A 144,179-nucleotide genomic window follows, 5' to 3' on the forward strand; every position below is an offset into this window, starting at 1 on the left:
TGGCCACTGAATGTACTGCCTTGACCCCATGCTGCCCTCCTGGGTCCATTGGGACTGCGTTCCATTGGACGTCGGAGCAGTTTGGCAAATGGAATTTGTTCATATTTTCTTCTTTCCTTTTGATTGGCAGTTGAAGGGGGAGGAAGGCAACCCAATTTTCTTAAAGGGCTACTTTCTTCACAGAAAACTGTCTGGCAAAGACTTTTATTCGTTGCCAAAGGGCGGAGGTCAGAGGGCATTTTCATGGTAAGCGGGTCAGAACCGTGGGCCTTGGCGATGAAATTCCACCTGATCATACAGCAGGGCTTCACCTCTGCCCACTGAGGGAGAGGTTAAAAAGGTCGGTGGGAAAATATAAAGACAGCGCGTCCCTTTTAGATAAAACTGGAGGTGGGATTTACTCCTCGTAATTCAGACTGTGATAATAGGTAGGGATTCGTAGCTTTGGCCCGCAGTTCAAAGATGACCCTGACTCTAATCCAGCGTGCAAATACCATCTTGTCCCAGGGAGTGAATGGGACTAATTGGATAGCTCATCCAAAAGGTCCAGCACAGGCTCAAAGAGCCGAGTGACCTCCTCTCCTCCTGTGTTCTGTGATTCTGGCACAAGGGTCAAAGGTTTGAGCAGATTTTAAATGAATTACTTTCAGAAGAAATACCGTAATTTCCAATGCCAATTTCATTGGAAACTGACAACACATTACCTTGCTACAAGGGCAAATTATGAGGTTTTCAAGTCAGTTTCATATTTTTTTTAAAAAGAAATATATATATAAATGCCAACTTTGAAATTTACACAGGAATTTTGATTCATGGAAAAATGAAAATCTATTTATAACTGTTGGGAGTAAATTTTTTGTTGTCTGTCAAAATGATTTAATTGCAAGCAAAAAAAATATTCTGATTTATAATAAATATAGAGAACGATGCTATGGATTTATTTTTTTGCCTGCTGATGTTTCAGATACAAGGCTGCCTCCTCATGAATGATCTTTGCCAATTTTCGATGTAACATTAAACATGATGTAAATAAAATGCTTGTTGAAAAAACTTGTCTCTTGGTCATGGGTAGAGCAGAATTATATTTAATAAAAGACTCATGATGTTTTAGCTCCTTATAAGATCTTAACCAATAAGGGAATTTTTAACCAATAAGGGAATTAAGGGTTATGGGGAGCGGGCGGGTAAGTGGAGCTGAGTCCACGGCCAGATCAGCCATGATCTTTTCAAATGGCGGAGCAGGCTCGAGGGGCTAGATGGCCTACTCCTGTTCCTAATTCTTATGTTCTTATGTTCTGAAGAAATAGGAGCAGGAGTCGGCCCCTCGAGCCTGCTCCACCATTTAATAAGATCATGGCTGATCGCTGACCTCAACTCCACTTTCCTGCTCGATCCCCATATCCCTTGAATCCTCTCAAGTCCAAAATCTATTGATTTCAGCCTTGAATATACTCAACAACTCAGCCTCCACAGCCCTCTGGGGTAGAGAATTCCAAAGATTCACAACCCTCTGAAGAAATTCCTCCTCATCTCTGTCTTAAATGAAAGACTATGCCCCCTAGTTTTAGACTCTCCAGGGGAAACTACCTCTCAGCATCTACCCCTCAGTATCTTATCTATTTCAATTCGATCATTACACAGGATATACAGCACAGAAACAGACCACACGGCCCAACCAGTCCATGCCAGTGTTTATGCTCCTTCGAGCCTCCTCCCATCTTTCCTCATCTAACTATAAGCATCACCTCCTATTCTTCTGAACTCCAGAGAGAATAGGCCCAATCTACTCAATCTCTCTTCATAGGACATCCCTCTCATCCCAGGAATCAATTGATCACAGTGAAACATCCCAGAATTTTACTTTAGAAGCACACTGACCATTGCTGCATAGACACACATGGTGGCCATTTTGTATCGTTCATGTCCCACAAACAAAATGGTGACCAGTTCCTCACTCATTTTTGTTAAGTATGGAAGAACTCCACAAGACTGAGTACTGTGAGCTAAAACTGATGTGACCTTAGGCACTCTGGAGTTGTATTAAAGAGACTAAGAGCATGGCAGACAACCCATTTATACTCCCTTGCACGAGGTGTGCAGGTGACCCTTGGGCCTCCAACAGTTGTGCCCTCTGGTGGCAAGTCTTACAGAGTTACAATGTTTACATACATAACATCACTCCCCCACCCCCCACCACAAAGTCTTTGATACAAATTTACAAGTTGAGACGATCCGGGGCCCTACACTCCCTGGTTGATCTGAGTTCAAACTCAGGCATGGGTGAGTTGGTCAGACCATTGCTGCACTGAGGAGCAGCTGGTCTGACAGGACTGCAGGGAATGGTGGGTTCATCCTCTTGATTGACAGCGGGGTCAATTGCTGGTTGGGCGTGTGTTGGTGGATCGATGATGGTGATGTCCTCTTCAGGTTGTTCCTGGTTGTCGGTGAACTGCAGTTTGATCTGATCCAAATGCTTTCTACACGTTTGTCCATTCAATAGTTTGACTATAAACACTCTATTCCCTTCCTTGGCCAAGACGGCCAGCAACCCATTTAGAACCATGACCTTAATTCAAGACAAACACAGGGTCGTTAACATCAATGTCACGCGATACAGCTGGCGATCAAGGTTACATGTTTTGTCGGTGACGTTGAGTTTCCACATCATCATTTAGATCCGGGTGGACTCGGGAGAGGCTGGTTTTGAGTGCTCTCTTCATTAACAATTCTGCAGGGGGAACCCCAGTGAGCGAGTGGGGTCGCGTCCGATAGCTAAGCAGAACCCGAGATAAGCAGGTCTGCAAGGAGCCTTCCGTCAGACATTTCAAGCTCTGCTTGATAGTTTGGACTGCCCATTCCGTTTGACCGTTGGATGCGGGCTTAAACGGGGCAGACCTGACCTGCTTGATGCCATTGCGGGTCATAAACTCGTTGAATTCTGAGCTGGTGAAACACGGTCCATTGTCACTGACAAGGATGTCAGGCAAGCCATGGGTGCCGAACATAGGCTTTCAATGGTGGCAGTGGATGTGCTGGATGACGATTAAGCATTCAATCCATTTCGAGTAAGCGTCCACTACAACTAAAAACATCTTTCCGAGAAATGGGCTCGCAAAATCTACGTGGATCCTGGACCACGGTTTGGAGGGCCATGACCACAGACTCAAGGGAGCCTCCCTTGGTGCATTGCTCAATTGTGAGCACGTGTTGCACTGGTGTGCGCATGACTCTAAGTCCGAGTCAATGCCGGGCCACCAAACATGCAACCTGGCTATAGTCTTCATCATGACTATGCCTGGGTGGGTACTGTGTAGGGCGCGTATAAACAACTTTCTGTGGTAGAGAATTCCACAGGTTCATCACTCTCTTGGTGAAGAAGTTTCTCCTCATCTCGGTCCTAAATGGCTTACCCCTTATCCTTAGACTGTGACCCCTGGTTCTGGACTTCCCCAACATTGGGAACATTCTTCCTGCATTTAACCTGTCTAAACCCGTCAGAATTTTAAAAGTTTCTATGAGATCCCCTCTCACTCTTCTGAACTTCAGTGAATACAAGCCCAGTTGATCCAGTCTTTCTTGATATGTCAGTCCCGCCATCCCGGGAATCAGTCTGGTGAACCTTCGCTGCACTCCCTCAATAGCAAAAATGTCCTTCCTCAAGTTAGGAGACCAAAACTGTACACAATACTCCAGGTGTGGCCTCACCAAAGCCCTGTACAACTGTAGTAACACCTCCCTGCCCCTGTACTCAAATCCCATCGCTATGAAGGCCAACATGCCATTTGCTTTCTTAACCGCCTGCTGTACCTGCATGCCAACCTTCAATGACTGATGTACCATGACACCCAGGTCTCGTTGCACCTCCCCTTTTCCTGATCTGTCACCATTCAGATAATAGTCTGTCTCTCTGATTTTACCACCAAAGTGGATAACCTCACATTTATCCACATTATACTTCATCTGCCATACATTTGTCCACTCACCTAACCTATCCAAGTCACTCTGCAGCCTCATAGCATCCTCCTCGCAGCTCACACTGCCACCCAACTTAATGTCATCCGCAAATTTAGAGATACTACATTTAATCCTCTCGTCTAAATCATGAATGTACAATGCCCCAGCACAGAACCTTGCGGTACCCCACTAGTCACTGCCTGCCATTCTGAAACGTACCCATTTACTCCTACTCTTTGCTTCCTGTCTGCCAACCAGTTCTCAATCCACGTCAGCACACTACCCCCAATCCCATGTGCTTTAACCTTGCACATTAATCTCTAGTGTGGGATCCTTGTCGAAAGCCTTCTGAAAGTCCAAAAACACCACATCAACTGGTTCTCCCTTGTCCACTCTACTGGAAACATCCTCAAAAAATTCCAGAAGATTTGTTAAGCATGATTTCCCTTTCACAAATCCATGCTGACTTGGACCTATCATGTCACCTCTTTCCAAATGCACTGCTATGACATCCTTAATAATTGATTCCATCATTTTACCCACTACCGATGTCAGGCTGACCGGTCTATAATTCCCTGTTTTCTCTCTCCCTCCTTTTTTAAAAAGTGGGGTTACATTGGCTACCCTCCACTCCATAGGAACTGATCCAGAGTCTATGAAATATTGGAAAATGACTGTCAATGCATCCACTATTTCCAAGGCCACCTCCTTAAGTACTCTGGGATGCAGACAATCAGGCCCTGGGGATTTATCAGCCTTCAATCCCATCAATTTCCCCAACACAATTTCCTGACTAATAAGGATTTCCCTCAGTTCCTCCTTCTTACTAGACCCTCTGACCCCTTTTATGTCCTCCTTAGTGAATACCGAACCAAAGTACTCGTTCAATTGATCTGCCATTTCTTTGTTCCCAGTCTTGACTTCCCCTGATTCTGACTGCAGGGAACTTACGTTTCTCTTTACTAACCTTCTTCTCTTTACATATATATATAGAAGCTTTTGCAGTCCGTCTTAATGTTCCCTGCAAGCTTTCTCTCGTACGCTATTTTCCCTGCCCTAATCAAACCCTTTGTCCTCCTCTGCTGAGTTCTAAATTTCTCCCAGTCCCCGGGTTCGCTGCTATTTCTGGCCAATTTGTATGCCACTTCCTTGGCTTTAATACTATCCCTGATTTCCCTTAATAGCCACGGTTGAGCCACCTTCCTTTTTTTATTTTTACGCCAGACAGAGATGTACAATTGTTGTAGTTCATCCATGTGGTCTCTAAATGTCTGCCATTGCCCATCCACTGTCAATCCCTTAAGTATCATTTGCCAATCTATCCTAGCCAATTCACACCTCATACCTTCAAAGTTACCCTTCTTTAAGTTCTGGACCATGGTCTCTGAATTAACTGTTTCATTCTCCATCCTAATGTAGAATTCCACCATATTATGGTCACTCTTCCCCAAGGGGCCTCGCACAACGAGATTGCTAATTAATCCTCTCTCATTACACATCACCCAGTCTAAGATGGCCTCCCCCCTAGTTGGTTCCTCGACATATTGGTCTAGAAAACCATCCCTCATGCACTCCAGGAAATCCTCCTCCGCCGTATTGTTTCCAGTTTGGTTAGCACAATCGATATGCATATTAAAGTCACCCATGATAACTGCTGCACCTTTATTGCATGCACCCCTAATTTCCTGTTTGATGCCCTCCCCAACATCACTACTACTGTTTGGAGGTCTGTACACAACTCCCACTAGCGTTTTCTGCCCTTTGGTATTCCGTAGCTCCACCCATACCGATTCCACATCATCTAAGCTAATGTCTTTCCTTACAATTGCATTAATTTCCTCTTTAACCAGCAACGCCACCCCGCCTCCTTTTCCTTTCTGTCTATCCTTCCTAAATGTTGAATACCCTTGAATATCTGGCTTACTTCCCCCAGCCCCGATCTTTCCCCTGCCCTTGACCACCCAAAATCAGACAATAGTGAGGCAGAAAGTCCAGCCCGCCGTGAATCAAACCAGGCATTTTTGTTAATATTTGACACGTTATCAATTTAGAAATTACATTTTAAAACTAAATAAACTGTGTCTATGGAGTACTGCAAATATTATTGTTGTATAAACACTGCAGTAAATGCGTTGGGTTGATGTAAATCTAGTGGGATCCCCTTGTGCCCACTCTATGATATTCGTGTCAGTGTGATTGCCTATTAGAAACTAACTACAGGCAGTGTTTGTATTTTTTAGTTTCCAGAAAGACCAGAAACAAGTCTGCGGGCTGCGCTATTTCAACCCCGGTGGTGGGCAATGGTAACCGACTAAGGGCATCAGCACAGTGGATAATATAGTCATAGGCGGACAATGTTAGTGCCCATCTTTGGATGCGGGACGAAGCATTGATGTTTATACCTTTGCTTTCTGAAAACAGCGAAATTAGCGATTTGTGGTCGGTTTCGAGCTCAAACCGAGGTCCAAATAGGTATTGGTGCATTTTCTTAACCCCATATACACATGCTAACGCCTCTATCTCAACCATACTGTAGGCTCTTTCAGCCTTAGACTTCTAGATGCGTATGCAACCGGTTGAAGTTTGCCCGATACATTGGTTTGCTGTAACACACAGCAGACCCCGTATGAAGATGCATCACAAGCTTGCACTAATCGTTTACACGGGTCATACAGTACAAGTAACTTATTAGAACAAAGTAGGTTTCTGGCCTTCTCAAAGGCTGTCTCTTGGGATTTACCCCAAACCCAGTCGTCACCCTTACGTAGCAACATGTGCAATGGTTCCAGCAAGGTGCTTAACTTGGGTAGAAAGTTACCATAATAGTTGAGGAGTCCCAGGAACGAACGCAGCTCCATCACATTCTGTAGTCTGGGTGAATTCTTGATGGCCTCCGTCTTGGAGTCCATGGGTCTGATGCCGTCTGCCGCAATCTTTCTCCCCAGAAATTCGACCTCTGGCACCAGGAAAACACACTTGGAGCGTTTCAGCCTGAGTCCCACTCTATCTAGTCGACTTAGAACCTCTTCCAGGTTGTGCCGGTGTTTGATGGTGTCACGACCGGTGATCAGGATGTCGTCTTGAAACAAAATGGTGCGCGGAACCGATTTCAACAGATTCTCCATATTCCTCTGGAAAATGGCAGCAGCCGAGCGAATCCCAAAAGAGCACCTGTGATATATAAATAGTCTTCGTGCGTGTTGATGCACGTAATCTTTTCGAAGATTCAGCCAGCTCCTATGTCACGTAGGCGGAGGTTAGGTCCAACTTGGTGAACAACTTCCCCCCCCACTAATATTGCGAACAGGTCATCCACCTTGGGTAATGGATACTGGTCCTGTAACGAGACTCTGTTGATTCTGATCGTGCCATCGCTTTTCAACACCAGAACAATCAGACTGGCCCACTCGTTGAACTCGACTGGCGATATGATTCCCTCTCGTTGAAGTCTGTCCAGTTCGATCTCGACTTTCTCCCTCATCATATATGGAACCGCTGATGAACGGGCCTTGCATCGAGGACTAGATGGATCTGCATCTTGGCGCCTGTGAAGTTGCCGATGCCTGGTTCAAATAACAACGGAAACTTGCTCAACACTTGGGCGCACGAGGCATCATCCACTGAAGATAGTGCTTTGATGTCGTCCCAGTTCCATCGAATCTTTCCCAGCCAGCTTCTGCTGAATGGCGTTGGGCCATCACCTGGTACAATCCATGCACAGCTCCATCATACAATACCTTAACTGCTGCACTGCCAATGACTGGTATGAGCTTTTTGGTGTAGGTGCGCAGCTTTGTCTGAATCGGGCTCAGTTTGGGCCTTTGTGCTTGTTGCCCCACAGTTTCTCAAAAGCCTTGTGGCTCATAATTGACTGACTCGCCCCCGTGTCCAACTCCACTGATACCAGAATACCATTCAATTTGACTTTCAGCATATTAGGAGGGCTCTTGGTGGTGAAGGTGTGTACCCCATACACCTCTTCCTCGGGTTGAGTTGCCTCTCGTTTGTTCTGCGTGATCCACGCCGGATCGATCATCCTCTGCCGACTCTGCCACATGGTGAGTTGCAGCACTGTTGTACATTCGCTGGAGGTGCCTCATTGTTTCGCAGCCTTTGCACATGTCGTGCTTGAATCGACATTGATGGGCTCGATGATTACCCCCGCAGTGCCAACATGGTGCCAATGGATTTACATTCATGTCCGATGGCGGACTCTAGTTGAGTCTTGCAGCTACAGGCGTGTAGACCCTGCCATATGCAGTTCTGCCTACTGGCGACGTTATTTTATGCACAGTACTTGCAGGTGAGCTTCAATACTGGGAAGATATCTGTCTGGTACTATCACTCGTGGAAATGAATACCTGGGCTATCGTGATGGCCTTGCTCAGGTCTAAAGATTCGGCGGACAGCAGCTTGCGAAGAATGATCTAGTGGCCGATGCCAAGCACAAAAAAGTCCTGCAGCATTTCCCCCAAAAATCCAGCAAATTTGCAAGTTCCCGCAAGGCATCTCAGGTCGGCGACATAACTCGCCACGTCCTGGCCCACAGAGCGATGGTGCGTGTAGAAGCGATACCTGGCCATTAAGACGCTCTCCTTCGGGTTGAGGTGGTTCCGAACCAGCGTACACAACTCTGTATATGTCTTCTCTGGTTTCTCTGGTGCTGGCAGATTCTTGATGAGGCCGTATATTGTGGACCCATACACGGTGAGGAGAATCGCCCTGCACTTGATCGCTTTATCGTCCCCATCCAGCTCGTTGGCCACGAAACATAGACACATAGATAATAGATGCAGGAGTAGGCCATTCGGCCCTTCGAGCCTACACCACCATTCAATAAGATCACGGCTGATCATTCACCTCAGTACCCCTTTCCTGCTTTCTCTCCATACCCCTTGATCCCTTTAGCTATAAGGGCCATATCTAACTCCCTCTTCAATATATCTAACGAACTGGCATCAACGACTCTCTGCGGTAGGGAATTCCACAGGTTAACAACTCTCTGAGTGAAGAAGTTTCTCCTCATCTCAGTCCTAAATGGCTTACCCTTTATCCTTAAAATGTGTCCTCCGGTTCTGGACTTCCCCATTCTTCCTTCATCTAACCTGTCCAGTCCCGTCAGAATTTTATATATTTCTATGAGATTTCCTCTCATCCTTCTAAACTCCAGGGAATACAGGCCCAGTCGATCCAGTCTCTCCTGATAGGTCAGTCCCGCCATCCCGGGAATCAGTCTGGTGAACCTTCGCTGCACTCCCTCAATAGCAAGAACGTCCTTCCTCAGATTAGGAGAGCAAAACTGAACACAATATTCCAGGTGAGGCCTCACCAAGGCCCTGTACAACTGCAGTAAGACCTCCCTGCTCTGATACACAAACCCCCTAGCTATGAAGGCCAACATACCATTTGCCTTCTTTACCGCCTGCTGTACCTGCATGCCAACTTTCAATGACTGATGAACCATGACACCCAGGTCTTGTTGCACCTCCCCTTTTCCTAATCTGCCGCCATTCAGATAATATTCTGCCTTCGAGTTTTTGCCCCAAAAGTGGATAACCTCACATTTATCCACATTATACTGCATCTGCCATGCATTTGCCCACTCACCTAACCTGTCCAAGTCACCCTGCAGCCTCTTAGCGTCCCCCTCACAGCTCACACCGCCACCCAGCTTAGTGTCATCTGCAAACTTGGAAATATTACACTCAATTCCTTCATCTAAATCATTCATGTATATTGTAAATAGCTGGGGTCCCAGCACTGAGCCCTGCGGCACCCCACTTGTCACTGCCTGCCATTCTGACTCTCTGCTTCCTGTCTGCCAACCAGTTCTCTATCCACGTCAGTACATTACCCCCAATACCATGTGCTTTAATTTTGCACACCAATTTCTTGTGTGGGACCTTGTCAAAAGCCTTGTGAAAGTCCAAATACACCACATCCACTGGTTTTCTCTTGTCCACTTTGCTAGTTACATCATCAAAAAATTCCAGAAGATTTGTCAAGCATGATTTCCCTTTCATAAATCCATGCTGACTTAGACCGATCCTGTCACTGCTATTTTATAATTGATTCCAACATTTTCCCCACGACTGATGTCAGGCTAACTGGTCTATAATTACCTGTTTTCTCTCTCCCTCCTTTTTTAAAAAGTGGTGTTACATTAGCTACCCTTCATAGGAACTGATCCAGAGTTGATTGACTGTTGGAAAATGATCACCAATGCATCCACTATTTCTAGGGCCACTTCCTTAAGTACTCTGGGATGCAGACTATCGGGCCCCGGGGATTTATTGGACTTCAACCCCATCAAGGTTAGGCTGACTGGTCTGTAATTACTCGGTCTATCCCTTTCTCACTTTTTAAACAACAGTACAACGTTAGCAGTCCTCCGGCACCACACCTGTAGCCAGAGAGGACTGGAAAATGATTGTCAGAGCCTCTGCTATTCCCTCCCTTGCTTCGCTTCAAAGCCTGGGATACATTTCAACCGGGCCTGGCAATTCATTTTTTTTTTCCAGGGAAGGCAGACAGTGATGACAACCACAGTAGGGCATCGCATCATCATGGGAACTGAGGAAAAGCAAAAATCCAGGCCGGAGGTAGGGAAAATGCATTTTTAGCAATGCCCATAGACTACCACATACACAATGCAGAAGGGAGCTCTGTGGAAGGTCTGTCTGGCTGCATTCCACAGAGGCCCCTAATACCAACGGCAGCCATGACTGCGTGAAAGTTCGTAATCTGTTACTCGTCGTCAATTGTTAAGTATGGAAGAACTCCAAAAGACTGCATACTGTGAGCTAAAACTGATGTGACCTTAGTCTCTTTATTACAACTCCAGAGTGCCTAAGCAGCATGGCAGACAACCTTTTATACTCCCTTGCACGAGGTGTGCAGGTGACCCTTGGGCCTCCAACAGTTGCGCCCTCTGGTGGCAAGTCTTACACAGTTACAATGATTACATGCATAATTTGTTTTGGATTGATGGCTTCAGTGGAGAGGGGAATGTTGACTGGAACAACTCCCTGATCTTCTATAAATAGCATGTTGAACAGGTAACTTGGTTCAACACCTCAGCTGAAGGACAGCACCTTTAGCAGTGCAGCGCTCTCTCAGCACTGCGCTGAGATGCCAACCCAGATTACGTGCTCAAGTACGACTTGAACCCATCGTCCTCACCCAGGAGTGAGAGCGCGACCCACTGAGCCACAGCTGCCACACGCTTCAGATAGGCCAATGGCATCATAGGACCAGGAGTAGGCCATCCGGCCCCGAGAGCCTGTTCAGCCATTCCGTGAAATAATAGCTGACCTACACCTTAACTCTATTTACCCGTCTTTGCTCGATATTCCTTGAATCCGTCACCAACAAAAATCTATCGATCACAGTCTTGAAAGCCCCGACTGACCCTCAGCATCCATGGTGATTTAAGGGGAGAGTGTTCCAGACTTCCACCATCCATTGTCTGAAGAACTGCTTTCTGATTTCACCCCTGAGCGGCCTAGCTCTAATTTTAAGATTATGCCCCCTCGTTCTGGATTTCCCCCATCACCACTTCAGCTGAGGTTTCCTACGTCAGCAGAGACTGTGGATCACACCTTGGGGCCTTCATTGTCGGCACGGCACAGAGACACTGGGCTGAATTCCCCTCCACACACCAGCGTTCCAGTGAGGTAGGAAGTCCAGCCAGCCATCCAGCATTGTACCACTGCAGCCCCAACCCATTTCCTCAGTCAGGAGGTCACTGCAGAAAGCAAGCGCAGGCAGCGGAAGGAGCGTGCGGCAAACCAGACTCCCCACCCACCCTTTCCTTCAACCACTGTCTGTCCCACCTGCGACAGACTAATTCCCGAATTGGACTGTACAGTCACCTAAGACTCACTTTTACAGTGGAAGCAAGTCTTCCTCGATTCTGAGGGACTGCCTGTGATGATGATGAAGACAGGGGGCTTACCGCTGGATTCCCACTGCTAAGGCCCCTACCAGGGCAACGGAGGAGGGACCTTAAAGGGTGGGAACCATCCTGAAAACGGAACAGAACATTTTTTTTTAGGCCTTGTCTGAGTTTGAGGTCTAAGGTGTTTGGGACAGAACTGAAGAGCGAGGAGGTCTCTGCAAGGCCCTCTCCCTCCGTCTAAAGAATTTTGGGGCCTTCCCACCCAATGTTCCCCGTAACTTTTGTTTGGGTGGGTGGCCCCATTCACAGGTTCGAGCGTGCGCGAGTATCATAGGAAAAGCCGGTTCTGGGCTGGGCGGGAGCGGCAGAGAAGGGAACGTGCTCCCCACCATTCTCATAGGAACGGGAGGAGGTCATTGAGCCCCTCGAGCCTGCTCTGCCATTCAGTTAGATCATGGCTGATGTGTATCTCTACTCCATCTACCCGCCTTGGTTCCGTAACCCTTAATACTCTTGCCGAAGAAAAATCAATCAATCTCAGTCTTGAAAATTTCAATTGATCCCCAGCATTCACAGCCCTTTGACGGGAAGAGTTCCAGATTTCCACCACCCTTTGTGTGAAGAAGTGCTTCCTGACATCACCGCCTGAACGGCCTGGCTCTAACTATAAGGTTATACCCCCCGCCCTTGTTGTGGACTCCCCCACCAGAGGAAATAGTTTCTTCTACCGACTCTACTGAATCTCTTAATCATTTCAAACACCTCAATATATCACTCTCAACTATCTAAACCCAAGGGACTATCAATCAGGTTTGTACAACCTGTCCTAACAATTTAACCCTTTTAGCCCTGGTTTCAATCTGGTGAATCTGCAGTGCTCTCCCTCAGAGGTCATGGTTCCGTAACCCTTAATACTCTTACCGAACAACTCCTTTCCGAGGTGCGCTGCCCAGACTGAATGCAGTAATCCACATGGGGTCCAACTAAGGTTTCAGACCGTTTTTGTTAAAAAGCTGAACCTTTCAGCTACAGGAACATGGCGCCACATAGTGGTGAGTTGCAGATTTGCACCTGTTCATTCATACGTTCCTCAGCTTTATTTGTCAGAGGTGGCTCAGTGGGCAGCACTCTCGCCTCGGAGTCAGAAGGTTGTGGGTTCCAGTCCCACTCCAGGGACTTCAGCACTTAAACCCAGGCTGAGACTCCAGTGCAGTGCTGAGGGAGTGCTGCACTGTCGGAGGTGCCGTCTTTCAGATGAGACGTCAATGCTGGGGGTCAATTGAAATTTTCAACACTGTGATTGATAGATTTTTGTTCGGTAAGAGTATTAAGGGTTACGGAACCAAGGCGGGTAAGATGGAGTAGAGATACATAGAAACATAGAAAATAGGTGCAGGAGTAGGCCATTCGGCTCTTCGAGCCTGCACCACCATTCAATAAGATCATGGCTGATCGTTCACTTCAGTACCACTTTCCTGCTTTCTCTCCATGCCCCTTGATCCCTTTAGCCATAAGGGCCACATCTTGAATATATCCAATGAACTGGCATCAACAACTCTCTGCGGTAGGGAATTCCACAGGTTAACAACTCTCTGAGTGAAGAAGTTTCTCCTCATCTCAGTCCTAAATGGCTTACCCCTTATTCTAAGACTGTGTCCCCTGGTTCTGGACTTCCCCAACATCGGGAACATTCTTCTTGCATCTAACCTGTCCAGTCCCATCAGAATTTTATATATTTCTATGAGATTCCCTCTCATCCTTCTAAACTCCAGTGAATACAGGCCCAGTCGATCCAGTCTCTCCTCATATGTCAGACCTGCCATCTTGGAAATCAGTCTGGTGAACCTTCGCTGCACTCCCTCAATAGCAAGAACATCCTTCCTCAGATTAGGAGACCAAAACTGAACACAATATTCCAGGTGTGGCCTCAACAAGGCCCTGTACAACTGCAGTAAGACCTCCCTGCTCCTATACTCAAATCCCCTAGCTATGAAGGCCAACATACCATTTGACTTCTTCACCGCCTGCTGTACCTGCATGCTAACTTTCAATGACTGATGTACCATGACACCCAGGTCTCGTTACACCTCCCCTTTTCCTCATCTGCCGCCATTCAGATAATATTCTGCCTTCGTGTTTTTGCCACCAAAATTGATAACCTCACATTTATCCACATTATACTGCATCTGCCATGCATTTGCCCACTCACCTAACCTGTCCAAGTCAACCTTCAGCCTCTTAGCATCCTCCTCACAGCTCACACCACCACCCAGCTTAGTGTTATCTGCAAACTTGGAGATATTACACTCAATTCCTTCATCTAAATCAGCCGTGATCTAATTGAATGGCAGTGCAGAATCAAGGGGCTGAATGGCCTCCTCCTGTTCCTATGAGAATGGTGGGGAACAATGTTCCCTTCTCTGCCGCTCCCGCCTAGCCCAGAACCGGCTTTTCCTATGTTACTCGCGCATGCGCGAACCTGTAATTGGGGCCACCCACCTAACCAAAAGTTACGGGGAACATTTGGTGGGAAGGCCCCAAAATTCTTCAGACGGAGGGAGATGGCCTTGCAGAGGCCTACTCGCTCTTCAGTTCTGTCCCCAAAATTTTACCTCTTTAGACCTCAAACTCGGCCAAGACGTCTGCTCTCTCAGGTGGATGTAAAAGATCCCGTGGCACTATTTTGAAGAGGAGCAGGGGAGTTATCCCCGGTGTCCTGGGCCAATATTTATCCCTCAATCAACATCACTAAAACAGATTATCTGGTCATTATCACATTGCTGTTTGTGGGAGCTTGCTGTGCGCAAATTGGCTGCCACGTGTCCCATATTACAACAGTAACTGCACTCCAAAAGTACTTCATTGGCTGTAAAACGCTTCGAGACGTCCGGTGGTCGTGAAAGTCGCTATATAAATGTAAGACTTTCTTTTATTTATTATAGAAACACTTCAGGTAAAATAATACAAATGAAATCCAGCTATTGTAAGAATAAAAGTGTTTAGTAATGATAAAATTGATTCTGTGTATATATAAAAATGTTAAAAGTGTAGATTACACAAAAAGACAAGTTTGAATGAAACAAAATGGATGACTGCCCCAAGTTCATGTCTCCTGGCTGGGCAGAGCTCAAGGAACAAAGGAAGTATGGCTTTGAAACTCACCAAATTAGAAAAGGTGTTAATTGGAAAGCCATTAACCTAATCAAGGAATGGCACCGGCCCTCCAGACAGACACATGAATGAGGAGAAGCCAATCAGGAGCGGCCCTGGAAATAATACCCAATCCTGAGGCTTTGTGAGAAACAATGGCCTTAAGGGATATAAAAAGTCAAGCCAAAGATTGCTGGTTCTCTCTCTCCTCCTCAGCACATGGCAAAGCAGGGACCTCCCAACACAACATAAGCAAGGACGAACGCCATGTGTTTGTGCTTTGCCAGAGGGAAGTATTCCGTTTTATAAATCATTATTGTAACATCATTGTATCTGTTGTAACTAAGTCGATCCGCAGGATAGCTGACCGCTGATAGATGTGCATGTGTGTGTGTGTTTAATAAACTATTCCAAATTGTTTTAAAAGAATCAGTCTTGCTGTCAATTTAATGCCAGAGATTTAGAAATCTTACACTATGCCAGCACAACCCAATATGCATGTAGCTTTTTAAAAAAATATATTCGTTCACAGGATGTGGGCATCGCTGGCAAGGCCAACATTTATTGCCCATCCCTAATTGCCCTCGAGAAGGCAGTGGTGAGCCGTCTAGACCATTTCAGGAGGCAGTTCAGAGTCAACCATGTTGATGTGGGTTTGGAGTCACATATAGATCAGAGGGCAGCAGATTTCCTTCCCTAAAGAGCATTAAGTGAATCAGATGGGGTTTTACAACAATCCAATATTTTCACAGTCACTATTACTGATACTAACTCTTTATTCCAGATTTATTTAATTGACTGAATTGAAATTCCCCAGCAGCCGTGGTGGTATTTGAACTCACGTCTCCGGATCATTAGTCCAGGTCTCTGTTTCATAATCACTACACTGTGACGCACCACAAGCCCAAGGTGGGCAGAGGAAATATTTCAAGGACATCCTCAAAGCCTCCTTGATAAAATGCAACATCCCCACCGACACCTGGGAGTCCCTGACCAAAGACCGCCCTAAGTGGAGGAAGAGCATCCAGGAGAACGCTGAGCACCTCGAGTCTCAACGCCGAGAGCATGCAGAAAGCAAGCGCAGGCAGCGGAAGGAGCGTGCGGCAAACCAGACTCCTCCAATCACTGTCTGTCCCACCTGTGACAGAGACTGTAATTCCGGTATTGGACTGTTCAGTCACCTGAGAACTCACTTTTAAAGTGGAAGCAAGTCTTCCTCGATTTCGAGGGGTTGCCTATGATGATGACACTGTGACTTTATTTCTGGACCGAGTCGATTGGAGTGCTCGCAATTCCTGGTTGTCACTCGACTAATTGAGACGCCCAACACCGCATTGTGCAAGGCACATCCTTGCCTGTAACAATCGCCTCTCAAGGCTCCACATTATCTCCACCCAGAGAGGAAAGGACCTGCTGGCGAGCACCAGGGATAACTGCTCCTGTCCCACTACACTGTGACGCACCACAAGCCCAAGGTGGGCAGAGGAAACGTTTCAAGGACATCCTCAAAGCCTCCTTGATAAAATGATAAGGGGAAAGCCATTTAGGACTGAGATGAGAAGAAACTTCTTCACCCAGAGTGGTGAACCTGTGGAATTCTCTATCACAGAAAGTTGTTGAGGCCAATTTCACTAAATATATTCAAAAAGGAGTTAGATTTTCCCCAATTATCTGCGGCATTTTTTTTGGCCTGCACTGTTTTTTTTTGGAGTAAATTCAAATCTCAAAGTTTCCCCGAAGTTTCCATGCTAGCGTAATTCACTTTTTTCAGGCTACGATTTATTTTTACCTCATTGGGGGCGTAACCTGTCACCAATTCTGGCTATTAAAGCAAGTTTGGCCAACTACGATTTACTCCAATTTTTCTTTGGACGGCGTATGTGACCACTCTGGAAAAACCTTCTGGGCAGTTAATAGAATCGGTGCAGCAGATGCAGTTCCACAGCCCGGACAGCAGCAGCAGAGAGGGAGAAGTGAGAGGAGGGCGGGAGGCCCTTCGGCCAGGGTTAGCAGCAGCAACCGGCACTGGCAGGGGAGGCCATTAGCATAAGGGGTAGGACATTTAGGACTGAGAGGAGGAGAAACTTCTTCATTCAGAGATTTGTTAACCTGTGGAATTCTCTGCCGCAGAGAGTTGTTGAGGCCAGTTCACTGGATATATTCAAGAGGGAGTTAGATGTGGCCCTTACAGCTAAATGGATCAAGGGATATGGAGAGAAAGCAGGAAAGGGGTACTGAGGGAATGATCAGCCATGATCTTATTGAATGGTGGTGCAGGCTCAAAAGGCTGAATGGCCTACTCCTGCACCTATTTTCTATGTTTCTATGTTTCAGGCATATATTAAGAGTAGCACCCGACACCGGGAGGGCACGGGGGAGGCGGGGGGTGGAAATGGGGGATAAACACTTTAATAATTTAATGCTGGGATGCTGCTGCAACGTGCAGGTTGCTGTGAGCTGGCCAGAATGTGTTTCATTTTGCAACCTCAGCCCACAGTGTGTTCCTCGTTACCCTGGTAACCCGATCTTGTTACGCTGGTTTTTTTTATTACGTTGATTGAGGAATAAATATTGACCAAGACATCAGGGATAACTCCCCTGCTCTTCTTCAAAATAGTGCCATAGGGAATCTTTTACGTCCACGAGGCCTCGCTTTGATGTCTCAACCGCAAGATGGAGGTCCTCTTCCTGTAGCAACGTGTCCAACAAAAGATACTTCCTGCCTACAAAGTTTCATGTAGTTCATGTTGCGCACCACTCCACGATCCTTGCATCGATGTAGAAAAGCTTCCAGGTGTTTATCATGGTCTCGAATTGCTACTTCAAGTATTTCACCCATCCCAACCACTACAAAATCATCTGCAATGATCTCTATCCCTTGCAGTCGTTCCACCAGCTCACGCACCTTGCGATGGAGTACTTCTGGCGTTGAGTTGATCCCAAATGGCAGACGCCATTATGGTCAATCAATCAATCATAGGCAGTCCCTCGCAATCGAGGACGACTTGCTTCCACTCTTAACATGAGTTCTTTGGTGGCTGAACAGTCCAATACGAGAACCACAGTCTCAGTCACAGGTGGGACAGATAGTCGTTGAGGGAAAGGGAGGGTGGAACTGGTTTGCCGCACACTCTTTCCGCTGCCAGCGATTGATTTCTGCATGCTCTCAGCGATGAGCAATGGCAAACATTAAAAAAAATGAATTCATAGTTGGCAACAAATATACATTCCCTTAAGGAATAAAAACCCAACGGGAAAAGTGGTCCAACCGTGGCTAACAAGACATGTTAAAGATAGTATTAGATTAAATGAAGAGGCTTATAATGATGGCAAAAAGAGTAGTAAGTCTGAGTATTGGAAGGATTTTAGAATTCAGCAAAGGATGACCAAGAAATTGATAGAGAAAGAGAATGACAGTAAACTAAGAGACAAAAAAAACAGGTTGAAAAAGCTTCTATAGGAATGCAAAAAAGAAAAGATTAGCGAGAGTAAATGTGGACCCCTTACAGGCAGAGATAAGAGAAATTATATGGTGGAATAAGGAAATGGCAGAGACATTAAATGAATAATTTGTATCTGTCTTCACAGTAGAAGAAATAAAAAAACATTCCGGGAATAGTGGCGAATCAAGGGTTCAGTGAGTAAAGAAATTAGCATTAGTGAAGATTTAGTACTGGAGAAATTAATGGGACTAACAGCCAACAAATCCCCTGGACCTGATGGCCTACATCCTTGGATTTTAAAAGAGGTGGCTACAGAGATAGTGGATGCATTGGTTTTGATCTTCGGGAATTCCCAAGATTTCAGAACGGTCCCTGCAGACTGGAAGGTAGCAAATGTAACCCCTGCTATTCAAGACAGGATGGACAAAGAAAACACAGAACTACAGACCAGTTAGCCTGACATCAGTAGTAGGGAAAATGCTCGAATCTATTAGGGATGTGGTAACATGGCACTTACAAAATCATAATAGGATTGGGCAGAGTCAATACAGATTTATGAAAGGGAAATCAAGTTTGATAAATCTGTTAAGAGTTTTCTGAGGATGTAACTAGCAGAGTAGATAAGGGGAAACTAGTGGGTGTAGTGTACTTGGATTTTCAAAAAGCATTCGATTAGGTGCCACACAAGAGGTTGTTATGCAAATTAAGGGCTTATGGGATTGGGGGTATTATAACAGCATGGATTGAGGATTGATTAATGGACAGAAAACGCGTAGGGATAAACGGGTCATTTTCGGGTTGGCAGGCTGTAACTAGTGGGGTATCGCAAGGATCGGTGCTTGGGCCCCAGCTATTCACAATCTGTATCAATGACTTGGACAAGGGGACCAAGTAATATGCACCCAGGTATGCTGAAGATAAAGTTGTGTGGGAAAATAAGTTGTGAGGAGAATGCAAAGAGGCTGCAAAGGAGTATAGACAGATCAGTGATGGGCAAGAATGTGGCAAATGGAAGAAATGTGAAGTTATCCACTTTGGCAGCAAAAAAAGAAAAGCAGAATATTTTTGAATGGTGAAAGATTGGGAAGTGTTTGCATTCAGAGGATCCTGGGTGTCCCTGTACATAAAAATGCAGGTACATCAAGCAATTAGGAAAGCAAGTGGTATGTTAGCCTTTATTACAAAGGGATAAGAGTAAAGAAGTCTTACTACAATTATACAGGGCATTGGTGAGACCACACCTGGAGTACTGTGTACAGTTCAGGTCTTCTTACGCAAGGAAGGATATACTTGCCTTCGAGTGAGAACAAAGGTTCACTAGACTGATTCCTGGGATGGGGGGATTGTCCTATGAGGAGAGATTGAGGACTCGGCCTATAATCCCTAGAGTTTAGAAGAATGAGGGGTGATTCCATTAAAACATATAAAATTCTTAAGGGGCTTACAGGGTATATGCAGGGATTTGTTTCCCCTGGATGGAGAGTCGAGAACTAGGGAACATATACTCAAGATGAACGATCAGCCATTTAGGACTGAGATAAGGAGACATTTTTTCACTCAGAGGGTTGTGAATCTTTAGAATTCTCTGCCCCAAACTGCTGTGGAGGATCTCAGTCGTTGAGTATATTCAAGACAGAGACTGATAGATTTTTGGATACTAAGGGAATCGAGGAGTATGTAGATAGGGTGGGAAGTTGGAGTTGAGGTGAAGATCAACCATGATCTCATTGAATGGCAGATCAGGGTTAAAGGGCCAAATGGCCTACAGCTGCTCCTAATCCTTACATTGTTATGTTAATTTTACTGTGAAGTAGTTATTTTTGCTGCATACTTTCCCAAAGGCAAAGGCTCTCTTTAGAATTTTTGTTTCTTTCCACAGTCCCAGAACTCACAAGTCTTTGGGGAGCTTCTGTCGCGCCTTGGAATTTACTTGGCTTTCAGATGCGTGACAAATCTCGTCCATCTTCAACAGAGTTAGATGAGTCTCTCGAATTGTCGCGCTCTCGCACCTTCGTCTCCGCAATCCCGCACACGGGTTGGTCTCGGAGCATTTCTTCTGATGTTATGGAGAGGAAATTGCAGCCTTCGGCGAGTTTCCACAATACCGTACAATGCTAGATGTATGTTTCACCAGTTTGTTGCAGTCCAGTGTTGAACTTGTATCTCAAAAGGAACATTCTTACACGGTTGGCAGTACTGAGAGAGCTTTGTCTTCATCCTCAGCGCAGTTCGATCATGTGTAGTAGACTGGAGAAGTGTCGCAACCTGCATTATTTTTGGCTTCCAGTTGAGCTGCATTGTAATTGCGTAGTATTTCCAAGCTTGTTCGAATCTCTTCCACTTTAGAACAGTATCGTCTTCGTGGATATCGAGAGCCCGAGGTACTGGTGGAGCATACCCAGACGCCATCATGCACACGCTTTAGTTTTTGAGTAAATTTTAAAGTCGTTTAGCTTCACTCAAAAGTGACATTTCCTTTATACAATCACTGGCACCATATATCGATATCTCTTTAAAGAGTAGGCATCGCCATCCATTGTTAATAAAACGTTCATACTCTTTCTAAGTATATGGAACAAGTTAACTTGCAGGAGCTGCACTGAGCTCCACCAATCAGCACGGAGAGCAAACGTGCGTCTTACGTCACAGGGTCATGGGCCAATCAATGGAGGCAGGATTGCTCACCATTGGCCAGACGGCTGAATTCTGCAGCTTTCATTCTCTTCCTGTGCATTATCAGCATTGCCGTTTTTAGTTCCAATTCCGAATAATCCTGCTCTTTTTTCCCCCCTTTATCCTGTAACAGAGATAGAAACTCCCTCAAGGGTTCTGTAAAACATCATCATCATCGTATCGAGGATGACCTACTTCCACGCCAAAAAGGGATGAGTTCACAGGTGTTTCATTGAAGGACCTAATATTCTGTAAAACAACAAGGTGATGATAGCCCAAAGACTGTGTAAAGCTACACTTCTTAAATAATATACATATAAAATTTTCTGGTATGATAGATTAGATAACAAGAGGTAAAACATCACATTTCTAAGTATGGTATACAAAAATCATTTAAAGAAACACTGGGTGGCGCCTGCTGGGACCCGGAAATGACAACGGGAATGGCGATCGGAGAACCCACAATGCGCCGCGCCAAAGAAAACGCTCTATGCGCGGAGTGGATTGTGGGTAGAGGGTGTGGCCTGGAGGCAGTGAGCGGCACGCGGCCTGTAGTCTGCAGAGCCTGTGCTTGAGATAGGTAGGTGCTCAGTACTGCCCCTCCGACAGTGCAGCACTCCCTCGGTACTGTCCCCCCGACAGTGCGGCGCTCCCTCAGTACTGCCCCTCCGACAGTGCAGCGTCCCTCAGTACTGTCCCCCCCGACAGTGCAGCACTCCCTCAGTACTGTCCCTCCGACAGTGCGGCGCTCCCTCGGTACTGTCCCTCCGACAGTGCAGCACTCCCTCAGTACTGCCCCTCCGACAGTGCGGCGCTCCCTCAGTACTGCCCCCCCGACAGTGCGGCGCTCCCTCAGTACTGCCCCCCCGACAGTGCAGTGCTCCCTCAGTACTGCCCCTCCGACAGTGCAGCATTCCCTCGGTACTGTCCCTCTGACAGTGCGGCATTCCCTCAGTACTGTCTCTCCGACAGTGCAGCGCTCCCTCAGTACTGCCCCTCCGACAGTGCGGCGCTCCCTCAGTACTGCCCCTCCGACAGTGCGGCGCTCCCTCGGTACTGCCCCTCCGACAGTGCGTCACTCCCTCAGTACTGTCCCTCCGACAGTGCGGCGCTCCCTCAGTACTGCCCCCCCGACAGTGCAGTGCTCCCTCAGTACTGCCCCTCCGACAGTGCGGCATTCCCTCAGTACTGCCCCTCCGACAGTGCAGCATTCCCTCGGTACTGTCCCTCCGACAGTGCGGCACTCCCTCAGTACTCCAATCACGGTGCCAGAGCCTGGATTATGTGCTCAAATCTGAACCCACAACCTTCTGACTTATTAAATTAAAAGTAATAATGCTGCAAAGGATGAGATAGGAGATCTATAACTGCAAATCTTTTCACTTGCATCGAGGAAGGGTGTGCAAGTGGCCAAGGGCCATGTGTGGGAAAGATTAGGACACTCCAACGTAGTGATCATCTTCAAAATAGTGCCATATGGATCTTTTCCGTCCACCTGAGAGGGCAGACGGAACCTCGGTTTAACGTCTCATCTTTAAGTCCATGTTGTTTAATATTATTGCAGTGTATTTTTGTTAAGTGGGTCTGTATACACCACTGAAATGTATGTGTGCTCACTTTCTATGTCCTGTAGGTTGAAAACCTCCGAGATCGATGTTGGATCTGAATGCTCCCGGGGCATTGTGAAACAAGACTCTGTTCCGCTTGCCAGACGCGGCAGTGAGGGACCTGGACTCTGGGTGCAGGGGAAAATGCTGCCCCTCGGTTGGACTCTCCTGACCGCAGCGAGCAGCCGCTTTCACGCGCGGAGCTGCCTTGCAAAGTTGCCGCTGCATTGCTTCGGGAGATGTTTTTTTCGGCAGCTGGCCGGGCACTGGGTGCGCTGCCCGCCCCACGCCCACCGCAGCCCTGCTCCGGGGCCGGCTCGTGCCTTCAGCGCCGGGGTGCTGGAGGGGCTGTTCGTACGCAGCTCTCTGCAGGGTTACCTGAGCGGGCTGGAGCGAGAGTACGCGGAGTCTGTGGAGAGGCTTGACTCCTGCCAGGGTTCCCCGGAGGAAGAGGAGGAGGAACGGGCGAGGGCGTTGCGGAGGAGAGTGACTGAGCTGGCACCGGTGGTGACAGAACTTCAGCAACTGCGGCTCAAGGTGCAGGAGCTGCAGGACATTGAGAGCTTGCTGAAAGGTGAGGGACACGCTTGGTTCAGGGGTGACGCACTACAGTATTCGGATCAGACCGAGTGATGCGCACTCACAATTCTACCTGTGCTCACGGCTTGTGAAGGAAAGAAAGACTTGCATTCATATAGCACTTTTCACGACCACCGCTTTGCAGCCAATGAAGTACTTTTAGACTGCAGTCACTGTTGTAACATGGGAAACGCAGCAGCCTATTTGTGCACAGCAAGCTCCCACAGACAGCGATGTGATAATGACCCAGATAATTTGCTTTAGTGACGTTGGTTGAAATATTGGCCAGGTCACCGGGGAAAACTCCCCTGCTCCTCTTCGAAATAGTGACCGTGGGATCTTTTAGGTCCGCCCGAGAGGGCAGACGGGGCCTCGGTTTAATGTCTCATTCGAAAGACGGCACCTCCGACAGCGCAGCGCTCCCTCAGAGCTGTGCTGGCAGTGTCAGCCTGGATTACCCACAGCCTTCTGACTCAGAGGCGAGAGTGCTACCCACTGAGCCACAGCTTAATGAACGGGTGGAATAGGAATGGGAAAGGTTGATTAAGTCACCGTAATGCGGGGGGAAAGCTGTAGGTTTGTTCTGCATGAACAACCTTCCTGATCCTTCTCCACCTTGTGATTCAGTTTTCCCGAGGCCCCTGTGAATTATCCACTTGGTGCTGTTCAGTTTATGTTGTTCTGTGCTTAACTCACGGTGTGCTGCGAGATCCGAATGACAGAAGTACCGAGCTGTTTCCGTGTTACATTGGCTCTCGGTTAAACAACGCCTCAATTTCAAAATTCTCATCCATGATTTCAAATCACTCCATGGCTTCGCCCCTCCCTATCTCTGTAATCTCCTCCAGCCCCACAACCCCCCGAGATGTCTACGCTCCTATAATTCTGTCCTCTTGCGCATCCCTGATTATAATCACTCCCCCATTGGTGGCCGTGCCTTCTGTTGCCTAGGCCCCAAGCTCTGGAACTCCCAGCCTAAACCTCTCTGCCTCTCTACACCTCTTTCCTCCTTCAAGACGCTCCTTCAAACATACCTCTTTGACCAAGCTTTTGGTCACCTGCCCTAATTTCTATTTGTGTGGCTCGGTGCCAAATTGTTTTATCTCAAATTACTCCTGTGAAGCGCCTTGGGACGTTTCAATACGTTAAAGGCGCTATATAAATACAAGTTGTTGTTGTTGCAGATGAGGATGCCGACTTGAAGGGACTTGCTGAAAGTGAAGAAAGTTCTTGCCAGGAGGCCATCCGAGCTCTAAAGTCCAAGGTAATAACCAATCCCTGAACGTGTGAGACTGCCAGAGAAGTGGGCACTAGGGAATGGGAGAAGGATATTTGGTTTGTCAACCCTGTCACTGCCGACACTCCATTGCACCAAAATTTCTCATTGCAAGACGGGATAGGCAATAAGGAACATTAGGAGCAGGAGGAGGCCATTCCGCACAGGGTGGATGATGGTTTCAGCGGCAGATGAGCTAAGGCTGGGGCGGGGACAGGCCATGTTATGGAGATTGAAGTAGGTGGTCTCGGTAATGGAGAGGCTATGGGGTCGGAAGCTCAGCTCGGGGTCAAAGGGCAGGAATTGTCCTCCATCAGTAAGATGTATTGGGTCACACGCAATGTCAATAGGGTCCGTGACACACTCAACAAGCCCATTGACGGAGGTTGTGGGAATCCATTGGTGTCAGGAATCTGGACCTGATCACCGACCCCGTGCCACGGACAAATATGGGTCACTGCACAACCGCATCACAACTTCGTACTGTGCAGGAGTTTATTTATTTATAGATACTTGGGAGTATAGCCATTACAGAGACATGGCTGAAAGAGGGGCAGGTTTGGCAGCTCAATATTCCTGGTTACAGGATTTTTAGACAAGACAGAGAGGGGGGTAAAAAGGGGGGTGGGGAGGGTCACGGTATTGATTAAAGAACCTATTACAGCTGTGAAGAGGTGTCGAGGAAATATTTAGCTTAAATTAACTCAGGCGGAGACTTTCAGAATTGCACTTCGAGAGAAAGAATTTACTTTAAAAAGCGAGATATCTCGGAGAGCCTGCTTGGACCGTACCAAGGCAAAACTCTCCTGTACAAGCAAATTGTCCCTATCTTTATACAGAAATTGAATACAGAAATATAAAAGGAATCTTATTCATTAGTCCCGCGAGTACAAAGGTCGTCTCGGGAGGTACACACACTATCTGTCCTTGCATAGTTTCTCCCTGTTCACAGTCTGATAACAGGAGACTCCCTTTTAATACCAGATGGTCATTTAATTGCATCTCTAAGTTTCAAGGCTAAAAAGCGTGGCTATTTTTCTAGTCCTATTATTTCTTTAAGCATAGCAAAAACAGAATTTAACCCTTCCCTTTTCCATAAGCCATAGATTCATAGATTCTTTCTTCCACAAGAGGGATGATATGTTGGAGGGATCGTCACATGAGGCCATATGGGTCGAATTGAAAAATAAAAAAGAGGCGATCACACTGCTGGGCGTGTATATAGATCCCCAAACAGTGGGCGGGAGATAGAAGAGCAAATATGTCGGCACATTTCTGTGAAGTCCAATAACTATAGGGCAGTAATAGAAGGGGATTTCAACTATCCTAATATTGATTGGGACAAATATAGTGTGAAGGGTATAGAGGGTGCGGAATTCTTAAAATGCATTCAAGAGAACCTTTTTAGTCAGTATGTGACAAGCCCAATATGGGAGGGGTTGGTTTTGGATTTAGTTTTGGGGAATGAAGCTGGGCAAGTTGAAGGGGTATCAGTGGGAGAGCACTTGGGTGCTAGTGACCATAGTCAGATTCAAGGTAGTTATGGATAAGGACAAGGATAAACCAGGAATAAAAGTTCAAAATTGGGAAAAAGCTTACTTTGCTGAGTTGAGAAGTGATTTGGTCACAGTGGACTGGAAACAGCTACTTGTAGGTAAATCAGTGTCGGAACAGTGGGAGGCATTCAACGAGGGGACCTGGAGGGATGAGGCCAAACTTGTGCCCTTAAAGTAAAAGGCTGGGAATAATAATTCTCGCGACCCCTTGATGTCTATGGACTTACAAGGGAGGATAAAGGTAAAAAAGGGAAGCGTATGTCATATACTGACGGCTAAATACTGTAGAATCTCTGAAGGAATATAGAAAGTTCAGAGGTAAAATTAAAAAGGATATTAGGAATGCGAAGAGAATATGAGAAATTCTTGGCAAGTAAACTTAAGGAAAGCTCAAAGATGTTCGATAAATCTATTAAGAGGATAACTAAAGAAAGGGTAGGGCCTATTAGAGACCATGAGGTTAATCTCTGTGTGGAAGAAGTTGGTAAGGTTCTAAATGAATACTTTTCATCTGTTTTCACAAAGGAAAGAGGCAATGCAGATAGAAACATAGAAAATAGGTGCAGGAGTAGGCCATTCGGCCCTTCGAGCCAGCACCGCCTTTCAATGAGTTCATGGCTGAACATGCAACTTCAGTACCTCATTCCTGCTTTCTCGCCATACCCCTTGATCCCCCTAGTAGTAAGGACTATATCTAACTCCTTTTTGAATATATTTAGTGAATTGGCCTCAACAACTTCCTGTGGTAGAGAATTCCACAGGTTCACCACTCTCTGGGTGAAGAAGTTTCTCCTCATCTCGGTCCTAAATGGCTTTCCTCTTATCCTTAGACTGTGACCCCTGTTTCTGGACTTCCCCAAAATTGGGAACATTCTTCCTGCATCTAACCTGTCTAAATCCGTCAGAATTTTAAACGTTTCTATGAGATCCCCTCTCATTCTTCTGAACTCCAGTGAATACAAGCCCAGTTGATCCAGTCTGTCTTGATATGTCAGTCCCGCCATCCCGGGAATCAGTCTGGTGAACCTTCGCTGCACTCCCTCAATAGCAAGAATGTCCTTCCTCAAGTTAGGAGACCAAAACTGTACACAATACACCAGGTGTGGCCTCACTAAGGCCCTGTACAACTGCTAGAGAGGAGGAGTATGATATTCTGGATGAAATAAATATAGAGAGAGAGGAAGTATCAAGGAGTTTAGCAGCTTTGAAAGTAGATAAGTCCCCAGGCCCAGATGAAATGCATCCCAGGCTGTTGAGCGAAGCAAAAGAGGAAATAGTAGAGGCCTTGACCATCATTTTCCAGTCCTCTTTGGATTTCGGCATGGTGCCGGAGGACTGCTAATGTGGTACCCTTGTTTAGGAAGGGACAAAGGGATAGGCCAAGTGATTACAGGCCTGTCAGCCTAACCTCAGTGGTGGGAAAATTATTGGAAAATATCCTGAAGGACAGGATAAATCTACATTTAGAAAGGCAAGGATTAATCAGGGACAGGCAGCATGGATTTGTTAAGGTAAGATCGTGTTTGACTAACCTGATTGACCCTCCTGGTTACCTCCTCGAAATATTCAATGAGGGTAGTGCGTACGATGTAATGTATATGGACTTTAGCAAAGCTTTTGATAAGGTTCCATGTGGCGAGACTGGTCACGAAGGTAAAAGCTCATGGGATCAAGGGCAAAGTGGCAAGTTGGATCCAAAATTGGCTTGGAGGTAGGAAACAAAGGGTAATGTTGATGGATGTTTTTGTGACTGGGGTTCCGCAGGGCTCAGTACTGGGTCCCTTGCTTTTTGTGGTATACATCAATGATCGATCTAGATTTGAATATAGGGAGTATGATTAAGAAGTTTGCAGATTACACTAAAATTGGCCTGTATGGTTGATAATGAAGAGAAAAGTCATAGACTGCAGGAGGATATCAATCTACTGGTCAGGTGGGCAGAACAGTGGCAAATGGAATTTAATTCAGAGAAGTGTGAGGTAATGCACTTGGGGAGAGCTAATAAGGAAGGCCACTTAAGAAGTGTAGATGAACAAAGGCACCTTGCAGTGCTTGTCCACAGGTCCCTGAAAGTAGCAAGCCAGGTGGATAAGGTGGTTAAGAAGGCATACGAAATGCTTGCCTTTATTGGCCTAGGCATAGAATACAAGAGTAGGGAGGTTATGCTTAAATTGTATAATACTCTGGTTAGGCCACAGCTGGAGTACTGCCTACAGTTCTGGTTGCCGTTCTATAGTAAGGACATAATTGCACGAGAGAGGGTGCAGAGGAGATTTACGAGGATGCTGCGTGGAATGGAGAATCTTAGCGAGGAGGACAGATTGGATAGGCTGGGTTTGTTCTCCTTGGAACAGAGGAGGCTGAGAGGAGACCTCATTGAGGTGTATAAAATTTTGAGAGGCTTGAATATAGTGGATAGCAGGGGCCTATTTCCCTTGGTGGAAGGGTCAATTATGAGGGGGCATAGCTTTTAAGTGGTTGGTGGAAGGTTCAGAGATGATTTGAGGGGAGGTTTCTTCACGCAGAGGGTTGTGGGGGTCTGGAACTCACTGCCTGGAAGGGTGGTGGATGCAGAAACCCTCACCACATTTTAAAAGATGCTTGGATGGGCACTTGAAGTGCTGTAACCTGCAGGGTTACGGACCTAGAGCTGGTAATTGGGATTAGACTGGATATCCCTTTGTTGGCTGGTGCAGATACGATGGTAATTACCTCAGGGAATCGAATACGGCCAGGGTGATCGCCTGGACTAGTTTTGATCACCTGGATGGGTCGGAGAGGAATTTTCCCAGATTTCTTTTCTCCCAATTGGTCTGGGTTTTTATCTTTTTTTGCCTCCCAGGAGATCCCATGGCTCCAGTTGGGGTGGAGTGTAGAATGTTTTGATGTAAGGTGTATCGCAGGTGTGTGGGGGGGCAGACTGGTTGGGCCTGATGCTCTTTACCTGTCCGCCGTTGTTCATTGTTCATCGGTTTATATGTAACCTTCAGGGCTGCTGACCGAGGGCCGTGCGGCTCTTTGTCGGCCGGCTCGGACACGATGGGCCGAAATGGCCTCCTTCTGCGCTGTAACTTTCTATGTTTCTATTAGTTCACGGGATGTTGACGTTGCTGGTAAGGCCAGCATTTATTGCCCAGACCTAATTGCAATTGTGAAGGTGGTGGTGAGCCACCTAGGCTATTTCAGAGGGTCCGTTAAGAGTCATTACTGTGGGTCTGGAGTCACCTATAGGCCCCGTAAGGGCAGCAGATTTCCTTCCCTAAAAGACATTAGTGAACTAGATGGGTTTTTACAACAATCCGGTCGTCTCATGGACACCATTACTGATACTGGGATGTCTCAATGTGAGACTGTGGACTGTTTCAAGCATTTTGTCAATCAGTGCTCCCCAACATCATTCCCTGGAGGAATAGCTAAGAGTGATACCGCACGGAGGAGGCCATTCAGCCCATCGTGCCTGTTCCGCTCTCTGAAAGAGCTGTCCAATTAGTCCCACTCTCCCTGCTCTTTCCCCACAGCCCTGCAAATTTTTCCTTAAGTATTTATCCAGTTCCCTTTTGAAAGTTACTATTGAATCTGCTTCCACCGCCCTTTCAGGCAGTGCATCATAACAACTCATGGCATTAAACACAACTTCTCCTCCTCTCCCTCTGGTTATTGAGCCTCCTGCCACTGGAAATGCTTTCTCCTCATCAAAACCCTTCATCATTTTGCGCACCCTGATTAAATCTTCCCCCTTAATCTACTCTGCTCTAAGGAGCACAATGCCAGCTTCTCCAGTCCCCCATCCCTGGCACCATTCGCGCCAACGGATCTCGAAATGGCTGTTGCGCACAGCAAGGTCCCAGCAGCCGCAAACGGAAATGAATGCGTTTTGGGTGGTGTTGGTCGAGGGATCAATGCTCGACCGGAGACCGGCAGAACTCTCTGCTCTTGCGCGGAACAGATCCGCGGGACCTGCCTGCCTGCGGGTTTAACAAATTTCTGGACTGAAGAACGGCACTTCCGATTGTGCAAGACTCTTCGATGCTGCACGGAGCTCTCTGTCTGCTCGGGGCCCGAACCCATGCCTTCTGAGCCCGCGGCAAGAGTGCTGCCGACTGGGCCGAGGTAAAGCTATGGGGGAACATAAGAACATAAGAAATAGGAGTAGGCCATAAGGCCCCTCGAGCCTGCTCCACCATTCAATATGATCATGGCTGATCTGATCATGGACTCAGTTCCACTTCCCCGCCCGCTCCCCATAACCCCTTATCCCCTTATCGTTTATGAAACTGTCTATTTCTGTCTTAAATTTATTTAATGTCCCAGCTTCCACAGCTCTCTGAGGCAGCGAAATCCACAGATTCACAACCCTCGGAAATTTCTCCTCATCTCAGTTCTAAATGGGCGGCCCCTTATCCTAAGATCATGCCCTCTAGTTCTAGTCTCCCCCACCAGCCCCCCCCCCCCCCCCCCCCTCATAATCTTATATATTTCTATAAGATCACCTCTCTTCTGAATTCCAAGGGACAAGCGAGGGCGTTACCTCGGCAGAAGGACTTAGCGTGGGAGAGTGTGCGACGAGTCTTCATCTCAGCACAGTGAGGCTGGGAAAAGGAGAAAGAAGGGCGGCGTATTTGGACATAGGACCGAGAAGAAAGTTCAGACGGGGGGGGAGAGAGAGAGAGAGAGTATGGAAGCCCAAGAGGTCTGGTCCACCAGCGGACGACCCAGATCTCCAGCTTCCAGTGATGTGGTTTTGAAATTTGTTACTCTTTGCACCCATTTCAGATTATTTCACTCCTGATCCCTTCGGAAGAAGCGGACAATAATGACCTGATCCTGGAGTTGACAGCGGGAGTAGGGGGGCAGGAGTCCATGCTATTCACGGCGGAGATGTTCACGATGTACCAGAACTATGCAGCCTATAAGCACTGGCACTTCGAAGTACTGGAGTACCGTCACAGTGAATTGGGTAGGCACGCTTGGTTCATAATGCACGTCGAGCTTCGTACCCCTCCATGACCATCACCCCCTCCTGATCTCCGCAACCACCTCCGACCCCATGACCCTTTGAGATCTCTGTGTTCCTTCAATTCTGGCCTCTTGAACATCGCCTTTTGGTGACCGTGCCTTCATCTGCCTCAGCCCTAAGCTCTGGAATTCCCTTCCTCAATCTCTCCGCCTCTCTCTCCTCCTTTAAGTCATTCCTTAAAACCTACCTCTTTGACCGAGCTTTTAGTCACCTGTCCTAATATCTCCTTATGTTGCTCGGTGACAAATTTTGTTGGATAAGGTTCCTGGAAAGCAGCCTTGATATGTTTTACCGTGTTAACACGCTATATAAATGCAGTTTGTTGTTGTAAGCTTTTCTTCAGTCGATTAATAAGCGATAGACATCAGGGATGATCTAGAGGCCAGAATTAGAGGAGCGCAGAGATCGCGGAGGGTTGTCGGGATGGAGGAGGTTTCAGAGACAGTGAGGGGGCGAGGCCATGGAGGGATTTGAAAACAAAGATAGAATTTTGCAGTTGGCGGAACGGGAGCCAGTGTTTTTACAGTTCCTTTAATTCCTGGTATTAAAGGTGGGCTTCCTCTCCACAGGAGGTCTGCGCCATGCTGCAGCCAGTGTGAGTGGCCGGGAGGCCTACAAGCACATGAAGTACGAGGGGGGAGTGCACCGAGTGCAACGGGTTCCAAAAACCGAAAAACAAGGCAGGACTCACACCAGCACCATGACTGTGGCCATATTACCGCAGCCCACTGAGGTACCGCAATCCTTCTCACCCTCTTCCATCCCGGCCGCTTGCTGTGCATATGCTAAATCCTTGACTTGCGTTAATGTAAGGGATGTCTGTACCAGGGAATAGCAAACACCCATCAAACACTCCTAGGGCAGGTACAGCATGGGTTAGATACAGAGTAAAGCTCCCTCTACACTGTTCCATCAAACACCCTCAGGGAAGGTACAGCACAGGTTAGATATAGAGTAAAGCTCTCTCTACACTGTCCCATCAAACACCCCCAGGGCAGGTACAACATGGGTTAGATACAGAGTAAAGCTCCCTCTACACTGTCCCATCAAACACTCCCAGGGAAGGTACAGCACAGGTTAGATACAGAGTAAAGCTCCCTCTACACTGTCCCATCAAACACTCCCAGGGAAGGTACAGCAAGGGTTAGATACAGAGTAAAGCTCCCTCTACACTGTCCCATCAAACACTCCCAGGGAAGGTACAGCAAGGGTTAGATACAGAGTACAGCTCCCTCTACACTGTCCCATCAAACGCTCCTAGGGCAGGTACAGATGGGTTAGATACAGAGTGAAGCTCCATCTACACTGTCCCATCAAACACTCCCAGGGAAGGTACAGCAAGGGTTAGATACAGAGTACAGCTCCCTCTACACTGTCCCATCAAACACTCCCAGGGAAGGTACAGCAAGGGTTAGATACAGAGTAAAGCTCCCTCTACATTGTCCCATCAAACACAGTGGAAATATGGAACATCCTCCCCAAGAAGATCCAGTCGTGTAGTGGTTATGTTACTGGTCTAGTGATCCAGAGAATGTGAGTTCCAATCCCAGTTTGAAAATTGGAATTCAGTTTTAAAAATCTAGATATATCAGTAAAAGTGTGCTAAATCCCAAACTCGTTCACTAAAGTCCTTTTGGAAACTTGCCATCCTTCCACTGCCTGCGCTTGGCCTCTTCATGCTCTTTGTGTTGAGACTCGGAAGAGCTCAACGCCCTCCCGGATGTACTTTCTCCACCTCCGGGCGGTCTGCGGCCAGGGTCTCCCAGGTATCAGTGGTGATGTCGCACTTTACCAGGGAGGCTTTGAGGGTGTCCTTATAATGTTTCTGCTGTCTTCCTTTGGTTTGTTTGCCATGAAGGAGCTCCGCATAAAGCATTTGCTTAGGGAGTCTCGTGTCAGGCATACGTACTATGTGGCCTGCCCAGCGAAGCTGATCGAGTGTGATCAGTGCTTCAATACTGGGGATGTTGGCCTGAGTGAGAACACTGATGTTGGTGCGCCTGTCCTCCCAGGAGATTTGCAGGATCTTGCGGAGACATCGTTGGTGATATATCTCCAGCGACTTGAGGTGCCTTCTATACATCGTCCATGCCTCTGATCCTCAGCCACTCATTTGTATCACCACCACCTCGGGGTAAATGTTGCCTTGCCTAGAGGTAGGTTTTAAGGAGCGTCGTAAAGGAAGAGAGAGAGAGAGAGAGAGTCGTAGAGGTTAGAGGAATTAATTGCTGAACTTGGGGCCCATTGGCGGCCAATGGAGGAATATAGGAAGTCGGGCATGCGTAAGAGGCCAGAATTGAATATTCTGTGACCGATGGACGCTGACCCATGGGTTCCGTAGTTTGATTAAACACCGTTGCCTTCATATTTCCTCCGATTAGATTGACATCACGATCAACCCCAAAGATCTGCGGATAGAAACTAAACGCGCGAGTGGGGCTGGGGGTCAGCACGTGAACACAACAGACAGTGCTGTCCGCATCCTCCACATCCCAACAGGTAACGGCGCTCCCTCGCTCTCAAGCCTCGTGCGGTCCGTCAACTTCACTCGCAGTCACTGCAAGATCGTTGCTGACACGGAGGGCAAGAAATATTAAAGCTGGTGTTTCTATTACGCCCTTTTCTCGGGGTTTGTGGGGGAGGTGGTGGTGGTGGCGTGGGGTGCATGGATTTTATGCCCACGTGGATGGGAGGTCGCCGGGTGGGGGTGAGGGTGAGGGGTCATTGGGGATGGAGGGGTGAGGGGTCGCCGGGGGTGGGGGAGGGTGAGGGGTCGCCGAGGGTGGGGGGGTTGAGGGCTCGCCGAGGATGGTGGGGGAGTGAGGTCATCGGAGGTAAGGGGTCACCTGGAGGGGGTTGAGGGGTCACCTGGGGGGGGGGGTTGAGGAGTCGCCTGCGGGAAGGGCGTGGGGGTCGCTTGCGGGGGGGGTGGTGGGGTGGGAGATGAAGGGGTCGCTGGGGGAGGGGGGGAAGGTCGCTGGAAGAGGGAATATCAATGGGAAGGTAATGGAACTCATTCCAGGGGTGAATTCTCTGCCGCATTTCCTACATTAAAATAGTGACTACACGTTAAATGTATTTAATTGGGTGCAAAGCACGTTGGGACGTCCCCGAGGCTGGGAAAGCCGCTATATAAATGCAGATTCTTTCGTTTAATAAGTGGTGAATTGTGACGTTCGGCAGGTGTGGTGGCCGAGTGCCAGCAGGAAAGGTCACAGCTGAAGAACCGAGAGAAGACGATGCAGATGTTGCGAGCCAAGCTGTACAGCAGGAAGCTCGAGGAACAGACCAGCAAACGTCACAGTGCCCGGAAGATTCAGGTACCCTGTCCCTTACTTTACGATCTCTACGGGTTCTCCTCCTGTCTCTCCTGGCTCAGGTTCCGCAGCGACCTGCTACCTCGCCCAATAGGCCCACCCGCTTTGTGTGTGAGCCCGGCTGATTGACCATGGGAGGAATCGCGGGCGAGCCCCCAATCCTGCACCCGTGGTGTATGTTGTGTGTCACTTGAGAGGCAAGACACATTTTAAATGCTCGGATCCCAGGAAATATAATTGCAATCTCTTTGCCTTCCTGAAGGTGGAGCTGCTGAGGGCAGAGAGCTCCAGTTGGCCAACAGCACCCCGCCAGGAACACAGTGGGACTGCAGCCGGGCCTGTATTATTGTTAGCCACATGATCGGCACGGATCAATCTTCACCCTTCCCTTATTCACTGTAAGGCCCTTGCTTAGAATGTAGAGCACAGAAACGGGCCATTCAGCCCAACAGATCCATGCCTGCGTATAGGCTCCACATGAGAACAGTATGGTAGCATAGTGGTTATGTTACTAGACTAGTATTGGACTGTTCAGCCACCTAAGAACTCATTTTAAGGGTGGAAGCAAGTCTGCCTCGATTCCGAGGGACTGCCTATGATGATGAGTAATCCAGAGGCCTGGACTAATGATCCAGAGACACGAGTTCAAATCCCACCACGGCAGCCGGGCAGTTTAAATTCAGTTAATTAAATACATCCAGAATATAAGAGTTAATATCAGGAATGGTGAGCAGATTATCGTTAAAAACCTACCTGGTTCACTAATGCTCTTTAGGGAAGGAAATCTGCCGCCCTTACCCGGTCTGGCCTATATGTGACTCCAGACCCACAGCAAAGTGGTTAACTCTTAATTGTCCTCTGAAATGGCCATTCATTGTACCAAACCACTATGACAAAGTCACTGTGGGAATACCATCACCACACGGACTGCAGCGGTTCAAGAAGGCAGCTCACCACCACCTTCTCGAGGGCAATTAGGAATGGGCAATAACTGCCGGCCTTGCCAGCAATGCCCACATCCTGTGAATGAATAAAAAAATAGCCTCCTCCCATGCCTGCTTCATCTCGTGCTATCAGCTGAGGGAGTGCTGCACTGTCGGAGGTGCCGTCTTTCAGCTGAGACATTAAACCGAGGCCCCGTCTGCCCCCTCAGGTGGACCTAAAAGATCCCATGGCACTATTTTGAAGAAAAGCAGGGGAGTTATCCCCGGTGTCCTGGCCAATATTTATTCCTCAATCAACATAATGACCAGATAATCTGTATTTGTTATCACGTTGCTGTTTGTGGGAGCTTGCTGTGTGCAAGTTGGCTGCCGCGTTTCCTACAACAGTGACCACAATCCAAAAGTACTTAGTTGGCTGTAAAACGCTTTGAGATTTCCAGTGGCCGTGAAAGACGCTATATAAATGCAAGTCTTTTTTTTTTTTGGAATTCCCTATTGGATTTATTAGTGACTACCTTATATTGGTCAGGTGGGCACAAAAGTGTCAAATGCAAATGCAACTCAATCCAAAGAAGTGTGAGGTAATGGTTTTATGCCTCTCCCAGGAGATCGCATGGATGGGGTGGAGAGTATATGTTGTGATACACAAAGTATTGCAATTGTGTGGGACAGACTCAATGGAGCAGAGGGTCCATCATTGTTTGTATGCATTTGGGGAGGGCTAACAAGGCAAGGGAATACAGAATAAATGGTAGGATACTGAGATGTGCAGAGGAACAGAGGGACCTTGGCAGGTATGTCCACAGATCCCTGAAGGTAGTAGAACAGGTAGATGAGGTGCACGTTCCCCCTGGTGCAGCTCTGATCTTCGTTCCCTGAAGTACATAGAAAATAGGTGCAGGAGTAGGCCATTCGACCCTTCGAGCCTGCACCACCATTCAATATGATCCTGGCTGATCATTCACCTCAGTACCCTTTTCCCGCATTCTCTCCATACCCCTTGATCCCTTTAGCCGTAAGGTCCATATCTAACTCCCTCTTGAATATATCCAATGAACTGGCATCAACAACTCTCTGCAGCAGGGAAATCCACAGGTTAACAACTCTCTGAGTGAAGAAGTTTCTCCTCATCTCAGTCCTAAATGGCTTACCCCTTATCCTAAGACTGTGTCCCCTGGTTCTGGACTTCCCCAACATCGGGAACATTCTTCCCACATCTAACCTGTCCCGTCCCGTCAGAATCTTATACGTTTCTATGAGATCCCCTCTCATCCTTTTAAACTCCAATGTATAAAGGCCCAGTTGATCCAGTCTCTCCTCATATGTCAGTCCAGCCATCCCTGGAAACAGTCTGGTGAACCTTCGCTGCACTCCCTCAATAGCAAGAATGCCCTTCCTCAGATTAGGAGACCAAAACTGAACACAATATTCCAGGTGAGGCCTCACCAAGGCCCTGTACAACTGCAGTAAGACCTCCCTGCTCCTATACTCAAATCCCCTAGCTATGAAGGCCAACATGCCATTAGCCTTCTTCACCGCCTGCTGTACCTGCATGTCAACTTTCAATGACTGATGAACCATGACACCCAGGTCTCGTTGTACCTCCCCTTTTCCGAATCTGCCACCATTCAGATAATATTCTGCCTTCGTGTTTTTTGCCACCAAAGTGGATAACCTCACATTTATCCACATTATACTGCATCTGCCATGCATTTGCCCAATCACCTAACCTGTCCAAATCACCCTACATCCTCTTAGCTTCCTCCTCACAGCCACCCAGTTTAGTGTCATCTGCAAACTTGGAGATATTGCACTCAATTCCTGCATCCAAATCATTAATGTATATTGCAAAGAGCTGGGGTCCCAGCACTGAGCCCTGCGGCACTCCACTAGTCACTGCCTCTCATTCCGCAAAGGACCCGTTTATCCCGACTCTCTGCTTCCTGTCTGCCAACCAATTCTCTATCCACATCAGTACATTACCCCCAATACCATGTGCTTTGATTTTGCACACCAATCTCTTATGTGGGACCTTGTCAAAGGCCTTTTGAAAGTCCAAATATACCACATCCACTGATTCTCCCTTGTCCACTCTACTAGTTACATTCTCAAAAAATTCTAGAAGATTTGTCAAGCATGATTTCCCTTTCACAAATCCATGCTGACTTGGACCGATCCTGTCACTGCTTTCCAAATGCGCTGCTATTTCATCCTTAATAATTGATTCCAACATTTTCCCCACTACTGATGTCAGGCTAACTGGTCTATAATTTCCTGTTTTCTCTCTCCCTCCTTTTTTAAAAAGTGGTGTTACATTAGCTACCCTCCAGTCCATAGGAACTGATCCAGAGTCGATAGACTGTTGGAAAATGATCACCAATGCATCCACTATTTCTAGGGCCACCTCCTTAAGTACTCTGGGATGCAGACAATCAGGCCCCGGGGATTTGTTGGCCTTCAATCCCATCCATTTCCCCAACACAATTGCCCGCCTAATAAGGATATTCTTCAGTTCCTCCTTCTCACTCGACCCTTGGCTCCCGAGTACATCCGGAAGGTCATTTGTGTCTTCCTTTGTGAAGACAGAACCAAAGTATTTGTTCAGTTGGTCTGCCATTTCTTTGTTCCCCATTATAAATTCACCTGAGTCCGACTGCAAGGGACCTACGTTTGTCTTCACTAATCTTTTTCTCTTCACCTATCTATAGAAGTTTTTGCAGTCAGTTTCTATGTTCCCGGCAAGCTTCCTCTCTATTTCCCCCCTCCTAAATAAACCCTTTGTCCTCCTCTGCTGAATTCTAAATTTCTCCCTGTCCTCAGGTTTGCTGCTTTTTCTGGCCAATTTATATGCCTCTTCCTTGGATCTAACACTATCCTTAATTTCCCTTGTTTTCCACGGTTGAGCCACCTTTCCTGTCTTATTTTTACTCCAGACAGGGATGTACAACTGTTGAAGTTCATCCATGTGATCTATAAATGTTTGCCATTGCCGATCCACCGTCAGCCCTTTAAGTATCATTTGCCAGTCTGTTCTAGCCAATTCACGCCTCATGCCGTTGAAGTTAGCTTTCCTTACGTTTAGGACCCTAGTTTCTGAATTAACTGTGTCACTCTCCATCTTAATAAAGAATTCTACCATATTATGGTGACTCTTCCCCAAGGAGCCTCGCACAACAAGATAGCTAATTAGTCCCTTCTCATTACACATCACCCAGTCTAGGATGGCCAGCTCTCTAGTTGGTTCCTCGACACATTGGTCAAGAAAACCATCCCTAATACATTCCAGGAAATCCTCCTCTACCCCATTGCTACCAGTTTGGTTAGCCCAATCTATATGTAAATTAAAGTCGCCCATGATAACTGCTGTACCTTTGTTGCACACATCCCTTATTTCTTGTTTGATGCTGTCGCCAACCTCACTACTACTGTTTGGTGGTCTGTACACAACTCCCACCAGCGTTTTCTGCCCTTTGGTATTCCGCAGCTCCACCCATACCGATTCCACATCATCCAAGCCAATGTCCTTCCTTACTATTGCATTAATTTCATCTTTAACCAGCAATGCCACCCCGCCTCCTTTTCCTTTCTGTCTATCCTTCCTAAATGTTGAATACACCTGGATGTTGAGTTCCCAGCCTTGGTCACCCTGGAGCCATGTCTCTGTGATGCCAATTACATCATATCCATTAACTGCTATCTGCGCAGTTAATTCGTCCACCTTATTCCGAATACTCCTCGCATTGAGGCACAGAGCCTTCAGGCTTGTCTTTTTAACACACCTTGCCCCTTTAGAATTTTGCTGCAATGTGGCCCTTTTTTTTTTGCCTTGGGATTCCCTGCCCTCCACTTTTACTATTCTCCTTTCTATCTTTTGCCTCTGTCTCCCTTTTATATCCCTCTGCCTCCCTGCATAGGTTCCCATCCCCCTGCCATATTAGTTTAACTCCTCCCCAACAGCACTAGCAAACACTTCCCCTAGGACATTGGTTCCGGTGCTGCCCAGGTGCAGACTGTACAGTTTGTACTGGTCCCACCTCCCCCAGAACCGGTTCCAATGCCCCAGGAATTTGAATCCCTCCCTTCTGCACCACTGCTCAAGCCACATATTCATCTGAGCTATCCTGCGATTCCTACTCTGACTAGCACGGGGCACTGGTAGCAATCCTGAGATTACTACTTTTGAGGTCCTACTTTTTAATTTAGCTCCTCGCTCCCTAAATTCATCTTGTAGGACCTCATCCCGTTTTTTACCTATATCATTGATACCTATGTGCACCACGACAACTGGCTGTTCACCCTCCCTTTTCAGAATGTCCTGCACCCGCTCCGAGACATCCTTGACCCTTGCACCAGGGAGGCAACATACCATCCTGGAGTCTCGGTTGCGGCCGCAGAAACGCCTATCTATTCCCCTTACAGTTGAATCCCCTATCACTTTCGCTCCCCCACTCTTTTTCCTGCCCTCCTGTGCAGCAGAGCCAGCCACGGTGCCATGAACTTGCCTGCTGCTGCCCTCCCATGATGAGTCATCCTCCTCAACAGTACCCAAGGCGGTGTATCTGTTTTGCAGGGGGATGACCGCAGGGGACCCCTGCACTACCTTCCTTGCACTGCGCTTCCTGTTGGTCACCCGTTTACTATCTGGCTGTGTATCCTTTACCTGCGGTGAGACCACCTCGCTAAACGCGCTATTCACGTCATTCTCAGCATCGTGGATGCTCCAGAGTGAATTCACCCGCAGCTCCAATTCCGCAACGCGGTCTGTCAGGATCTGCAGGCGGATACACTTCCCGCACACGTAGTCGTCAGGGACACCGGAAGCATCTCTGAGTTCCCACATAGTACAGGAGGAGCATAACACGTGTCCGAGCTCTCCTGCCATGACTTAACCCTTAGATAAACTTAACTTGGCAACAACAATGATAAATGTTACTTACTGATAAAGAAAAGAGAACGAAAAACTACTTACCAATCACTTACCCCCTTGGCTGTGACGTCACCTTTCGTTTTCTTTCTACTTTTTTGCCTCCCTGCTGCAGCTGCATCGGCTGGGCCTTTATAGGCCTCCGACGTTCCCCGGACTCACACCTCAGCGACCACGAACTCCCGCTGCATCGGCTGGGCCTTTATAGGCCTCCGACATTCCCCGGACACTCACCTCAGCGACCACGAACTCCCGCTGCATCGGCTGGGCCTTTATAGGCCTCCGACGTTCCCTGGACACTCACCTCAGCGACCACGAACTCCCGCTGCATTGGCTGGGCCTTTATAGGCCTCCGACGTTCCCCGGACTCGTGCCTCAGCGACCAAGGGGCGCAGACTTAAACGAATATGGCTGACAACTGGTTTCACCATTCACCGTCAGATCTGGTTGGACCACATAAAGGACTATCGGGTCCTGCTCTCGTCTGCCAAAACTGCTCACTATTCCAGAATGTAAAGATAAACCCCAGCTACTAATCGCCACTGCTAAACATCCTTTTAAACCCCTCTCCCTCGTCTCCACCGTCCCCTCTGACAATATGTGTGAGGAGCTCAAGGACTTTGTGTCTCAGATTGAGACCATCCGTTCGCCCGCCTCTGCCTCTTCCCTTCCCACCCCTAGCCCACCGGGCCAAACGTCCTCTAAGGGTCCCCCTTGACCTAGCCCTGACCTCACCTCTTTCTCCAGTTTCTCTCTGATCTTCTGTCATGACCTTTCTAAGTCATCCTGTCCATGAGACGCACTTCCTGCTCCCTTGACCCTATTCCCACCAAACTGCTGACCACCCAACTTCCTTTTCTGTCTCCCATGTTAGCCGACATTGCAAACAGTTCTCCTTGGGTACTGTCACCCCTCAAATCTGCCGTCTCCTCAAAAAACCAACTTCCCTTTCCTCTCAAGTCCTTCAACGTGTTTTCGCCTCCCAAATCCGTGTCTATCTTTCCCGCAATTCCATGTTTGAATCCCTCCAATCCGGTTTCCGCCCCTGCCACTGTACAGAAATTGCTCTCATCAGCGTCACAAATGGCATCCTTTCTGACTGTGATAAAGGCAATCTATCCCTCCTCGTATTTCTTGACCTATCTGCACCCTTTGACACGGTTGACCACTCCATCCTTCTCCAACGCCTCTCCTCCGTTGTCCAGCTGGGTGAGTCTGCACTCTTATCTGAGTGGTTCCATTCTTATCTGACTAATCATAGCCAGAAAATCACTTGGACTGGGGTCAGGCACTTCGGCTGGGGGAGGGATGTACTTGGACTGGGGTAAAGTACTTTGGCTGACCCTTGCTGTCTTCTGGGGAGCTCTGTCCTCTGTCGCTTCAGGAAGTCAAAGTGGATCGAGTTACAATTTGCAAAGTCAGTGAGACCTTGGGATGGGCGGTTCCAGTGACAATTCCTGTGAAACTTCAGGGTGTGGCTTATCCTCCAAGGGGACCAATCATGGATTGAGAACTGGTTGTCAGACAGGAAGCAAAGAGTAGGAGTAAATGGGGACTTTTCAGAATGGCAGGCAGTGACTAGTGGGGTACCGCAAGGTTCTGTGCTGGGGCCCCAGCTGTTTACATTGTACATTAATGATTTAGACGAGGGGATTAAATGTAGTATCTCCAAATTTGCGGATGACACTAAGTTGGGTGGCAGTGTGAGCTGCAAGGAGGATTCTATTAGGCTGCAGAGCGACTTGGATAGGTTAGGTGAGTGGGCAAATGCATGGCAGATGAAGTATAATGTGGATAAATGTGAGGTTATCCACTTTGGTGGTAAAAACAGAGAGACAGACTATTATCTGAATGGTGACAGATTAGGAAAAGGGCAGGTGCAAAGAGACCTGGGTGTCATGGTACATCAGTCATTGAAGGTTGGCATGCAGGTACAGCAGGCGGTTAAGAAAGCAAATGGCATGTTGGCCTTCATAGCGAGGGGATTTGAGTACAAGGGCAGGGAGGTGTTGCTACAATTGTACAGGTCCTTGGTGAGGCTACACCTGGAGTATTGTGTACAGTTTTGGTCTCCTAACCTGAGGAAGGACATTCTTGCTATTGAGGGAGTGCAGCGAAGGTTCACCAGACTGATTCCCGGGATGGCGGGACTGACCTATCAAGAAAGACTGGATCAACTGGGCTTGTATTCACTGGAGTTCAGAAGAATGAGAGGGGACCTCATAGAAACGTTTAAAATTCTGATGGGTTTAGACAGGTTAGATGCAGGAAGAATGTTCCCAATGTTGGGGAAGTCCAGAACCAGGGGACACAGTCTAAGGATAAGGGGGAAGCCATTTAGGACCGAGATGAGGAGGAATTTCTTCACCCAGAGAGTGGTGAACCTGTGGAATTCTCTACCACAGAAAGTTGTTGAGGCCAATTCACTAAATATATTCAAAAAGGAGTTCGATGAAGTCCTTACTACTAGGGGGATCAAGGGGTATGGTGAGAAAGCAGGAATGGGGTACTGAAGTTGCATGTTCAGCCATGAACTCATTGAATGGCGGTGCAGGCTAGAAGGGCCGAATGGCCTACTCCTGCACCTATTTTCTATGTTTCTACAAAGGGTGGAGCATGGCGGCCATTTTTGCAGTACAAATAAGCACGTTCTTTCTATAGCGCCTTTCTCAGGACGTCCCAAAGTGCGTTACAACCAATGAAATACGTTTGAAGTGTAGTCACTGTTGTAAGATAGTGGACTATGTCACACCCAAGAATACAGAGAATGGTAACTAGTTATTTGAGTTACCCTGCTGAGTGTTTCCAGTATTTTCTGTGTTTATTTCAGATTTCCACATGGAGTTCGGTGGCAGATCAGCCATGATCTCATTGAATGGCAGAGCAGGAGCGAGAGGCTGAATGACATCCTCCTGTTCCTATGTTCCAGCACCTGCTGTATTTTGCCTTTGTTTATATGACCAGATCATCTGTTTCAGAGTTCAGCATAGAAGGCCATCATTTGGACCATCCTGCCTGTGTCTGTGCCGGCTCTTTGTGCACTTGGATAGCCCTTTCAGTGTTCAGTTCCAATCGCAACCCCTCAGATAATGGAGCAGTCCATGCCCATATGCAGCAAGACCTGGACAACATTCAGGCTTGGGCTGATAAGTGGCAAATAATATTCGCGCCACACAAGTGCCAGGCAATGACTATTTCCAACAAGCGAGAGTGTAACCATATTCAATGGCATTACCATCGCAGAATCTCCCGCCATCAACATCCTGGGGGTCACCAGTGACCAGAAAATTAACTGGACCAGCTACATAAATACTGTGGTCACACGAGCAGGTCAGAAGCTGGGTATTCTGCAGTGAGTGACTCGCCTCCTGACTCCCCAAAGCCTTACCACCATCTACAAGGCACAAGTCAGGAGTGTAATGGAACACTCTCCACTTGCCTGGATGAGTGCATCTCCAACAACACTCAAAAAATCGACACCATCCAGGACAAAGCAGCCCACTTGATCGGCACCCCATCCACCGCCTTCGACATTCACTCCCTCCACCACCGGCGCACCGTGGCTCCAGTGTGTACCATACACAAGATGCACTGCAACAACTCACCAAGGCTTCAGCAGCACCTCCCAAACCCACGACCTCTACCGCCTGGAAGGACAAGGGCAGCAGGTGCATGGGAACACCATCACCTCTTAAGTTCCCCTCCAAATTACACACCATCCTGACTTAGAAATATATCGCCGTTCCTTCATCGCTGGGTCAAAACCCTGGAACTTCCCCCCCCCCCCCTCGCCTCTTAACAGCACTGTGGGAGTACCTTCACCACACGGACTGCAGCGGTTCAAGAAGGCGGCTCACCACCACCTTCTCAAGGCCAATTAGGGATGGGCAATAAATGCCGGCCTTTCCAGGGATGCCCCCATCCCAGGAATGATTTTTTTTTTAATTAGTCCCATTCCCTTACTCTTTTCCCAAATATTTCCATAGATATATATACAACTCCATATGCAATTCCCTTTTGAAAGTTACTATTGAATCTGCTTCCACCGCCCTTTCAGGCAGTGCAGTCCAGATCATAACAGCTTGCTGCATTAAAAAAATTCTTCTCATCTCCCCTCTTGTTCTGATAAAACCAAAACACTGCGAAAGCTGGAAATCTGAAAAAACAGAAATCCTCAGCAGGTCAGGCAGCATCTGTGGAGGGAGGAACGGAGTTAACAGCGCCAGGGCAAAGGTTGTATATGAGTGTGGGGTGGACAGGCACAGGCACGATAGGTCAAATGGCCTCCTACGCTGTACAATCCTGTGATGCCATAGGTACTAGTATCCTTCTCATTGTCACCACCTTTTGCCTTGCAGTATTGTTACTTTTGTCATTCCCCCTTCTATCTGTGACATTTCCCTTTTGTTCTTCCCCTGCACCCTTTTCCCTTGCTTATCACGAACAGCTTCCAGCTTGGATGCAAAGTCTTCGACCTGCAATGTTAACTCTGTCTCTTTGTCCATAGAAGCTGCCTGACCAGCTATGTTGGTTGAGGGATAAATATTGGCCCCAGGACACCTGGCATAACTCCCCTGCTCTTCTTCAAATCGTGGCTGTGGGATCGTTTACGTCCACCTGAGAGGGCAGACGGGGCCTCGGTTGAATGCCTCATCCGGAAGAAGGCACCTCTGACAGTGCAGTGCTCCCTCAGTACTGCACTGGGGGCGTGCGCGAGTCTCTAGAGTGGGACTTGAACCCACAACCTTCTGACCCAGGGACGATAGTGCTACCCACTGAGCCACGGCTGACACCTTGTTAGAGTCCAGATTTGTAACACTGGGGTGAAGACCTGGTGCTTACTGAGCTGTCGCAGGTGGTTGGAGCAGTTTGAGGTGAAAATTAGTTTGCATTAGAGGTCCTGTGACACAATATTACAATGTAAACATAGGGACAAGAGGAGGCCATTCGGCCCCTCAAGCCTGTTCCGCCATTCAATTAGATCATGGCTGATCTGTATCGTAATTCCATCTACCCGCCTTGCTTCTGTAATGCTTAATATCCATACCTAACAACAATCTCTCAATCTCATTTGTGAAATTTTCAATTCACCCCCAGTCTCGATAGCTTTGTGGGGGAGAGAGTTCCAGATTTTCACGACCCTTTGTGTGAAGAAGTGCTTCCTGACATCACTCCTGAACGGCCTGGCTCTAATTTTAAGGTTATGGCTGCCCCATCATAGAATCATAGAACAGTACAGTACAGAAGGAGGCCATTCGGCCCATCGAGTTTGCACCGCCTCTTTCGAAGAACAATCTAGTCAGTCCCACTCCCCCCGCTCTTTCCCCATATCCTAGCAATGTTTTCTCCTTCGAGTATTTATCCAATTCCCTTTTGAAGGCTAGTATTGAATCTGTATCCAGCACCCTATCGGGCAGTGAATTCCAAATCTAACCACTCGTTGGGTAAAAATATTTTCCCTCATGTCGCCTCTGGTTCTTTTGCCGGTCACCTTAAATCTGTGCCCTCTGCTTATCGACCCGTCAGCCATTGGAAACAATTTCTCTTTATTTACTCTGTCTTAACCCTTCATGATTTAGAACACTTCTAACAAATCTCCTCTCGGCCTTCTCTGCTCTAAGGAGAGTAACCCCAGCTTTTCCAGTCTATACACGTAACTGTATGCCTTCATCCCTGGAACCATTCTAGTAAATCTCTCTGCACCCTCTCCAAAGCCCTCCGCCCTTGCTAAAGTACGGTGTCATTGGACACAATACACCAGTTGGGGCCGGACCAGTGTTTTACACAGGGTTAGCAGGACTTACCGGCTTTTGTATTCTGTCTCTATCTATAAAGCACCGGAGGAAATAGTTTCTCTCTAACTACTCTATAAAATCCTTTAATCATCTTAAACACCTCAATTCGATCACTCCTTGAGCAACATTCCCCCCGAGGCAGCGCGGACACTGACCAGCTATTCCGGGGGATAAGACACGCGCAGGCGCAGGCGCAGGCGCGTGGCAAATTTAAAGGGACCACGCACCAAACATAAACATTAGCGGGAACATTGCCTTTAAGTCCAGGTTGTTTGCCATTAATAAATCCCGCTGACTTCATTAGGGAGAAATGTTTGCACCCAGAGGGTGGTGGGGATCTGGAACTCACTGCCTGAAAGGGTGGTAGAGGCAGGAATCCTCACCACATTTTTTAAAAATACTTGGATGTGCACTTAAAATGCTGTAGCCTACGGACCCAGAGCTGGAAAGTGGGGTTAGGCTGGATAGCTCTTTGTCGGCCGGCGAGGACACGATGGGCCGAAATGGCCTCCTTCTGCGCTGTATAAACATCTCTGTTTAGGACAAAACGGAACATTTCAGGAGTTGCAAGTTATCCACCAACTTTTCTTTTACCAGATTGGGACCAAGGGAAGGTCGGAGAAAATCCGGACGTACAATTTTCCGCAGGACAGGATTACGGATCATCGGATCGGCAAATCGCTTTACGAGCTGAGGAGCTTCATGCTGGGGGAGGAGCTGCTGGACGAGATGGTTGAGGAGCTGAAGGGCCTGGCGGACGCTGAATCCCTCCTGGAGTTACTGGAGCAAAGCACAAACGGACAGCAGGATGAGCGACGGCATCAGTGACCACTGCACAAGGGACCGTTCCCAACCTCAATAAAAACATATTCCTTGCACTTCCATCCTGGGCCATTTTGAATTCCACTCCGCCCCCTTGCCTCAGCTCATGTACTGCTGAAACCCTCATCCCGTGGGTTTGTCACCTCCAGACCCCACTATTCCAACGCTCTCCTGGCCTGGCCTTCCTGCCTCCGTAAACTTCAGCTCATCCAAAACTTGGCAGCCCGTGACCTAACTCGCACCAAGTCCTATTCACCCATCGCCCCTGTGCTCGCTGACTGACATTGAACATAGAAACATAGAAAATAGGTGCAGGAGTAGGCCATTCGGCCCTTCGAGCCTGCACCGCCATTCAATAAGATCATGGCTGATCATTCATCTCAGTACCCCTTTCCTTTTTTCTCTCCATACCCCTTGATCCCTTTAGCCGTAAGGGCCATATCTCACTCCGTCTTGAATATATCCCACGAACTGGCATCAACAACTCTCTGTGGCAGGGAATTCCACAGGTTAACAACTCTCTGAGTGAAGAAGTTTCTCCTCATCTCAGTCCGAAATGGCTTCCCCCTCATCCTTAGACTATGTCCCCTGGTTCTGGACTTCCCCAACATCGGGAACATTCTTCCTGCATCTAACCTGTCCAGTCCCGTCAGAATTTTGTGTGTTTCTATGAGATTCCCTCTCATCCTTAACTCCAGTGAATAAAGGCCCAGTCTATCCAGTCTCTCCTCATATGACAGTCCAGCCATTCCGGGAATCAGTCTGGTGAACCTTTGCTGCACTCCCTTAATAGTAAGAATGTCTTTCCTCAGATTAGGAGACCAAAACTGAACACAATATTCCAGGTGAGGCCTCACCAAGGCCCTGTACAACTGCAGCAAGACCTCCCTGCTCCTATACTCAAACCCCTAGCTATGAAGGCCAACATACCATTTGCCTTCTTCACCGCCTGCTGTACCTGCAAGCCAACTTTCAATGACTGATGTATCATGACACCCAGGTCTCGTTGCACCTCCCCTTTTCTTAATCTGCCGCCATTCAGCTAATATTCTGCCATCGTGTTTTTGCCCCCCAAAGTGGATAACCTCACATTTATCCACATTATACTGCATCTGCCATGTGTTTGCCCACTCACCTAACCTGTCCAAGTCACCCTGAAGCCTCTTGGCATCATCCTCACAGCTCACACCACCACCCAGTTTCGTGTCATCTGCAAACTTGGAGATATTGCACTCAATTGCTTCATCTAAATCATTAATGTATATTGTAAATAGCTGGGGTCCCAGCACTGAGCCCTGCGGCACCTCACTAGTCACTGCCTGCCATTCTGAAAAGAACCTGTTTATCCCGACTCGCTGCTTCCTGTCTGCCAACCAATTCTCTATCCACGTCCATACATTACCCCCAATACCATGTGCCTTAATTTTGCACACCAATCTCTTGTGTGGGACCTTGTCAAAAGCATTTTGAAAGTCCAAATACACCACATCCACTGGTTCTCCCTTGTCCACTCTACTAGTTACATTCTCAAAAAATTCCAGAAGATTTGTCAAGCATGATTTCCCTTTCATAAATCCATGCTGACTTGGACCGATCCTGTCACTGCTTTCCAAATGCACTATTATTTCATCTTTAATAATTGATTCCAACATTTTCCCCACTACTGATGTCAGTCTAACCAGTCTATAATTACCCGTTTTCTCTCTCCCTCCTTTTTTTAAAAAGTGGTGTTACATTAGCTACCCTCCAATCCATAGAAACTGATCCAGAGTCAATAGGCTGTTGGAAAATAATCACCAATGCATCCACTATTTCTAAGGCCACTTCCTTAAGTACTCTGGGATGCAGACTATCAGACTCCTGGGATTTATCAGCCTTCAATCTCATCAATTTCCCTAATTGGCTCCTGGTTAAGCGACACCTTGATTTTTAAATTCTCATCCTTGTTTTCAAATCCCTTCAGGGCCTCGCCGGTGCAGGCTCGAAGGGCCGAATGGCCGACTCCTGACCTATTTTTTTTTTCTATGTTTCTCCCTATCCTGCCTTGCAATCCAACGAGATAAGAACATAAGAAATAGGAGCAGGAGTAGGCCACCTGACCCCTTGTGCCTGCTCTGTCATTTAATATAATCATGGCTGATCTAATCATGGACTCGGCTCCACTTCCCTGCCCACTCCCCATATCCCTTTATTCCCTTATCACTCAAAAATCTGTCTATCTCCGCCTTAAATATATTCAATGACCCAGCCTCCACAGCTCTCTGAGGCAGAGAATTACATAGATTTACAACCCTCTGAGAGAAGAAATTCCTCCTCATCTCAGTTTTAAATGGATGGCCCCTTATTCTGAAACGATGTTTCCTAGTTTTATTTTCCCCTATAAGTGGAAATATCTTCTCTGCATCCACCTTGTCAAGCCCCCTCATTATCTTATATGTTTCGATAAGATCACCTCTCATTCTTCTGAACTCCAATGTGTATAGGTCCAACCTACTCAACCTATCTTCATAAGTCAACCCCCTCATCTCCAGAATCAACCTAGTGAACCTTCTCTGAACAGCCTCCAATGCAAGTATATCCTTCCTTAAATACGGAGACCAAAACTGTACACAGTACTCCAGGTGTGGCCTCACCAATACCCTGTACAATTGTAGCAAGACTTCTCTGCTTTTATATTCTCTCCCCCATGAAATAAAGGCCAACATTCCATTTGCCTTCCTGATCACTTGCTGTACCTGCATGCTAATCTTTTGTGTTTCATGCACAAGGACCCCTAGGTCCCTCTGTACTCCTGCACTTGCAATTTTTCTCCATTTAAATTATAATTTGCTTTTCTATTTTTTCTGCCAAAATAATCTCACATTTTCCCACATTATACTCTATCTGCCAAATTTTTGCCCACTCACTTAGCCTGTCTAGATGCCTTTGCAGATTTTTTGTGTCCTCACAATTTGCTTTCCCATCCATCTTTATATCATCAGCAGATTTGTCTACATTATACTTGGTCTCTTCATCCAAGTGGCCTTTATTGCAAAGGGGATGGAGTATAAAAGCAGGGAAGTCTTGCTACAGCTATACAGGGTATTGGTGAGGCCACAGCGGGAATACTGCGTGCAGTTTTGGTTTCCATATTTACGAAAGGATATACTTGCTTTGGAGGCAGTTCAGAGAAGGTTCACTAGGTTAATTCCAGAGATGAGGGGGTTGACTAATGAGGAAAGGTTGAGTAGGTTGGGCCTCTGCTCATTGGAATTCAGAAGAATGAGAAGTGATCTTATTGAAACATATAAAATTATGAGGGGCCTTGACAGGGTGGATGCAGAGAGGATGTTTCCATTGATGGGGGAGACGAGAAACATATAAAATAGGTGCAGGAGTAGGCCATTTGGCCCTTCGAGCCTGCACCACCATTCAATAAGATTATGGCTGATCATTCCCTCAGTACCCCTTTCCTGCTTTCTCTCCATACCCCTTGATCTCTTTAGCCATAAGGGCCATATCTAACTCCCCCTTGAATATATCCAATGAACTGGCATCAACAACTCTCTGTGGCAGGGAATTCCACAGGTTAACAACTCTCTGAGTGAAAAAGTTTCTCCTCACATCAGTCCTAAATGGCCTACCCCTTATCCTAAGACTATGTCTCCTGGTTCTGGACTTCCCCAACATCGGGAACATTCTTCCCGCATCTAACCTGTCCAGTCCCGTCAGAATATTATACGTTTCTATGAGATCCCCTCATCCTTCTAAACTCCAGTGAATAAAGGCCCAGTTGATCCAGTCTCTCCTCATATGTCAGTCCAGCCATCCCTGGAATCAGTTTGGTGAACCTTAGCTGCACTCCCTCAATAGCAAGAACGTCCTTCCTCAGATTAGGAGACCAAAACTGAACACAATATTCCAGGTGAGGCCTCACCAAGGCCCTGTACAACTGCAGTAAGACCTCCCTGCTCCTATACTCAAATCCCCTAGCTATGAAGGCCAACATATCATTTGCCGCCTTCACCGCCTGCTGTACCTGCATGCCACCTTTCAATGACTGATGAACCATGACACCCAGGTCTCGTTGCACCTTCCCTTTTCCTAATCTGCCGCCATTCAGATAATATTCTGCCTTCGTGTTTTGCCCCAAAGTGGATCACCTCACATTTATCCACATTATACTGCATCTGCCATGCATTTGCCCACTCACCTAACCTGCAGCCTCTTAACGTCCTCCTCACAACTTACACCACCACCCAGTTTAGTGTCATCTGCAAACTTGGAGATATTACACTCAATTCCTTCATCTAAATCGTTAATGTATATTGTGAAGAGCTGGGGTCCCAGCACTGAGCCTGGCGGCACTCCACTAGTCACTGCCTGCCATTCTGAAAAGAACCCGTTTATGCCGACTCTCTGCTTCGTGTCTGCCAACCAGTTCTCTATCCACGTCAGTACATTACCCCCAATACCATGCGCTTTGATTTTGCACAGCAATCTCTTGTGCGGGACCTTGTCAAAGGCCTTTTGAAAGTCCAAATACACCACATCCACTGGTTCTCCCTTGTCCACTTTGCTAGTTACATTCTCAAAAAATTCCAGAAGATTCGTCAAGCATGATTTCCCTTTCATAAATCCATGCTGACTTGGACCGATCCTGTCACTGCTTTCCAAATGTGCTGCTGTTTCATCCTTAATGATTGATTCCAACATTTTCCCCACTACTGATGTCAGGCTAACCGGTCTATAATTAGCCATTTTCTTTCTCCCTCCTTTTTTTAAAAAGTGGTGTTATATTAGCTACTCTCCAGTCCATAGCAACTGATCCAGAGGTGATAGACTGTTGGAAAATGATCACCAATGCATCCAATATTTCTAGGGCCACATCCTTAAGTAATCTGGGATGCAGACTATCAGGCCCAGGGGATTTATCGGCCTTCAATCTCATCAATTTCCAGAACACAATTTCCCGCTTAATAAGGATATCCTTCAGTTCCTCCTTCTCACTCGACCCTCGGTCCCCTAGTACATCCGGAAGGTTATTTGTGTCTTCCTTCGTGAAGACAGAACCGAAGTGTTTGTTCAATTGGTCTGCCATTTCTTTGTTCCCCATTATAAATTCACCTGAATCCGACTGCAAGGGACCTACGTTTGTCTTCACTAATCTTTTTCTCTTCACATATTTATAGAAGCTTTTGCAGTCAGTTTTTATGTTCCCTGCAAACTTCCTCTGGTACTCTATTTTCCTCCTCTTAATTAAACTCTTTGTCCTCCTTTGTTGAATTCTAAATTTCTCCTAGTCCTCAGGTTTGTTGCTTTTTCTCGCCAATTTATATGCCTCTTCCTTGGTTTTAACACTATCCTTAATTTACCTTGTTAGCCACGGTTGAGCCACCTTCCCTGTTTAATTTTTACTCCAGAACTTGAGGACATAGTCTTAGAATAAGGGGCCACCCATTTAAAACAAAGATGAGGAGAAATTTCTTCTCTCAGAGTTGTAAATCTGTGGAATTCGCTGCCACAGAGAGCTGTAAAAGCTGGGACATTTAATAAATTTAAGACAGAAATAGACAGTTTCTTAAACGATAAGGGGTTATGGGGAACGGGCAGGGAAGTGGAGCTGAGTCCATGATCTTATTGAATGGCGTAGCAGGCTCGAGGGGCCATATGGCCTACTCCTGTTCCTAGTTCTTATGTTCTTATTAATATAGATTGTAAATAGTTAAGGCCCCAGCACCGATCCCTGCGGCACCCCACTAGTCACTGTTTGCCAACTGGAAAATGACCCATTTATCCCGACTCTCTGTTTTCTGTTAGTTAACCAATCCTCTATTCATGCCAATGTATAACCCCAACCCGTGATCTCTGTGCTCCTCCAATTATGGCCCGTTGAGCATCCCTGATTTTCATCACGCCACCGTCGGCGGCCGTGCCTTCAGCTGCAGAGGCTCTAAGCTCTGGAATTCCCTCCCTGAACCTTTCCATCTCACTACCTCTCCTCCTTTAAGACGCTCTTTAAAACCTACCTCTTTGCCAAGCTGTGGGCCACCTGCTCTAATATCTCTATGTGGCTCAGTGTCGAACTTTATGTGATTACACTCTTGTGGGTTAAAGATGCTTTATAAATGCAAGATGTTGAACCTAAATAAACTGGAGGGAGTGACAGTGCTCCTATGGCGCCATTGCGATAGTGAACAGCAAGCACCAGGTGTGTGTTGCGGTGGCTTAGGTGTGGCAGCAGGGATGCAAGTGTGGGCTGGATGCCCCAAGGAAGAGGGGAGATCGGTGGACATTTCCTCCGAAGCCTTATTATCCGTGACCCCTGCAGATAATTCAGATGTGTGCAAGTCAGGTGAGGAAAGGCTGGAGCTGGGCTGTGATGGTCATCACTATACTTGGGTGGAGAGAAAGAAAAGAAAGAAAGACTTGCATTTATATAGCACCTTCCACGACCACCGGGCGTCGCAAAGCATTTTACAGCAAATGAAGTACTTTTGGAGTGTAGTCACTGTTGTAATGTTGGAAACGTGACAATTTGTGCACAGCAAGCTCCCACAAACAACAATGTGATAATGACCAGATAATTTGTTACTGATGTTGATTAGGGGATAAATATTGACTAGGATCCCAGGGATAACTCCCCTGCTCTTCTTTAAAATAGTGCCATTGGATCTTTTACATCCACCTGAGAGAGTAGACGGGGCCTCGGTTTAATGATTCATCCGAAAGACGGCATCTCTGACAGTGCAGTGCTCCCTCACCACTGTACTGGAGCGTCAGATTTGATATTTTTGTGCTCAAGTCCCTGGAGTGGGACTTGAACACACAACCTTCTGACACAGACGAGAGTGCTATCCACTGAGCCACAGCTGACCCTGTCACAGAGCATTAACAAACTCTGATTATTGATAAGTGACAATGAACGATACAAGCTGATTGTCTGAAAATGGGTCAGGTCCACAATCCCCCTCCCAATCCTACATTGCAACAGTGACCATACTTCAAAATACTTCATTGGCTGTAAAGCACTTTAGGACATTCTATATTCAAAAAGTCCTTACTACTAGGGGAATCAAGGGGTATGGTGAGAAAGCAGGAATGGGATACTGAAGTTGCATGTTCAGCCATGAACTCATTGAATGGCGGTGCAGGCTAGAAGGGCCGAATGGCCTACTCCTGCACCTATTTTCTATGTTTCTAAGGTCGTGAAAGGCGCTATATAAATGTCGAACTTTGATCAACGCTCTGATCACAGCTGTACTGATATAGGGCAATGCACAGTGCGTCCCCACAAGGTGGAAGAGTCACTCCCATGTTGCTCTCTGCCCTTCCTATGTGGTTGCTTCAGAGTATCATTGGTGGAGTCCCAGAGTAATTCACAGCCAATGAGATACTTTCGAAGTGTGTTCGCTGTTGTAATATAGGCAACGCAGCAGCCAAATTACACACAGCAAGCTCTCAAAACATCAGTGAGATAAGTGACCAGATAATCTGTTTTTTGGTTTGGGGTTAAATATTGGCCAGGACACCAGGGAGAACTCCCGTGCTCTTTTTCGAATATTGCAGTGGGATCTTTTACATCCACCTGAGAGGGCAGATGGCAACTTGGTTTAATGTCTCATCCAACAGTGTAGCACTCCCTCAGCACTGCATTGGAGCCTAGATTTTGGACTCAAGTCTCTGGAGTGGGACTTGAACCCACAACCTTGTGATTCAGAAGCAAGAGTGCTACCCACTGAGCCATGGAACGATACTGTGTGGGGCTTGAAGCTCAGCTGAAGGTCAACTAGGATGCTGAGATGGCAGTCAGTTTGGTTGAACTGGAGACAGTGGCCAGGGATACATTCGATAATGTGCCACACAAAAGGTTACTGCAGAAGATAAAGGTACGCAGAGTCAGAGGAAATGTATTAGCATGGATCGAGAATTGGCTGGCTAACAGAAAGCAGAGAATCAGGATAAATGGTTCCTTTTCGTGTTGGAAATCGGTGGTTAGTGGTGTGCCACAGGGATCGGTGCTGGGACCACAACTGTTTACAATATACATAAATGACCTGGAAGAGGGGACAGAGTGTAGTGTAACAAAATTTGCAGATGACACAAAGATTAGTGGGAAAGCAGGTTGTATAGAGGACACAGAGAGGCTGCAAAGAGATTTAGATAGGTTAAGCGAATGGGCTAAGGATTGGCAGATGGAATACAACGTCGTAAAATGTGAGGTCATCCACCTTGGGGAAAAAAAACGGTAAAAGGGAATATTATTTGAATGGGGAGAAATTACAACATGCTGCGGTGCAGAGAGACCTGGGAGTCCTTGTGCATGAATCCCAAAAAGTTAGTTTGCAGGTGCAGCAGGTAATCAGGAAGGCGAATGGAATGTTGGCCTTCATTGCGAGAGGGATGGAGTACAAAAGCAGGGAGGTCCTGCTGCAACTGTATAGGGTATTGGTGAGGCCGCACCTGGAGTACTGCGTGCAGTTTTGGTCACCTTACTTAAGGAAGGATATACTAGCTTTGGAGGGGGTGCAGAGACGATTCACTAGGCTGATTCTGGAGATGATGATAGATTGAGTAGACTGGGTCTTTACTCGTTGGAGTTCAGAAGGATGAGGGGTGATCTTATAGAAATATTTAAAATAATGAAAGGGATAGACAAGATAGAGGCAGAGAGGTTGTTTCCACTGGTCGGGGAGACTAGAACTAGGGGGCACAGCCTCAAAATACGGGGGAGCCAATTTAAAACCGAGTTGAGAAGGAATTTCTTCTCCCAGAGGGTTGTGAATCTGTGGAATTCTCTGCCCAAGGAAGCATTTGAGGCTAGCTCATTGAATTTTTCAAATCACAGATAGATAGATTTTTAACTAATGAGGGAATTAAGGGTTATGGGGAGCGGGCGGGTAAGTGGAGCTGAGTCCACGGCCAGATCAGCCATGATCTTGTTGAATGGCGGAGCAGGCTCGAGGGGCTAGATGGCCTACTCCTGTTCCTAATTCTCATGTTCTTATGTGATGGAATCAGTGGTCAGGGTATGGAGTTTATGGTGCAGGCCAATGATGATAGCTTTGATTATACTTATCAGGAAAGATTGAACAGGCTGGAATTCTTTTCTCCAGAAAAGAGAAGGCTGAGGGGTGACCTGATGGAGGCCTTTACGATTATTGAAGGGTTTTGGCAGGGTGGATACACAGAGAATGTTTTCACTTGTGGGGGAGACCAAAACTAGGGGCCATAAATATCTGATAGTCACTAATAAATCCAATAGGGACTTCAGGAGAAACTTCTTTACCCAAAGAGTGGTGAGAATGTGGGACTCGCTACCACAGAGAGTGGTTGAGGCGAATAGTATTGATGCATTTAAGGAGAAGTTAGATCAACACGAGTGAGAAGGGAACAGAAGGATAGGGTGAGATGAAGAGGGGTGGGAGGAGGCTTGTGTGGAGGATAAACACTGGCATAGACCTGTTGGGCCGAATGGCCTGTTTCTGCACTGCAACATTCTATGTATTTCTATGTAACTGTATTAACGGGAACACACACTGTAACTGCTGCCTTGGTGCCAAGCTTGTGTGCCTCCACCTTCTGAATTAAGAATTTGCGCTGAGCCAGTCGGCAATACGATCGCTCAACTGGGCCGCAGTGCCCTGGGTCAGAGGGGGATTTCTGGCTGAGGTTCCTTCCCTGTTTGATGTCCAGCAATCACTGCTGGCTGTGAGGTAAGGATTACAACCCAAGTTTGGCTGTAAGGTGCTCACCCCTTGCTCCAAAAGCAGACTGATAATCACATTACAGGCTCACAGTTTAAACAATGAGCATGTGGATAAAGGTATCAAGAGGAGGACCAGCTGTCATTAAATATTACCCCAGGCCTATGGCAAGTTAACTCATGGAACATTATCCTGGGCCTCACTACTCCAGAACCCATGGGACATTACCCCAGGCCTCACTACTCCAGAACCCATGGAACATTACCCTGGGACTCACTACTCCAGAACCCATGGGACATTACACCAGGCCTCACTACTCCAGAACCCATGGAACATTACCCCAGACCTTATTACTCCAGAACCCATGGAACATTACCCTGGGCCTCACTACTCCAGAACGCATGGAACATTACCCCAGACCTCACTACTCCAGAACCCATGGAACATTAACACAGGCCTCACTACTCCAGAACCCATGGAACATTACCCTGGGCCTCACTACTCCAGAACCCATGGAACATTACCCCAGACCTTACTACTCCAGAACCCATGAAACATTAACCCAGGCCTCACTACTGCAGAACCCATGGAACATTACCCCAGACCTTATTACTCCAGAACCCATGGAACATTAACCCAGGCCTCACTACTCCAGAACCCATGGAACATTACCCCAGGCCTCACTACTCCAGAACCCATGGAACATTACCCCAGGCCTCACTACTCCAGAACCCATGGAACATTACCCAAGACCTCACTACTCCAGAACCCATGGAACATTAACCCAGGCCTCACTACTCCAGAACCCATGGAACATTAACCCAGGCCTCACTACTCCAGAACCCATGGAACATTACCCCAGACCTCACTACTCCAGAACCCATGGAACATTAACCCAGGCCTCACTACTCCAGAACCCATGGAACATTAACCCAGGCCTCACTACTCCAGAACCCATGGAACATTACCGCAAGCCTCACTACTCCAGAGCCCATGGAACATTACCCTGGGCCTCACTACTCCAGAACCCATGGAACATTACCCCAGGCCTCACTACTCTAGAACCCATAGAACATTACCCTAGACCTCACTACTCTGAACCATGGGACATTACCCCAGGCCTCACTACTCCAGAGCCCATGGCACATTACCGCAAGCCTCACTACTCCACAGCCCATGGAACATTACCCTGGGCCTCACTACTCCAGAGCCCATGGAACATTACCCTGGGCCTCACTACTCTAGAACCTATAGAACATTACCCTGGGCCTCACTACTCTAGAACCCATGGAACATTACCCCAGACCTCACTACTCTAGAACCCATAGAACATTACCCTAGACCTCACTACTCCGAACCCATGGGACATTACCCCAGGCCTCACTACTCCAAAACCCATGGAACATTACCCTGGGCCTCACTACTCCAGAACCCATGGGACATTACCCCAGACCTCACTAATCCAGAACCCATGGGACATTACCCCTGGGCCTCACTCCTCCAGAGCCCATAGAACATTACCCCAGGTCTCACTACTCCAGAACCCATAGAACATTATTCCAGAGCTCATAGAACATTAACCTGGGCCTCACTACTCCAGAACCCATGGAACATTACCCTGGGCCTCACTACTCCATGGAATATTACCCCAGGCCTCACTACTCCATGGAACATTACCCCAGACCTCACTACTCCAGAACCCATAGAACAATACTTCAAAGCACTGATATTGTGGATAATTCTGGGCACCACATTTCAGGAAAGATGTAAAGGTCCTAGAAAGGGAACAAGAGGAGATTTACCAGGGATGAGGGACTTCAGTTATGAGGAGAGGTTGGGAAAGTGTAGGACTGTTTTCCTTGGAACAGAGAAAGTTAAGAGGTGGCCTAATAGAGGTTTTCAAGATGTTGAGATTTTGATTGAGTGGGTCAAATACCAGAGGTCACAGATTAAAAATCATTGAACAAAGATGCAGAGGGGAAATGGGGGAAATGTTTACTCTCAGAGAGAGTTGTGGGGATCTGGAACACGTGACCTGAAATGGTGGTGGGAGCTGATTGCATAAATTAAAGGGGAGTTGGACAGGTACTAGAGGATAAGAAATTTACAGGGTTACGGACAAACATTGGGGGTATTGGACTGAGCATGACTGCTATTTCAAAGAGCCAGCACAGGCACGTCGGGCCGAATGGCCTCATGTGCTATATGTTTCTATGAATCTATACAACTCTGGAGAGATTGGAGGAAAATATTACCTATTAATGACCTATTGTGAGACTTCTCTTCAATGAGGAAAGAAAGTCTTGCATTTATACAGCAACTTTCAGGATGTCCCAAAGTGCTTTACTTGTACGTGTACTTGTAGAAGTGTAGTCATTGTTGTAATGTAAAAAATGCGTCAGCCAATTTGCGCACAGCAAGCTCCCAAAAATAAGATTGTGGTAATGAGCAGATAATCTGGTCATTCCAGCAGCCAATTTGTGCACAGCAAGCTCCGACAAACAAGAATATGCTAATGAACAGATAATCTGGTTTTTTCTGGTGTCAGTTGACAGAGAGAGAGAGCTATACTTGTTTCCTCTAAATATTCAGCAGCCAAATAGCAATGTGCAGCCGGCCACAACTGTTAGCTGGACAGACTGGCTCAATAAGTATTTATATTACTTAGGGGCTAGAATTTCCATTCTGGCCACCAGTTTACCTCCTGTTTTTGCAAGAAATGCAACTTACCGCCCGTTGTAGACCCGAATATCGCCGACGGTAATTTCGGCCTGCGATTACCGCCAGCGTTGCTGTAGATCGCCCGCCCACGTTTCCCGCTCAAAATAAATCAAGAAAATTCCCCTCCAGCGCTAAGTTCACTAATTATGCCATTTTTATCGCTGAGGATATGTACCATCCATTTTTTAGCTACTTGCCATGCCTTGTCCTATCGTTATGTCAACATTATGGAATTTTTTTCCTGTGGGGGGAAACGGCTGTGTAAAGTTGCCAGCAGGCTAGAATTTCTTTTTGAGTGATTTCTGGAGTAGTTATTGAGGGATTTTGATTTTGAATATGTTGTGGATAATTGACTTTGTGGACATCTGAACATATTTGTGTGCTTTAAAAGAAATGGAGCCTATAGTTTCACTGCCAATATTGCCGACTGCTTTTATGATGCAGAATAGAGCTGGAGTGAGACACTGTACAAGAATGGTTTGGTTGAATACATTTTTTTTATAAAAGTTGTAATTTGAATTTAATTTTAACAATTTTTAATAAAATAAATAAAATAATAACTAATTGTTCTCAATGAAAATTTTACAAAAGAAAACATCAACAACAGCAGAAACAACACTCAAACCACCCCTGCGCCCACCCACCATTCTATCTGAGGCCATTTTTCCCAATCCCTTTCCTCCCCAATCCCCTCCTGACCCTTGGCCCTGCCCCCCCCTCCTCCTCCCGCTATCAATGCCCCTGGCCCTGCCCACGTCGTGCAGCAGAGCACCTTGAGTGTGACTGCTCAGTGGGGGGGGGGGGGCGACAATGGCAGTGCTATGTGTGGAGGATCTGGAGAAACTGGGGTTGTTGAGGACCCGTCTTCAAAGTCAGAAGAAAGTACTTCCAACGATCAGGTGCTGTCACCATTGGTGGTATGGCACCTTGGGGTGCAGTGCCATATCCCAGGACCATCGATTGCTGCACAGCATTGACGGACTGGTTATTCTCCCTCACTGCCGCAATCCGCTCCGCCATGTCCTGCGATTGACGGGCTGCTGAAGCGGCGATGTTGGCGGACAACCCGGCAATGGCCTGGAGGAGCTCTCGACTCAAGTCGATGCTCATTCTGGACAGTCCCACCGTGTCCAGGTTCATATCTGCCTGTCTCGCAGCGTTCCCACCTTGCCGGATCAGCCGCCACGGATTCACCACGTGGGTCGGTGTGCGCCGCTGCATGTCGCTTGGTCCTGCTTCCTCGGACCGGAATCGAGGAAAGGGAGAAAGGACCCTTCGAGTCTCGCCACCCCACCCTCCTCCTCCACCACCACCGTCACAATGTTTTGAGGCGTGTTCTCCTCCTTGCTCCTCAACCATCTCTTCCATCATCGTCTCTTCCACCACCGTCCCTTCCATCTCATTTCCTCCAATAACTCCTCTCTGGGAGAGGCAAGCGGCTCCTCCTGTGCAACTGTAAAAACATAACATTAATGGCTGGCGACAGGGGAGGGGGTCAGAGGTAACATGAAAGCAATTCACTTTGTGCAGGCTTATGTGGAGAACAAACATATATTACTGAGAATCATTACATGAAATTATCATAAGCAGAGTAGACACACACTACATGACATAACAAAACTTGAGTCCCAAACAGTATGTCACTTTCCAAGTGGCAGAGTGTCGAGATTGGGGGATGGGCAGTGGGCTCTTGCAGCATGGGTTTTAGGGGTAGGAAAAATACTTTGAGGGTGGAAGTTAGGGCCAGAGGGGGCTTAGACAATGGTGGGGCGGGGGGGGGGGGGGGTGAAGGTTGAGGGAGAGAGAGAGGTAAAGCATGACAGCAGATGGTCAGAGGAAGGTTTGTTTGGGGAGAGCTCCCTAGGGATCCCATCTTGTATCCACCAATGAAGTTCTAGCCTCCCCTGGCCGCTGGCCTCACTCAACGGCAGAGTCTCTGTCGAGCACATGGCGTGCACAATGGCTGTGGTCACTCTGACCTCTCTGACCTCTCCTTCTTCCACATAGTGAACCTCTGACCATCCCAATGCCTGCCCTCAGCCAGGCCTCGGTTTTCTCACCACCTCACCTCAGCGCCGAGCTTACGGCTTGCATCCCATCGTAGGCAACTCAGCCCATACAGCAGTGCCTGGTCTCCAGTCGTCTTGGACCACCCTTGCCGCTGGACCAAGACCCTGCTCAGCTAAGCCCGTGTGGTAGCCAGTGTGCAACAGCCACCCCACATTGAAAGAACTCACGCACAGGCATCTTTCACCCTATGATGATGGCAGAGTGTGATGAACCAGAGTGTCAGAACTAACAACATTTCATGCTCCCAGCATTACATTACTCCCAGCAAAACTGTCACCAAGCTCATGGGCTACAGGGCCGTAGTAATACCTGCCCTCCTGTATGGCTCAGAGATGTGGACCATGTACAGTAGACACCTCAAGCCGCTGGAGAAATACCACCGGTGATGTCTCCGCAAGATCCTGCAAATCCCCTGGGAGGACAGATGCACAAACATTAGCGTCCTCGTCCAGGCCAACATCCCCAGCATTGAAGCACTGACCACACTTGATCAGCTCCGCTGGGCAGGCCACATAGTTCGCATGCCAGACACGAGACTCCCAAAGCAAGCTCTCTACTCGGAACTCGTCCACGGCAAACGAGCCAAAGGCAGGCAGAGGAAACGTTACAAGGACACCCTCAAAGCCTCCCTGATAAAGTACGACATCCCCACTGACACCTGGGGGTCCTTGGCCATAGACCGCCCTAAGTGGAGGAAGTGCATCTGGGAGGGCGCTGAGATCCTCGAGTATCGTCACCGAGAGCATGCAGAAATCAAGTGCAGGCAGTGGAAGGAGCGTGCGGCAAACCAGGCTCCCTGCCCACCCTTTCCCTCAACGACTATCTGTCCCACCTGTGACAGAGACTGTGGTTCTCGTATTGGACTGTACAGCCACCTCAGAACTCATGCTAAGAGTGCAAGCAAGTCTTCCTCGATCCTGAGGGGCTGCCTATGATTGATTGATTGACTGATGATATTTTACATGATATTGACATAACATTGAATTACATGACCGTGGTACAGCCCGGGGATTATGCAGACTTACCCTCTGCGAGAACCGGTTTGGCACCAACACACGTGGGGGTGCAATCATACGCTCCTGTCAGGACTGCAGTGTGTTCTTCGAGGTCCATCAATTCAACAGTCTTTGGCGGACCTCCGCCTGTTTCTTCTGAATTCCCTATTGGATTTCTTGGTGACTATCATATATTGATGGCCACTAGTTATGGGTTGTAGGGCTGGAGGAGGTTATAGACATGGAGAGAGGCGAGGCCATGGAGGGATTTTAAATTTGTGAATTGGGGAATGCAGGAGCCAATGTGGGTCTGCAATGTCAGGGTGATGGGTGCAGGCAGCAGAGTTGCAAATGAGCTGGAATTTCCGGAGGAGGGAGGATGGGAGGCTCGGCCAGGAGAGCAGCAGAGCTCGGTGAGTGCAGGAGGTGTGAACCGGTGCCTGGGGCCCATCCCTGGTGTCTATCCACTTTTCATCACCACATTCCTGGGCCATGAGAGTCTTCACTTTGCCAGATTTTCACACACTTCCCTCCCCCACTGATGTTCTGCTGTAAACATTTACACTTCCTTTAGACCCATCTTTTGTTTCTTTTCTCTTCCCCTTACCACCCCCTTCTTGCACCATTATCTCTTTTGTCAGTTAATCACTCCTGCCCTCCACCCTGTCACAGGTCTGCCCCTTTTGTTCTTCAACTGCCCCCTTTTCCTTTTTCTGTATTTGCTTAAAAGCTGCTCACCACAGATGCTGCGTGAACTTACTGAGTCTTTTCTGCATTTACTGTTTTTCTTCCAGAATCCGCATAACTTAATACAGCTTCTTTAATGTAGTAAAACACCCCAAGGCACTTCACAGGAGCGTTATCAAGCAAAATCTGACACTGAGCCCCACACAAGGGGACAGGTAATCAATTTCATCATCATAGGCAGTCCCTTGGAATCGAGGAAGACTTGCTTCCACTCCTGAAGTGAGTTCTTAGGTGGCTGACCAGTCCAACACGAGAGCCACAGACTCTGTCACAGGTGGGACAGATAGCCGTTGAGGGAAGGGGTGGGTGGGACAGGTTTGCCGCACGCTCCTTCCGCTGCCTGCGCTTGACTTCTGCACGCTCTCAGCGACGAGACTCGAGGTGCTCAGCGCCCTCCCGGATGCACTTTCTCCACTTAGGGCGGTCTTGGGCCAGGGACTCCCAGGTGTCGGTGGGGATGTCGCACTTTATCAGGGAGGCTTTGAGGGTGTCCTTGTGATGTTTCCGCTGCCCACCTTTGGCTCGTTTGCCGTGAAGGAGCTCCGAGTAGAGCGCTTGCTTTGGGAGTCTCGTGTCTGGCATGCGAACTATGTGGCCTGCCCAGCGGAGCTGATCGAGTGTGGTCAGTGCTTCAATGCTGGGGATGTTGGCCTGGACAAGGACGTTGATGTTGGTGCACCTGTCCTCCCAGGGGATTTGTAGGATCTTGCGGAGACATCGTTGGTGATATTTTTCCAGCGACTTGAGGTGTCTGCTGTACATGGTCCATGTCTCTGAGCCATGACAGGTAACCAACAGCTTGGTCAAAGAGATAGGTTTTAAAGAGTGTCTTAAAGGAGGAGAGAGAGGTAGAGAGGTTTAGGGAGGGAATTCCAGAGTTTAGAGCCTAGGCAACTGAAGGCACGGCCGCCAATGGTTGAGCGATTATAAACAGGGATGCACAAGAGGCCAGAATTGGAGCAGCGCAGAGATCTCGGGGTGGGGGGGGGGGTTGTGGTGTTGTGGGGCTGGAGGAGATTATAGAGATAGGGAGGGACGAGGCCATGGAGTGATTTGAAAGTAAGGATGAGAATTTTAAAATCAAGGCGATGCTGAACCGGGAGCCTATGTAGGTCAGTGAGCACAGTGGGATGATGAATGAATGGGACTTGGTGTGACTTAGGACACGGGCAGCAGAGTTTTGGATGGACTGAAGTTTACGGAGGGTGGAAGATAGGATGTAGGTCAGGTGGATGTTGGAATAGTGAAGTGTAGAGGTAACAAAGGCATGGATGAGGATTTCAGCAGTGGATGAATTGAGGCAGGGGCAGAGACAGGTGATGTTACGGAGGTGGAAATAGGCCACCTTAATTCAATCCTGTGGGTGTGGGATGTGGGCGTCGTTGGCAAGGCTGGCATTTATTGCCCTTGAGAAGGTGGTGGTGAGCCACCTTCTTGAACCGCTGCAGTCCGTTTGGTGAATGGTGCCCTTATGGGGGGAGTTCCTGGATTTTGACCCAGTGACGATGAAGGAACGGCGATATACTTCCAAATTAGGATGGTGTGTGACTTGGAGGAGAATTTGCAGGTGGTGGGGTGTTCCCATGTGCCTGCTGCCCTTGACATTCTAGGTGGTAGAGGCCGCGGGTTTGGAAGGTGCTGCCGAAGCAGCCTTGGCGAGTTGCTGCTGTGCATCTTGGTGCAGAAATGTGGTTGGAAGTTCAGTTCAGGGTCAAATATGGCACTGATAGAGTGGCTAGGAAGGACCTGCTCCCCTTGGCAGAAGGGTCAACAACCAGGGGGCATAGATTTAAAGCGATTGAAGGGAGGTTTAGGGGAGATATGAGGGGGGATTTCTTCACCCAGAGGGTGGTGGGGGTCTGGAACTCACTGCCTGAAAGGGTGGTCGAGGCAGAAAGCCTCACCACATTTAAAAAATGCTTGGATGTGCACTTAAAGTGCCGTTAGCTACAGGGCTACGGACCAAAAGCTGGAAAGTGAGATTCGGCTGGATAGTTCTTGGTCAGCCGGCGTGGACACGATGGGCCGAGCTGTAAATTTCTATGATTCTATGATGACACCAAGATTGTGAACAATGTGGTTCAGCCTCAATCAGGAAAAAAAAATTAAACAAAGGAAGCTTATAAAATGTTCCCACATTACAACAGCGACAACATTCAAAAAGTACTTCATTGGCTGTAAAGCGCCTTGAGATATCCGGTGGTCGTGAAAGGTGCTATATAAATTCAATCTTTCTCCTTTCTTATTTTTTCTCCTTTCCTCTTCAAATCAAACCATCTTATTATTCTTGCATTTGTAGGGTTGGAGGTCTCACTTTGAATGTGTGCTAAAAAAAAAGACTAAGCTTTAAATTAAAACGTGAAAGATTTGCTGATTTATAATTTTGCAGAAAGGGCAGCGATCCCTTTAACAGAGACCAGCGGCGATCCCTTGAACAGCGGGTGGGCGGGGCTAGGCCGGGCTGGCGCGTGTGCTCGCTGCTGATTGGCTGGGCCCTGATTGGATGGCGCTGCGGCCAATCACAGGCTTGGTGACCAAATTCAAACCGCTGGGGTTTGGCGGCGGCGGCGGCGCCGAGCGGGAGCGGAGACTGAGAGAGCGGTGGGGGGGGGAAAGCAGTGAGCGGGAGCCCGGCCGGCGGAGCGGGGAGAGGCCGGGGACTGAGAGCGGGAGCCCGGCCGGCGGAGCGGGGAGAGACCGGGGACAGACAGACAGACAGCCCTGGCCCGATGGGTGAGTGTCGGCGGCTCCCGCTCATTCCCCCCCCCCGCCCCGGAGTTCCCGCTCTGTACCGGGCGGCGGGGCCTGTGGTGGGCCGGCGGGTGGGTGATGGAGGGGTTGGGTTTACACAGGCCATTCGGCCCAACCAGTCCATGCCGGCGTTTATACTCCACTCGAGCCTCCTCCCGTCTTTCCTCATTTAAATCCATCAGCATAACCCTCTATTCCCTTCTCCCTCATACGCTTGTCCAGCCTCCCCTTAAATGCATCGATACTATTCGCTTCAACCACTCCCTGTGGTAGCGAGTTCCACATTCTCACCACTCTCTGGGTAAAGAAGCTTCTTCTGAATTCCCTATTGGATTCATTAGTGACTATTTGATCACCCCTTCCTCCTTTCTTTCCCCAAGAGAAAAGAGACCCTGTTCATCTTTTCCTGATGTGTATGCCCTCACTTTTCTGGTATCATCCTTGTATATCCTCTCTGCACCCTCTCCAGTGCCTCTATATCCTTTTTATAATATGGCGACCAGAACTGTACGCAGTGCTCTAAATGTGGTCCAGCCAAGGTTCGATACCGATTCAGCATAACTTCCCTACTTTTCAATTCTATGCCTCTAGAAATAAACCCGAGTGCTTGGTTTGCTTTTTTATGGCCTTGCTAACCTGTGTTGCAGCGTTTAGTGATTTGTGTATTTGTACTCCGAGATCCCGAAGGACATAAAAATTAGGAATTTGAGTAGGCCGCTTGAGCCTGCTGCTCCATTCAATGAGATCATGGCTGATCTACCTCAATTCCACTTTCCTGCACTATCCCCATATCCCTTGACTCCCTTAATATCCAAAAATCTATTGATCTCTGCCTTGAATATGGTGGGTGGTGTGAGGGGGTCCTGCTGGGGAGTGGGGGATCACTGGGGTGTGGGGGATCATGGGTATGTGAGGGGGGAAGGGTGGGAGATCACTGGGAAGGGTGAGGAATCACTGGGGTGTGTGGGTGGGGGGGGAGGAGGCTGAGGGATCACTGAGGTGGGTGGGGGAGGAGGAGGCTGAGGGATCACTGGGAAGGGTGAGGGATCACGGGTGGGGGTGGGTGGAGAATCACTGGGAAGGGTGAGGGATCACTGGGGTGGGGGGGAGGGTGAGAGATCACTGGGGTGGGGTGGGGTGGGGGGGGGAAGGGTGAGGGATCACGGGTGGGGGGGAAAGGGTGAGGGATCACTTGGGTTGGGGGGAAGGGTGAGGGATCACTGGGGTGGGGGGGGAAAGGTGAGGGATCACGGGTGGGGGGGGAAAGGGTGAGGGATCACTGGGGTGGGGGGGAGAAGGGTGAGGGATCACGGGGGGGAAGGGTGAGAGATCACTGGGGTGGTGGGGGGGAGGGTAGGGTGGGGGATCACTGGGGTGTGGGGGGGAAAGGTGTGGGATCACTGGGGTGGTGGGGGATCACGGGTGTGGGGGGGAGAAGGGTGAGGGATCACTGGGGTGGGGGGGGAAGGGTGAGGGATCACTGGGGGGGGGGAGGGTAGGGTGGGGGATCACTGAGGTGGGTGGGAAGGGTGGGGGATCACTGGGGTGTGGGGGGGAAAGGTGGGGGATCACTGGGGTGTAGGGGATCACTGAGCTTGCCTGCGTGCTGGGACGTGTTTTGAGCATGGAGTCGGGGAGGAAACACCAATCTCACCAACAGATTAACTTATTAATGAAACCAGGTCGCTGACACTGGGCAACATTGATGGGCTTTTAAACTAATCTCTGGGGCAAAAGATACAGCCAGCGGGGGAGGGTCTAACTCCCTGTGTTGGTGTAGTGTATTCATGAGGCTTTCAACTGGGGTTGTCTCGAAAGTACACAGACTTTGACTTTATGCTTTAATATGAAAGCAGCTCCAGGTTTCCAGACACTGGCCTGTTGTACTGGGACCTTTTTGGATATTAAGGTAATTAAGAGATATGGGGATAGTGCAGGCAAGTGGAGATGAGGTAGATGATCAGTCCTGATATTGAATGGTGGAGCTGGCTTGCGGGGCCGAATGGCCTACTCCTATTTCTTATGTTCTTTTGCACTGTTTGAAGCCATGAGGACATTTTGCCAGGAGTTGAGGATTAGCACTAGTATAATCAGTGTGTTTATTTCACCATTTAATTTTATTTCACAATTTCCCTCTCTCTCCTTCTATCTTTCTCCTTCGCCCCCCCCACCCCCCCCCCAAATAAAATGAAGTTGTAATGGTCAACATTTGCTTGATTTCTTGCTGTGTATGTGATATCTCATCATTTTCTATATGATGGGGCTGTTGGAGGTTCTAGCAACCCCTGTACTTGCTGACCTACATTGGCTCCCGGTTAAGCAATGCCGCGATTTATTTAAAAAAAAAAATCTCAATTTAGTTTTCAAATCCCTCCATGGCCTCACCCCTCCTTATCTCTGTAATCTCCTCCAGCCCCACAACCTGCCGAGATGTCTGCACTCCTCTAATTCTGCCCTCTTGCGCATCCCTGATTATAATTGCTCAACCATTGGTGGCCGTGCCTTCTGTTGCCTAAGCCCCAAGCTCTGGAATTCCCTGCCTAAACCTCTACACCCCTCTCTCCTTTCAAGATGCTCCTTAAAACCGATCTCTTTGACCAAGCTGTTGGTCATCTGATGTGGCTCGGTGTCAAATTATAATGCTCATGTGAAGCACCTTGGCGTGTTTTACTACATTTTAGGCACTCTATAAATACAAGTTGTTAGAGAACTGTGTAATGAAATGTTGACCTTTATCTCAAGCTGGTAAACAAAGGCAAAAGAAGTTGTGCTTCAATTGTATAAAATTCTGGTCATACCCACCTGAGTTAACTGCGTTCAGTTCTGGGCCATATACCTCAGCAAGGATATACTGACCTAGGAGGGGGTGTGGCGCAGATTCACCAGAATGACACTGGAGCTAAAAGGGTTAAGTTATCAGGTCAGGTTGCATAATCTTGGTTTGCTTTGCCTTGAGTCTGGAGATTTGGGAGGTGATTTAATTAAGATGTTTAAAGTGATAAAACGATTTAATAGGGCAGATAGAGTGAGAAACTATTTCCCCTGGTGAGGTGAGTCCACAACAATCTTAAAAATTAGAACCAAGCCGTTCGGGGGTGATGTCAGGAAGCATTTTTTTTCTCACAAAAGGTGGTGGAAATCTGGAAAGCTCTTTTTCCCAAAAAGGCTGTGGGTGCCAGGGACCGGTTGACATTTTTAAGACCGAGATTGATTAGATTTTTTTATTGGGTATTGACCGATACGGAGCAAAGCCGGGTAAATAGATTCAGATCAGAGATGGTCTAATTGGCGGAACAGGCTCAAGGGGCTGCACGACCTGTTCCAATGTAAATATTAGCGCACAACGCCTATCTCTGTGCAATTGCATAAGATTCAATCCTCTTTAGAGCATATGAACGGACTGATGGTTACTCCTGTGTAGAGACCTTTGGACCAGCTCAGTATCTTCAGCTGCTCTCGACTGTGGTGGTGTTTTGGAGGGCGAGGAGTTGTCCTCAGTACCACTGGTTGGTAGGGGGGGGCGGGGGGGGTGGTGTCAGATGTCAGACACTGATCTTGTTGCTGATTGATATCCAGTGGTCTGCTGGAGAGTGTGTGGATGTCGATGTACTGATATGGCATTGTGCCCATCAGTGCTTCTTCCCTTTACATCCTAACTCTGCTGCCCGTGTCCTAACTCGCACCAAGTCCCGTTCACCCATCTTCCCTGTGCTTGCTGGCTCACGGTTAAGCAATGCCTCGATTTTTCTCATCTTTGTTTTCAAATCCCTCCGTGGTCTCGCCCCTCCCTATCTTCAACAGAGTATAAAAGCAGAGCAGTCCTGCTACAACTGTACGGGGTATCGGTGAGGCTACACCTGGAGTACTGCGTACAGTTTTGGGTTCCGTATTTAAGAAATGATATACTTGCATTGGAGGCTGTTCAGAGAAGGTTCACTAAGTTGGTTCTGGCGATGAGGGAGTTGACTTATGAGGAAAGATTGAGTAGGTTGGGCCTCTACTCATTGGAGTTCAGAAGAATGCGAGGTGATCTTATTGAAACATATAAGATAATGAGGGGGCTCAACAAGGTGGATGCAGAGAGGATATTTCCACTCATAGGGGAAACTTAAAACTGGGGGACATCGTCTTAGAATAAGGGGCCACCCATTTAAAACTGATGAGGAGAAATTTCCTCTGAGGGTTGCAAATCTGTGGAATTCTTGACCCCAGAGAGTTGTGGAGGCTGGGGTCATTGAATATATTTAAGGCGGAGATAAACTGATTTTTGAGCGATAAGGGAGTAAAGGGTTAGTGGGAGTGGGTAGGGAAGTGGAGGTGAGTCCATGATCAGATCAGCCATGATCTTATTGAATGGTGGAGCAGGCTCGAGGGGCCAAATGGCCGACTCCTGCTCCTATTTCTAACCCCACAACCCTCCGAGATCTCTGTGTTCCTGCAATTCCAACCTTTTGCACATTCCCGATTTTAATCACTCCTCCATTGGCGGCCAAGCCTTCGGCTGCCTGGGCCCGAAGCTCTGGAATTCCCTCCCTAAACCTCTCTGTTTCTCTATACCTCTCTCCTCCTTTTTAGATGTTCCTTCAATCCTTTTGGTCGCCTGTCCTAATATCTCCTGTGGTTGTGTCAAATTTTGTTTAATAACGCTCCTATGCTAAAGAAATGAGAGAATTTGCATATTTCACAATCGGAAGATGGCCCAAAGTGCTTTATAGTTATTGACATATGCTGCAGCCAAATTGCACACAGTAAGCCCCACAAACAGCAATGTGATAATGACCCGATGAGCTGTTTTAATGATGTTGGTCGGGGGACAAATATTAGCCAGGACATCGGGGAGAACTCCTGTGGGATTTTTTGCGTCCAACTGAGGGGCAGACCAAAAGACCTCCGACAGTGTGGCACTCCCTCAACACTGCACTGGAAGTGTGGGCCTGGATTTGGTGCTCGAGTCTCTGGAGTGGTGACCTGAACCCACAACCTTCTGGGTCTGAGGTGTGAGTGCTACCCACTGAGCCTCAGCTGGCAATACACATGAGCTATCCTACACTTTGGCCTACGATTGATGATTAACACGGTGCCCTATTCTAATGAGCACTCAATTAGTCAAACAAAGGTTCACTAGAATGATTCCTGGGATGAGAAGAGATTGAGTAGACTAGGCCTATATTCCCTTGAGTTTACAAGGATGGGGTGATCTAATTGAAATGCCGAAGATTCTTAAGGGGTTTAACAGGGTAGATGCAGGGAGGAAGTTTCCCCGGGCTGGGGAGTCTAGAACCAGGGGTCACAGTCTCAGAATAAGGGGTCGGCCATTTAGGACTGAGATGAGGAGAAATTTCTTCACTCGCAGGGTGGTGAATCTTTGGAATTCTCTACCCCAGAGGGCTGTAAATGCTCAGTCTTTTGAGTATATTCAAGACAGAGATCGATAGATTTTATGAATATTAAGGGAATCAAGGGATATGGGGACAGTGAAGGGAAGTGGAGTTCAGGTAGAAGATCTGCCATGGATAGCGGAGCAGGCCCGAGGGGCTGCGTGGCCTGTTCCAGTGTAAATATTACTACTCCTAGTTCTTGTTGACATTCTCTGTCAAATTTTATTCAAAGCATTTATTTAAAATAACATTATTTTCTGTTTCAGTGTTGAGAGCATCTCGCGAGGAGATTGTGTTGACGGTGCCTCTCCACCCCTCCGACATGAGGTACACGGGTCGACCCAGCCACCTAGCTGCCTGTCCGACGAGTGGGATGAGCAGTGCGTGTCCTGGCGGCAGCGGTAACATGGAGGCGCACCCTGGGAAGGCGGGCAGCCTGCAGTGGGGCCCGGACTGCCCGCACCATCGGCGCTGCACCGAGCCTCTGGACTGTGCCACGGACGCCGGAGTTGCGTCTTTGGCGGCGGACGGCCTGGGTGGTACCGCGTGCGGCGCTCGCCGGGATCCACCGGGCTGCTCCTGCGGCCCCTCTTGCGGTTGTGGCTGCGCCGATTCTCAGGACAGTGGCTACCTGTCTCAGGACAGCGGCTACCTGTCTCCGTTGAATCAGTCCGTGCTCTCGGCGGAGGACGAAGGGACCCTCGCGCCGGGGGGCGAGCTCTCGGCGGAAGGCCGAGCGGGCAACGGCGAGCAGCCTTGGGATTGGACTTCAGGAGATGACGAGGAGGAGGAGGAGGAGGAGAAGAAGGCTCCTGCGGACGTTTTGAGTGCGCGCAGTGTTGCGGAGGGTCCCGGGCTCGAGGCAAAGCCGGCCAGCCCACACAAGAAGAGCCCAGGGCTTTCCAAGTGGCACCTGCTGCCGGCACTGCAGGTGGGCTGGGCAGTGTGTCAGAGCATGGGCCGGGCCAGAGGCAAGCCCGGTGTCGACCAGTCCCTGCTCAAGCAGACTTTACTGGGCCAAACCTTCAGCATCGAGAACCTCATCGGCAGGAAGATGGGGTTGGAACGTGTGGACATCTGGAAAGAGCTTTCGGAGAGAGGCTTCCCGCTCCTGCTGAGCAAACTGCTGAGGTTTCTGTCTGGCGCTGACCTACTGAAGTAAGTTCAGTGTCCCTGTCCCCTCTTGTGTTGTATCGGACCTTGGTTAGACTACACTGGGGCTACTGCGCGCAGTTCTGCTCTCCATTATTACAAAAAGGATGTCGAGGCATTGGAAAGGGTGCAAAAAAACATTGACCAGGATGATACCAGAACTAGGGTAGATGTCGAAGTTGTTTCCACTTGTGGGGGAGGCCAGAACTAAGGGCCATCAATATAAGTTGGTCACCAAAACATTCAATAGGGAATTCAGGAGAAACTTCTTAACCCAGAGAGTGGTGAGAATGTGGAACTCACTACACAGGGAGTGGTTGAGGTGACTAGTATAGATGCCTTTTATTAGAGTATTTTGAGGCTATAAGTAGCAGGGTAGATAAATGGATGTTGTATATTTGGATTTCAAAAAGGCATATTACACAAGATAAGGGATCATGGGATTAGGGGTAATGTATTAGCATGGACAGAGGATTGGTTAACAGACAGAAAACAGAGTCGGGTTAAACGGGTCTTTTTCAGGTTGGCAGGCTGTAACTAGTGGGGTGCCACAAGGATCCGTGCTGGGGTCAAGTTATATTAAAGATCTTGATGAAGGGACGGAGTGTACTATATCCAAGTTTGCTGACGATACAAAGCTAGGTGGGACAGTAAGCTGTGAAGAGAACATAAAGTGCCTGCAAAGGGATATAGATAGACTAAGTGAGTGGGCAGTAAGGTGGCAGATGGAATATAATGTAGGGAAATGTGAGGTTAGTCACTTTTTGGTCGGAAGAATAGAAAAACAATATTTTTTTTTAAATGGTGAGAAACTTTTAAATGTTGGTGCTCAGAGAGATTTGGGTGTCCATGTGCAAGAATCATAGAAAGTTAACATGCAAGGTACAGCAAGCAATAAGGAAGGCAAATGGCATGTTCTTTATTGCAAGGGGGTTGGAGTATAAGAGTAAGGAAGTCTTGCTACAATTGTACAGGGCCTTGGTAAGACCACACCTAGAGTATTGTGCACAGTTTTGGTCTTATCGAAGGAAGGATATACTTGCCTTGGGGGCGGTACAACGGAGGTTCACTAGATTGAATCCTGGGCTGAGAGGGTTGACCTATAAGGAGAGATTGTGTAGATTGGGCCTACACTCTGTAATTTAGATGAATGAGAGGTGATCTCATTGAAACATACAAGATTCTGAAGGGGATTGACAGGGTAGATGCTGAGAGGTTGTTTCCCCCTGGCCGGAGAGTCTAGAACCAGGGGTCACAGTCTCAGGAAACGGGGTTGGCCATTTAAGACGGAGATGAGGAGGAATTTCTTCACTGAGGGTTGTGAATCTTTGGAATTTTCTGTCCTAGAGGGCTGTGGATGTTGAATCTCCGAATATATTCAAGGCTGAGATCGATAGATATTTGGGGAATCGAGGGATATGGAGATCGGGCGGGAAAGTGGAGTTGAGGCCGATGATCAGCCATGATCGTATTGAATGTTGGAATAGGCTCAAGGGGCCGAATGGCCGACTCCTGCACCTAATTCTCATGTTGTTCTTTAAGGGGAAGCTCGATAAACACGAGGGGGAAAGGAGTACAGGGTTATGATGCTCGGGTGGGAGGAGGCTCGTGTCGGGTACAAACACCAGCACACACCTGTTGGGCTGAATGGCCTGTTCCTGTGCTGTAAATGCTATGTCATTTTATCTCTGTGGCATCTCTGGCACGGTGACATTTACTGACTGCCCTCGTTACCTTGTGAGCTTCAAGAGTCAACTATCTGGTGTGGGAAATGTTCGCCATAAGCAGCGGCAGGATCCACTCCCCGGGAAACATCTCAACCATTTAGGTTCATGCACCAAATCTGGTAGATTTAATGGCTACTGTCTGGTGTCCACTCCTCAATGAATAGATCTATTGAATTCAGTTTGAACTCCTGACCTCTGGGTTACTGATCCAGTGCCACAACCGACACATTATTATTACTGGCCTCCCCCTGTAACTGTTTTGTGGGATTGTGGACACATCGCTGATTATGAATGTTAACATACTCCCCATACTCAGTACAGGAAGAACACGGGATACCTGTGGTGCTGTGCTTGTGTCTTTAGGCAGAACAGAATCGGATCCCTTCGCGACCACCATTTTGAAAACCCGCAGTCCCCTGACGCAGATTAACTGTAACAGACGCACCTCATTGACGGCGACATATTCACCTGAGCTGATCTTCCCCGCCCGTCACGTTTATTGTAAACGCTCCCCTGGCTGGAAAGGTGGATAGGGAGATGGGTTTGGGGGTGTGTTGAGCCGGTCCATAATGCGCATGGACCTGTGGTGAGCAGTCCCTGAATGCTGTGAAGCTACGCAGATGTGGTTAGTGTAACCGGTGTGGTGGTGATGTTGCAGTAGGGAGATCTCCTGAGATCATTGATAGAGGAAGCTTTAGCCTGCATTCAAAGCTGTACCATGCTCCAGAGAATTGAGCACATGGTCTGGGCTGACACTCCAGTGCAACAGTGAGGGAGCGCTGCCCTGTCGGAGGGCCGGCAGTGAGGGAGCGCTGCCCTGTCGGAGGGCCGCCAGTGGGGGGGGCCGTACTGATGGATTGCCCATCTCTCTGCTCCAGTCACTCTGGTGACACCATTTGCTGCGTTACCACGGCCATTTTAGACAAGCATGGGAGCTGATCTGGCCCAATTTGTCCTTAGGCTGCCCTCTACTGACTAGGTAAGCAGCAGCAGCTTGGCCCGTCAGGTAGTCCATGTGTCCCCTGCTCATTCCAACAATGCAGTCGGGCTTTCCCTGTACTGTGCATTATGGAGGAGGAGGAGGAGAGTGGTGGGGGAGAAATTGGTGGGTCTGCTTGCGCCTGTCATATTGGGTCGCTTGATGCCACCTTTCTACATAAGAAATAGGAGCAGGAGTAGGCCATACGGGCCCTCGAGCCTGCTCCACCATTTAATACGATCATGGACTCAGCTCCACTTCCCTGCCCGCTCCCCATAACCAATTTTTCCCTTATCCCTCAAAAATCTGTCTACCTCCGCCTTAAATATATTCAATGACCCAGCCTCCACAGCTCTCGGGGGCAGAGAATTTCACAGGTTTACAACTCTGAGAGAAGAAATTCTCCTCGTCTCGGCTTTGAATGGGCGGCCCCTTATTCTGAGACTATGTCCCCTAGTTTTAGTTTCCTCTATGATTGGAAATATCCTCAGCATCCACCTTGTCGAGCCCCCTCATTGCCTTATGTTTTGATAAGATCACCTCTCATTCTTCTGAACTCCAATGAGTGTAGGCTCAACCTATCCTCATAAGTCAACAAGAGTTCAGAAGAATGAGAGGTGATCTTATCAAAACATAAGATAATGAGGGGGCTCGACAAGGTGGATGCTGAGAGGATATTTCCACTCATAGGGGAAACTAAAACTAGGGGACATGGTCTCAGAATCAACCTAGTGAACCTTCTCTGAACAGCCTCCAATGCAAGTACATCCTTCCTTAAATACGGAGACCAAAATTGTACGCAGTACTCTAGGTGTGGCCTCACCAATATCCTGTACAGTTGTAGCAGGATTTCTCTGCTTTTATGCTCCATCCCCCTTGCAATAAAGACCAACATTCCGTTTGTCTTCCTGATTTACTTGCTGCATACTATAGAATCTTTAGAGGGATATAGAAAGTTAAGAGGCAAAATTAAAAAGGATATTAGGAATGCTAAGAGAGAGCACGAGAAATTCTTGGCTAGTAAAATTAAGGAAAACCCTAAGATGTTCTATAAATATATTAAGAGTAAGAGGATAACCAAAGAAAGGGTAGAGTCTACTGGAGACAGTGAGGGTAATCTTTGTGTGGAGGCGGAAGATGTTGGTAAGGTTCTTAACAAATACTTTGCATCTGTTTTCACAAAGGAAAGGCACAATGCAGATACCGCTATCGAGGAGGAGTGTGACATTCTGGATGAAATAAATATAGTGAGAGGAAGTATTAAGGAGTTCAGCAGCTTTGAAAATAGATAAGTCCCCAGGCCCAGATGAAATGCATCCCAGGCTGTTGAGTGAAGTAAAGAGGAAATAGCAGAGGCCTTGACCATCATTTTCCAGTCCTCTTTGGATCTGGGCATGGTGCCGGAGGACTGGAGGACAGCTAATGTGGTACCCTTGTTTAAGAAGGGAAAAAGGGATAGGCCGAGTAATTACAGGCCTGTCAGCCTAACCTCTGGTGGGAGAATTATTGAAAAAAGTCCTGAAAGACAGGATAACTCTGCATTTGGAAAGGCAAGGATTAATTAGGGACAGTCAGCACGGATTTGTTAAGGGAAGATCGTGTTTGATTAAGCTGATTGAATTTTTCGAGGAGGTAACCAAGAGGGTCGTTGAGAGTAGTCCGTATGATGTAGTGTATATGGACTTTAGCAAAGCTTTTGCTAAGGTCCCACGTGGTAGACTGGTCACAAAGGTTAAAGCCCATGGGATCCAGGGCAAAGTGGCAAGTTGAATCCAAAATTGGCTTGGAGTTAGGAAGCAAAGTGTAATGGTTGATTGATGTTTTTTGACTGGAAGGATGTTTCCAATGTGGTTCCGCAGGGTTTTTGCTTTTTGTTGTATATATCAATGATTTAGATTTGAATATAGGAAGTATGATTAAGAAGTTTGCAGACGACACTAAAATTGGCTCTGTGGTTGATAATGAAGAGGAAAGTCATGGGCTGCAGGAAGATATCAATCTACTGGTCAGGTGGGCAGAGCAGTGGCAAATGGAATTTAATTCAGAGAAGTGTGAGGTGATGCACTTTGGGAGGGCTAATGAGGAAAGGGTATACACATTAAGCAGTAGGCCACTTAATAGTGTAGATGAACAAAGGGACCTTGAAATGCTTGTCCACAGATCCCTGAAAGTAGCAGGCCAGGTGGTTAAGAAGGCATACGGAACACTTGCATTTATTGGCCGAGGTTTAGAATATAAGAGCAGGGAGATTATGCTTAAATTGTATAATACTTTGGTGAGGCTACAGCTGGAGTACTGCAATTTTTTTCTCTAAATTATAATTTGCTTTTTAATTTTTTTTCTGCCAGTGGATAACCTCACATTTTCTCACATTATACTCCCTCTGCCAAATGCTTTCCCTTTGTCTTGGCATGTCTATATCCCTCTGCAGATTTCTTGTGTCCTTCTCACAATGTGCTCTCCCATCCATCTTTGTATCATCAGCATAATTTGGCTACATTACACTCGGTCCCTTAATCTAAGTCATTAAGATAGATTGTAAATCGTTGAGGACAAAGCACCGATCCCTGCGGCACTTTTTGCCAACCGGAAAATGACCCATTTATCCCGACTTTCTGTTAGTTAGCCAATCCTCTATCCATGCTTATATATTACCCCCAACCCTGTGAACTTTTATCTTGTGCAGCAGTAACCTTTTATGTGGCACCTTATCAAATGCCTTCTGGAAATCCAAATACACCACATCCACTGGTTCCCCCTTATCCACCCTGTTCGTTACATCCTCAAAGAACTCCAGCAAATTTGTCAAACATGATTTCCCTTTCATAAAACCATGCTGACTCTGCTTAATTGAATTATGCTTTCTCTTTGTAAAGCTGCAATGACTGAAACTATGGCTTTTCTTCTTCTTTCTCAATAGCTGTGTCAAGGTGAGCAAGACGTGGAGGAAGATTATTTCTGACGATAGGAGGGCAAGCCAGTCCTTGAAGAAGGCTTCTCGCTTACGAAGAGTAGGTCCATATTTCTTCCCTCCCATTAACCTGTGAATCCTGGGAAGTACTGGTAATGGGTTACAGGACCAGACATCTGTGGTAATGTTGAGTGCTGATAGATCAGAAGTTGGAGCAGGAGTAGGCCATACGGCCCCTTGAGCCTGCTCCGCCATTCAATACGATCATGGCTAAACTTCAACTCGACTCTACTTTCCCGCCCGATCCCTTATCCCTTATCCCTTGATTCTGTTAAAGTCACAGCCCTTTGGGGTAGAGAATTTCGAAGATTCACAACCCTCTTGAGTGAAGGACTTTCTCCTCATCTCAGTGTAAATGGCTGACCCCTTATCCTGAAACTATGCCCCCTAGTTCTAGACTCTCCAGCCAGGGGGAAACAGCCCCTCAGCCCTTACCCTGTCCAGCCCCCTCAGAATCTTGTACAAGACGTTCAGTGAAGTCTGTTCCTCCTGAGGTGACTGGGGCACGTGGCTTATTTTTGCTGAAACCACTGTCCCGTGACGCTGGCGTTTGAGCATGTAACCTTCACCAACCTCTGGCCATGCTTCCCGGTGGCGATTGGCTCAAAGCGCTTCATGACTGGTGACTCAGCGTAAAATCGGGAGGGAGGGGAGAACGTGGGTTTTCTCCCTCCAATCGTCCCCACTCCCTATCTCGGAGGAGCTGATTCTCCGGGGTGCAGTCCCGATGGATTTGATTCCTGGGGGTGTAGTTCTATGGGTGATGTGGGCAGTCCATGGGGTGGGGTATGTCAGGCACGCAGTGCTGTTCCCAGTGGAATGCGGGGGGGAGGGGGGTTCTTGCGGTACAGTTGTGTGGGGGTTGGGGCAGACTCCTGGAGGGGGTGCAGTTGATGTGGGATTCTCTAATGGTGGCTGCAGTTCTTCGGGGAACCAGAGTCTTGCGCTGGAGTTAATCGGAGGGAGGAGGAGGTCTGAGGTGTTGTGGTCTTTTGGTCATCTCACCCAAGTGGCCAAGCTTACCAAGTGAACCTCGACAGTGTTGGCAGGTTATTTAATTGTAGACTATTTACGGCCTCCCCCTATCTCTATAATCTCTTTCAACCTGATGAGATGTCTGCGCTCCTCTAATTCTGCCCTCTTGAGCATCCCTGGTTGTAATTACTCAACCATCGGTTGCCGTGCCTTCTGTTGCCTAGGCCCCAATCTCTAGAACTCCCGGCCTAAATCTCCCCGCCTCGCTACCTCTCTTTCCTCCTTTTAAGAAGCTCCTTAAAACCTACCTCTTTGACCAAGCTTTTGGTCACCTGCCCTAATTTTTTATGTGGCTCCCCTTGAGTGTAGAAGATTGAGGGGTGATATGATGGCGGTGTTTAAAATGTGAACGGGATTCGATAGCGTAGATAGAAAGATAAGCTTTTTCCTCTAGTGGGGGAGACCAGAACAAAGGGGGCATTACCTTAAAGTTAGAGCCAGGCCGTACAGGAATGAAATCAGGAACCACTTCTTGCAAAGGGGGCAGTGGAAATCTGGAACTCTTTTCCCCCCCCCCCCCCCCCCCCCCCCCTCTCCAAAGGCTGTGGATGCTGGGGGTCAATTGGAGCTTTCAAGGCTGAGATCGATAGATTTTTTTTGTTGGGTGAGGGTATCGAGGGATACGGGCCAAAGGCAAATTGAGTTGGGGGTAAAGATCAGCCACGAGGTTGGGGGGGCTGAATGGCCCCCTCCTGTTCCTAATGCTCTCTCGCCCCACAGCTGTGTTGCTCAGTGCCGTACTTTTTTCTAATGCTCCGTGTCAGCTTGTGGCTCAGTGGGTAGCACCCTCGCCTCTGAGTCAGAAGGTTGAGGGTTCAAGTCCCACCCCAGGGACTTGTGCACAAAGAAAAGTCGAGGCTGACACTCCAGTGCAGTGCTGAGGGAGCGCCGCACTGTCTGAGGTGCCGTCTTTCGGATGGGACGTTAAACCGAGGCTCCGTCTGCCCCCCTCAAGCGGACACAAAAGATCCCGTGGCACTATTTCGAAGAAGAGCAGGGGAGTTATCCCCAGTGTCCTGGCCAATATTTATAGCTCAATCCATATAACAAAAGCAGATTATCTGGTCATTTTTACATTACTGTTTGTGGGAGCTTGCTGTGCGCAAATTGGCTGCCGGGTTTCCCACATTACAACAGTGACTACACTCCAAAAGTGCTTCATTGGCTGTAAAGCGCTTTGAGACGTCCGGTGGTCGTGAAAGGCGCTATATGAATGCAAGTATTTTGCCCTTGATGCAGTTGTGTGTTAACCGGTATTTTTATTTCTGTGCGATGCCAGGTTTCTGCTGCTGACTCTCTGGGCGATACGGCCACACGCAGGAACACGGTATCACGCGGGGCGCTCTCTTCTGTTCAGCGCGTGGGTCTGAATTCCCCGCGGAAAAACTCGGCTCCGCGCCAGCCTCTCGGCCTGGCCACGCCCGGCAACGCTTCCCAAAAGAGCATACGGCACCAGCAGGTAACTTTGTGAGAAGAAGTGCTTCCTGATTTCGCGCCTGAACGGCCTGGCTCTAGTTTAGAAATTGTGTCCCACCTCCCCCCATTGTTCTAGATTTCCCCTGCCCCACAGAGGAAAGGGCAGACACGGAGAAACTATCAAATTCCTTTTTGCCATTTTAAACCCCTCAGTGTTCTAACCTCAAGGGATGACAAGCTTAGTCCATGCAGCCTGTCCTCCTAATTAACCCCTTTAAGCCCCAGTGCCAATCTGGTGAAGCTGTGCTGCACCCCCTCCCTTTCAGTGCCGTGTGCCGGATTGGGGTCTGGCCAAGGCTCTCTGCAACTGACCCAACACTTTCACCCCTTTACCGAATGGAGATGCTTTGTATTGCAGAAAATACTGAGATGGAGCATAAGATTACACAGGATATACGGCACAGAAACAAGCCATTCGACCCAACCAGTCCATGCCGGTATTTATGCTCCACTCGAGTCTCCTCCCACCTTTCCTCATCTAAATCTATCACCATAACCCTCTATTCCCTTCTCCCTCATACGCTTGTCCAGCCTCCCCTTAATTGCATCGATACTATTCGCCTCAACCACTCCCTGTGGTAGCGAGTTCCACATTCTCGCCACTCTCTGGGTAAAGAAGTTTCTTCTGAATTCCCCATTGGATTTCTTGGTGACTGTCTTATATTGATGGCCTCTAGTTTATAATCTTCCCCACAAGTGGAAACACTTCATATGTAGGAGCAAATATGTAGGCAAATTGCTGTGAAGTCTAAAAACCATAGGTTAGTAATAGTAGGGGTTTTTAACTATCCAAATATTGACTGGGACAATTTTAGTGTGAAGGGTATAGAGGGTGCGGAATTCTTGAAATGCATTCAAGAGAACTTTTTTAGTCAGTATGTAGCAAGCCCAACACGAGAAGGGGTGGTCTTGGATTTAGTTTTGGGGAATGAAACTGGACAGGTTGAAGGAGTATTAGTGGGAGAGCATTTGGGTGCCAGTGACCATAATTCAGTCAGATTCAAGTTGGTTATGGATAAGGACAAGAATAGGCCTGGAACAAAAGTTCCGAATTGGGGAAGAGCTAATTTTGCTAAGTTAAGGAGTGATTTGGCCATAGTAGACTGGAAACAGCTACTTGTGGGTAAATCAGTGTCGGAACAGTGGGAGGCATTCAAGGAGGAGATCCGAAAGATTCAGGCCAAACATGTGTCCTTAAAGAAAAAGGCTGGGAAAAATAATTTGAGAGCCCCCTGGATGTCTAGGGACTTACAGGGAAGGATTAAGAAAAAAAGGGACGCTCATTTCACACATCAACGGCTAAATATTTTAGAACCTTTAGAGGAATATAGAAAGTTCAGAGGTAAAATTAAAAAGGATATTAGGAATGCTAAGAGAGAGCACGAGAAATTCTTGGCCAGTAAATTAAGGAAAACCCTAAGATGTTCTATAAATATATTAAGAATAAGAGGGTAACTAAGGAAAGGGTAGGGCCTATTAGAGACCATGAGGGTAATCTTTGTGAGAAGGCGGAAGATATTGGTAGGGATCTTAAAGGAACGAGGTAATGCTGATACTGCAATTGAGGAGGTGTGTGATATTCTGGATGAAATAAATATAGTGAGAGGAAGTATTAAGGGGTTTAGCAGCTTTGAAAGCAGATAAGTCCCCAGGCCCAGATGAAATGCATCCCAGGCTGTTGAACGAAGTAAAAGAGGAAATAGCAGAGGCCTTGACTATCATTTTCCAGTGCTCTTTAGATATGGGCATGGTGCCGGTGGATTGGAGGACTGCTAATGTGGTACCCTTGTTTAAGAAGGGAAAAAGGAATAGGCTGAGTAATTACAGGCCTGTCAGCCTAACCTCAGTGTTGGAAAATTATTGGAAAAATTCCTGAAAGACAGGATAAATCTGCATTTGGAAAGGCAAGGATTAATTAGGGACAGTCAACACGGATTTGTTAAGGGAAGATCATGTTTAACTAACCTGATTGAATTTTTTGAGGAGGTAACCAAGAAGGTCGATGAGGGTAGTGTGTACAATGTAGTATATATGGACTTTAGCAAGGCTTTCGATAAGGTCGTAGACTGGTCATGAAGGTTAAAGCCTATGGGATCCAGGACAAAGTGGCAAGTTGGATCCAAAATTAGCATGGAGATAGGAAGCAAAGGGTAATGATTGATTGTTTTTGTGACTGGAAGGATGTTTCCAGTGGGGTTCCGCAGGGCTCAATACTAGGACCCTCGCTTTTTGTGGTATATATCAACGATTTAGATTTGAATATAGGCAGTATGATTAAGAAGTTTGCAGTGAACGCTAAAATTGGCTGTGTGGTTGATAATGAAAAGGAAAGTCATGGGCTGCAGGAGGATAGCAATCTACTGGTCAGGTGGGCAGAGCAGTGGCAAATGGAATTTAATTCAGAGAAGTGTGAGGTGATGCACTTTGGAAGGGCTAATAAGGAAAGGGTATACAGATTAAGTGGTAGGCCACTTAATAGGGTTAGGGTTAGATGAACAATAGTGTAGCTGAACAAAGGGACCTTGGAGTGCTTGTCCACAGATCGCTGAAAGTAGCAGGCCAGGTGGATAAGGTGGTTAAAAAGCATTATATGGAATGCTTGCCTTTATTGGCCGAGGCATAGAATCTAAGAGCAGGGAGGTTATGATTAAATTGTATAATACTTTGGTTAGGCCACAGCTAGAGTACTGCGTGCAGTTCTGGTCGCCGTATTATAGGAAGGCCGTGATTGCACTAGAGAGGGTGCAGAGCAGATTTACTAGGATGCTGCCTTGAATGGAGAATCTTAGTTATGAGGACAGATTGGATAGGCTGGGTTTGTTCTCATTGGAACAGAGGAGATCTCATCGAGGTGTACAAAATATTGAGGCCTGGACATAGTGGATAGTAAGGGTCTATTTCCATTGGTGGAGGAGGCTATTACAAGGGGCATAGTTTTAAAGTGGTTGGTGGAAGATTTAGAGGGGATTTGAGGGGGGGCTTCTTTAGGCAAAAGGGTTGTGGGGACCTGGAACTCGCTGTCTGGAAGAGTGATGGATGCAGAAACCCTCACCACTTTTAAGAGATGGTTGGATGGGCACTTAAAGTGCCGTAACCTGTAGGGTTGCGGACCGAGAGCTGGTAATTGGGATTAGACTAGATGACCTTTCGTTGGTCGGCACAGATACGATTGTAAATACTGCAGGGAATAGAATATGGCCAGGATGATCTCCTGGACTAGTTTCGATCGCCTGGGTGGATCGGAGAGGAATTTTCCCAGATTTTTTCTCCGTGAATTAGCCTGGGATTTTATCTGGTTTTTGCCTCTCCCAAGAGATCACATGACTCCGGTTGGGGTGGAGTGTCGATGGTTTTAGTATAAGGGATGTTGCAGTGGTGTGGGGCAGACTGGTTGGTGCTCTTTACCTTTCCGTTTACCTTGTATGTAACCTTTAGGGCTGCTGACCGAGGGCAGTGCGGCTTTTTGTCGGCCGGCGCAGACACGATGGGCCGAAATGGCCTCCTGTGCTGTAACTTTCTATGTTTCTATATCTACTCTATCAAAACCTTTCATAATTTTAAAGACCTCTAAGAAATTGCGAATTGGAAGAAATAATTTGACCAAAAAGTCTCTTCAGACTGGTGTTAGAATTGAAGATTCATTCCATGATACAATAGCTAAAGTGACTTGAACAGCGTGAACATCAATAACTGATAACTGGCAACTCCAAACATTGAAGGCCAAGAGTGGCCTGGTTGACTCCAACCTTGGGAGGATAAACAGGAAAACGTGTAAAGAGGAGGGTTTCACCCAAGAGTTGAGACAAAGAACGTGACGTATCATGGGTTAAATGGTTCTGTCCACATCCTACTCCAGGCCCACCCCTAAAAAGAGAATAAAAGAAAGGCCTAGAAGACGTTTCAGGACAGACGGTGAAGATAAGAATTGTTCGTGCCACCAGGTGTCTGTCTGATCGGGACTAGTACCAGCTACTTGTCATGGTACTTCTATCTTGATTGCGTGTTGGGTTTGACTAATTTGAACTATATGTCCCTTAATAAAATGCCTTGTAACTCCTAAGACCCTTTAGATATCTGTGTGACCTGTGCTCCTAATCTTACAACTCTATTAGGTCAACCCTCAGCTTTCTCTTTTTTTTTTTTCCCAAGAGACCCAGCCTGTTCGTCCTTTCCTGATATCTATACCCTCGCATTTCTGGTGTCATCCTTGTAAATCTTCTCTGCACCCTCTCCAGTGCCTCTGAGCGGACAGTCTTCACTTTCCAAATGCCAAGAGGCAGGGTGAACCTGTCCTGGGGGTCGAGTTGATGCTGGAGCAGATTGAACATCATCTATGGGAGGGGTGGTCTTGAAAGGTCAATCATTTTACCACCCCCCCCCCAACTTCTCCCCAACTTTCCTCATGTCTCGTTCATGTTTTAAACTTACAGAATCAGAAATTTACAGCACGGTAGGAGGTTATATTGGCCCATCGTGTCCGCGCCGGCCGACAAAGAGCTACCCAGCCTAATCCCACTTTCCAGCTCTTGGTCCGTAGCCCTGCAGGTTACGGCACTTCAAGTTCACATTCAAGTATTTTTTTTTAAATGTGGTGAGGGTTTCTGCCTCTACCACCCTTTCAGGCAGCGAGTTCCAGACCCCCACCACCCTCTGGGTGGAGAAATGTCCTCTCGAATCTCCTCTAAACCTCCTACCAATTACTTTAAATCTATCTCCCCTGGTTGTTGACCCCTCTGCTAAGGGAAACTTGCCGAGACTATTTCCCTCGGTTTGTGCGTGCATACGTTTATAACCCACTGTGTGTGTTCTCTCTTTCCCCCCCCCCCGCCCCCCAGGTCGTGAAGACGCTCAAGTGGGACGAGACCCTCAAAATCTGCCCGCAGTGTGCCTCGCCGGCCAAGTTCTTCTCTTGCCAGCAGAGGGCGGTGTGCAGCAGCGAGCGCTGCTCCTACGATTACTGCTCGCTGTGTTTCTGCGCTTACCACGGCTCGAAGGACTGCGTCCGCCGACATTTTATAAACTGCTCCAAATCTCAGCCTCAAGCCGGGAGCAAAAAGAGCAAGCGGAACTTGCAGCGATTGTGACGAGCGAGAGAGAGTGTGTGTGTGTGTGTGTGTCTATGTGTAAATATATATATATGTGGATATATATATATACATATGTGGATATTATTTTTGTTTGCTAGGAGAAAACTAATTTCAGGAAAAAAAAGATTGTTTTAAGAACATTTTATGGGAACTGCAGTTTTTTATTTTAAATCCGAAAGCGTGCTGGGAAAAAAAAAAACCTCTTTAAAAATTAATATATAAAATACCAAGACGTGTCCCGACTGCAAAATGAACACATCGTGCAGACATTTTAATTGTGTAAAATTACCAGGTAAATGGTAGCTTCGAGATTTATAATAAACTACATGAATATATTTATAAATAATTGTCTCGGATATTGGAGATTCTGCCAGGCCTGTCGCTCAATGTTTCCCACATGGAGCGGAGGGGATGCCAGAATGTGTTTTCTATTGTCCATTTGCTGTCCTGTTTTAGAGTCTTCACACTGTTGTAAATTATTTCCTCAGAGTTATTTTACTGTCTTTCTCGTGTGTGTGTTGTATTTACTGCTCAATAAATGTATGAAAACGTTCGGCTGCCATGGAACTTTAAATGGACAATGTCATGACTTCTGGATTGTGCCGTGACTGGGAGCTGGAAGAACGTCTCTTCCCCCCCGGTCTCTCCCTCCCTCCCTCTCTCTTCCCCTCCACCCCCGGTCTCTCTCTCCCTCCCTCGCATCCCCCCTGGTCTCTCCCTCCCTCTCCCCCAGTGCCTGTCTGTTCCCCTTTTTCTCAATCCCAGTTTCTGTCGTCTCCTCCCCCCTGCAGGCTCGAAGGAACAATTGTCAATTGTGGGGGCCCACTGCCACTTCTGTTTCCGGCGGGAAGCAACGGGGGCGGATTGCAGAGGACGCAGGTACAGAAAGGCAGAAAAAGGATAGTACAAATAGTCACTCTGGTAAAATTACACCCGCCATTAATATGACTCAAAGTGTTATCTGCGAGACCTAAATTGTAATATTGAGGAGGACATGAGGGCGAAAGGAATTGAAGGATGTGCTGCTGGGAGTGAGGTAAAGAAGTGTGGGACATAAGCATTGGCATGGACTAGTTAGGCCAAATGGCCTGTTTCTGTGCCGTAAATTCAATGTGATGCTCTGTGATTAATAGTACAGGCTGCTTCCAGTGATAAAATGCAGTTGACCTGATAATGCAACATCTTGCCACCAGTGGTCACCCCATTATCACAGCAAAGTGTAAATTTCCTGGTTGTCACGATTTTAACACCTGTGGTAACTGCCTTGAAATAAATAAATGGGACTCCTGCTGGGGTTAAAATTCCACCAACCATGGCTTCACATTTAAACTGCATTTTGCCCCATCTGTCTGAACTCTCACAATCACATCACGTAATGGATTACTTTGAATCACAGTAATTTATGCAGCAGTCTATTTGCGCGCAGTAAGATTCCACAAGCGGCGATGAGGTGCATGACCTGGCGATGTTGGTTGAGGGATAAATATTGACCCCAGGACAGCGGGCAGAACTCTCCTGCTCTTAATGTCAGCTGTGGCTTCATGGCATTCACCTGAGGCAGAAAGTTGTGGGTTCAAGTCCCACTCCAGAGATTTCGGCACAAAATCTAGGCTGACACTCTAGTGCAGTGCTGAGGGAGTGCCGTCTTTCGGATGAGACGTTAAACAGAGGACCTCAGGCCATCTCAAAGTGCTTTACAGCTAATGAATTACTTTTTAAGTCTGGTCACTTGTAGGAAACGCAGCAGCCAATTTGCGCACAGCAAGCTCCGACAAACAGCAATGTGATAATGATCGGATAATCTGTTTTTGTTAGGCTGATTGAGGATAAATATTGGCAAACTAGGGATAACTCTTCTGTTTTTTCTTTGAAATAGTGCTATGAGATCTTTTTCGTCCACCTGAGAGAAAGACGGCACCTCCGACAGTGCAGTACTCCCTCAGTACTACATTGGAGGCTCAGCCGAGAATTTTGTACTCAAGTCTCTGGAATGGGACTTGAACCCACAACCTTCTGACTCAGAGGAGCGTGCTACCCACTGAGCTGACTATTAAAGGATAGAAATCCTGCTTTGAATATCAGGAAATAAATTAGCATAACATTGAAATTGAACAGCCTGATTAACTGATGATACCATCTTGGATTTTTGAAAGATAATTTTCTTATCTGAAATTCTAGACCCAAATTATATATTCGTGTGTGCAGTCAATGTCTGTGTTTTCAAATCGGAGACAAAGATTAAGCTACAATTCAAGTTTTACAAATTGTATCCATCATTTACTTGTAGGTTGCATTAAAAACCTGGGGCAATAATCTATCCATGACATCGACTCGGTAATTGAAAGTACAATTTCAAATTTGTGGACGACACCAAATTGGGGGATATAGTTAAGACTGATGAAGACTGCGGCACTATACAAGAACACACTAATAAACTTGCAGAACGGATGTGTAAATGGCAAATGAATTTCAGTGTAGATCAGTGTGAGATAGCATTTTAGTAGGAAGAGTAAGGAGGCCGGATAGTGCTTGCAAAAGTAGAGTCGAAATCGGATAAAGGAGCAAAGTGATGTCGGGGTACACATTCACAAATCATTAAAAGTAGCAAGTCCATAAGAAATGGGTTAATTTCTAGAGGAATAAAATTGAAAAGCAGAGAAGTTATGTTAAACTTATATAGAACGTTAGCTAAACTACACTTGGAGTACTGTCCACAGTTCTGGCCTCCATATTATTAAAAGGATATAGAAGCACTGCAGAAGTTGCGAAACGCATTTACAAAGATTATATCAGAACGGAGAGGTTCTAACTATCAGGAAAGGATGAACAGGCTGGGCCTCTTTTCTCTTTTTTTAAAAAAAAAAGGCTGAAGGGTGACCTGATAGAGGTCTTTAAGATAATGAAAGGGGTTCGATACGGTCGACGTAGATGAGATGTTTCCACGTGTCGGGAGTCCAAAGCTAGGGGTCATTAAAAAAAGTTATTAATAAATCCAATAGGCAATGCAGCAGAAATGTCTTTACCCAGAGAGTGGTGAGAATGTGGAACTCGCTGCCAAAAGGAGTATTGAGGTGAATAACATCGATGCAATTAAGGGGAAGCTCGATAAACAGCTGAGGTAGAAGGATATGGTGACAGGGTGAGATGAAATAGAGTGGGAGGAGGCGGGTGTTGAAATGTATAAGATTATGAGGGGGCTTGACAAGGTGGATGCAGACAGGATGTTTCCACTGATGGGGGAGACTCGAACTAGGGGGTATAGTCTTAGAATAAGGGGCCGCCCATTTAAAACTGAGATGAGGAGGAATTTTTTCTCTCAGGGTTGTAAATCTGTGGAATTCGCTGCCTCAGAGAACTGGAAGCTGGGACATTGAATAAATTTAAGACAGAGATAGACAGTTTCTTAACTGATAAGGAAATAAGGGGTTATAAGAATATAAGAATTAGGAACAGGAAAAGATCATGGCTGATCTGGCCGTGGACTTGGCTCCACTTACCCGCCCTCTCCCCGTAACCCTTAATTCCCTTATTGGTTAAAAATTTATCTATCTCTGACTTGAATACACTCAATGAGCTAGCCTCAACTGCTTCCTTGGGCAGAGAATTCCACAGATTCACAACCCTCTGGGAGAAGAAATCACTTCTCAACTCGGTTTTAAATTGGCTCCACCATATTTTAAGGCTGTGCCCCCTCGTTCTAGCCTCCCCTACCAGTGGAAACAACCTCTCTGCCTCTATCTTGTCTATCCCTTTCATGATTTTAAATGTTTCTATAAGATCACACCTCATTCTTCTGAACTCCAACGAGTAAAGACCCAGTCTACTCAATCTATCATCATAAGGTAACCCCCTCATCTCCGGAATCAGCCTAGTGAATCGTCTCTGTAACCCCTCCAAAGCCAGTATATCCTTCCTTAAGTAAGGTGACCAAAACTGCACACAGTACTCCAGGTGCGGCCTCACCAATACCCTGTACAGTTGCAGCAGGACCTCCCTGCTTTTGTACTCCATCCCTCTCGCAATGAAGGCCAACATTCCATTCGCCTTCCTGATTACTTGCTGCACCTGCAAACTAACTTTTTGGGATTCATGCACAAGGACCCCCAGGTCCCTCTGCACCGCAGCATGTTGTAATTTCTCCCCATTCAAATAATATTCCCTTTTCCTGATTTTTTTCCCCAAGGTGGATGACCTCACACTTTCCGACATTGTATTCCATCTGCCAAACCTTCGCCCATTCGCTTAACCTATCCAAATCTCTTTGCAGCCTCTCTGTGTCCTCTACACAACCCGCTATCCCACTAATCTTAGTGTCATCTGCAAATTTTGTTACACTACACTCTGTCCCCTCTTCCAGGTCATCTATGTATATTGTAAACAGTTGTGGTCCCAGCACCGATCCCTGTGGCACACCACTAACCACCGATTTCCAACCCGAAAAGACCCATTTATCCCGACTCTCTGCTTTCTGTTCGCCAGCCAATTTTCTATCCATGCTAATACATTTCCTCTGACTCCACGTACCTCTATCTTCTGCAGTAACCTTTTGTGTGGCACCTTATCGAATGCCTTTTGGAAATCTAAATACACCACATCCATCGGTACACCTCTATCCACCATGCTCGTTATATCCTCAAAGAATTCCAGTAAATTAGTTAAACATGATTATCCCTTCATGAATCCATGCTGCGTCTGCTTGATTGCACTATTCCTATCTAGATGTCCCGCTATTTCTTCCTTAATGATAGCTTCAAGTATTTTCCCCACTACAGATGTTAAACTAACCGGCCTATAGTTACCTGCCTTTTGTCTGCCCCCTTTTTTAAACAGAGACGTTACATTAGCTGCTTTCCAATCCGCTGGTACCTCCCCAGAGTCCAGAGAATTTTGGTAGATTATAACAAATGCATCTGCTATAACTTCTGCCATCTCTTTTAATACCCTGGGATGCATTTCATCAGGACCAGGGGACTTGTCTACCTTGAGTCCCATTAGCCTGTCCAGCACTACCTCCCTAGTGATAGTGATTGTCTCAAGGTCCTCCCTTCCCACATTCCCGTGACCAACAATTTTTGGCATGGTTTTTGTGTCTTCCACTGTGAAGACCGAAGCAAAATAATTCTTTAAGGTCTCAGCCATTTCCACATTTCCCATTATTAAATCCCCCTTCTCATCTTCTAAGGGACCAACATTTACTTTAGTCACTCTTTTCCGTTTTATATATCTGTAAAAGCTTTTACTATCATTAATGTCCAGCTATTTACACTGTACATTAATGATTTAGACGAGGGGATTAAATGTCGTATCTCCAAATTTGCGGATGACACTAAGTTGGGTGGCAGTGTGAGCTGCGAGGAGGATGCTATGAGGCTGCAGAGTGACTTGGATAGGTTAGGTGAGTGGGCAAATGCATGGCAGATGAAGTATAATGTGGATAAATGTGAGGTTATCCACTTTGGTGGTAAAAACAGAGAGACAGACTATTATCTGAATGGTGACAGATTAGGAAAAGGGGAGGTGCAACGAGACCTGGGTGTCATGTTACATCAGTCATTGAAGGTTGGCATGCAGGTGCAGCAGGCGGTTAAGAAAGCAAATGGTATGTTGGCTTTCATAGCAAGGGGATTTGAGTACAGGGGCAGGGAGGTGTTGCTACAGTTGTACAGGGCCTTGGTGAGGCCATACCTGGAGTATTGTGTACAGTTTTGGTCTCCTAACTTGAGGAAGGACATTCTTGCTATTGAGGGAGTGCAGCGAAGGTTCACCAGACTGATTCCCGGGATGGCGGGACTGACATATCAAGAAAGACTGGATCAACTGGGCTTGTATTCACTGGAGTTCAGAAGAATGAGAGGGGACCTCATAGAAATGTTTAAAATTCTGACGGGTTTAGACAGGTTAGATGCAGGTAGAATGTTCCCAATGTTGGGGAAGTCCAGAACCAGGGGTCACAGTCTAAGGATAAGGGGTAAGCCATTTCGGACTGAGATGAGGAGAAACTCCTTCACCCAGAGAGTGGTGAACCTGTGGAATTCTCTACCACAGAAAGTCGTTGAGGCCAATTCACTAAATATATTCAAAAAGGAGTTAGATGAAGTCCTTACTACTAGGGGGATCAAGGGGCATGGCGAGAAAGCAGGAATGGGGTACTGAAGTTGCATGTTCATCCATGAACTCATTGAATGGCGGTGCAGGCTAGAAGGGCCGAATGACCTACTCCTGCACCTATTTTCTATGTTTCTATCTGTTTTTATGTTTTGCGCAAGTTTACCTTCGAAATCTATCTTTCCTTTCTTTATTGCTTTTTTAGTCATTCTTTGCTGTTGTTTAAAATTTTCCCAATCCTCTAGTTTCCCACTAAACTTGGCCACCTTATACGCATTGGTCTTTTATTTGATACTCTCCTTTATTTCCTTGCTTATCCAGGCTGGTTATCCCTTCTCTTACCACCCTTCTTTTTCACTGGAATATATTTTTGTTGAGCACTATGAAAGAGCTCCTTCAAAGTCCTCCACTGTTCCTCAGTTGTGCCACCGTTTAGTCTGTGTTTCCAGTCTACTTTAGCCAACTCTGCCCTCATCCCACTGTAGTCCCCTTTGTTTAAGCATCGTACGCTCGTTTCTGACACAACTTCCTCACTCTCAATCTGTATTATAAATTCAACCATTCTGTGATCACTCATTCCGAGAGGATCTTTTACTAGGAGATCGTTTATTTTTCCTGTCTCATTACACAGGACCAGATCTAAGATAGCTTGCTCCCTTGTAGGTTCTGTTACATACTGTTCTAAGAAACAATCCCGCATGCATTCTATGAATTCCTCCTCCAGGCTACCCCGTGCGATTTGAGTTGACCAATCAATATGTAGGTTAAAACCCCCCATGACTACTGCCGTTCCTTTTTCACATGCCTCCATTATTCCCTTGATTATTGCCTTCCCCACCGTGAAGTTATTATTTTGGGGCCTATAAACTACGCCCACCAGTGACTTTTTCCCCTTACTATCTCTAATCTCTACCCACAATGATTCAACATTTTGTTCATTAGAGCCAATATCGTCTCTCACAACTGCCCTGATATCATCCTTTATTAACAAAGCTACCCCACCTCCTTTCCCTTCTTGCCTATCTTTCCGAATCGTCAGATACCCCTGTATGTTTAATTCCCAGTCTTGGCCACCCTGCAACCATGTTTCTGTAATCGCCACCAAATCATACCCATTTGTAATGATTTGTGCCGTCAACTCATTTACTTTATTTCGAATGCTGCTTGCATTTAGGTAGAGTGTTTTAATCCTAGTTTTTAAACCATGATTTTTAGTTTTGACCCCTCCTGCAGCCCCTTTATATTCAGTGGCCCTTTTTGTTTTTTGCCTTGGGGTTCTCTGCCCTCCACTTTTACTCATCTCCTTTCTGTCTTTTGCTTTTGTCTCCTTTTTGTTTCCCTCTGTCTCCCTGCATAGGTTCCCATCCCCCCGTCATATTAGTTTAACTCCTCCCCAACAGCACGAGCAAACACTCCGCCTAGGACATTGGTTCTGGTCCTGCCTAGGTGCAGACCGTCCGGTTTGTACTGGTCCCACCTCCCCCAGAACCGGTTCCAATGCCCCAGGAATTTGAATCCCTCCCTGCTGCACCACTGTTCAAGTTATGGGGAAAGGGCAGGGAAGTGGACCTGAGTCCATGATCAGATCAGCCATGATCTTATTAAGTGGCAGAGCAGACTCGAGGGGCCAAATGGCCAACTCCTGCTCCTATTTCTTATATTCTTATAAACACCAGCACAGACCAGTTGGGCCGAATGGCCTGTTTCTTTGCTGTAAATTCTATGTAATCCTTCAATAACATTTACAAAGTGTGGCAGATGTCATGTGATGTGTCCCATGTGGTTGTCGAGTCTGGATTCAGGGATCACAGTCTCAGAATAAGGGGTCGGCCATTTAGGACTGAGATGTGGAGAACGTTTTTCACTCAGAGGGTGGTGAATCTTTTGAATTCTCCACCCCAGAGAATTGTGGATGCTCAGTCGTTGAGTATATTTAAGACTGAAATTGATAGATTATTGGATATTAAGGATATCAAGGGATATGGGAATAGTGCAGGGAAGTGGAGTTGAGGTAGAAGATCAGCCATGATCTCATTGAATGGCAGAGCAGGCTCGTGGGGCCTGCAGGAAGATGTTAAATCAGAATTGGCAAGCCAGGATGAGAGTCAGAGAGCACGATTCCCCGAGACAAGCTGACACCAAGGAATCCTCAGTGGATTTCACATGGAGACACAGGAATTCTGAGTACAAGCTGACCATTAGCTCAGCTAAAGCTGGCCACTCAAATCCGGGCACCAGGTGATGGTGTGCCTGCTGCTCTTGTCCTTCTAGGCGGCAGAGGTCGTTGGTTTGGGAGGTGCTGCTGAAGAAGCCTTTTCAAGTTGCTGCAGTGCATCTTGTAGATGGTACACACTGCAGCCACGATGCGCCGGTGGTGGAGGGAGTGAATGTTGAAGGTGGTGAATGGGGGCGTTTAGTGATGTCACCTAATCAGAATATTGCAATAATTGATCATTATCTGTTGAATTTTCCAGCATTTTGGAGCAGAGTTTTTGTAACTATGTCACAACGCTGACACGACCTAAAGTTTATAGCGGGAAAATATTTTTCCCACACATGCATTTAATTGCCATCAAAATAGCACAATAGCACAGTGTAACTATTTGTACTGCACTTTTTTTGACAGACATGTGTCAGTAAAGCCCCGCCCCCTGTCAAGCTCCGCCCCCCTCCCACCCCCACTTCCGGCCCTGAATCATTCCCTCCACGTGGTCCGGAGAAGCAGGACCTGAGGCCCCAACTCTCTTCGCCCGCTCAGGCCCCAGCCCTCTCCCGCCCTCCCCCGCTTCGAACCCTCTCGGGGGGCTGGCGGGCCTGGGGCCGAGAGCGGCGAGGGAGAGGGAGAGAGAGAGAGAGAGAGAGAGAGAGGCTGGGGGAGAGAGACTGCAGGGGGAAGAGAGAGAGGGAGAGAGAGACTGGGGTGGGGGGGGGGGAAGAGAGAGGAGGCTGGAGGAGAGAGAGAGAGACTGGGGGGGAGAGAGGGAGGCTGGGGGCGAGAGAGAGAGAGAGGCTGGGGGAGAGAGACTGCAGGGGGAAGAGAGAGAGGGAGAGAGAGACTGGGGTGCGGGGGGGAAGAGAGAGAGGCTGGGGAGAGAGAGAGGCTGGGGGAGAGAGACTGCGGAGGGAAGAGAGAGAGGCAGAGAGAGACTGGGGGTGGGGAGAGAGAGAGGCTGGGGGAGAGAGACTGCAGGGGGAAGAGAGAGAGGGAGAAAGAGACTGGGGGTGGGGAGAGAGAGAGAGACTGGGGGTGGGGAGAGAGAGAGGCTGGGGGAGAGAGACTGCAGGGGGAAGAGAGAGAGGGAGAGAGGCTGGGGGAGAGAGAGAGACTGCGGGGGGAAGAGAGAGGGAGAGAGAGACTGGGGGGGAGAGAGAGAGAGGCTGGGGGAGAGAGACAGCGGGAGGAAGAGAGAGAGGGAGAGAGGCTGGGGTAGAGAGAGAGACTGCGGGGGGAAGAGAGAGGGAGAGAGAGACTGGGGTGGGGGGGGGGAAGAGAGAGGAGGCTGGAGGAGAGAGAGAAAGACTGGGGGGGAGAGAGGGAGGCTGGGGGCGAGAGAGAGAGCGAGGCTGGGGGAGAGAGACTGCAGGGGGAAGAGAGAGAGGGAGAGAGAGACTGGGGTGCGGGGGGGAAGAGAGAGAGGCTGGGGAGAGAGAGAGGCTGGGGGAGAGAGACTGCGGAGGGAAGAGAGAGAGGCAGAGAGAGACTGGGGGTGGGGAGAGAGAGAGAGACTGGGGGTGGGGAGAGAGAGAGGCTGGGGGAGAGAGACTGCAGGGGGAAGAGAGAGAGGGAGAGAGGCTGGGGTAGAGAGAGAGACTGCGGGGGGAAGAGAGAGGGAGAGAGAGACTGGGGGGGAGAGAGAGAGAGGCTGGGGGAGAGAGACAGCGGGAGGAAGAGAGAGAGGGAGAGAGGCTGGGGTAGAGAGAGAGACTGCGGGGGGAAGAGAGAGGGAGAGAGAGACTGAGGTGGGAGAGAGAGAGAGACTGGTGGAGAGAGAGAGAGGCTGGGGAGAGAGTGACTGGGGGGTGGTGGGGGAGGGGGTGATCGGAGGGGAGAGAGGGAAGGCGGATCAGGGACATCGTTGGAGTGGATGATATCCAGAAGTCACAACACTGTCACTATTCACTTTATACCCAATAAACCTGTTAACAATCCGTACACAGTGCCTCATCTATGGTTGTGGGGGGCGGGCAGAGTGGGGGGAGGCATGCACTTTGGCTGGGCCTTGCTGTCTGTCCTCTGTCGCTTCAGGAAGTCAAAGTGGATCGAGTTACAATTTGCAAAGTCAGTGAGATCTTGGGATGGGTGGTTTTGTGACACATTCCTGTGAAACTTCAGGGAGTGGCTTATCCTCCAAGGGGACCAATCATAGACAAAGGGTGGAGCAAGGCAGCCATTTTGGCAGTACAAATAAGCACATCCTTTTATTATTCACTCATAGGATATGAGCATCGCTGTCAAGCAGGCATTAATTGACCATCACTAACTGCCCTTGAGAATGTGGTGGTGAGCTGCCTTCTTGAACCACTGCAGTCCGTGTGGAGAAGGTTCTCCCACATTGCTGTTAGGGAGGGTGGTGAATCTTTGGAATTCTCTGCCCCAGAAGGCTGTGGATGCTGAGTCTCTGAATATATTCAAGGCCGGGATCGATAGATTTTTGGATACTAGGGGAATCAAGGGTTATGGAGATCAGGCAGGAAAGTGGAGTTGAGGTCGATAATCAGCGATCACTCGATGATCACTGTCGATGACAGTGAAAAAGAATGGCGGTAAGAGAAGGGATAACCAGCCGTGGATACCCAAGGAAATAAAGGAGAGTATCAAATTAAAAACCAATGCATATAAGGTGGCCAAGGTTAGTGGGAAAATAGAAGATTGGGAAAATTTTAAACAACAGCAAAGAATGACTAACAAAGCAATAAAGAAAGGAAAGATAGATTACGAAAGTAAACTTGCGCAAAACATAAAAACAGACAGTAAAAGCTTTTACAGATATATAAAATGGAAAAGAGTGACTAAAATAAATGTTGGTCCCTTAGAAGATGAGAAGGGGGATTTAATAATGGGAAATGTGGAAATGGCTGAGACCTTAAAGAATTATTTTGCTTCGGTCTTCACAGTGGAAGACACAAAATCCATGCCAAAAATTGCTGGTCACGGGAATGTGGGAAGGGAGGACCTTGAGACAATCACTTTCACTAGGGGGGTAGTGCTGGACAGGCTAATGGGACTCAAGGAAGACAAGTCCCCTGGTCCTGATGAAATGCATCCCAGGGTATTAAAAGAGATGGCAGAAGTTATAGCAGATGCATTCGTTATAATCTACCAAAATTCTCTGGACTCTGGGGAGGTACCAGCGGATTGGAAAGCAGCTAATGTAACGCCTCTGTTTACAAAAGGGGGCAGACAAAAGGCAGGTAACTATAGGCCGGTTAGTTTAACATCTGTAGTGGGGAAAATGCTTGAAGCTATCATTAAGGATGAAATAGCGGGACATCTAGATAGGAATAGTGCAATCAAGCAGACGCAGCATGGATTCATGAAGGGGAAATCATGTTTAACTAATTTACTGGAATTCTTTGAGGATATAACGACCATGGTGGATAGAGGTGTACCGATGGATATGCTGTATTTGGATTTCCAAAAGGCATTCGATAAGGTGCCACACAAAAGGTTACTGCAGAAGATAAAGGTACGCAGAGTCAGAGGAAATGTATTAGCATGGATCGAGAATTGGCTGGCGAACAGAAAGCAGAGAGTCGGGATAAATGGGTCCTTTTCGGGTTGGAAATCGGTGGTTAGTGGTGTGCCACAGGGATTGGTGCTGGGACCACAACTGTTTACAATATACATAGATGACCTGGAAGAGGGGACAGAGTGTAGTGTAACAAAATTTGCAGATGACACAAAGATTAGTGGGAAAGCGAGTTGTGTAGAGGACACAGAGAGGATCCAAAGAGATTTAGATAGGTTAAGCGAATGGGCTAAGGTTTGGCAGATGGAATACAATGTCGGAAAGTGTGAGGTCATCCACCTTGGGAAAAAAAACAGTAAAAGGGAATATTATTTGAATGGGGAGAAATTACAACATGCTGCGCTGCAGAGGGACCTGGGGGTCCTTGTGCATGAATCCCAAAAAGTTAGTTTGCAGGTAATCAGGAAGGCAAATGGAATGTTGGCCTTCATTGCGAGAGGGATGGAGTACAAAAGCAGGGAGGTCTTTCTGCAACTGTATAGGGTATTGGTGAGGCCGCACCTGGAGTACTGCGTGCAGTTTTGGTCACCTTACTTAAGGAAGGATATACTAGCTTTGGAGGGGGTACAGAGACGATTCACGAGGCTGATTCCGGAGATGAGGGGGTTACCTTATGATGATAGATTGAGTAGACTGGGTCTTTACTCGTTGGAGTTCAGAAGGATGAGGGGTGATCTTATAGAAACATTTAAAATAATGAAAGGGATAGACAAGATAGAGGCAGAGAGGTTGTTTCCACTGGTCGGGGAGACTAGAACACAGGGCACAGCCTCAAAATACAGGAGAGCCAATTTAAAACTGAGTTGAGAAGGAATTTCTTCTCCCAGAGAGTTGTGAATCTGTGGAATTCTCTGCCCAAGGAAGTAGTTGAGGCTAGCTCATTTGATGTATTCAAGTCACAGATAGGTTTTTAACCAATAAGGGAATTAAGGGTTACGGGGAGCGGGCGGGTAAGTGGAGCTGAGTCCACGGCCAGATCAGCCATGATCTTGTTGAATGGCGGAGCAGGCTCGAGGGGCTCGATGGCCTAATCCTGTTCCTAATTCTTATGTTCTTATGTTCAGCCATGATCTTATTGAATGGTGGAACAGGCTCGGGGGGGGCGGGGTGGGGGCCATATGGCCCACTCTTGCTCTTATTTCTTATGTTCTTATGGGGAGTGAGTTCCAGGAGTTTGACCCAGCGACGATGAAGGAACGGCGATATATTTCCAAGTCAGGATGGTGTGTGACTTGGAGGGGAACGTGGAGGTGGTGGTGTTCCCATGTGCCTGCTGCCCTTGTCCTTCTCGGTGGTGGAGATTGTGAGTTTGAGAGATGTGCTGCCGAAGAATGAAGCTGTGATTAAAAGTCGAACGCAAAGCGATTGTGTTTGATATTTTCACCCTCGCTCTCCACCTCACGACTTGTGCTGTACCTGAGCTGTAACAAAAGGTGAAGCTATTTGTGTCCGTGCTACCAGAGGCCGAGGATATTACAATTCTCTTCCTTTCCAAAGCAAACCATGTGTCTTGGTCAGCTTCACTCTTTTATCATCCAAATCGGGTTTTCACAGTGCTGACGGGAGGCTGATGAATAAATGAAAGTGAAAGGTCTGAAGCAATACTCACCACCTGCGTCACATCTCATTTTCATTCAGCCATTCAGGGCACGACGGCACAATAATTAATCGCAGGCCACTGATACGACAGTGGGGAGTGGAAGGCAAGAGGGGGGTGGTTACTGATCAGCATTCTCTGCAAGGGCTTTCACAATCCTCATGGGGACAGGAGGAGGCCATTCAGCTCCTCGCACTAATAATCGCGAATTCAGGAGAAACTTCTTTACCCAGAGCATGCTGAGAATGTGGAACTCGCCACCGCAGGGAGTGGTTGAGGTGAATCGTATAGATGCATTTAAGGGGAGACAAGACAAGTATATGAGGATGAAATGGACATAAAGAAAAAAAAGAAAAGCTTGCATTTCTACAGCGATTTTCACGACCACCGGATGTCTCAAAGTGCTTTACAGCCAATTAAGTACTTGTGGAGTGCAGTCACTGTTGTAATGTAGGAAACGAGGCAGACAATTTGCGCACAGCAAGCTCCCACAAACAGCAATGTGATAATCTGCTTTTCCCCTTCCCCTTTCAGTGCCCCTTAAGAATCTGTTGCATTTCGAACATTCTCCAGTTCTGACGAAGGGTCATCGACCTGAAACGTTAACTCTGTTTCTCTCTCCACAGATGCTGCCTGACCCGCTGAGTATTTCTGTTTTCATTTCAGATTCCAGCATCCGCAGTGTTTTGCTTTTCCTTTTTAGTGATGTTGATTGAGGGATAAATATTGGCCAGGACACCGGGGACAACGCCCCTGCTCTTCTTCCAAATAGTGCCATGGGATCTCAGCCAAAAAATCAGCACCTCCGACAGTGCAGCACTCCCTCAGCACGACACTGGAGTGTCAGCCTAGATTTATGTGCTCAAGTCCCTGGAGTGGGACTTGAACCCACAACCTTCTGACTCGAAGGGTATGCTGATGGGGTGAGATGAAGAGGGATGGGAAGAGGCTCGTGTGGAGCATAAACACGGGCACAGGCCAGGTGGGCCTTTCTCTGTGCTGTAAATTCGATGTAATTTGATGTATAATCCCCTTCCCTCCCAGATCCCCAGTAACAAAATGCACACTGCATTCCATCCTCCTCTTTTAAATTCAGCTTGTCAGTTCGAGAGACCGTACAGAAAGACTCACAGCAGAAGATGATTCTGGAAGGACCATAACTTGGTAATAACACAACTTAAACACATTTAATGATCGAAAGCCCTTGGTGTGAGAAGCCTTAATGTGATCAGCCGTAAATCTGGCTGCACTATTCGAGGGAAATGTTAGTAAATTGCCATTAACAAAGCGATAAAAGGCTGTTGTACAGCACTCTGGGCCCTGATAGTCAGCTCATCAATTCTCTGCTATCACTATTTAATGAACATTGGAAAGCTGAGCAGCTTCAGTGTTGCACTCCGCGTTACTGAGTCCGATTGTTCATTAGTATCTCTGTCACTGACCCCTTCCTCAGGCCAAGCTGCATATTTCTGTTCTTTCCCACCAGAGATTTCATTCTGTCCTAATCAGGAAGATGGACGTCAGTGATAGAGAATAAAAGATGACTCTTTCTCTTCATGAAACTATTCCCAGCTTCAAGAAGTTGCAATGCAGCTACAGCACGGGGTTAGATACAGAGTAAAGCTCCCTCTACACTGTCCCATCAAACACCCCCAGGGCAGGTACAGCACGGGGTTAGATACAGAGTAAAGCTCCCTCTACACTGTCCCATCAAACACTCCCAGGGCAGGTACAGCATGGGTTAGATATAGAGTAAAGCTCCCTCTACACTGTCCCATCAAACACTCGCAGGGCAGGTATAGCACAGGTTAGATACAGAGTGAAGCTCCCTCTACACTGTCCCATCAAACACTCTCAGGGCAGGTACAGCACGGGTTAGATACAGAGTAAAGCTTCCTCTACATTGTCACATCAAAAACTCCCAGGTGTAAAGGTACACCTATTTTTCTTGGACCAAGGCCCAGGAAGAGGCCAGGAACAAACTGTTTTAAAGTAAAATCTTTTGGACTACCTGGGAGGGGAAAAGGCACCAGCCTGAGGCAAGTGGTGACTCATCACCCATTAAAAGCAATCTCTGTGGTCAAGGAATAAACTTGGTTAGGCATACAGACAAAGAGATTGATACTATCTCTCCGAGGAGCCCCGGAGTTAATTGGCCGCAGGGGTAAAACAGTTCACCCCAGAGACTACAAGTCTGCAAGAAACCAGGACTACAAAGGATCCTACAAAATGCACATTTTTGGATAACAGGGCATTAAGGATAAGGAGTCATCTTTTGCACTGTCGACTCCATGTGCAAATTAGTAGCCATTCAAACTCATCACCACAGCCAGTTAAACAAATCACCGCATCGATCCAGACGCATTAATCGGACCCTGGCCCAGCGGGAAACTTATTCATACTGTGGATATAAATATACAAATACAGAAACATAAAAAAACGATGATCAAACAGAGAGGCAGAAGGACAGGAACGGAAACAGCATGCAGAGAATGGACAGAAGAAGAACCAACCGGTCATGGAACCAATGACTACAAACATAGAAACATAGAAAATAGGTGCAGCAGTATGCCATTCGGCCCTTCGAGCCTGCACCACCATTCAATAAGATCATGGCTGATCATTCACCTCAGTACCCTTTCCTGCTTTCTCTCCATACCCATTGATCCCTTTAGATGTCAGGGCCATATCTAACTCCCTCTTGAATATATCTAACGAACTGGCATCAACAACTCTCTGAGGTAGAGAATTCCACAGCTTAACAACTCTCTGAGTGAAGAAGTTTCTCCTCATCTCGCTCCTAAATGGCTTACCCCTTATCCTTAGACTGTGACTCCTGGTTTTGGAACATTCTTCCTGCATCGACTCTGGATCAGTTCCTATGGACTGGAGGGTAGCTAATGCAACACCACTTTTTAAGAAAGGAGGGAGAGAGAAAACGGGTAATTATAGACCTGTTAGCCTGACATCAGTAATGGGGAAAATGTTGGCATCAATTATTAAAGATGAAATAGCAGCGCACTTGGAAAGCAGTGACAGGATCGGTCCAAGACAGAATGGATTTATGAAAGGGAAATCATGCTTGACAAATCTTCTAGAATTTTTTGAGGATGTAACTAGTAGAGTGGACAAGGGAGAACCAGTGGATGTGGTGTATTTGGACTTTCAAAAGGCTTTTGACAAGTTCCCACACATGAGATTAGTGTGCAAAATTAAAGCACATGGTATGGGGGTAATGTATTGATGTGGATAGAGAACTGGTTGGCAGACAGGAAGCAGAGAGTTGGGATAAACGGGTCCTTTTCAGAATGGCAGGCAGTGACTAGTGGGGTGCCACAGGGCTCAGTGCTGGGACCCCAGCTATTTACAATATACATCAATGATTTAGATGAAGGAATTGAGAGTAATATCTCCAGGTTTGCAGATGAGACTAAGCTGGGTGGCGGTGTGAGCTGTGCGGAGGATGCTAAGAGGCTGCGGGGTAACTTGGACAGGTTAGGTGAGTGGGCAAACACATGGCAGATGCAGTATAATGTAGATAAATGTGAGGTTACCCACTTTGGGGGCAAAAACATGAAGGCAGAATATTAGCTGAATGGCGGCAGATTAGGAAAAGGGAAGATGCAACAAGACCTGGGTGTCATGGTACATCAGTCATTGAAGGTTGGCATGCAGGTGCAGCAGGCAGTGAAGAAGGCAAATGGCATGCTGGCCTTCATAGCGAGAGGATTTAAGTATAGGAGCAGGGAGGTCTTGCTGCAGCTGTACAGGGCTTTGGTGAGGCCTCACCTGGAATATTGTGTTCAGATTTGGTCTCCTAATCTGAGGAAGGACGTTCTTGCTATTGAGGGAGTGCAGCGAAGGTTCACCAGACTGATTCCCGGGATGGCAGGACTGACATATGAGGAGAGACTGGATAGACTGGGCCTGTATTCACTGGAGTTTAGAAGAATGAGAGAGGGTCACAGTCTAAGCATAAGGGGGAAGCCATTTAGGACTGAGATGAGGAGAAACTTCTTCACGCACAAAATTGTTAACCTGTGGAATTCTCTTCCGCAGAGAGTTGTTGATGACAGTTCGTTAAATATATTCAAGAGGGAGTTGGATATGGCCCTTATGGCTAAAGGGATCAAGAGGTATGGAGATAAAGCAGGAAAAGGGTACTGAGGTGAATGATCAGCCATGATCTTATTGAATGGTGGCGCAGGCTCGAATGGCCGAATAGCCTACTCCTGTACCTATTTTCTATGTTTCTAACCTGTCCAGACCTATCAGAATTGGCAGGCTAACAGAAAGCAGAGAGTCAGGATAAATGGATCCTTTTGGGTTGGAAATCGGTGGTTAGTGGTGTGCCACAGGGATCGGTGCTGGGACCACAACTGTTTACAATATACATAGATGTCCTGGAAGAGGGCACAGAGTGTAGTGTAACAAAATTTGCAGATGACACAAAGATTAGTGGGAAAGCGAGTTGTGTAGAGGACACAGAGAGGCTGCAAAGAGATTTCGATAGCTTAAGCGAATGGGCCAAGGTTTGGCAGATGGAACACAATGTCGGAAAGTGTGAGGTCATCCACCTTGGAAAAAAAAACAGTAAAAAGGAATATTATTTGAATGGGGATAAATTACAACATGCTGCGGTGCAGAGGGACCTGGGGGTCCTTGTGCATGAATCCCAAAAAGTTAGTTTGCAGGTGCAGCAAGTAATCAGGAAGGCGAATGGAATGTTGGCCTTCATTGCGAGAGGGATTGAGTACAAAAGCAGGGAGGTCCTGCTGCAACTGTACAGGGTATTGGTGAGGCCGCACCTGGAGCACTGCGTGCAGTTTTGGTCACCTTACTTCAGGAAGGATATACTAGCTTTGGAGGGGGTACAGAGACGATTCACTAGGCTGATTCCAAAGATGAGGGGGTTACCTTATGATGATAGATTGAGTAGACTGGATCTTTACTCATTGGAGTTCAGAAGGATGAGGGATGATCTTATAGAAATATTTAAAATAATGAAAGGGATAGACAAGATAGAGGCAGAGAGGTTGTTTCCACTGGTTGGGGAGACTAGAACTAAGGGGCACAGCCTCAAAATATGGGGGAGCCAATTTGAAACCGAGTTGAGAAGGAATTTCTTCTCCCAGAGGGTTGTGAATCTGTGGAATTCTCTGCCCAAGGAAGCAGTTGAGGCTAGCTCATTCAATGTATTCAAATCATAGATAGATACATTTTTAACCAATAAGGGAATTAAGTGTTATGGGGAGCGGGCGGGTAAGTGGAGCTGAGTCCACGGCCAGATCAGCCATGATTTTGTTGAATGGCGGAGCAGGCTCGAGGGGCTAGATGGCCTACTCCTGTTCCTAATTCTAATGTTCTTATGTTTCTATGAGATCCCCCTCATTCTTCTAAACTCCAGTGAATACAGGCCTAGTCGATCCAGTCTCTCATCATATGTCAGTCCTGTCATCTCGGGAATCAGTCTGGTTACACTTCGCTACACTCCCTCAATAGCAAGAATGTTCTTCCTCAGACTAGGAGACCAAAACTGAACACAATATTCCAGGTGAGGCCTCACCAAGGCCCTGTGCAACTGCAGTAAGACCTCCCTGCTCCTATACTCAAATCCCCTAGCTATCAAGACCAACATGCCATTTGCCTTCTTCACCGCCTGTTGTACCTGCATGCCAACCTTCAATGACTGATGTACCATGACACCCAGGTCTTGTTGCACCTCCCCTTTTCCTAATCTGCCGCCATTCAGCTAATATTCTGCCTTCATGTTTTTGCCACCAAAGTGGATAACCTCACATTTATCCACATTATACTGCATCTGCCATGCATTTGTCCACTCACCTAGCCTGTCCAGCTCACACTGCCAGCCAGCTTAGTGTCATCTGCAAACTTGGAGATATTACAGTCAATTCCTTCATCTAAATCATTGATGTATATTGTAAATAGCTGGGGTCCCAACACTGTGTCTACAATCACCATCCCTGGCTGTAGCTATTGTAGGTTCAGAGACTAGGGTCCTAAACTGAAGGAAAGGTAACTTCGATGGTATGAGATGTGAATTGTCTGGAATAAACTGGCGAATGATACTTAAAGGGTTGACGGTGGATAGGCAATGGCAAACATTTAAAGATCACATGGATGAACTTCAACAATTGTACATCCCTGTCTGGAATAAAAATAATTTGGGGAAGGTGGCTCAACCGTGGTTACTTGTGTCTTCCTTCGTCAAGACAGAACCAAAAATATTTGTTCAATTGGTCTGCCATTTCTTTGTTCCCCATTATAAATTCACCTGATTCTGACTCAAGAGACCTGTGTTTGTCTTCACTTATCTTTTTCTCTTCACATATCTATAGAAGCTTTTGCAGTCGGTTTTTATGTTCTGAAGGAATGCAAAATTCACAAGAAACCCCCCCGCCTCTGTGTTTGGGCTCATTCGAAAGGAAATTTAATTTGGGACTATCTACAGAAAAGTTTGGAACTCTAAAGTGCTTATGGAAGAAACTATGAACTTTAATAGAATTATGAACTTTTACAAGACAAATTCAAGCCTGTGGGCGGACCCAGGGAACAAAAGAAGCCCACTTGATTATTGGAACTGTCTGGGTGTGAGGACTGAGTTAACCTGTCTGGAAGAATGAATATTTGAAAATCCTTCTCCACAAGAGACATTACCATCACAAATCACCCAGAGTTAGCTCCCCATCAACATGGGTCTGGACAAACCATTTCAGCATATACATCACAAAGAGGCCCAATCCAGCCTGTATGCGAAAGACTAAGCACAAAAGGACATTGGAATTGCCAAACTAATATTTCCATCAGGAAACAGTTTTCGAACATTAACCCACCCAAGACATATCAACTTTAACGAGCCCGACAAAATATTACAAAGGAGAACCAAGCCCGCCAAAATTATACAAAGGATTGTGAACAGATTGGGTGGCAAGATTAGAACCACTGAAATAGTATAACTGGCCATTGTTTTCAACAGAGGGTGGGGAGAGAGGTGGTTGCTACTACCTCATCAAGACAAGGAGAGAAACCAACGCGACAGATGTAAACTAACTTCTCCAGCCTCGAACTCTTGAAGTCCTGAAGGAAGGAAGAACATCACCATCTACCATTAACTATCAAAAGGATTGGTAAGCATAAGTCCCTGCCTGCCCTGGAGTCTAACCTAGCTAGAATTAGGTATTGGGAGGTGGGAGGTATCATTTTACTGCAACTCCCTTTGAATGTGGAGTATATGGTGCTTTATTAGAGTGATTATAAGTTTGACCTTGTACCTTTCCTTGTATTGTTCTTGATTGTAAGTTTGGCCTTGTGTTTTCTTACTCGAGTAGTAAGCCTGTATTTCCTTGACTGTAATAAAAACAAAGTTCTTTGCATCAAACCGGTGTCCTTTGCACTTTTGTCACCCCCCCCCCCAAATAAATCCAGAGTACAGAACCTAAGGGAGTGGGAGCGATTCGAAACCGTTCAAGTTGGTCAGAAGGGAACCTGACCCCCTCATAGAGACCACTACAAACCCCCTTACAGTTCCCAGCAAGCTTCCTCTCATACTCTATGTTCCCCCTCCTAATTAAACCCTTTGTCCTCCTCTGCTGAATTCTAAATTTCTCCTTGTCCTCAGGTTTGCTGCTTTTACTGGCCAATTTATATGCCTAAATTTTGTGCCACATGTTGTCCTTTCCCACTATAAGTTCTGAGGTCTAAGAATCAGAGCAGAGTGAAAAATAAACACCCTACACAGGGCAACATGGGTTAGATTCAGAGTAGAGCTCTCCCTGCACTGTCCCATCAGTGGTGACAGCTCTGAACTGGGCGATTCAGTCAGAGCTGATCTGTACCTAGACGTCACAACTCAAAACTGGCCGGTGACCTGAGCTAACTCGAGAGATCGCACCAAGGGCAGAGGGTACTTCTCACAAGTCACATCTTCCATCATTTCTAGACTGCTCCCTGTGCCAGGACTTGCTAAAGGAGCGTTTTTATAGAATGATATATAGTACAGGAGGCGACTTTGTAACAACAACAGGGTGATAAAAGTCCAAACGGCTCCATTTCCAGGATTGACATGATGTCAGCCTCCATCTTGGGGAGCAGTATTGTGTTGGTAAAATGTCTATATGTTACTGTGAATAAGCTGTGGCTCAGTGGCTAGCACCCTGGCTTCTGAGTCACGAAGATCACGGATTCAAACCCCACTCAAACGGCATAAAAATCCTAGACTACCTCTCTAGTGCAGTACTGAGGGAGTGCTGCACTATCGGAGGTGCTGTGTTTTGGATGAGACGCTAAACCGAGGCCCCGCCAGCTCTCTCAGGTGGTCATATTAGATCCCATAGCACTATTTGGAAGAATAGCAGGGGAGTTATCCCCGGTGTCCTGGCCAATATTGAACACTAAATCAGATTGTCTGGTCATTATCACATTGATGTTTATGTGCAAATTGGCTGCTGCGTTTCCCACATTACAACAGTGACTACACTTCAAAATGTACTTCATTGTCTGGAATGTGCTTGGGGCGTCCGATGGTCGTGAAAGGCGCTATAGAAATACAAAACTTTATTTTTCTTATTTTAACCTACATAACGATTGGTCAAATCAAATCGCACGGGGTAGCCTTGAGGAGGAATTCATAGAATGCATACGGGATTGTTTCTTAGAACAGTATGTTACAGAACCTACAAGGGAGCAAGCTATCTTAGATCTGGTCCTGTGTAATGAGACAGGAATAATAAACGACCTCCTAGTTAAAGATCCTCTCGGAATGAGTGATCACAGTATGGTTGAATTGTAATACAGATTGAGGGTGAGGAAGTAGTGTCTCAAACGAGCATACTATGTTTAAACAAAGGGGACTACAGTGGGATGAGGGCAGAGTTGGCTAAAGTAGACTGGGAACACAGACTAAACGGTGGCACAATTGAGGAACAGTGGAGAACTCTTAAGGAGCTCTTTCATAGTGCTCAACAAAAATATATTCCAGTGAAAAAGAAGGGATGTAAGAGAAGGGATAACCAGCCGTGGATAACTAAGGAAATAAAAGAGAGTATCAAATTAAAAACTAATGCGTATAAGGTGGCCAAGGTTAGTGGGAAACTAGAAGATTGGGAAAATTTTAAGCGACAGCAAAGAATGACTAAGAAAGCAATAAAGAAAGGAAAGATAGATTACGAAAGTAAACTTGCGCAAAACATAAAAACAGATAGTAAAAGCTTTTACCGATATATAAAACGGAAAAGAGTGACTAAAGTAAATGTTGGTCCCTTAGAAGATGAGAAGGGGGATTTAATAATGTGATATGTGGAAATGGCTGAGACCTTAAACAATTATTTTGCTTCGGTCTTCACAGTGGAAGACACAAAAACCATGCCAAAAATTGCTGGTCACGGGAATGTGGGAAGGGAGGACCTTGAGACAATCACTATCACTAGGGAGGTAGTGCTGGACAGGCTAATGGGACTCAAGGTAGGCAAGTCCCCTGGTCCTGATGAAATGCATCCCAGGTTATTAAAAGAGATGGCAGAAGTTATAGCAGATACATTCATTATAACCTACCAAAATTCTCTGGGCTCTGGGGAGGTACCAGCGGATTGAAAAGCAGCTAATGTAACGCCTCTGTTTAAAAAAGGGGGCAGACAAAAGGCAGGTAACTATAGGCCGGTTAGTTTAACATCTGTAGTGGGGAAAATGCTTGAAGCTATCATTAAGGAAGAAATAGCGGGACATCTAGATAGGAATAGTGCAATCAAGCAGACGCAGCATGGATTCATGAAGGGGAAATCATGTTTAACTAATTTACTGGAATTCTATGAGGATATAACGAGCATGGTGGATAGAGGTGTACCGATGGATGTGGTGTATTTAGATTTCCAAAAGGCATTCAATAAGGTGCCAAACAAAAGGTTACTGCAGAAGATAAGGGTACGCGGAGTCAGAGGAAATGTATTAGCATGGATCAAGAATTGGCTGGCTAACAGAAAGCAGAGTGTCAGGATAAATGTGTCCTTTTCGGGTTGGAAATCGGTGGTTAGTGGTGTGCCACAGGGATCGGTGCTGGGACCACAACTGTTTACAATATACATAGATGACCTGGAAGAGGGCACAGAGTGTAGTGTAACAAAATTTGCAGATGACACAAAGATTAGTAGGAAAGCGGGTTGTGTAGAGGACACAGAGAGGCTGCAAAGAGATTTAGATAGGTTAAGCGAATGGGCTAAGGTTTGGCAGATGGAATAAAATGTCGGAAAATGTGAGGTCATCCACCTTGGGAAAAAAAAACGAATAAAAGGACAGGATATTTTGAATCTGAAATGATAGTGAGTGAGTAAAGTACATTGAAGGGATATTACTTTTCATAATCAAGCATTGTAGCATTGCTGAAACTGTAATATATTTATGCCAATTGCATCTTGTATTTCTCCATGTGCACTGACCAGCCAGCTGCAATACCCACCACCTGCCTGCTGGTGTCACCGCCGAGCTATTATGGGCCATTGTTCTCTTCATCGCCCCCATAGAGAAGTATTGGTATTGCAGCACCAGCTTTCATTACGATCTCATGCCCCAAGTTGTAATGAAAGGACCAACTCGAAAAAGAACCTATCTTTTAAGAAAATCACAAGACAGGCAAGGATGAGGAAGGTCAGTTGCCTTACAGTGTCAGCTGTGGCTCAGTGGGCAGCACTCTCGCCTCTGGGTCAGACGGTTGTGGGTTCAAGTCCCACTCCAGGGACTTGAGCACTTAAATCTAGGCTGACACTCCCAGTGCAGTGCTGAGGGAGTGCTGCACTGTCAGAGGTGCCGTCTTTCGGATGAGATGTTAAACCGAGGCCCCGTCTGCTCTCTCAGGTAGACGAAAAAGATCCCATGGCGCTATTTCGAAGAAGAGCAGGGGAGTTATCACCGGTGTCCTGGCCAATATTGATCACTAAATCAGATTGTCTGGTCATTATCACATTGCTGTTTGTGGGAGCTTGCTGTGCGCCAATTGGCTGCCTCGTTTCCCACATTACAACAGTGACTACACTCCAAAAGTACTTCATTGGCTGTAAAGTGCTTTGGGACATCATGAAAGGTGCTATATAAATGCAAGCTTTTCTTTCTTACTGGACAAGCAGCCCAGGGATCCTGAGTTCAAATGATGAGTTATGAAATTAACTTCAATAAATCTGGCTGTCACTCGGAAAATAAACATGAGCATGGAATCTGTTGAACTGTTGTAAAAACACAAGTGTTCCACTCGTGCCCTTCGGGGAAGGAAACATGTCACCTTGACTGAGCCTGGCCAACATGTAACTCTTGTCCCACACTACATGGCTGACACTTAGGGCCCGAAATTGCCCTGTTCCTCAAGGCCTGTTACCACCGCAAATCGGCGGCCACGCTGTGGAGTGGAGTGGCTCCGACTGTTGGTGGAATGGCCGCTGCTAGCCCAATTGCCCACCCGAGTCTTGCTGGCGTTGCCCCGAACCACCCCCCCCTCACTCCCCCACTCCACTGCTGCCGATCCGCGGTCAGCAGGTCATCACCGTGCCCACCGCTGATCTAACCCCCCCTGACGGCGACATTTCCCTCCGAAGATCTTTGGCCCGCCCGCTGGTGCCAAAACAAGCTTTTTCCCAGTGGTCCAGTGAGGCTGTGGCCTTCTGCAGCAGAGGGCACACTGCCACCATGTTTTTTTATTTGTCGGCCGACTGCTATGTCGACCCGACAATTATGCCCCTGGGTTTGGCCGGGGTCTCAGCCTAGATTTACGTGCTCAAGTCCCTGGAGTGGGTGGGCTTGAACCCACAACCGTCTGACTCAGAGGCGAGGGTGCTGCCCACTGAGCCACGGCTGACACTGTCAGGCAACAGACCTTCCTCATCCTCGCCTGTCTTGTGATTTTCTCAAAAGCCAGGTTAATTTTTCGAGTGAGTCCTTTCATTACAGCTTGAGATTGCAATGAAAGCTGGAGCTGCAATACCAATACTTCACTAGTGGGGGCGACGAAGAGAACAATGGCCCCTAATAGCTCAGCGGTGACCCCCTCTTGGGTGCCAGGCCGCTGGCCCGGCCGAAACCCTCCCTGGTGGCCCAGTGGGCCGAAGTTTTAAAAGCGTGGACGCTCTCCCCTTTAAGAGAAGGGGAGAGCCGTGGTGGTGCGACGCTGTGATGATGTCAGCGCTGAGGTCACTCCGCACTGCCCCAACTTCCGCCCCATAGTTGCCATCACCACCCTGCATCCGCCCCTCGGGTGTAGTCACCGACCCCATGAAGACTGATCCAAACAAATAAAGATGATGAGCTGAATGTCACTCAAGAGATGACCCAAACCACAGCTGCAGTAAAATGGGAGCCACCCCATTGCGGGCGGGGGCAAATTTCAACCCTTAATGGCCGCAGAGAAACTAGGGATGGGAATATAACACTGCCTTGCTAGTGTAATCTTACCACCCCTACAACCCTCCGATATCCACAATTTTAAACACTCCATCATTGGTGTCCGTGCCTTCAGCTGCCTAGGCCTTAAGCTTAGAAAATCCCTCCCTAGTAAACTATAGGTGATCCATAACTTGGCTGCCCATATCCTAACTCGCACCAAGTCCCGCTCACCCATCACCTACATTGGCTCCTGGTTAAGCAATGCCTCGATTTCCAAATTCTAATCTTTATTTTCAAATCCCTCCATGGCCTCGCCCCTCCCTATCTCTGTAATCTCCTCCAACCCCACAACCTCCCGAGATCTCTGCACTCCTCTAATTCTGCCCTTTTGAGCGGCCCTGATTATAGTCACTCCACCTTTGGTGGCTGTGCCTTCTGTTGCCTGGGCCCCAAGCTCTGGAACTCCCTGCCTAAACCTCTCTACCTCTCTTTCCTCCTTCAAGCCACTCCTTAAAACCTACTGCTTTGATCAAGCTTTCGGTCACCTCTCCTATTGTAATGTCGAATGATGGACAAAGCCTACAATGGGGTGTTTAGTTCGGCTCTCCATTCGTTGCCCTCGGAAGTGCTGAGTGGAGAAATGAGGTGCCTCCCGCAACAGATCTCAGTGGGCAGGTTGAGGTGATGTGTTCCATGGTCTGGGACTCAGGGCCACAATCGCACTTCGGGTCGTCCCTCATCATCCACGTGTGGAGTAGGTGACCGCATCGTCCGTGCCCCGTGAGGATTGGGTCGAGTGCAGTCCGCTGTCTTCAAGAGAGGTTGAAGACAGGGACCCCTGCTGTTGGGTCAGTGATGAGGTATCGGTTCTTTATGTTGCCTGCGTCCCACGATTCCGTCTATCTGGATAGTGGGTCTACACCATGGATATTGGCTGCTGTTTCCCAGAATGGCCGGCTCGATTTTAAGTGCTTTCGTGGCGGGTTCATCTTGTCTTCAGGTCGATGTTGCTTGTGATTTTTTTCCAGCTAACAGAGCACGGTGGAGTAGCGGTGAATGGCAGGCGGGGCAATGCGGGACGGCTCTGCGAGACACTCAGCTAGTGTCGACTTGAGCATCCCTGACACCGTCCTCACAGCACGTTCAGCTGCACATCACGATCTTTGTGCAATGGCTGCAGGACCCTGAGGCAGTGCGGTATCCTGCAGCACTGCAGATCAGGGCCACTGTTGCCGTACGAAGTATTCTGGCTGTGCTCACCCCCATCATGTTCCAGCATGTCTCTGCACCAGGTTCTCCCTGGCTTTGACTTGCTGGCCAGTGTTAGTGAGATGGGGCTTGTCCAGGGTGACATCCAGGCATTTTACGGTGGGGTCCATGAGTAAGTTGCCTTCTGCAGACGGAAATGTTGAGTCCTTTCCCGGTGACGCTGATGTTCAGCTGGAACGGTGACACCATTGCCTTCTCTGGATTGGGGCAGGGGTGCAGGGTCCGGAGGTAGCATTTCAGAAAGAACATAAAAAGGAGCAGGCCATCTGGCCCCTTGAGCCTGCTCCACCATTCAATAAGATCATGGCTGATCTGATCTTGGGCTCAGCTCCACTTCCCTCCCAGCTTCCCATAACCCTTGAGCCCCTTATCGCTCAAAAATCTGTCTATCTCCGCCTTAAATATATTCAATGACCCAGCCTCCACAGCTCTCTAGGACAGAGAATTACATAGATTTACAACCCTCTGAGAGAAGAAATTCCTCCTCATCTCCACTCTAATTGGGCGACCCCTTATTCTGAAATGATGCCCCCTAGTACTAGATTCCCCCACGAGTGGAAATACTCTCTGCATGTACCTTGTTGAGCCCCCTCATTATCTTATATGTTTCAATAAGATCACCTCTCATTCTTCTAAACTCCAATGTGTATAGGCCCAACCTACTCAACCGATCTTCATGTCAACCCCCTCATCTCTGGAATCAACCTAGTGAACCTTCTCTGAACTGCCTCCAAAGCAAGTATATCCCTCCTTAAATAAGGAGACCAAAACTGTACGCAGTACTCCAGGTGTGGCCTCACCATACCCTGTACAGTTGTAGCAGGACTTCTCTGCTTTTATACTCTATCCCCCTTGCAATAAAGGCCAACATTCCATTTGCCTTCCTGATCACTTGCTGTACCTGCGTACTAACTTTATGTGTTTCGTGCACAAGAACCCCCAGGTCCCTCAGTACTGCAGCATTTTGTAATTTCTCCCCATTTAGATAATAATTTGTTTTTTTATTTTTCCTGCCAAAGTGGATAACCTCACATTTTCCCACATTATACTCCATCTGCCAAATCACTTAGCCTGTCTATATCCCTTTGCAGATATTTTGTGTCCTCCTCACAACTTGCTTTCCCACCCATCTTTGTATCATCAGCAAATTTGGCTACATTACACTCAGTCCCTTCATCCAAGTCATTAATATAGATTGTAAATAGTTGATGCCCCAGCAATGATCCATGTGGCACCCTACTAGTTACTGTTTGCCAACTGGAAAAATACCTATTTATCCCGACTCTCTGTTTTCTGTTAGTTAGCCAATCCTCTATCCATGCTAATATATTACCCCCAACCCCGTGAACTTTTATCTTGTGCAGTAACCTTTTATGTGGCACCTTACCGAATGCATTCTGGAAATCCAAATACACCACATCCACTGGTTCCCCTTTATCCACCCTGCTCGTTACAACCTCAAAGAACTCTAGCAAATGTGTCAAACATGATTTCCCTTTCATAACACCAAGCGGACTCTGCTTGACTGTATTATGCTTTTCCAAATGTCCTGCTACTGCTCCCTTAATAATGAACTCCAGCATTTTCCCAACGACAGATGTTAGGCTAACTGGTCTATAGTTTCCTGCTTTCTGTCTGCCTCCTTTTTTAAATAGGGGCATAACATTTGCGGTTTTCCAATCTGCTGGGACCTCTCCAGAATCCAGGAAATTTTGGTAGATTGCAACCAATGCATCCACTATCTCTGCAGCAACTTCTTTTAAGACCCTAGGATGCAGGCCATCAGGTCCAGGGGACTTGTGCATCTTTGGTCCCATTATTTTGTCTAGTATTTTTTCTCTAGAGATTGTTGTAAGTTCCCTCCCCACGCGTCCCCCCTCCCCGCCCAAACAATTTGCATTTGATTATCAATTATGGGATGCTTTTAATGTCTTCTACTATTATTTTACCGAATACTTCTTCTCTAGAGATAGTAATTGTTTTAAGTTCCTCCCTCCCTATAGCCCCTTAATTATCTATTATTGGGATGTTTTTAGTGTCTTCTAGTTGTTCAAAGTCTCTGCCATTTCCCTGTTTCCCATTATGAATTCCCCAGTCTCATCCTCTAGGGGACCAATGTTTACTTCAGCTACTCTCTTCCTTTTTATATACCTGTAGAAATCTTACTATCTGTTTTTTTTATTTCTTGCTAGTTTACTCTCATAATCTATCCTCCCTCTAATAAATTTTTAGTCATCCCTTGCTGATTTAAAAAAAATTCCCAATCCTCTGGCCTCCCACTACTCTTGGCCACATTGTATGCCATTGTTTTCAATTTGATACCATCCTTTATTTCTTAGTTAGCCACGAATGGTTCTCCCTTCTCTTAAAGGATTCTTTCTCACTGGAATATATTTTTGTTGAGAGTTATGAGATATCTCCTTAAATGTTTGCCACTGCTCATCAACCGTCTTACACTTTAATCTATTTTCCCAATCCACATTAGTTCCGGGTCGCTTGTTAGCTTCCTACCTGCTTCCTCTAGCGTTGATGCCTGTTTCAGCAGTGCCTGTCCTAATATCTCCTTATGTGACTCAGTGTCAAATTTTTCTTGATAACACTTGTAAGGGGTGGTCCCGGGGGTCAGGTTCACCTCTGACCTACTTGAGTGGTTCGAATCACTCCCACTCCCTTGGGTTCTAGACTCTGGGTTTATTTGGGGTGTGTGATAAAGTGCAAAGGACAACTGGTTTGATGCAAAAGAACTTTGATTTTATTACAGACAAGAAAATACAATGTCAGATTTATAATCACTCTAATAAAGCACAATACATTACACATTCAAAGGGGGTTACAGTAAAATTACACCTCCATCCTCCCAATACCTAATCCTAGCTAGATTAGACACCAGGGCAGCCAGAGACTATGCTTACCAATCCTTTCTGGTCAGTTAGCGGTAGTTCGTGATTTCGGGGTTCATTGAGTTCTGTAGGTTCTGCTTGCCATACCCCGAACGTCGGAGAAGACTTCTTACTGCGCAATCTTCAGTTGGGTTGAGTCCGCTGATGCGGTAAGGCGCGTTTTGGATCTATGGGGTAAGTACCCGGTTTTCTTTGTTAGAAATAGGTTCAAAGTCTCTTTAGGTAATGTTTTCATCTGTTGGTAGTGAGGACTTAGACTGTAGAGTGGAAACTTTCGATTCTTCGGTTTCTTTCTGTTGGAGTTTTGTTTCGAGTTTGGTCGATCGCGGTGGGTTTTTGGTGGTACCACGTTGGCTGTGGTTGGTTGCTGCCACGATGGTGATGTTCTTTCTTCCTTCAGGACTTCAGGACTTCAAGGATGGAGAAGTTAGTTTACAACTGTCGCGTTGGTTTCTCTCCCTTCTTGATGACATAAGCATAATATGGTACTAGGCATAGTATGGTGTACGCTAGGATGTATGGCATACCCTCTGTTGAAACATGGGGCCAGTTATATGGTTTGAGTTGTCCTAATCTTTGTGCCAAATCAGTCAAGAGTTCTTCGTTTAAATTTGGTGGGCTTGACATTTTTTTGTAATATTTTGGCGGGTTCGTTAAAAGCTAATATGTCTTGGGTGGGTCGCTCTTCTAAATCTGTTTCTTGATGGAACTATTAGCTTGGTAATCGCAATGTCCTTTTTGCTTAGTTTTCGCATACAGGCTGTAGTGGACCCTTTGTTCTTATTCATGTTGAAGATGGCTTTTTTCTGTCTAGTTTGATGGCTGGCCATCTCTGAGTTATTGTTGTAATGTAAATGTCTCTTGTGGAGAATGGTTTTCGAGTATCCATTTCTCCAGACAATTCACCTTAGCCCCAACACCCAGACATTTCCAATAATCAAGTAGGCTTCTTTAGTTCCTTAGGCCCGCCCACAGACTGGAATTTGTCTTGTAAAAGTCCAAAATTCAATTAAAGTTCGTAGTTTCTTCCATGAGCACTTTAGGATTTCAAACCTTCTGGTAGATAGTCCCAAATTAAATTTCCTTTCCAATTAACCCAAACACTGGGGCGGGGGGGGAGGGGGGGGGTGTTCCGTGAATTTTGACCTTTCAGTCCCCCCTGTTGACACTCTACACTCTTGAGTCTCAAGCAAGATAAGCAAAATTCCTGATACCGAGAGTCAACCTTCCCTGCATTTATACTAGCTAAACATTAATGTGCATCCCCCCCGTTGAAATGCAATGCAATTCACAGGTGAATACAATCACCACAATTTGGTTACAACATAGAGGGGGTACGTTGCCCCTCCTTTACTCGGTTTTCACAGTAAAATAACGGTATACAGTCAAACACAACTTTAAGTTCCGCAAAAATAAAAGGTACATAGTCAAACACATTTCAAGTAACACTCTTACAACACTTGATATTTTGCCGTTTACAACAGGTAAAATCAAACACAAATTAAACATGGTAGTATGGTGTCACCCCTCCCTGCACGATTCCCAAGTTCGGCCAAGGAGCATACAGCACCCTTTAGTGCCTGACCTGACGGCCTCTGCGTTTCACTCGGCAAGTGAGACACCATAAGTAAAGAATAATCACGAGTTGACAGATAACTAAAGCATGGGAAATGATTCGGATCCAGACTGGGACTTCTATATTTCTGAAAAGGCCCCACCAAGGCGGAATTGTGATCGCGAGAATCTGTTTCCCTATCTCAATGGTTTTCTGTTCTAGAGTGTAGAACTGTTTTTGTGAGATAATTACAGCTTTTAGCAGAGCGGTGAGATGTTCAGGTAGAGGGGGAATTGCATTGCCAAAATGTACAACATAATCTGCAGGTTTGTAATGTTTTCCTTCACAGTGAGGTGGACAGTGGAGGGTTCAGGAATGGGGACAATCCGTTCCTGGGCCACTTGAACTGATGCCTCAGGTTTGAAGCAAAAACTACTGTCACTTACCGGACACCAGAAGTGTCCATGTTGGTAGTGGGGCGCACTGGTGGTGACAGATTATGTCCCACCCCCTATGTATGCTATCTGTGGAGGGACATGATCTTGTGCCATTACCTCCATGGTGCAGTTAATAGGCTGTGTGCCAGCAGCTTTAAACCCACACTGTGATTTTGAATGGGCACTGAAGTACTGGGGATACAGTATTACGTGTGCACCCCGGCTCCGGCACCCAGAGAGGTCAGTACCCGTTACTTTATGACATAGGGTAGGACCGCTGTGAAACGAATGTGTGCACCTCCCTGAATAACTCCAATGTTCTCCACCCGGTATACCGGTGCGGGGCGGGCTGTCCCACCCATGACCGGCATCCTTAATACTATCCCCATAATAGTGTGGTTAGATTTCCCACAGTCTACTGGGACAGGGTAGGCTTCAGAGACTAGGCGGAGCTGGCACGGGCTTAGTGAATTGCTGGAAGGGTGGAGGGCTGCGAGGTGCTTGTTCCTGATCCAAGAGGGGACTAAACCTTGTTTTAAATCCTCCAGGTTGTTGCGGCCCTCGCCCAACAACCATGCCCTATACAGTACGCACACCTCGTTCTGTGCAGCCTGGTCCGAAGCGTTTCTACCCTCCCCTATGAGTGCATTCACTGTCTGTGTCATGTTTGTAACTATAATGTAACACCACTGTATTACTGCATACACTCAACTTAGATGCACACCTTGACCACAGGGGGTGAACTTTTGGGAGACACTTCTTACCTGATCACACAGGTATATAAAGGGAGGTCCCACGCAGGGTCATCACTTCTGGAGTCCTGTAATAAAGAGCTAAGGTCACAGAGTGGCCTTGTCCCTGGCATGTGCCTCGTGTGGTTTCATGCTGTAGAGTAAGAACTTTACATTGGCGACGAGAAACGGGAATTCACGACCCATGAGAATGGCCACCGGTAGCACAGAGGAACGGTACTGTGTTGGGGAAGACTGGGATGATTTTGTCGAGAGGCTTCAGCAAAGCTTCGTAACTAAAGGCTGGCTGGGGGATGCAGCGGCCAACAAGCAACGGGCTCATCTCCTGACCAGCTGCGGACCAAAGACTTACGCGCTCATGAAGGACTTACCGGCACCCGAAAAGCCGTCGGACAAAACCTTTGAAGAGCTCAGCAAATTAATCGAGGAGCACCTCAAGCCGGCGAGCAGCATACACATGGCTCGACACAGATTCTACACCCACCGACGTCGTGAAGGACAGAGCATACCGGACTTTTTCGCAGACCTCCGGCGTTTGGCCAGCCTCTGTAAGTTCACAGATGCCTGCAGGGGAGAGATGCTAAGGGACTTCTTCATCGAGGGTATCGGTCGTGCAGGAATTTTTCGCAAGTTAATTGAGACCAAGGACTTGACCTTGGAAGCGGCAGGGTTGTTAGCTCAAACTTTCATGGCGGGGGAGAAGAGAGGAAAATGATTTACGCACAATTCTGACTCTAACGCGGCGATGGATCAGAGAGTCAACATCATAAATGCTACTCAGAGCCCCGCAGGCAGGCAGGGGCAGTCCGACATTTACCAGGCAGCAATAGATCCCAGAGCAGGATCTCAACAGAGACAATGGCAGGCTGAACGGACGTTCACACCATCACAGTGGACAATGCAGCCCAAGATGGGGCCATTGATACCCACTAATAGGGTACTTAAGAGGAGTCAAAGGGACAGTCAGCGTGGAATTCCTGGCCATAGTCCCTTTGTTCCCAACAATGGAAACTTTAACCCATGCTGGAGGTGTGGGGGAAAACACTTAGCCAGATCTTGCAGATTCCAACATTTTGTCAGCAGGAACTACAATCTCAGTGGCCATTTATCTCGAATGTGTAGAAAACCTGCAACCAGACTAATATATGAGGCGGATGGACCAGAAGAGGGTTCTGTGAGGCAGGATGACTGTTGGGGCAAATCGATGGATGCCGAGGTTCAGCGGGTCCATGTGGCGAATATTCACAGTTCATACACCAAAACGCCACCAATGATGATGAGGGTTTTGTTGATGCATGGAGCTGGATACTGGGGCCAGCCTGTCACTTATGGGCATTCAGCAATTCGAGAAGCTATGGCCACTCAAAGCCAGTAGACCCAAATTAGCACGTATTGAGACACAATTACGGACTTACACCAAGGAAATCATTCTGGTGCTAGGCAATGCAATGATGGCTGTCACACACAATGGGTTAGTGAACCGGCTGCCACTCTGGATTGTCCCGGGCAATGGTCCTGCTCTGTTGGGGAAGAGCTGGTTAGCTGAGATGAACTGGAAATGAGGGGATGTTCACGCAATGTCCTCGGTGGAGCGAAGTTCGTGCTCACAAGTCCTACAACAATTCGAGTCACTATTTCAACCAGGCATCGGGACTTTCAAAGGCACTAAAGTAGTGATACACATCACCCCGGAAGCCAGGCCAGTGCACCACAAAGCCAGAGCGGTGCCATGTGATGTGGGAAAAAATCGAGAGCGAATTGGACCGGCTGTTGTGAGAGGACATTATCTCGCCTGTTGAATTCAGTGACTGGGCGAGCCCCATCGTTCCTGTTCTAAAAGCAGATGGCTCTGTCAGGATCTGTGGCGACTACAAGGCCACCATCAACCGAGTGTCCCTACAAGACCAATACCCGCTCCAAAAAACGGAGGACCTTTTCGCCACGCTGGCAGGCGGCAAGCTGTTCTCCAAGTTTTACCTCACTTCAGCCTATATGACCCAGGAACTGGCCGACGAATCCAAACTACTGACCACCATCACCACGCACAAGGGACTGTTTGCCTATAACAGGTGCCCGTTTGGCATTCGATCAGCAGCCATGATTTTTCAAAGAAACATGGAAAGCCTGCTTAAATCCATTCCTGGAACGATCGTATTTCAGGACGACATCCTCATCACAGGTCGAGACACCGAGGAACACCTCCACAACCTGGAGGAGGTGCTACGCCGACTGGACCGGGTAGGCCTGCGACTCAAGAAGTCTAATTGTGTGTTTTTAGCTCCTGAGGTTGAGTTTCTGGGCAGGAGGGTTGCTGCAGATGGGATTCGGCCCACCGAATCCAAAACAGAGGCGATTTAACGAGCACCCAGGTCCTGCAACACATTGGAGTTGCGTTCACTCCTGGGACTGTTGAACTATTTCGGGAACTTTCTGCTGAACTTGAGCACGTTGTTGGAGCCGCTACACGTGCTCCTGCGTAAGGATTGCGATTGGTTTTGGGGGGACTGTCAGGAACGGGCTTTTGATCGGGCGTGAAACCTACTTTGTTCAAACAAGTTGTTGACCCTGTACGACCCCTGTAAAAAATTGGTTCTGACATGTGATGCATCGTCCTATAGGGTTGGGTGCGTGTTGCAGCAGGGTAATGCTGAGGGCCAACTACAACCTGTGGCTTATGCCTCCAGGTCGCTCTCTCAAGCAGAACGGGGCTATGGGATAGTTGAGAAGGAAGCATTTGCATGTGTCTATGGTGTAAAGAAAATGCATCAGCACCTTTTTGGTCGGAAGTTTAAATTAGAGACGGACCACAAGCCACTCACATCCCTGTTGTCAGACAGCAAGGCTGTCAATGCCAACGCAAGAGCTCGCATACAGCGATGGGCTCTCACACTAGCTGCTTATGACTTCTCCATCCGGCACCGGCCCGGCATTGAAAATTGTGCTGACGCGCTCAGCAGGCTCCCACTGGCCACCACCGAGGGGGCAGCGGAGCAAAGCGTCGAGATGGTCATGGCTGTCGATGCCTTTGACAGTGCAGGCTCCCCCATCACAGCCCACCAGATCAAAATCTGGACAAACAGAGATCCCCTCCTATCCTTGATTAAGAAATGTGTCCTGGCTGGGAATTGGGCGCCCGCACACGGAGCATGCCCTGAGGAGGTCAGACCGTTCCACAGGCGGATGGATGAGCTCTCCATCCAAGCCGACGGCCTTCTATGGGGCAGCCGCCCCAGAAGAGCAGGGAGGCATTCATCAGGGAACTCCACAGCGAGCACCCAGGCATTGTGATGATGAAGGCCATTGCCCAGTCACACGTTTGGTGGCCTGGAATTGATTCAGACCTGGAACACTGTGTTCGCAGGTGCACGACCTGTGCCCAGTTGGGTAATGCGCCCAGGGAGGCCCCGCTCAGCCCGTGGCCCTGGCCCACCAGGCCATGGTCACGCATTCACGTTGACTACATGGGCCTGTTCATGGGGAAGATGTTCCTCATTGTAGTAGATGCGTACTCGAAATGGATCGAGTGCATCATTCTGAATTCTTGCACCTCATCCACCACCGTGGAAAGCCTACGTGCGATCTTTGCATCCCATGGCTTGCCGGACATCCTGGTTAGTGACAATGGCCCGTGTTTCACGAGCTATGAATTCCAGAAGTTTATGTCGGGCAATGGCATCAACCACATCAGGACTGCACCGTTCAAGCTGGCCTCCAATGGCCAGACGGAACGTGCGGTCGAAATCATTAAGCAAGGCATGCTCAGGGTTCAAGGACCCTCCCTACAATGCCGCCTATCGCACTTCCTGCTGGCCTATAGATCCCGGCCACACTCACTCACGGGGTTCCCACCCGCAGAGCTACTCATGAAATTGTCACTCAAAACTCGGTTGTCCCTCATCCACTCAGTCCTGACCGACATAGTTGAGAGCAAGCGCAAGTCACAAAATGAGTACCATGACCGTAATTCAAGGGGGAGATGTATAGAAATAAATGATCCTGTATTCGTCCTTAATCACGCCATGGGGCCCAAATGGCTTGAGGGTACTGTAATTGGCAATGAGTGGAATAGGATCATCATGATAAAACTCAACAATGGCCAGATATGCCGTAAGCAACTGGACCAAGTAAAGAAAAGATTCAGCATGGACATGGAGAAACCTGATGAAGACTGTGAGATGGAGCTCTCACTACCACCAGCGAACATGCAACAAGAGCAATCAGAAGAATACACAGTCCCTGAGGTTAGTCCAGACAGGCCAGAATCACCACAGGTGACAGACACTCACATCAGCGTCCAACAACCAGAGCCCTAACTGCGGCGCTCTACGAGGGAGCGTAGACCACCTGAAAGACTGAATCTATGATCCCAGTAAGACTTTGGGGGGGGGGGAAGGTGATGTCATGTTTGTAACTACAATGTAACGCCACTGTATTACTGTATACACTCAACTTAGATGCCCACCTTGACCACAGGGGGTGAACTTGTGGGAGGCACTCCTTACCTGATCACACAGGTATATATAGGGAGGTCCCATGCAGGTTATCACTTCTGGAGTCCTGTAAAAATGAGCTAAGGTCACAGAGTGGCCTTGTCCCTGGAATGTGCCTCGTGTGGTTTCATGCTGTAGAGTAACGACTTTATATGTGCATGTTTTTCCAGCTCAGCCACTATTTCTTTTAACTAGACAGTCATAGCCTGGTCCTTGTGTAGTTCTGAACCTACTACTGTGTTCTCTTGTTTCAGTATTTTTCACAATTGGTTCTTTAAACCGTTTATCTATGTTTGCAGTGCTATGTCATCTAGGCTATTTATTACAGAGGATCCTGTATTGTAGGCAGTGAAAACATCATTTAGGATTCCCCTTCCAGGTCTCCCGAGCCCATGGTGTCCCTAGCATTTAGGGTATATAGGCCTGCTTTGTCTACATTTTCAAAGTCTAACTCATAAAATTTCTTGAACATATCTCAAAGTAGAGCCTGGTATAGCAGCTCTGTTTCCTTCGGGCACCATGCAGGAAGGTGTACCTCGGTAAGGTTTAAAATTACTGAAGCTGCTGCATAATGTACCCCCTGGTATAACACCTTTTCAGTCGATGCCAATACTAATCCGTTCCCAGGTCCCTTGGTGGTGCTAGGACATCTTTCTATTATTGTGTGTATTGGCGGGGTTGTGGGCAGGGGTTTCTTAATGTGTGTTCTTAGTTCGGTGGCGTTAATTGGGAGTGGGGAGTGTGGGACCGTGCACCCGTGTTGGCTAGAATCCCACCCTATCCCTTCCCCTTCATCTTGCCGTTGCCTGGCAAAGGCGATCGATATGCCTGTGGGACAAATATTCTCTGATCCCCACATGCAAACGTAAATTCCTTGTTCGGATTCCCACCATTTGTCCCAATATACTTTTACTCCTCCCCGTGTCCCGTGGTGGTGCTGTTCCTCAATGCGAGCTCGAGGAACAGCACCTCATCTTGATTAGGCACTTTACAGCCTTCTGGTCTCAACATCGAGTTCAACAATTTCAGGCCATAACCTCTGCCCATATTTTTTTTAATTTTTTTCTGTTTTTTTTTCTGTCTTTCCCATGGCAGTTGTTGATGTTTCTGCCATTTCCACTTACATCCTATCCAGACTAGGCTTCTGGGTTCGCTGACCTACATCGGCTCCCGGTTAAGCAACGCCTCGATTTCAAAATTCTCATCCTTGTTTTCAAATGTCTCCATGGCCCTCAACCCTCCCTATCCCTGTAATCTCCTCCAGTCCCACAACCCCCCGAGATGTCTGCACTCCTCTAATTCTGCCCTCTTGAGCATCCCTGATTATAATCGCTCGATCATTGGTGGCCGTGCCTTCTGTTGCCTAGGTCCCAACTTCTGGAACTCCCTGCCGAAACCTCTCCACCTCTCTACCTCTCCTCCTTCAAGACGCTCCTTAAAATCTTCCTCTTCGACCAAACGTTTGGTCACCTGTCCTAATTTCTACTTATGTGGCTCAGTGTCAAATTCTCATAATACTCCTGTGAAGCACCTTGGGAGGTTTCACTACGTTGAAGGCGCTATATAAATATAAGGACGTGGCCTTGGAAATAGCGGATGCATTGACAGTCATTTTCCAACATTCCATTGACTCTGGATCAGTTCCTATGGAGTGGAGGGTAGCCATGTAACCCCACTTTTTAAAAAAGGAGGGAGAGAGAAAACAGGGAATTATAGACCGGTCAGCCTGACATCGGTAGTGGGTAAAATGATGGAATCAGTTATTAAGGATGTCATAGCAGTGCATTTGGAAAGAGGTAATATGATAGGTCCAAGTCAGCATGGATTTGTGAAAGGGAAATCATGCTTGACAAATCTTCTGGAATTTTTTGAGGATGTTTCCAGTAGAGTGGACAAGGGAGAACCAGTTGATGTGGTATATTTGGACTTTCAGAAGGCTTTCGACAAGGTCCCACACAAGAGATTAATGTGCAAAGTTAAAGCACATGGGATTGGGGGTAGTGTGCTGACATGGATTGAGAACTGGTTGTCAGACAGGAAGCAAAGAGTAGGAGTAAATGGGGACTTTTCAGAATGGCAGGCAGTGACTAGTGGGGTACCGCAAGGTTCTGTGCTGGGGCCCCAGCTGTTTACACTGTACATTAATGATTTAGACGAGGGGATTAAATGTAGTATCTCCAAATTTGCGGATGACACTAAGTTGGGTGGCAGTGTGAGCTGCAAGGAGGATTCTATGAGGCAGCAGAGTGACTTGGATAGGTTAGGTGAGTGGGCAAATGCATGGCAGATGAAGTATAATGTGGATAAATGTGAGGTTATCCACTTTGGTGGTAAAAACAGAGAGACAGACTATTATCTGAATGGTGACAGATTAGGAAAAGGGGAGGTGCAAAGAGACCTGGGTGTCATGGTACATCAGTCATTGAAGGTTGGCATGCAGGTACAGCAGGCGGTTAAGAAAGCAAATGGCATGTTGGCCTTCATAGCGAGGGGATTTGAGTACAAGGGCAGGGAGGTGTTGCTATAATTGTACAGGGCCTTGGTGAGGCCACACCTGGAGTATTGTGTACAGTTTTGGTCTCCTAACCTGAGGAAGGACATTCTTGCTATTGAGGGAGTGCAGCGAAGGTTCACCAGACTGATTCCCGGGATGGCGGGACTGACCTATCAAGAAAGACTGGATCAACTGGGCTTGTATTCACTGGAGTTCAGAAGAATGAGAGGGGACCTCATAGAAACGTTTAAAATTCTGACGGGGTTAGACAGGTTAGATGCAGGAAGAATGTTCCCAATGTTGGGGAAGTCCAGAACCAGGGGACATAGTCTAAGGATAAGGGGTAAGCCATTTAGGACCGAGATGAGGAGGAATTTCTTCACCCAGAGAGTGGTGAACCTGTGGAATTCTCTACCACAGAAAGTTGTTGAGGCCAATTCACTAAATATATTCAAAAAGGAGTTAGATGAAGTCCTTACTACTAGGGGAATCAAGGGGTATGGTGAGAAAGCAGGAATGGGGTACTGAAGTTGCATGTTCAGCCATGAACTCATTGAATGGCGGTGCAGGCTAGAAGGGCCGAATGGCCTACTCCTGCACCTATTTTCTATGTTTCCAAGTTTCTATGTTGTTGTTATATCAATAAAACGTTGTTGTTGTTGTTGTTATGTTGCCCACAGTCTGAAGGAAAGGCTATAACGTGACAATGGCCAGATAATCTGTTTCAGCGATGTTGATTGAGGGATAAATAATGGCCCAAGGCACCTGGGATAACTCCCCTGCTGTTCTTCAAAATAGTGATGTGGGATCCTTTACGTCCAGCTGAGAGAGCAGACGGGGCCTCGGTTCAACACCTGATCTGAAAGACGGCACCTCCAACAGTGCGGCGCTCCCACAGCTTTTTGCGCTCAAGCCTCTGGAGATGGACTTGAACCATCTGACTCAGAGGCGAGTGTGCTACCCACTGAGCCCCGGCTGACACCTCGGAGGATAGGTGACGGCAAGCTCGGGCTGCGTTCGGTCAGCAGTGAGCGGGCGCGACCGATGGCGGGGCTGATAATGAACATCACAGGGCAGAACCAACCTGGAAGAGGGTCTGTTCAAACTGCTGTGGAAACAAAGCTGAATAATTGGACATTAATCGGATTGCAGAGCTGGCCGGGTGGAGCTGAGAGGCTCCTGTTTTCTGTCACTCAGAGACAGAGATTGGATCCTGGATCCAGAGCAGATTCCAGTACAGCATTACGGAGGGAATAAATGTCAGCATTGATAAAATTTCTGCTTAAAAGTGCAGCCCGTGGGGATTATTGCCCAAGGTAATTGAGACAACAATGAAGGCAGAAGAGCTGAGTGATGATTGCTGTTGTAGTTCGTAGTGGATGCAACTAGAACCGATTGCTATTAAATCCTATTGAGTGAAAACGTCATGTCATTTAAAATAAATGGTCGATCGCCTGTGCTAAAATAGCGGATCGAGGGATATTTTGTGAACAAGTTAAACATTCCGTTGCTCAGTGGGTAGCAATCCATCGCTAAGTTAGCACTCCAGAGACTACAGCACAAAACTCTAGGCTGACACTCCAATGCAGTGCTGAGGGAGTGCCGCATTGTCGGAGGTGCCGACTTTCAGATGAGATGTTAAACAAAGGCCCCGTCTGCCCTCTCAGGTAGACGTGAAAGATCCCATGGCGCTATTTCGAAGAAGAGCAGGGGAGTTATCTTCAGTTCTGACGAAGGGTCATTGACCTGAAATGTTTCTCTTTCCACAGATGCTGCCTGACCCGCTGAGTGTTTCCAGCATTTTCTGTTTTTATTTCCGATTCCACCAGTATTTTGTTTCTGTGTTTATTATCCCAGTGTCCTGGCCAATATTTATCCTTCAACCAACATTTCTAAAACAGATTATCCGGTCATTATCAAATCGCTGATTGTGGGAGCTTGCTGTACACATATTGGCTACCGCGTTTCCCTCATTACAAAAGTGACTACACTTCTAAAGTACTTCATTGGCTGTGAAGCACTAAAAGAAGAACATCAGAAATAGGAGCAGGAATAGGCCACTTGGCCCCTCGAGCCTTCTCCGCCAATCAATAAGAACATGGCTGATCTGATCATGGACTCAGCTGCACTTCCCTGCCTGCTCCCCATAACCCTTTATTCCCTTATCGCTCAAAAATCTGTCTATCTCTGCCTTAAATATATTCAATATTCCAGCTTCCACTGCTCTCTGGGGCAGAGACTTCCGCAGATTTACAACCCTCTGAGAGAACAAATTCCTCCTCATCTCAGTTTTAAATGGGCATCCCCTTATTCTCAGACACTGCCCCCTAGTTTTAGTTTCCTCTATGAGTGGAAATATTCTTTCTGCATGCACCTTGTCGAGCCCCCTCATTATCTTATGTTTCAATAAGATCACCTTTCATTCATCTAAACTCCAATGAGTAGAGGCCTAACCTATTCAACCTATCCTCATAAATCAACCCCCTCATCGCCGGAATCAACCTAGTGAACCTTCTCTGAACAGCCTCCAATGCAAATATATCCTTCCTTAAATACGGAAACCAAAACTGTACGCAGTACTCCAGGTGTGGTCTCACCAATACCCTGTACAGTTGTAGCAGGACTTCTCTGCTTTTATACTCTATCCTCCTTGCAATAAAGGCTAATACTCCATTTGCCTTCCTGATCACTTGCTGTACCTGCATACTAACTTTTTGTGATTCATGCACAAGTATCCCCAGGTCCCGCTGTACTGCAACACTTTGCAATTTTTCTCCATTTAAATAATAACTTGCTCTTTGATTATTTCTGCCAAAGTTCATGACCTCACACTTTCCAACATTATACTCCATCTGCCAGATTTTTGCCCACTCACTTAGCCTCACTATGAGACATCCTGAGGCCGTGAACGGTGCTATATAAATGCAAGTTTGTTTTACCTTTCTTAGTGAAAGCCAATTGAGGATTGCTGTCAGGAAACTCTTCACACGCAGACTGGTAGTGCAGATAGTGCAGTGCAGGCAGAAAGCCTGAAAATATTGAAGAAACACTTGGATGTAGGAGGGGCGACAGTACAGTCTGTCTGGATGGATGAGCAAAGATGGACCAGATAGCCTTGTGTTACCCATATCTGCTTTGATATCTTGCATCAGTAAATACTGAGGCGTACGAAAGCATGGGCCTTACGCTAAACATCCGTAAGACAAAGGTCCTCCACCAGCCTGCCCTCGCCGCACAGCACTGCCCCCCAGTCATCAAGGTCCACGGCGCGGCCCTGGACAACGTGGACCATTTCCTATACCTCGGCAGACTCCGATCAACAAGAGCAGACATTGACGACGAGATTCAACACCGCCTCCAGTGCACCAGTGCAGCCTTCAGCTGCCTGAGGAAAAGAGTGTTTGAAGACCAGGCCCTCAAATCTTCCACCAAGCTCATGGTCTACAGGGCTGTGGTAATACCCACCCTCCTGTATGGCTTAGAGACATGGACAATGTACAGTAGATACCTCAAGTTGTTGGAGAAATACCACCAACAATGTCTCCGCAAGATCCTACAAATCCCCTGGGAGGACAGACACACGTCCTCGACCAGGCCAACATCCCCAGCCTTGAAGACACTGACCACACTCGATCAGCTCCGTTGGGCAGGCCACATTGTCCGCATGCCAGACACGAGACTCCCAAAGCAAGCACTCTACTTGGAACTCCTTCACGGCAAACGAGCCAAAGGTGGGCAGAGGAAACGTTACAAGGACACCCTCACAGTCTCCCTGATAAAGTGCAACATTTACCCCACTGACACCTGGGAGTCCCTGGCCAAAGACCGCCCTAAGTGGAGGGCGCTGAGCACCTCGAGTCTCGTCGCCGAGAGCATGCAGAAATCAAGCACAGGCAGCGGAAGGAGCGTGCGGCAAACCTGTCCCATCCACCCCTTTCCTTCAACCACTGTCTGTCTCACCTGTGGCAGGGACTGCGGTTCTTGTATTGGACTGTTCAGCCACCTAAGGCCTCATTTTAAGAGTGGAAGCAAGCCTTCCTCGATTCCGAGGAACTGCGATGTTGATGATGATGATGATGATGATATCTTGCAATGGCTCTGTCCCTCATCCCAGCTCAAGATTATCAGCGACTGTATATTTTATTGTCCATTATAAGCCACTAATTGTCCCAATATTAATATTTGTAACCGCATACTTTTATCTGATACCAGTTGCGCACACATTATTTTATATTGCTCTGTGTCACCTTCCCAAGAGGGACGGTAATTAAAACGGCCCATTGTTTGAGAAAGTGTGAGTGTTGCGTCATACACCGCAGGAAATTCCCAGAGTAATACAAGTTTATTAAAGCAAAACTAAAAAGTATCACAAATTGGATTAGCAGATGTATAATCTGTGCTTTATTCACCCTCAATTGTCTGTGTGATTGTCAAGGTGAGGGACGTTAGGTTTTGGGGAACAGAAGTCTCCCTGTTAAAGACTCTGGCTGTCATCGACAAACATTCGTGGGACGGGGGGAGGATTGGGGAGAGTGTGAGAGAGAGAGAGAGAGAAAGAGAGAGAAAGACAAAGAGTGAGAGTGAAAGTGAGAGAAAAAAAGAGAAAGAGTGAGAGGGAAAGAGAAAGAGAGAGAAAGAAAAGTGAGAGTGAGAGAAAGAGAGGAAGAAAGAGAAAGTAAGAAAAAAACAGAGACAGAGACAGGAAAAGAAAAAGAGAGACAAAGAGTGAGAGAAAAAGTGAGAGAAAAAAAGAAAGAGTGAGAGAGAAAGAGAGAGAGAAAGTGAGAGAGAAAGAGAGAGATAAAGAGGAAGAGGAAGAATCATAGATTGATAGAAATTTACAGCACGGAAGGAGGCCATTTCGGCCCATCGTGTCCGCACTGGCCGACCAAGAGCTATCCAGCCTAATCCCATTTTCCAGCTCTAGGTCCGTAGCCCTGTAGGTTAAGTCATTTTAAGTGTACATCCAAGTATTTTTTAAATGTGGTGAGGCTTTCTGCCTCTACCACCCTTTCAGGCAGTGAGTTCCAGACCCCCACCACCCTCTGGGTGAAGAAATTTCCCCTCATATCTCCGCTATACTTCCTCCCAATTACTTTAAATCTATGTCCCCTGGTTATTGATCACTCTGCCAAGGGAAACAGGACCTTCCTGTCCACTCTATCCAGGCCCCTCATAATTTTATACACCTCAATCAGGTCTCCCCTTAGCCTCCTCTGTTCCAAAGAAAACAGACCCAGCATCTCCAATCTTTCCTCAAAAGAGAGAAAGAAAAGACAGAGTGAGAGAAAAAGAGCGAGACAGAAAGGGAGAAAGAGTGAGAGGGAAGAAAGAAAGAAAGAAACATAGAAACATAGAAACATAGAAAATAGGTGCAGGAGTAGGCCATTCGGCCCTTCTAGCCTGCACCGCCATTCAATGAGTTCATGGCTGAACATTCAACTTCAGTACCCCATTCCTGCTTTCTCGCCATACCCCTTGATCCCCCTAGCAGTAAGGACCTCATCTAACTCCTTTTTGAATATATTTTGAATATATACTCTTCCTTCTTTTAGGACCTCTTCCTCCGGCCGGGAGTTCCCTGTCGCTAAAATGATCAGTATACCTAACGTCCATTTATAATTTTTCCAAGAGTCCCTTCCCATCTTCCCTTTCTTGTTTGTTTCTATACCACTCTTGAAATAAGTCGTTACAATAACAACACGTCCACACGATAGTAACAGTGACCCAAATAATAAAGGCCCAAACTGGCACACAAATGAGCTCTGACATCCGTCCGTGAATTTTGGGCAATACTTTCAAGTCCAAATATTTTTAATACAAGAGCAGGTACAGTTCTTCAGCGAGAAGATGGCTGGTTTTCTTAGTCGGGCGACCGTAGTATGTCCTGGTTCAATGCCTTTTCCTTCGGAAAGAAAGAAAGAAAGAAAGAAAGAAAGAAAGAAAATAAGTAAGTAAGTTAATTTAGGGCAGGTACAGCACGGGTTAGATACAGAGTAAAGCTCCCTCTACACTGTCTCATCAAACACTCCCAGGGCAGGTACAGCACAGATTAGATGCAGAGTAAAGCTCCCTCTACACTGTCCCATCAAACACTCCCAGGGCAGGTACAGCACAGATTAGATGCAGAGTAAAGCTCCCTCTACACTGTCTCATCAAACACTCCCAGGGCAGGTACAGCATGGGGTTAGATACAGAGTAAAGCTCCCTCTACAATGTCCCATCAAACACTCCCAGGGCAGGTACAGCATGGGTTAGATACAGAGTAAAGCTCCCTCTACACTGTCCCATCAAACACTTCCAGGGCAGGTACAGCACAGGTTACTTACAGAGTAAAGCTCACTCTACACTGTCCCATCAAACACTCCCAGGGCAGGTTCAGCACGGGTTAGATACAGAGTAAACCAAGGCCCTGTCTGCCCTCTCACTATTTTATAGAAAAGCAGGGGAGTTCTCCACGGAGTTCTGGCCAACATTCTTCATTCAACCATCACCATTAAAGGCAGATGATCAGGTGGTCCATCTCACTTGCTGTTAGTGGGATCTTGCTGTGTGCAAATTGGTTGCTGCACTTGTCTACATTACCACAGTGGCTACACTTCAAAAGGACTTCATTGGCTGTGGATGTGAAAGGTGTTACATCAATGAAGGCATTTGCTCGATAGAGAGCTAAGGGTTGCTGAGGGGAAAAAGCAATAGTTATGATGTTTCTTAAAAGAAAAAAAGAACTTGTATTCATCTAGTGCATTTCATGACCTTAGGCCATCCTAAAGCACTTTACAGTCACTGAAGTACTTTCAAAGTGTAGTCAAATGGCATGTTGGCCTTCATAGCAAGGGGATTTGAGTACAGGGGCAGGGAGGTGTTGCTACAGTTGTACAGGGCCTTGGTGAGGCCACACCTGGAGTATTGTGTACAGTTTTGGTCTCCTAACCTGAGGAAGGACATTCTTGCTATTGAGGGAGTGCAGCGAAGGTTCACCAGACTGATTCCCGGGATGGCGGGACTGACCTATCAAGAAAGACTGGATCAACTGGGCTTGTATTCACTGGAGTTCAGAAGAATGAGAGGGGACCTCATAGAAACATATAAAATTCTGACGGGGTTAGACAGGTTAGATGCAGGAAGAATGTTCCCAATGTTGGGGAAGTCCAGAACCAGGGGTCACAGTCTAAGGATAAGGGGTAAGCCATTTAGGACCGAGATGCGGAGGAACTTCTTCACCCAGAGAGTGGTGAACCTGTGGAATTCTCTACCACAGAAAGTTGTTGAGGCCAATTCACTAAATATATTCAAAAAGGAGTTAGATGAGGTCCTTACTGCTAGGGGGATCAAGGGGTATGGCGAGAAAGCAGGAATGGGGTACTGAAGTTGAATGTTCAGCCATGAACTCATTGAATGGCGGTGCAGGCTAGAAGGGCCGAATGGCCTACTCCTGCACCTATTTTCTATGTTTCTATGTTTCTATGTTGTAAGACAGCAGTGAATTTGCACAGAGCAAGCTCCCACAAACAGCAATGAGATAACTGGCCAGATGTTGGTTGAGAGATAAAAATTGGTCAGGGCGCCAGGGAAAAGTCCCCTGCCTTTCTTCGAATAGTGCCATGGGATCTTTTATGTCCACCAGAGAGAGCAGACGGGGCTTCAGTTTAACATTACATCCAGAAGGTGGCATCTCTGACAGTGCGGTGCTCTCTTGGTACTGCAATGGAGTGTCAGCCTAGATTATGCCCTTACGTCTCTGGACTGGAACTTGAACCCACAACTTACCAACACAGAAGCAAGAGTGCTGCCCACTGAGCCATGGCTCACACCCTTAGCGCTTGAAGGAATGCTCATAAATAATGAGAGCGCACTTTGGTCGCCTGCAGTATCTTATCACCTTCCGCCTTATTCTTTAAGTTCTGTCAGATCAAACGAGTGCTACAGTTTTAGATACTTCAAGTCACTCAGCACAAAGTAAACCATTCAATTATTTTTAGTGATGCTCCTTCTGTTATCTGATTCGGTGCCAGGCCGCACAATTATTTAATGTCATCATTCAGTCTGGCTGTCAACGGTTGCCCATGTTAAATAAATTTATGATTTCTGTGGGCCATCTTACAAGCCAGAGATCACAGGCAGTCGGCCTGATTAACTGGGAAACAAAGTGACTCAGTTATTTCATCGCACACACCGTGTATTGGTCCTTAAAGGCAGAAGTTTCACAGAATTTCTCCGGAAAAGAGAATGCTGAGGTGTGACCTGATTGAGGAGTTTAAAAGATTATGAAGGGTTTTGATCGAGCAGACACAGAGAGAATGTTTCCACTTTTGGAGGAGACGAAAACTAGGGGCCATAAATATAAGATAGTCACTAATAAATACAATAGAGAATTCAGGAGAAATTTCTTTACTCAGCAAGTGGTGAGAATGTGGAACTCGCTACCACAGGGAGTATTTGAGGCGTATAGCATAGAAGCATTTAAGGAGAAGCTCGATAAACACATGGGGGAGAAAGGAATAGAAGGATTTGTTGATAGGGTGAGATGAAGGGGGGTGGGAGGAGACTTGTGTGGAGCACTGGCATAGAACATTTTAAAAATCATTCACAGAATGTGGGCATCACTGGCAAGGTCAGCTTTTATTGCCCATCCCTAATTGCCATCGAGAAGGTGGTGGTGCAGTCCATGTGGTGTAGGTACTCCCACAGTGCTGTTAGGGAGGGAGTTCCAGGATCTCCACCCAGCGACAATGAAGGAACAGCGATATATTTCCAAGTCAGGATGGTGTGTGACTTGGAGGGGAACGAGCAGGTGATGGTGTTCCCATGCGCCTGCTGTCCTTGTCCTTCTGGGTGGTAGAGGTCACGGGTTTGGGAGGTGCTGCAAAGAAGCCTTGGCGAGTTGCTGCAGTGCATCTTGTAGATGGTGCACACTGCAGCCACGGTGTGCCAGTGGTGGAGGGAGTGAATGTTTAAGGTGGTGGATGGGGTGCCAATCAAGCGGGCTGCTTTGTCCTGGATGGTGTCGAGCTTCTTGAGAGTGTTGTTGGAGCTGCACTCATCCAGGCAAGTGGAGAGTATTCCATCACACTCCTGACTTGTGCCTTGTAGATGGTGGAAGACAAGTTGGGCTGAATGGCCTGTTTTTGTGCTGTACATTCTATGTAATTCTACGTAATGAACACTAGAATGTCTGAGCTAGCAGAGTAAGTTGGTGTGCTAGTATTAGCCCTGTATCTCGAGGTCGTGGCCCAGGAGCGGTGCAGCATTTAACAGCAATGAGGTCGTGGCCCAGGAGTGGTGTCGGTTACCACTGGTGTATGTGTTGGAGGGGCAAAGAAGGTAGGGTCCAAAGTTGATTGCTCAGGATAGTCCATAAATCTGAGTTTGATTTGGTCCAAGTGTTTCAGGTGAATGAGTCCATTTGAAGGTTTGACCCGAAACACCCTGCTCCCCTCTTTGGCCACAATAGTGCCGGGAAGCCACTTGGGACCTTGTCCATAATTCAATACAAATACAGGATCATTGACTTCAATTTCACATGACACATTAGCGCTATCATGATATGTACTTTGTTGAAGCCACTTGCTCCCTACCTGTTCATGTAGATCAGGGTGAACTAACGAGAGCCTTGTCTTAAGTGCCCTTTTCATGAGCAGTTCAGCATGTGGAATCCCAGTGAGCGAGTTGGGTCTAGTGCGGTAGCTAAGCAGAACTCGGAATAGGCGAGTCTGCAGTGAGCCTTCAGTTACCGTCTTCAAGCCTTGCTTGATAGTTTGCACTGCTCTCTGTCTGACCATTGGATGCTGGTTTGAACGGGGCAGATGTAACATCTTTGATCCCATTTTTTTTTCGGCACTGGTAAAACATGGCCCGTTGTCGCTCACAAGGACATCAGGTAGTCCGTGCATGGCAAACATGGCCCGCAGGCTTTCAGTGGTGGCAGCGGACGTGCTTGCCAATATTATCACACATTTAATCCATTTAGAGTACGCATCTACAAGCACAAGGAACATTTTTCCCAAAAACGGGCCTGCATAGTTGACATGGACCCTGGACGACGGTTTGGAGAGCCACGACCATAAACTCAGTGGCGCCTCCCTGGGTGCATTGCTTAATTGCGAGCATGGGTTACATCTGTGCACACAGGACTCTAAGTCTGCATCGATACCGGGCCACCACACATGGGATCTGGCTATCGCTTTCATCATTACAATGCCTGGGTGGGTACTGTGGAGGTCAGTGATGAAAGTGTCCCTGCCCTTCTTGGGGACCACTACCCGATTGCCCCACAGAAGGCAGTCTACCAGTATAGACATTTCATCTTTGCGCTGCTGGTACAGCTTTATCTCTTCCTGCATTTCCACTGGGACACTGGAACAGCTCCCGTGAAGCACACAATTTTTTACCAGGGACAGTAAGGGGTCCTGGCTCGTCCAGGTTCTAATCTGCCGGGCTATGACGGGTGACTGCACACTCTCGAATGCTTCCACAACCATGACTAAATTTGCGGGCTGTTCCATTTCCACCCCCGTGGTGGGCAATAGCAGCCTACTGAGAGTATCGGCGCAGTTTACTGTGCCTGGCCTATGGCGGCTGGCATAGTTGTATGCGGACAACGTGAGCGCCATCTCTGGATGCAGGCCGATGCATTGGTATTTATCCCCTTACTCTCGGAAAACAGGGATATCAGTGGCTTATGGTCCATTTCCAATTCAAATTTTAACCCAAACAGATATTGATGCATTTTCTTTACCCCATTGACACACGCTAACGCTTCTTTTTCAATAATGCTGTAGGCTCTCTCAGCCTTAGTCAGACTTCTGGATGCATAAGCAACCAGTTGCAATTTCCCAGATTCATTAGCTTGTTGCAATACACACCTGACGCCATATGATGACGCATCACATGCTAGTACCAAACACTTACATGGATCATACAACGCAAGCAATTTGTTTGAGCATAACAATTTTCTAGCTTTTACAAAGGCATATTCTCGGCTTTTGCCCCATACCCATTTGTCTCCTTTATGCAGTAAGGCGTGCAGTGGTTCTTACAGTATGCTGAGACCTGGTAAGAAGTTACCAAAATAGTTCAGTAGTCCTAGAAATGACCGCAGCTCCATCACGTTCTGTGGCCTCAGTGCGTTCTCGATTGCCTCTGTCTTCGAATCGGTGGGCCTGATGCCGTCTGCCGCGATTCTTATCCCCAGGAACTCCACTTCAGGTGCCAGGAAAACGCACTTCGAACATTTCAACCTGAGCCCCTCACAATTGAGTCGACTAAGAACCTCCTCCAGGTTCTGCAGGTGCTCGACTGTGTTCCGACCTGTGACCAAGATGTTGTCCTGGAAGACCACCGTGCATGGGACCGACTTCAGTAAGCTTTACATGTTTCTCTGGAATATCGCTGCGGCTGATCGAATTCCAAACGGGTATCTGATATAAATGAAGAGACCTTTGTGCGTGTTGATGCAGGTGAGGCCCTTCGATGATTCCTCCAGCTCCTGCATCATGTAGGCCGAGGTCAAGTCCAGCTTCGTGAATGTCTTTCCTCCTGCCAGCATAGCAAAAAGGTCATCGGCCTTTGGTAGTGGGTATTGATCCTGCAGGGAGAAACAATTGATAGTTACTTTGTAATCACCACAGATTCTGGTGGTGCCGTCTCCCTTGAGGACTGGGACAATAGGACTGGCCCACTCATTGAATTCAATCGGCGAAATGATGCCCTCTCGTTGCAGCCGGTCCAGCTCGATCTCTACCCTTTCTCTCATCATGTACGGTACTGCTCTCGCCTTGTGATGGATGGGTCGTCCCCCCAGAATTAGGTGGATCTGCACTTTTGCTCCTTGGAACTTCCCGATGCCTGGTTCGAACAGTGAAGGGAACTTGTTTAAGACCCGGGCACACGAAGTGTCATCAGTGGACGAGAGCGCTCAGACGTCGTCCCAGTTCCAGCGTATCTTTCCCAGCCAACTTCTGCCGAGCAACGTGGGACCATCGCCCGGTACCACGCAGAATGGTAGCTTGTGCACCGCTCCATCATAGGAGACCTTTACAGTAGCACTGCCTATTACGGGAATCATTATATTTGTGTAAGTTCTCAGTTTCGTGCGAATGGGAGTCAAGACTGGCCTTGAGACCTTGCTGCACCACAATTTTTCAAAAGTCTTTTTCCTCATAATGGTCTGGCTCGCGCCCGTGTCCAGCTCCATGGACACCGGGAGTCCATTTAATTCAACCTTTAGCATTATCGGGGGACACTTTGTGGTAAATGTGTGCACCCCATATATCTCTGCCTCCTCGGTCTGAGGCTCTGGTTCATCGTGATCCGCCGTGGATTTGTCCTCCTCTCCGTCATGGTGGTTTGCAGGACTAAAAGGATTTGCAGTTCGCCTGCACATACGTTGGAGGTGTGCCATTGTTCCACAGTCCTTGCAAACGTACCCTTTGAAGCGGCATGAATGGAAACGATGATCACCCCCGCAGCGCCAACAAGTTGTTAATGACCTTGCATTCATCACCCTTGATGGGGGACTCTGAGACCTCTGCGGATGTGCAGCTACAGGCAAGTGTGGCCTGCCCTGTACGTTGCGATATCAAAACAACATCACTTTGTTCACAGTACTTGTAGCAGCACTCGTGTGCTGAGATATTTGCTTAGTATTGTCACTGGTGGCAATGAAAGCCTGGTCTATCGCTATAGCCTTACTCAAGGTTGGGGTCTCTACAGTCAAAAGTTTGCGAAGTATCGCTTCATGGCCAATGCCAAGTACGAAAAAGTCTCTGACCATGTGCTCCAAATGTCCTTCAAATTCACAATGTCCTGCAAGGTGTCTTAGCTCGGCAACATAACTCGCCACTTCCTGGCCTTCAGACCTTTTGTAGGTGTAGAACCGGTACCTCGCCATCAGAACGCTTTCCGTCGGGTTCAGATGCTCCCGGACCAGTGTGCACAAATCATCGTACGATTTCTCCGTGGGTTTCGCTGGAGCAAGCAGAATTTTCATGAGGCTATGCATTTGTGCCCCGTGGACGGAGAGGAGAATCGCCCTTCGTTTGGCAACGATCGCTTCTCCTTCCAGATCGTTGGCCACGAAGTATTGGTCGAGTCGCTCCACGAAGGTTTCCCAATCATCTCCCTCCGAGAATTTCTCCAGGATTCCCACTGTTCCCTGCATTGTAAGGTTCGTCATTTGTATCTCATCGCCAGTTGTTATATATGAATAAAGAGTCTGACTGGACACTGTTAGCTCAAAGTAAAGTGTGACCTTAGTCTTTTAATGCAGGTCTCCAGAGTGCCTCTCCAACCTGTGAGGCCTCCTTAAGTACCTGTGCACCCAAGGGATTGTGGGATCCCTTGGGACTCCAGGGGATGAGCCCTCTGGTGGCTGTACAAGGAATATACATGTTTACATACATAACGCTAACCTTTTGTATTTCATGCACAAGTACCCCCAGGTCCCGCTGTACTGCGGCACTTTGCAATCTTTCTCCGTTTAAATAATAACTTGCTCTTTGATTTTTTCTGCCAAAGTTCATGACCTCACACTTTCCAACATTATACTCCATCTGTCAAATTTTTGCCCACTCACTTAGCCTCTCTATGTCCTTTTGCGGATTTTTTGTGTCCTCCTCATACATTGCTTTTCCTCCCATCTTTATATCATCAGCAAACTTGGCTACGTTACACTCAGTCCCTTCTTCCACGTCGTTAATATAGATTGTAAATAGTTGGGGTCCCAGCAATGATCCCTGCGGCACCCCACTAGTTACTAGTTGTCAACCAGAGAACGAACCATTTATCCCGACTCTCTGTTCTCTGTTAGTTAGCCAATCCTCTATCCATGCTAATATATTACCCCAACTCCGTGAACATTTATCTTGAGCAGTAACCTTTTATGTGGCACCTTTTCAAATGCTTTCTGGAAGTCTGAATACACCACATCCACTGGTTCCCCTTTATCCACCCTGTTTGTTACATCCTCAAAGAACTCCAAGAATTTGTCAAACATGACTTCCCCTTCATTAATCTATGCTGACTCTGCCTGACCGAATTTTGCTTTTCCAAATGTCCTGCTACTGCTTCTTTAATAATGGACTCCAACATTTTCCCAATCACAGATGTTCGGCTAAATGGTCTATAGTTTCCTGCTTTTTGTCTGCCTCCTTTTTTAAATAGGGGTGTTACATTTGCAGTTTTCCAATCTGCTGGTACCTCCCTAGAATCCAGGGAATTTTGGTAAATTACAACCAATGCATCCACAATCCCTGCCGCTACTTCTCTTAAGACGCTAGGATGCAAGCCATCAGGTCCAGGGGATTTATCTTTCTTTAATCCTATTATCTTACTCAGTACCACCTCCATAGTGATTGTGATTGTGTTAAGTTCCTCCCCTCCTATCGCCCCTTGACTATCCACTGTCAGAATATTGTTCGTGTCCTCTACCGTAAAGACTGATACAAAATATTTGTTCAGAGTTTCTGCCATCTCCATGTTCCCCATTACTAATTCCTCAGTCTCGTCCTCTAAGGGACCAACATTTACTTTAGCCAACCTTTTCCTTTTTATATACCTATAGAAACTCTTGCTATCTGTTTTTATATTTTGCACTAGTTTACTTTTATATTCTATCTTCCCTTATAATCATTTTTTTAGTCGTTCTTTGCTGGCTTTTAAAAGCTCCCCAGTCTTAGAAACATAGAAACATAGAAAATAGGTGCAGGAATAGGCCATTCGTTCCTTCGAGCCTGCACCACCATTCAATATGATCATGGCTGATCATTCAACTTCAGTACCCCATTTCTGCTTTCTTTCCATATCCGTTGATCCCTTTAGCCGTTAGGGCCACATCTAACTCCCTTTTGAATACATCTAATGAACTGGCCTCAATAACTTTCTGTGGTAGAGAATTCCACAGGTTCACAATTCTCTGAGTGAAGAAGTTTCTCCTCATCTCGGTCCTAAATAGCTTACCCCTTATCCTTAGACTGTGACCCCTGGTTCTGGACTTCCCCAACATCAGAAACATTCTTCCTGCATCTAACCTGTCCAATCCCGTCAGAATTTTATCTGTTTCTATGAGATCCCCTCTCATTCTTCTAAATTCCAGTGAATATAAGCCTAGTCGATCCAGTCTTTCTTCATATGTCAGTCCTGCCATTCTGATAATCAATCTGGTGAACCTTCGCTGCACTCCCTCAATAGCAAGAACGTCCTTCTCAGATTAGGAGACCAAAACTGTACACAATGTTCCAGGTGAGGCCTCACTAAGGCCCTGTACAACTGCAATAAGACCTCCCTGTTCCTATACTCAAGTCCTCTTGCAATGAAGGCCAACATGCCATTTGCCTTCTTTACCACCTGCTGTACCTACATGCCAACTTTCAATATTCTGCCTTCGTGTTTTTGCCACCAAAGTGAATAACCTCACATTTGTCAACACTATACTGCAGCTGCCATGCATTACCCACTCAACGAACCTGTCCAAGTCACCCTGCAGCCTCTTAGCATCCTCCTCACAGCTCACACCGCCACCCAGCGTAGTGTCATCCGCAAACTTGGAGATATTACATTCAATTCCTTTGTCTAAATCATTAATGTTTATTGTAAATAGCTGGGGTCCCAGCACTGAACCTTGTGGTACCCCACTAGTCACTGCCTGCCATTCTGAAAAGGCCTGTTTATTCCTACTCTTTGCTTCCTGTCTGCCAACCAGTTCTCTATCCACGTCAATACATTACCCCCAATCCAATGTGCTTTAATTTTGCACACTAATCTCATGTGTGGGAACTTGTCAAAAGCCTTTTGAAAGTCCAAATACACCACTTCCACTGGTTCTCCCTTGTCCACTCTACTAGTTACATCCTCAAAAAATTCTAGAAGATTTGTCAAGCATGATTTCCCTTTCATAAATCCATTCTGTCTTGGACCGATCCTGTCACTGCTTTCCAAATGCGCTGCTATTACATCTTTAATAATTGATTCCAACATTTTCCCCACTACCGATGTCAGGCTAACCGGTCTATAATTTCCTGTTTTCTCTCTCCCTCCTTTTTAAAAAGTAGGGTTACATTAGCTACCCTCCAGACCATAGGAACTGATCCTGAGTCTATAGACTGTTGGAAAATGACCACCAATGTATCCACTATTTCTAGGGCCACTTCCTTAAGTACTGGGATGCAGACTATCAAGCCCTGGGGATTTATCGGCCTTCAATCCCATCAATTTTCCAAACACAATTTCCCGACTAATAAGGATTTCCTTCAGTTCCTCCTTCTCACTAGCCCCTCAGTCCCCTAGTATTTCCGGAAGGTTATTTGTGTCTTCCTTCGTGCAGACAGAATCAAAGTGTTTGTTCAATTAGTCTGCCATTTCTTTGTTCCCCATTATAAATTCACCTGATTCTGACGGCAAGGGACCTACATTTGTCTTTATTGTGTTCCTAACACAGATGAGACTGCACACAGGGAGGTTAAAGTAACAGTGACCTCAGTCTTTATTGAGACACTCCAGAGTGAGGAACAGGCCTTAGGGGCCGGCTTATATACAGTGCTCCCAAGGGATGCTGGGATCCCTTGGGACTTCAGGGGATGTACTCCCTGGTGGCGGAACATGGGAGTGCATGCTTTACAGATACACAACATCACTCCCCACGAAAGTCAAAGTGAAAACTATTTACAAGGTGAGGCGGTCGGGAGCCTTTCTTTCCCTGGTGGACCGCCTCGGTACAAATGTCTGTTCTGGTGTGTTGGCTGTGCCCTCACTGGACTGGGGTGTTGTTGGCCCTGCAGAGCTGCTGGGTGAGCCTGGCCTTGCTGGGCTGTTGGGCGTGATGGGTTTGATCTCCTGGTCCGGGATGGTGTCGTTAATCCTTTGGGTGTGTGTTGTGGGCTCGAAAAAGGTGGTGTCTGCTGTGGGTTGTTCAGGGCAGTCTGTGAACCGCAGCCTCCTTTGTTCCAGGTGCTTTCTGCAAATTTGTCCATTGTCTAGTTTGACGACAAACACCCTACTCCCTTCTTTAGCTATCACTGTGCCCGCGATCCACTTGGGACCATGTCCATAGTTTAGCACATACACAGGGTCATTCAGATCAATTTCCCGTGACACAGTGGCGCGACCATCGTTTACATTTTGTTGCTGCCGCTTGCTCCCTACCTGATCATGCAGTTTGGGGTGAACCAGCGAGAGTCTGGTTTTAAGTGTCCTTTTCATGTGTAGCTCAGCCGGGGGCACCTCTGTGAGCGAGTGGGATCTCGTGCGATAGCTGAGCAGTACTCGGGACAGGTGGGTTTGGAGTGAGCCTCCTGTGACTCGTTTAAGGCTCTGTTTGATTGTTTGTACTGCCCGCTCTGCCTGCCCATTGGAGGCTGGTTTAAACGGGGCCGAGGTGACATGTTTGATCCCATTGCGGGTCATGAATACTTTAAATTCGGTACTGGTAAAACATGGCCCGTTGCCACTGACCAGTATATCAGGCAGGCCGTGGGTGGCAAACATGGCCCTCAGGCTTTCAATGGTGGCGGTGGCGGTGCTTCCCAACATTATTTCACATTCAATGCATTTTGAAAAAGCATTTACCACCACCAGGAACATTTTACCGAGAAAAGGGCCCGCATAGTCGACATGGATCCTCGACCATGGTCTGGAGGACCAGGACCAGAAACTTAGTGGTGCCTCTCTGGGCGCGTTGCTCAACTGAGCACATACGCTGCATTGTCGTACACAGGACTCGAAGTCAGAGTCGATCCCGGGTCACCACACGTGGGATCTGGCTATCGCTTTCATCATTATTATACCTGGGTGTGTGCTGTGGAGATCCGAGATGAACGTCTCCCTATGCTTTTTGGGTAGCACTTCGCGGTTACCCCACAACGGGCAGTCTGCCTGAATGGACAGCTCGTCCTTTCGCCACTGGAATGGCTTGATTGGCTCTTGCATTTCAATGGGGATGCTGGCCCAGCTCCCATGCAATACACAGTTTTTTATGAGAGACGGCAGAGGATCTTGGCTGGTCCAAGTCCTAATCTGACGGGCCGTGACAGATGATTTATCATTTTCAAACGCTTCCATGAACACCAACAATCTGCGGGTTGTGCCACCATCAACAAGTTTGCAGGTTGCGCCATTTCCACCCCCGTGGTGGGCAATGGTAGCTGACTGAGAGCATCCGCACAGTTCTCGGTGCCTGGCCTGTGGCGGATGGTATAGTTATACGCTGATAGCGCGAGTGCCCACCTTTGTATGCGGGCTGAGGCATTAGTATTTATCCCCTTGTTTTCAGCGAACCGGGATATGAGAGGCTTGTGATCGGTTTCTAGCTCAAATTTGAGGCCAAACAGGTACTGATGCATTTTCTTTACGCCGAACACACACACTTCCTTCTGCCTCTTTCTCAATCATGCTGTAGGCCCTCTCGGCCTTAGACAAGCTCCTGGTGGCATAGGCGACAGGTTGCAACTTCCCCGCAACGTTAGCTTGTTGTAATACACACCCGACTCCATATGACGACGCATCACTTGATAGCACAAGTCTTTTACACGGGTTATACAATACAAGCAGCTTGTTGGAGCATAAAATGTTTCTGGCTTTCTCAAAAGCAATTACTTGGTTTTTTTCCCCATACCCAGTTCTCACCTTTTCGCAATAACACATGTAGGGGCTCCATGAGGATGCTTAACCCCAGTAGGAAGTTACCAAAATAGTTGAGGAGTCCCAGGAACGACCGCAGCTCCGTGA

General features: G+C 47.3%; 2 protein-coding genes across 4 annotated transcripts; both read left to right on the plus strand.

Moving 5' to 3' along the window:
• The first annotated feature begins 21,617 nt into the window (after positions 1–21,617).
• Positions 21,618–47,233, plus strand: mtrf1l (mitochondrial translational release factor 1-like). Of its 3 annotated transcripts, XR_011594891.1 has the most exons (9): positions 21,618–21,700; positions 22,754–23,301; positions 24,491–24,570; positions 30,912–31,095; positions 31,725–31,888; positions 33,537–33,654; positions 34,339–34,475; positions 40,456–41,549; positions 46,733–46,802. XR_011594891.1 is itself a non-coding variant. In XM_070888634.1 (8 exons), exons 2-8 carry the CDS (start codon positions 22,872–22,874, stop codon positions 46,961–46,963), a joined length of 1,344 nt encoding a protein of 447 aa, XP_070744735.1. In that variant the 5' UTR covers positions 21,618–21,700; positions 22,754–22,871; the 3' UTR covers positions 46,964–47,233. The 3 variants fall into 3 exon arrangements, 2 of the variants coding, with proteins under 2 accessions (XP_070744735.1, XP_070744736.1); XM_070888634.1 differs by lacking the exon at positions 40,456–41,549 and having other exon boundaries at positions 46,733–47,233; XM_070888635.1 differs by lacking the exons at positions 31,725–31,888; positions 33,537–33,654; positions 40,456–41,549 and having other exon boundaries at positions 46,733–47,233.
• Positions 47,234–65,838: 18,605 nt separating this feature from the next.
• Positions 65,839–85,745, plus strand: fbxo5 (F-box protein 5). The gene is made up of 5 exons (XM_070888636.1): positions 65,839–65,909; positions 71,572–72,463; positions 78,084–78,174; positions 80,449–80,628; positions 85,481–85,745. Exons 1-5 carry the CDS (start codon positions 65,906–65,908, stop codon positions 85,727–85,729), a joined length of 1,416 nt encoding a protein of 471 aa, XP_070744737.1. The 5' UTR covers positions 65,839–65,905; the 3' UTR covers positions 85,730–85,745.
• The last annotated feature ends 58,434 nt before the right edge of the window (positions 85,746–144,179 follow it).

Source organism: Pristiophorus japonicus, chromosome 9, assembly GCF_044704955.1.
Source record: "Pristiophorus japonicus isolate sPriJap1 chromosome 9, sPriJap1.hap1, whole genome shotgun sequence".
Classification (NCBI taxonomy): Eukaryota; Metazoa; Chordata; class Chondrichthyes; family Pristiophoridae; genus Pristiophorus; species Pristiophorus japonicus.

Excerpts from the sequence above, each read along its gene's own strand:
- fbxo5 (XM_070888636.1), top strand. Across the intron at positions 72,464-78,083 it reads TCTGGCGCTGACCTACTGAA|CTGTGTCAAGGTGAGCAAGA; the intron begins GTAAGTTCAGTG and ends CTTTCTCAATAG. Across the intron at positions 80,629-85,480 it reads AGAGCATACGGCACCAGCAG|GTCGTGAAGACGCTCAAGTG; the intron begins GTAACTTTGTGA and ends CCCGCCCCCCAG.
- mtrf1l (XM_070888634.1), top strand. The coding sequence starts at position 22,872 with ATGCTGCCCCTCGGTTGGACTCTCCTGACCGCAGCGAGCAGCCGCTTT. Across the intron at positions 23,302-24,490 it reads CATTGAGAGCTTGCTGAAAG|ATGAGGATGCCGACTTGAAG; the intron begins GTGAGGGACACG and ends TTGTTGTTGCAG. Across the intron at positions 31,096-31,724 it reads GTACCGTCACAGTGAATTGG|GAGGTCTGCGCCATGCTGCA; the intron begins GTAGGCACGCTT and ends TCCTCTCCACAG.